The sequence below is a fragment of the Phoenix dactylifera genome, chromosome 9, assembly GCF_051530095.1.
Source record: "Phoenix dactylifera cultivar Ajwa chromosome 9, Ajwa_hap1_PhDact_Kaust_v1.1, whole genome shotgun sequence".
In the NCBI taxonomy this organism is placed as follows: domain Eukaryota; kingdom Viridiplantae; phylum Streptophyta; class Magnoliopsida; order Arecales; family Arecaceae; genus Phoenix; species Phoenix dactylifera.
In genome coordinates, this window is record NC_143198.1 from 24034347 (window position 1) to 24160476 (window position 126130).

Consider the following 126130-nt stretch of genomic DNA (forward strand, 5'->3'; position numbering starts at 1 on the left):
TTTCTGAACATAAAAATACTAATTTTTATAGGTATTGGATTCCCATAAAAAGAGATAAAATCAGTAAGGACTTGGATATAATTTTTCCTACTCCTGAGTATATGCCTCAATAATAATAAAAAAATTCGCTATGTATGATATTATTAACTACTAATTATATTACTTCTATTTGTATTTCTTTCAAATTATAACAATATTAAATTACATTAAATGCAACTGGTAATTAAGTTTACATGTTTATTTTTCTTCTCAAAAGTTTACATTTTCTTTTCTTTAATCGATGGATCTTTATTACATAAACGAATTAAGCCCTTTTTACCTTTTCAGAAAACAGTGGGAAATACCTTCCTCTTCTAGTGCATATTTCATCAATTTTTCTCCTGCCCTTGGGCGCCTAGGCGAACATTGTCTTTCCACTTTATAGTCTATGTCTTAATAGCCAATTGCGACCGCCTATCATGGCATCGTTATCGTTCGGCCTAGGGGGCAAACTTTTAGGAGTTAAAAACCTTCGAGTTAATTATGAAATGGCATCACTGATTTTCTAATGTAGTACCAACCCACTCATTTTTTCTCTTTTTTCTTGTGAAAAATGACTCATTTTAGTTGTAATTAAGAGTCCTATGAGCAATTAAAATGGAAGAGTTTTCTAAGGTGAGTCTTGTGCAGTGTTTGTTTTGCACCGAAGAGAGTTGTACGGTCCTAAATAGTTGCAATATCACCCATCTCATGGATAGATAGCTTTCATACATCTCTGCAACATTTTTATACTTTTAGGATGAAGAAGAGTAATCTATCTTTGAGATGGATGATGTAACAACTATCCAAAATTGTACAACCAAGGCAAAACACAGATATACATAGGTACATAATAGTATGAAAGATACCCTTCAATGAACCCATAGGCTTTACGAAAGGTGATGTAGGGTCGAACCCTCTGATCTCCATTGGACCACCTATCATTAAACTTGTGGCCCCTTATCATATGCTAATAGTTGTCGCCACCATTTCGAGTGCACAGACAACACCATCAATCCCTCTCTAATCTCGCAATTTGTGACCTATCCATATCAAACATCCAATAATGAGATGACAAAAAACAACATCAAAATTGCTCCAGTTACATTTCTCAAGCAGTGATTCCTCGTATAGTAGATTTGATCACCATATTGCCACTTGCTGCCTCGTCAAGAAAGGCAACTGGGTCAGCCCATCTAAATTCCAAGTGTGCTGGTCCAGTGAAGTCACTTGCTGGGCTATGTTCCATGGCTCAGACCATACGATGGCCAAATCCCAGTCCAAAACGGATACAGGACCAAAAAACAAGGCCTAAGGCTATGCCCATGGCTCTTGGAAGTCCATATCCAGTAGTTCCTTTTTCTTATCTACATCTCGTCCATGAGAGTATGTTTCGCCTATCTCATCCTAAAACTCACTAAACATATTTCACATATGACTTCTAAGCCCCATTTGGAAGCGATATAAGGTAAACAGGGAGATGGAAAAGTTATCCCTGATTATATAATTTACACCGGGTTTAGCAGGTATAAACTTTGTTTGCTTGCTTCTTTTTTTTGCGCTAAAGTGGATGTCTCATACAAATCAGGTACGAATATACCTAAAAAAGTCAAAAAAATAACAAGTCTCAGCACATGCATTGCTATTTGGAAATTGGAATAAAAAGGGATTGTATAATTTCACATATTCGAGCATTTAGATGCTGACCGGAGAAATATTTGCCTTTTCAATCCCTAAAATTTTAGAGTCATTATTTTGGTAAATGTGCATGGATAATATTATAAGGTGATAAATTATTTTAACATCATTAACCACAACTAAAAAATAATAATATATTATCTAATATAATTAATTTTGAATTAATATTATTTTATATTATGAATTTTGAATTATTATAAGTAAAGGAAGAAAGATGGGTATAACGGTGCTTTTTCTTGGTGAATATGGGGCTAAATCAATCCAATTACACCCGGTGTAAGTCTACATCCAGTCTTCTTGGGTATAGGTTATACCCGGTCTAGCTTGGTTGAGGACGTGTTAATAAAAAAAAACAAGGATAAATTAAATTTGGGACACAGCTTGCTGTGTCTGACATTTAGCCTCGATTTAAACTGGGATAAACCCTCTTTATGCTAGTTCCAAACATGATACCTTTTATACATGTAAATTAAAAGCTATTGGTTGCTCGAAAAAATAGAAAAATTATGGCTTTTATCTCTTAGTTTATATGGTGCACCTTACTATGAAATGTTTTTTCCCTTTGGATTTTTTATTTGATGAAAGGGGAGGGTGCTTAAAAAATTTATACTTCTAGAAGAACATTTAGAAAAAAAGGGCAAACTCATGCTTTTTTTTTAAATTGTTTAAAATTATATGCTTGTATCCCTGAGTTATGTAACAAATAGATCCAACAATTTTTAAAATTTATTGACCAACCCATTACCACTATGGTTGGTTTTCCATTGACTGCACCATCACAGCATAAGTCTAGATTTTATTTTTTGATATTTTTCTCTTCTAAAATCCAAAATTTAGCTAATCCACCAGCTTTGTTGGAATAACAACTCCATTCACACTTTAGGTGATGTTTAGTTGAAGCATAGGCAGATTTTATTTGCAAAGTGGGCATAGAATTGAAATAGCTTATGCCTACTCCTTATGCTTATCTAGTCATTTTAAATTATACCTTTTGAAATTAATATATAGCACCTATGATATAAAATATTGCTAGCATATTATATATAATATCACTAGTATGAAATATTATTATATTTTAGTACTCTAAAAAATATTATAATATTATAGTACTATATGTTATATTTGATATATAATATCTAAATATATTTCGATGTGCTAGGGCGATCGTGGAAGATTCAACAATTTGATGAGTAGGCATGGCGGTGGCTCACAACATAATCTAGGAGGATCTCCAGGTCGATGTGCACCACTTTGGCCACCATGAATAGGGTTGGCTAGGGCCCGAGAGTAAGATCTGCTACATCAGGAAGCTGAGATATATGCCAAGCTTTCGGAGGCCATAACTTAATCATACGATATCAGATTGTGATAATCCTTTTTTTTTTAATCGGACAATTTTTCGAGATTATAACATGATGCCAAGCCCTTTAGGAGGAGGACCCTTAGTGATCGAGCCCAAATTTCATCGTTTGGGGCCTGAAATGGGCCTGTCAAACTGAAAGTTTTCTTTTCAAATAAGACTTTGATTGGGCATAGCTCTCTATTCAAAAAGAATCAAGCAGAGCGATAGAGGACATAGTTAATGTAGAAGTTGATATCTACTTTCTCAAAAATTCTAACTTTTTCTAGAAGATTTTTACTAGTAATGTTTATTTTAGAAAAAAAGAGTCTTACTAGGATTAGAAAGAGGAATACGACCCAAATTTTGTAAGGGCAAATCTCACCGTTATAAATAGAGGCCATGTACCTTGATTTTTTAATTATCAATAAAAGAAAAAGAGCCTTAAGCCCTACTTTCAAAATTCTTCTATCTTCTTCTAGTTATTTTTCGAGAAATTTGAGTTGAGCGGGTTGAAGAAAATTTTTCTTTTTCTTGATCGGATCACAACAGCTACCTAAATTATGGTCAAGGCACATCTTTAGCCCAAGAAGCAAGTCCAACATGCTACTGAATAACGTACTGTAACAAGTATATAATTGATGCCCGAGACAAGCCTATCTATAATCATATAAGAAGATTGCTGATGTAGCGATTCCAAGATAGGAGAGAAGGCTTGGATAAAATTGCAATTCCTCTTTGCCTCAGGATATAGAAGAAAGCTAGAGAGTGCTAAGTTAGAGGCCATGATTACCATTGTATATGGGAGGAGGGCAAAAATTTGAAGTTGAGCATAGCAATGAGCGATATGTCATAGACTTGGGGGAGAGTGCTTGTGGATGTAGGACATGAGATCTATGAGGCATCTTATGTTATCATGCTGTGGCAGCAATTATGTTTATTAGAAAGGAGGCAGAGCACTTTGTTATTGCTTGGTACGATAAAGGTACATTTGCTAGAGCTTATAGTACACCATTTAACCAGTCCCTGGCAAGCAATCTTGGCTAAGGATAGAGTACCCCATTATTTCTCCTCCTACCCTAAGGGCTTCTTCAGAAAAATCTAAAAAGGTAAGAAGAAAAGAAGAGAATGAGCTAAAGAATTCTGCTAGAATCAGAAGAAAGGGTACGTCTCTAAGATGCGTCACTTGCCAATGATAGGCCATAACTCTACGGCTTGCAAAGGCCCCGAGAAGGAGAAGGCAGAGAAGAAGGATTAGAGCATTGGATCCAATCAAGCCAACAACCAAGGTAATAGCAAAAAAGAAAGAGGATAGGTATTATGTAATCATATTTCTTCACTCAATCATTATATCTTATATGTACTTATGTTTCAACACTATTTTTCAGGTTCAGAACACTAGGAAATCATAGAAGAAGAAATCTGCAAACTCCCTGCATGCAAACTTCTAGCTTGCATCCTTATAGTCATTAGCCTCACAACTTGCCTCTTTATAGCCATCAACCTCTCTACCTACCTCCTCACAGCCTGCCTTCTCACAGCCATCAACTTCCCCACCTGCCTCCTCATAGCCTGCCTTCTCACAACCATCAATCTCCATGCCTGCCTCCTCACATCCAACAACCAACAACCTCTAAACCTACCTCCTCACTGCTAGTAGCCTCCGAGATTGCTTGCTCACAGCCAGCAGCATCCTAGATTGCTTGCTTATAGCCAGCAGCATCCCAGCTTGCCTCCATATAGCAAGCACCCTATCATAGCTTGCAAAAGCACTTTCATAGCCATGATGTTCTCCATTTATTTTTAGCAAACTTTTGGTTATGTATATTTTAGCAAACAGTGGGATACTTTTGGTTTAGCACATGTGTGGTATGATACCTTTGGTGTATCACTTTTGGTGTAATGCTTTTGGTGTTGATTGTGACACTTTGCGTTTGTGAAACAATGTGAAACATTGTGATACACTGTAATATATTGCGATACATTATGGTACAATCTGTTTTGACTTTGTTTTTGGACATTATGTGCCAATATAATGATTCTTCTCTTTTCATTATGCGTTATTTGTGTTTTGATTATTTTGAGTTAAATTGTTTGTGAAATACTAAGTATTAGTGGATGATGTGCCAAGTGCTTAATCTTATGATTCTTCTCTTGTGATGCTTATCTTATGATTCTATCCTAAATTGTTAAATATCACTTGATGATGCAGTTTGCATCCAAAGGTAATCATGCAGATACGTATCTATTGTTTGCATCTACTAGGGTATCATTTTGTAAAATATAGATTTGATTCCTTTTTTTTGATTTGTTTGTTAAATAGCAAGTACCAGTGGGTGATCTATCAAATGTTTTAATAGTATTTTGATCCTTTTCTTATGATTTTTTTCAAATTATTACACACTGGTGGATGATGTAGCAAGTATCTAAGTTATAGATACTCGCAATCTACATCTGCTAGGGTACAAGTATTCACTATTTTCAAATTATAGAGGATGTGTCTGCAACATATTAAAATTAGAGGGGTTGTAACTAGAATATAAGTGAAGTAGAGAGGGTGTTAGCGGAATATCTAGAAAGGTGTAGGGGGTGTAATTGAAACAACTTAAAAGTTCAAGGTGTATTTTTACTGAATATTCATTTATATATTTTAGCTTCAAATGTGCTAGGCATGTGGAAAATGCTTGGATCGGAAACCTTTGGAATGCTTCTAGTACAAAAATTAGTCTTAATGGTTGGGTAAAGCCATTTATTTTAGGCAAAAATATCATTCTCATTACATCAATATCCTAGAGTTTACAACACAAGTTGGGATTTTCCTTAAAATAAAACATCCAACATAGGACAAATCCCAAAACCTCCCATACCAAGTCATAACAACCCAAGATGCTAGCTTATAGAACACGACCTATTTGATCCTTCTTTTGTAGCTAAAAAGTTGGGCCTCGAGCTTCTTGTTTCGCTGTAAGAGTTTGTTAATGATGTCCTTATCCCTTGCATTTGAAGGTAGATCATGCCAACGAGAATAACCACTGCCCTTATTTACTTGGAGCATCAAGTTGAGGCCGAATATTCAAGCCAAAAATGGAGAATAAATACGAAAACAGAAAAATGGCAGCATACCTCATATATCCCACATCCAAAGAAATTCTAGCTAGGGTTTTCAATAGTCTATGAGGTCCTCAAAGGCGACCTTATTCCATAATGACAAAAATCGACAGGCTGGGAGGACAAAGAAGTGGAAGAACTTGATTGAGATGCTTCCATTGTCTCTCTCTCTCTCTCTCCACACCTTCATTCTCTCCTTTTGATTTAGAGTTTCTTAGATAGAGGAACAAGAGTTATTGGAAAGGAATCACATGGGGTCATGTGATACCTAACATATTTCGGAGCATCTTGGCACAAGAACTATCCCACTAGCATATGACGCTAAGGGTAGTTTGGTCATTATATAATTTTATGCAGTTTGGTCATTATATAATTTTATGCTGTCATCTGATGGTCATATGATACCATTATGGACTCGTTTGGTTAACGGGAAGCATTTTTCCTGATAGAAATATAATTCCCGGGAAGCATATTTCTAGAAAGAGGGTGTCTGAAAAAGTACTTTTGGCATGTTTGGTTAACTTGGAAGATTTTGAAAACGTGAAAGGTTAGTTTGGTACTTTTCAAAGTAGAGGATGTAAGTAAAACTTACCTAAAGTGGAGAGAGAGTTTCTATAATTTTTTCAAAAAAAAAAAGTTACCAAAAAAAAAATCATATCTTCTAGCCCTCAACATGTTATATTTTATATTATTTTGAGTGTGTACTTGTTAAATATTGATGCCTTGGTGTCTTATTAAAGAATGCTTATGCATTATTTTCTTTCCCTTTTATGGAGCTTTTTCCATTTTGAAAATAATGGAGGGGCAAAACCAACCCACGCCCCCATATCAATCTATCAAGAGTAAGAGAATAAGATATAACGATAATTACAGCAGAGGAACATAAGAAAGATTAACATGTCATTCTTGCTGTTGCTTAACATATAACCATGACTGCAGCGACCTGATCAACTCGAGCAATGCGGTCCTCAAGCCTCAAAAGAGTCTAATGGCAGCCTTAAGATCTGAACTATAGGAGGTTTTCCTGCCTAAAAGGACTCTGGAATCTTGCTCTTTCTATTCTTGCCAGCAGATGGCCGGTACTAACCGATCCCAGGCCTTCTTGTATTTCTTCTTAGTTCACTGCTTCCTCCATGCGGTCCCAAATGAGAGAAGGGTAAAAAGGGCTACCCTTAACATCAAGTGCAGTTTTGAGAACAGTCCATACACTCCTCACAAATGAACACTGCAGGAATAAATGGTTCATAGTTTTTGTGCTCGTTCCACACAACAATATGCATCGTTTGTCCACCTGCCATCCTTTCCTTGCTAAACTCTCCTTGGACTGAATTCTATTTCAAAGAGCAAGCCAGATGTAAGTCTTTACTTTTTCAGGTGCAGCTAGTTTCCATAGCTCCTCATATGGACTTAATAGACCTCCTCTGTTTAGAAAATTGTGGTGAGAGGAAACTGAGAAGCTGCAGTCCCCTTAGAGCTTCCAAACAGTGTACCACCCCATTTGCAATTGCTTTTGAAGGGGTAAAAAAAAGCTCCTTAGAGGGTAGAAGTTCTTTCGAGTGATATTTTAAAACAGTTTTTTTTCCCTCTTCCGAAAAAAAAAAAATCTCCAATTTGAAGGTTTTAGGCAAAAACTCTATTTGAGATGGTGCATCAAGCCTTTTTCTTTTCTTTTTAGATTGGGGGGGGGGGGGGGGGGGGGGGGGGGGGGTGGGGGCGCCAATAATTATAGGACCCTGGCTCGAGTTCCAGCAACTTATTTTTTTTAAAAATTAATCACCAGATTCGAGTCCCAACATTAATTTTTAAAAAATATTATTTTAAAATATTTTTACTACCATAATCATTTAAGTTGATTTCTTTGTATTATCATAATATTGTAATAAGGATTTTGAGTTTTAACATCATGATGATGATAAGGATCTATTACGAAGAAAGGGGTATATAACAAAGTTAAATATTTATATCACTATTAGAACCAAAAATATCCAGTTTGCTATTATGATATCCTTTGTTACTTGATTACCACCTATAAAGAAATAATTATATTATTCACTATATTATTTAGACTAAAATAAAATAATTCAAAAGTTGATAATATGCTATAATAATAGCTTTTGATAGTATAGTTATAATTTAGTATGCTAATATAATATTATTATGCTACTCTAAAATTATTATATTAAAAGATTATAGAAATATTAATATATTTTTAAATAGATATAAAATTTATTACTTATTACATTATTATATTAAAAATTAAATAAATAATTTATAATTTAATTCATTTACAATAACAATTTTGATAGTATAAATAATTAGATTTAAAAGCACTATATAATATATTTTATTAATTTTTTTAATACCAATGTATTTCTTGAGTTTAGTTGCCAAACAGATGCTAAAATTTCATAGTACTTTAAAAATATAATTATAAAATAGCAAGCAGCTTTTTGTTAAAAGCTCTACAAGCGAGTACTCTACTATCCGAAGCTCTACATATAAAGTTTTATTACCTATAGTAATATTAAATAGGGCTTTTATTTCTCATCGATTATGAGTAAAAAAAAATTCCTTACCTTAAAATTCAAAGGTCTGATCATATTAATGTTCTAATTAAATACTCTCGTATTCCATTGAGATGCTAAAACAACATTATTTTTTATCGGTGTGGCATAAAGAACGAACAAGGAAGCACCAAGGGGGCACTTTCCTCTCATAATCTAATCCTATCTCTATTGTGACCTCAATGATTATGAATGCCCCGCCTTCCCCAACACCCTACCCCTTGGCCTCCATTTTTTTGGTAGAAAATTTGCCCCCCTCCCAATTTTTCCCTGAACCAATTTAAGTCAAAACTTATTATGACCCCAATCTTCTCTTTGTTATCAAACACGTGGATGACAAAAAGTTTCAATATCCAAAAAAAATCTAGTAGGATTTTTCTTTTTCTCTAGAAGGATTTGGCCCTTCTCTAAAACATTTACCGTTATGCCTTTTTTCTAAATTTTTACCAACCATTCTCATCTTACCCAAACAAATCAGGAGAAATCATATTTTCTCCCTCCAATCCTCAATTTAAATTCAAAAGTCATCACTCTAATACACCATCCACGCCGCCCCCTCCCCCTCCCTCGGCAACCCACTTTTCTTCCATTCTTTTGCGTCTTTCTTACCAAATGTCTATGAAAGAGAATAAAAAGGAATAAATAATGAAGAGAACATTTAACCCTTGTGTTAAATGGGGGTTAGAGATTCCACACGATTTTTTGGGCGTCACTGGAAAGATTGAAAGAAAAAAGTTTATAAAACTTTGGTATTTGTTATTGTCTTGTGACTACTCTTCTTAATTAAGAAAAATGATGAATCCAATTTTCATTAAATATAATAATACAACCTAATGTTAAATGGTATTTAATTTTGTTTTTCTTATACTTGGTGTTATTAGCATCCTACCAACCCCGCCCCTCCCAAACGAAAAAAATGTGGCTCTTTCCTTCGTGGACCAGGATAAAGTGTCGGCATTTTTTTTTTTTTCCTTGTATCAGTTAGAAAAATAAAGCTGGCTGTACGAACTCACGGGTCCCACCAGCATTGGATTTGAGATAAATAGATAGCATCCAGATCTTACCAACTCGTTCCTATGAAGCAGCACCAAAAATTATGGAACTGGATGCCCCATGCCCGAATGGCTTATTGGTGGATATATTTTTTTTCTACATGTATCAAGATAGCGCTGGAGTGATGTACCCACATGTGAGACGGTGAGCCCACGAGTCGAAAAAAACATGCGAAAACTTACGATTTGTATCGAATATTTTCAGATGGAAGGGGGTTCAGTACAAGCTGCTACGCAGGTGAGCTGGTCCCCCCATTTTTTTACCCAAAAAAAAAGCAGCACTAAAAATTGAACAGATTGGCGGTACCTTTTTTTTATAATCACACCGTAATTCTCGGGTTCGGACTTTAATTAAATACCGGACCCGCCCCGTCGGGTCTATCGTCCCCGACAGCTCCATCAGTGATCCCACCTCCGTTCTGATCCTTTTGTATACAGAAGACTCCACGCAGATTGGACGGTTGTCCTCAGCCTTATTCCTCCGATCCCGGGAATCCTATGCATTATAATTTCCTGCCGGCCCTAATCGGAACAGAAGGAAGGGAAGGTCCAGCAGTTGGACGGTCCTGATGGGGTCCCCACGGATCATGCCCTGCTCCCATCCCCCCCATCCCCTCCCTAGCCGAATTCATTGGATCGGAGGCCTCGGTTGGAGAAGGGCGTTTTCGTCCTTCTGATCAGCCGACATTGAATCCCACAGATCAGACGCTAAAACAAAGTTATTATTTTCTAAGAATTTTAAAAACGGGCGTGGCCGCGTGAATGATGGCATTTTCGTGATTATCGCGCACTTAGTATGACCTCTCTCGCCCCACGGTTCCGCTAAATGCACCCCCCCCGCCCCATCTGGAACCTGGAAAGGAAGAAAAGGGAAAAATTTGTTAATCTCGAAGACCAGGAGGTCAATTATATATAGGAGCCACCAGATAGCTCCCCAGATCCCGGTGGGAGAGCCGCAGCCGTCGCCGTTCCCCAGCCGAGAGATCGCCGGAGATGCCTCTGTAGTGGAGGAGAATGGGTTGCTGCTTCAGCAAAACGGAGGCTCCTTCCTGCGGCAAACCGCCGGAGCCTGAGGCGCCTCAGGAGGAGACGGTGAAGGAGGTGCTCTCGGAGACGCCGAAGCCGAGGGCGAGGACGAGGGAGGAAGGGATTGAGAAGGAGGAGTTAGGATTCGACAAGGTTTTGAAGGGGGGTCCATATGTTAGCTCCATCAACGGAGGCTACGATGAGAGATCCGAGGAGAACTCCGAGGTCTGCAGCATGAGCGAGGGCTTCTCTGCCTCCACGATGGCGACGGACAGTAGAGTTGGGGAGGAGGGCGACGCGGAGGAGGTGGAGGGTGAGCCCAGGAGAGCGAGCGAGGAGAGATCCCCGGCGAAGTTCCAGAGGAAGCTTTCTCGCAACAGAGAAAGCGGCGCCAGCTGCGGCAGCGGGAGGTTCTCTCCATCGCCGGTGAAAAGGAGGGCGGGTGCCGTCGGGCGGACGTATTCCGCCAGGGAGACGGGGCAGGGGAATGCGGCGAGGAGCCGTGTTCCGGCCGGGGATGCTTTCCGTAGAGACCCAGGGGAGAGGTCCGGCCGGAGGTCGGTGTCCCCGGCTGCGAAACGGGCCGCGGAGCTGCGCAGCGCCACCACCGGTGGCCAATGCAGGGTGGTGCCGGCATCGAGGGGGAACGGCCGGTCGTCGCCGCTCCGAATCCCGCCGCCGCCGGATGAGGATGAAAGGAGGGCGGAGGAAGCAAGCTGTGGTGACGGCGGCGAGGGGAAGGAGTCGTTGGAGAATCCCCTCGTTTCCTTGGAGTGCTTCATCTTTCTCTAGTCTCTTCCCCTCCTGGGAGCGGTTAAGGTATGCAATCTGTTTTTAGGGTTAACTTTTCCAGGGTCAGCATTTCCGAATCGTAAGCGGGATAAAAAGAGAAGGGAAGTCATGAGAAAGGCAGGCTAATTTGGTGACGGTTATGGGCCGGATCCAACATAGCGCCCGGTGGTGCGGCTACCATCTACTTCTTAGAGATATCTAAATCATGGTTTAAGGTAATCTTTCAGATGAAGCACATAGGTTACCGACTGAATGGCTGGCCAACCATTTTAGAATAATTTTTGAATTGAAGAGAGATGGTTATCTGGTTCCCTCCGAAATATATTATTTTTCGACTTGTTTTAAATTTATCTGTATCCTTATTTTATAAATCATTCCTTTCAATTAAAAAAAAAAGAAGCAAAGCTCTTCGCTGTTTTAAGTCGCGGGTGAGGGGAAGGATCACGATGTTCTTCCCCCGCTTGGGAACCGTTTGATCTTGATCGTACGGTCTAAATGTATTATAACTTCTCCTTATGATGAAAAGGGAACCTGATATATCTAACCATGGTACCTGCTGCGCGTCGTATTTTTGCCTTCGATATTTTTTTTTAATTCCTGAAAAGTGATATAAGTTTGAAGTATAATGAAAGAAATGGCCTTCAAGGCGTACGTTGGTTTTTTCCGGACGGTTGATGATAGTGTAGGCTGATTGATTGATTAGACGAAGGCCGTCAATTTATTCAGATGATGGGTCTCTGGCTCGGTCTTTTCCGCGGTGCTACTGCGACGAAGAAAGAAATGGAGCAAAGCAGTTGACTCTCTTGGTTCCAGACTATTAGAAGGGGAGCTGGGACTCATAATTTCCTTAAAAAAATTAGACTTTTATGCGACTCACGCAGCTATAAAGCATCTCCTACCTAGGACAAGACATGCTCTGAGTGGAGAGTGCATCCATCTCGAAGGCAACTCTACAGACAACATTTTAAGTAGAATAGACAGCCTTTACTTTTTGACATTAGGGCGGTTAACGAGCCGAGCCGAGCCCGAGCCTCCGTAGGCTCGGCTCGGCTCGTTTCACCAACTTTCCGGCTCGGGCTCGGGCTCGGTACCGAGCCCAGGATTGGGCTCGGGCTCGGGCTCGGGCTCGGGCGGTATAGCTCGGGCTCGGGCTCGTGAAGCTCGTTTGCCCGAGCCCGAGCCCGAGCCCGAGCGGCGAGCCCGAGCCCGCCCCATCCCCAGCCCCATCCGGCCATCCCCGTCCCTGTCTCCGTCGACCGTCGGAGAGAAGAACGAGCAGCCGCCAGCCGAGCTCAGTTCCGGCGGTTCGTCGGAGAAGAATGAAGGAAGGAAAGAGAAGAAGAAGAGAAGAAGGATAGAAAGAAATTAAAAAAAAGGAGAAGAATGACTCACCTTCTTCTTCTGAGACGAACGAAGGGCGGCGGAGGGAGCTCGGATCTGGAGAGCTCGCGGTCGTTAACAGCCCTAACGACCGGTGCCTTCTTCTGAGACGAACGAAGGGCGGCGGAGGGAGCTCGGATCTGGAGAGAGGGAGAGGGAGAGACGAACGAAGGCGACTCAGAAGAAAGAAATAAAAAAAGAGAAGACTCACCTCGTCGGCCGGTGCCTTCTTCTGAGACGAACGAAGGGCGGCGGAGGGAGCTCGGATCTGGAGAGCTCGCGGTCGTTAACAGCCCTAACGACCGGTGCCTTCTTCTTCTGAGACGAACGAAGGGCGGCGGAGGGAGCTCGGATCTGGAGAGCTCGCGAAAGCGACGATCGCCGGTGGAGGAGTCGGCAAAGAGGGGAAAAGAGAGAGGGGAGAAACGGAACCGAGCTCGGCATCGGCGGCGGAGGGAGGCAGCGAGTCATCGGCGGCGGAGGAGAAAGGCGAGAGGGGAGGGGAGGGACACCCGGAGGGGAGGAGGGGAGGGACACCCGGAAGCGGGGAGGGGAGGGCACCGGAAGCTTCTGGAGAAACCCAGAAGAAAGGAGAAGAAAAAAAGAAAAAAAAAAGAGGAGGTGGTCAGCCAGTCAGGTGGGAGGGAAGGATTAACGGATTGGGTTTGGATTAACGGGCTAAGTCCCAACCCAAACCAATCCAATTCGATTTTGGAGCTCTCTTTTGGGCTCGTTTGGGCTCGCGAGCTGCTCGGGCTCGAGCTCGGGCTCGGGCTCAGATTTAAACGGGCCTCATTTTGGGCTCGGGCTCGGGCTCGTTTGACTAACGAGCCGAGCTCGAGCCGGGCTTTTACCGAGCCGGGCCCGAGCCGAGCCCGAGCAGCTCGGCCCGTTTGACAGCCCTATTTGACATACGGCAGATGGTAAAAAATTCAGAGCCACACATGTTTACCGAAAGACTAATACAACTGCTAATTAGGTGGCTTTCTATATGGCGCAACACTAGTAGGATTTTTTTTTGTGAATGAGATAAATATTTTCTACTTATTTAGACAGCTTTTTGTCTCTAATTTGAATGGTTGTACTCATATACGTATGGTGTGAGAAGCCAATGTATAAAAAATAAAAAATTTAGAGTACCCGTGAGGTTACCCCTCACCGCGCGGGCATGGGCTCGTCGTGGTGCGGCCACCGTAATACCGTTACACAGCCACGCCTACTCCAAGATATTCCTCACAACACAAATAACTCATTGATGAAAAAAAATCATGTTAAGTTGATTTATAAAAAAATGTACTTTATATTTCACATGAGCAGAAATTAAAAATAATCACTTTAGAATTAGAACGGCAACATCATCAGTGAAGAGAAGGCCGGTTGCTCCTCCGTGGCGTCACCGTAGCTTCCTAGGAACCAAAGATATTATCTAGCATACCAGGGCCATAAACCAAATTGGAGAACGGGGAGACGAGTTTAGTACTGCTTTAGAAAAAATATTTATGATTTATACAGTAAAAAATATTTCTAAAATATATTTAATAATATTACCTAAGAAATGCTTTTATTATAAAAATAAAAAAATATTTTTAGAAGAAGATAGAAATATAGTTTCCGGCTTTACTTGTTCTCATGGAGGGAAGCAACGTTCAAACCCCTGAAACAAAGAAAAAGTAGAAGGGAAGCAAGTGTAGTGCAACACCCATTCGAAAATAAAAGTAAATCTAACAACTTTTATGGATGCCAGGAAACAAAATCTTCTAGTCCGACAGAATCACGGAACCGGATGTGTGTGGTCTGCGGACTGGAGATTAAAAAGGTAAACAGGTCACGACACGGTAAGAGTTTTGCAGAGGGTGCGAGGTTCTCGTTTTACCCTCTGGATCTTTGCATGCAGAGCTCAGCTGGGGGAACCACGAGTTCGAACCAAAAAGACTTCAATTTTTCCTCAACTCAATTCCCAAAGTGCAAGGCTGGAAATGAGATGGCATGAAGCAGTGTACGAAAATTACCAGAAGCAATCAATAATTTGCCAGGTACAACTGAGGGAGAAAGATCACGGCTTCTACTTTTCCATCAAACGCAGCACCAAAGAGAATGAGGCGTAACTTGGACAGGGACATGTAAAATTAGTTGCAGAGTAGTGTGCAGGAAAAAAAACTGCAAACTTGAACCTAATCCATCACTTTGGTTTGGTTCTCTTTTTTTTTTTTTTGATATAGTTAGTTTGGTTTTTGTTCTAAAAAATTTAAACCAAAAAACCGGTTTGGTTTCGATTTAAATTTTCAAGAAACTAACCCAAATTAAAATTCCGACACACAAATATTGTCCTTCCACTAGAACAACCACCCGTCGTCTTTTTTCTCACCATATCTTCTTCATCTCACCACCATAACCACCGAGACCTCTCATCTAAAGGGGTGTCCCAACTCGCAACTCTTCTTCTCTCATTGGACCTCATCTCGCTACACATATTTTTCTTCTTTCCACCGCAACCACCAGAGCCCCCTTATCCCACTAATTCAAAGACAACTAATTCAAAGACAACGAGCCAATGGTATCATTGTCTTGCAGCCGGAGAGATTGTATGGGTGGCGGAGACATCTTTCTAATGCCTTCTGGAGTATCTCATCTCTTTCAAGCTCTATTATTTCGTCATAAAACTTATGCTAGAAACCTCCTTATCACAATGTCATACTTTGTACTCTTCAATGTTTTAATCTTCTCTTCTTTCTATTTGATTGCTTCACTTGCTATCCTTTTTTTTGATTCTTGGAATGGTGTTAGGGCGAAGAGAAATTTCGGAATAGAATGTCCACAAGAAATTAGAGAGCATCCAAAACGTCTCTCTAATCTAGATTGATCGTAAATCTTGTTTTCTCTCATTTTTTTTTCTTCTAGGATCTGTAAATTTTTTTAAGGTCTGTTTAGCTATTTTTATAGAATCCTGTTGAAAATCCTGCAGAATATGTGAACTAGACTTTTTATTTAAGCATGGCCCTATATCAATCAAACTCTACCTAACTCAAATCCTATGGGGGAAAAAAAAAAAAAAGGACCTCCATAGATCTTAAAATAGAAGCTAGAGAATTTTCGGCCGAATCCTATAGAAATATTCTAATAAACTCTTATATTGATTTTTCCAATAAAATTGCTAAGAACACTATCACAAACTAGTAATGCTCAGATCTTCTCAATCTCATACAACAAATTTAAAATTGCAGCTCTTCAACTAAAACTAAACCAATTTTTTTTTGTTCTGTTTCATTTATTTTGTGCACTCCCCGGCTTACTTTTGTTTTTCTTTTATTAATTTAAATTCGTTTGATTTTAATTTAATCTTTAAACAAATTCAACTAGCAGAGATAATAACTAAAAAGTTAAATAAGTTACTTGAGATACGCGCGTGGATCCTTTTTTTTTTTTTTTTTTTTGGCTTAGGCGGGCGTCTCACAGTATGCGAGTACAGAGACATCCAATAAAGTTAGAAAATAATATATTACGGAGAGCCGTGGGCAGCTCTCCCCCCCTGCATCTATAAAGTGCCGCCTGAGTGACTGCCTATGTAAAAGGCCACCCAATCAGCGGCTCCATTAGCCTCCCTATAAACATACCTGGCCAGAAAGGCATCCCCATCTCTACCCATGGCCCAAATATCTCGGAGTAGGGGATGGTCCCACCCCAACACCCTCCGACCCTCCTAGATCCACCCTATAATAATGGCCGAGTCACTCTCCATAATAATGGAGCGAGCCTACAATACTCACCGCGCATATCGAAGGCCCTCCCATGCAGCCCTCAGCTCGGCACTGGGGACCGAGGTCTCTGCTAGCTGATAGCCACCAGCCACTACTACACGAGAGCTCGGGTCCCTAATGACGAACCCAGCGCCCCTTCTACTTTCACCATCCTGTATCGACCCGTCAAAGTTAATCTCGAGGAAGCTCGGGGGTGGGGACTCCCAGATAAAAACACCAAACGAGGCACTGCATGAACGGAATGGGAGTCCCAGATATTCCGAACTATCAGAGGTCCACCTGACGAGGTCCCGTAACTAAGCTCCTCTGCTTGTACACAAGCACACTCTACCACATAACTCGGCGACATATGGTGTCCGCCAAAGATCCTAGCATTCCTGGCCAGCCAGATCTAGTAAGCAATGCACATAGCTCTAATAGCCACATGGCAAAGCTGGGGGCTAGCAGACCAGCATCGGATGACCCGCAAGGACTAATCCCTCAGTCCCCATACATCATGTGGAATCTCTGCTAGAGACCAAGACCTCCTCGACCACACACACTGTAGCAACTCATGCTCAACTGTCTCGTCGACATCACACGTCGGACACCGGGGGGAATCCTCACCCTACGGTCACTGAGTACCGATCTCGTCGGTAGGCAATCCCAAACCTGGTATAAGGGCATAGAAATCTCTCTGCAAAAAAATCAAAACAAACCTTTAAAAAAGCAAGTGCAATAGCAACTTTCTAAAATATTCCAATATGGACGGGAAACTCTTAAGTAAAAAACTCCTGCCACTAGTTTATAGATTTAAGCTAGAGCATTGCCAAGCCTTGTGCACTAAAAATATAATCTTATTATTTATGTCCACAACTCAACTTAAATATAGAGTTTCAGATTATTCGGTGAATTTAATGAGCTATATCTCCTTCAAAGTTTTCTTATTTCTATCAGTTTACACTCTTAAGAAGTTGTGTTTGCCATCTTGTCATCCAACCATGGCAGCATATATTCCACCTGCATAAGTGGTAAATAACTAAATTCCTTTTGTAATTGTTTTCTTCGTCAACAAAATCTAGCTTCATTAGATTGCTAACGTCCCAGATATCTCCGCAGATATAAATCTTCCAAAAGGTTATGCAGAGGTGGCCCTCCCCTCTTCCATATGTATATTTTGGCCATCAAACAAAGTTTTGTTTACTTATCCTGAATCCATCAACCCATGAGAATAATCACTGAAAGTGAGAAACAAAAGGTAAAACAAATAAAATAATGCGCCTGTTTTTATCTCTATAAGCAATTATCTCCTATCTGGGAAAAGATATATCTAAGATTTAATAAGTAACTAATATTGTGAATTAATAACCAACTATTGAACTTCAATAATAGAAACTAGTCTCTTGCCCCGGTAATGCTGCTTGAACTAGTATTTTACAGGGTAGTGTTTTTTTCATTGGTGTTATCCTACAACATAGTTAAACATCATAGTGAACAAGATTTCGTATTTATAGCTATAATTTCACAACTTCTGACAAAATAATAGAATTATCTACAGGGTTGGAAGGTGTTGGGGGAAAAATATGTCGTCACGCTTTCACGAACATCCGAGCAGACCCTCCGACTTGGAGGCGCCCGAGTGGCCTCTCTAACCTGGAAACGTCCGACTAGACCCTCCGATCTGGAGGCGTCCGACCCTCTGATCTGGAGGCGACCGACCAGATCCTTCGACCAGGAGACCCGGAGACGCCCGAGTGGCACCTCCGACCTGGAGCCGGTCGAGCAGACGGTCGAGCAGACCTCCTCCGACCTGTAGGCGGTCGAGCAGACCTCCTCTGACCTGGAAGCATCCGAGCAGCTCTACCAACCCAAAGATGCCCGATTTTCGTGCTGTGGTCACATCCCCCCGCAGCGCGACCGAAAAACTATGCCTTGCCTTCGTCAACAATCAATGCGTATGACTCCTGCAGACATCCGGTTTACTCAACAATCAAAGCGCATGGCCCCTGCAGGCACCCAGCCTACTCAACAATTAAGGCGTATGGCTTCTGTTGTCTACGGACACCAAGCCCCTTACGGCAAATCTGCGTGGCTACGAATGATGGCATGACTCCACGATGACTTCAGAATTTCGGCCTAATCTCCTACAGTAACAGCATTGATTCACACGATTGAACATTAATTTCTACTACATGTCCAATCGTACGACAAACCGTTTGCCCCGTCACATCACAGGTAACCCAGCCTCCCTCTATAAAAGGGAGGGGGGGATATTGACTACTTCTCTCGATTGAGACACTTGCCCCCTCTGACTTAAGCTTCGGAGGGCCGGCGCCGGGAACCCCGACCACCGACTTCTTGCAGGTTTTTCGGAGGACGTTGCGCGCCAGCCGGACCGTCGTTCGTCGATTCTCGCCAGAGTTCCCCCCTCCTCAGTCGACGGTCGCCCCCGGGTCCAAATTCCAGCAACAGAAGGCAATTGGGTTCTAGCATAAATTGGTTTAAAGAGAAAGTCAGGTGACTAGAATATTTATAGAAATTATTGTTTTGACAATAAAAATTGAAATAAATTGGTTTATTATACAAGATTAATTTAATTTACTCTTCTAAAGCCTGGTTGCTATAAAGTGAATCATCATAAGGCCAACCGAGCCCGATAATGGACTTGGGTAGAGTCACGATCCTCTCCTCATCATTCATTGAATGGAGCTCAAGTGTGCCGTCATGCATATCGTTAGTTGTGATTCATGAACTAGACCTCTTCAGTTGAGACACGAACAAAGGGTCAGACCTTGCTTGGGTAAGGTTAATAGGTTCGCTCTGGTCTAATTAAGGACTAGGTTTAGGTTGAGGCTTTATAATTGTTACTCTTAGCTTGCATTTTTCCATGAGGATCTCTTATTTTCTTTTGCATAGCTTTGACCCATTTTTTTTTGGGGGGGTCGCGCTAGAGTTAAATGTTTGAAATAACATCTATTGGAGATAATAACGGCTTTGGAGGCGATCTCACATATAGAAAGAAATAGGAGGTGTTTTTTTTTCAAGAAAAAGAGCCCTTCTTCTCCTAGTATTGCGCTATGGCATAAAACAACCTCCATCACCTTAGAAGGAAGCTCTACATCTAATCCCATGGCTCAGACTGGCCGCCCACCCTTAGCATGTATAATGGCTACCATGGCCACCAGATATCATGATCAGACTGAGTGTGCGGTCCTTCCTCTTAAAACTGTAACCACTACTTGTCCTCCAGATTGATTTTCATCTCCTTGTTAAAAAGAACTTAGCATCCGCAGGGATACGACCTTAGTGAATTGGAGGTTTTCTGGATTCTAAGTGTTGCGGGATTTTTTGGGCTCACGCAACAGCATAGTCCCAACCAAGCCGAGCAAAGAAAGAGACTGCGTCCCTCACGAGGTATTGTCCGCTTTGGACGCTCCGGCCCGCGCGTCCAGCGCTACGGGAGGAGATATTTCCGACCCGCGCGTCCAGTGCTGGTGGAGGGATGCCCTTACGGTTTTACCCTTAAAAAGGCGCCTCATGAGGAAAGAGGTTTTCCCTCCTTATAAGGCACAGAGTTTTCCGCTTCCTAGTCGGTATGGGACTAAATTCGGCACCACACTTACAACATAGCCCCCCCAGCAGGAAGGTCCTGGGCCGGCCTGAGCCGACGCAGCTCTCCAGGCCCAGAGAGAGTTTCTATGTGCGGGTGGGCCCCTACCTGGCACGCCATCTGTTGCGGAGTTTTTTGGGCCCACGCAACAATATAGTCCCAACCGAGCCGAGCAGAGAAAGAGATTGCGTCCCTCATGAGGTATTATTCGCTTTGGGCGCTTCGGCCCGCACATCCAGCTCTACGGGGGAAGACATTTCCGGCCCACGCGTCCAACGCTGATGAGGGGATGCCCTCACGATTTTGCCCTTCAAAAGACGCCTCGTGAGGAAAGAGGTTTCCCCTCCTTATAAGGTACAGACCTTTCCGCTGCCTAGTCGGTATGGGACTAAATTTGGCACCACACCCACAACACTAAGTGTTACGGGCCTTCGGAGTAGTAATGCGAAATAGTTGTTAGGTTGCAAAAGAGTTAGCCTCTTACCTTAAAGATGAGACACACAAAGCCCCCTAGTTGGCAATAAAACGATGTAGAAGCATATGTGCACATAAATTTGTAATTGTACTCAAGTGTATCCAAATTTAAGCTTGTTTTGCATATAAGCCCCTCCATTTTTCTGTTACCACATGTACTGTATTACAATAAATGCTCAGTACCGCCTAATTTATAACCCCCCTCGTAGAGGGTTTTTCGCATATTACATAAAAGTCCTGTTTGGTATTAAGGAAGATATTCCAGAACGATCTTATATAGCTTAAAGTAATATGCAACGATTATAGTGTAGCACAAACAAACTGATTCCAGATCAAATCATAAAACTAGGAACTGATAACTAAACTTCTTAGGCATTCGTTTTTAAGAAATAGAAGTACTTTCTCATTAAACCTTAAACTATAAAGTTATCAACTTTGGAACCAAGATAGATAATAGAAGTCATTGTGCATGCTGCCAATGGAAGAAAATGAATTTTTATTTGCATGTCCTCTTAAGACTCTCGAAACAGCATCTCGCAACCTGTCTATCATATGAGTTTAACCCTAATTCAAACAGATACGGAAGCCCCTATTCTAACAAACACTTCATCAATTCCTTATCAGTAAATTGATCCTTTGGTTTTTATGGACTTAAACCTTTCTTGTTACTCATGTACCTCAATGAATACCACAAGTTTTTCATAACATTTAGATTTTTCATTGTGGATCTTGAATACCATAAGGCCTTTTTTTCTTTTTTAATTTCTGCAAAATCTACACTACCCCGGCCGTCCACCTTAAAGATAGAGCTGTCCATCCTTAAAATGAATGATGTAGTGGCTATTCAAGACAGTACAACCCTTTTCATTGCAAAAGGCATACAGCAAACTGTAACTCTAGATAATGAATTTTTACTGGAATGCCATGTAAAAATTCTTGTCCCATGCAAGAAATCTAGATCTGCCACTGGGTTACAAGGAAAGTTGTTTTGACTTCTGAAACGAATATAGCAGCCTATAGTAGATTTGCATGCAGATCCATGAGTTTTGATCCCTGCGACCTGTAAAACCTTGCTTTTGGGTTGAGTCATGCAGAAAAGAGGAACAGCCAGAGGAGAGTCTAGAACTCAATTGATTTCTCCTGAACATTGACACGTAAATCTCGGACGGATCGAAACAGAAGGCCTCACAGTCCTACTGTTTCCAAGCATCCAAGTTGTGCAATAGCAAATACACAGAATGATATGTCCTTCAGAAAGCCACCACACCATCCCTTGAACGAACAGGGGCAGCATACACTACATGAGAGAGGTGGAGAACTTCTTGTATTTTGACATTATCTGCATGCATGAGCAGATAGGAAACATGGGTTACGACCGCACCAGCTGAACTGCCTCAGGTGGAACCAAGCAGGCTGTCCAAATGGGAAATGGACATTGCAGGAAGATGAGAATTTGGACAATGCCATGCTCCGAGATTCCTAACTTAGATTTGATTTAGACCCAGCGATTAGATTATGTTGATGAGAAGGCCAAGAACTACGTTCCGGGGGTAAAGGTGCTGGGGCAGGGTGAGCAATGAAGGTGGGTATATCATGCCCGGGCATCAGCACTGAAACCCCTTTTGCATAGACTGATATCTGCAAGAGAAGCACAGCATTAGTCACAGCGAGCTGAACCATCTGCAACCGTGTCAAGAGGTTAAAACAATTGATGAGTCTGCATAATAATCATTCAACCAGCATACTAACAATCATTACAGCTAAATAGGCTACTTCTTTCACTGCATCTAGAAATTGTCCCATGGTTATAAACTCCTGAGGTTACCCAGAAATGCAAACATAGAACTAGAAATATAATACTTTTTTCAGAAAATCAGATGCCTTCAAATGTCTCCAATGAAAGCTTAGTGGAAAACTGATGATAAGATACTACCAATAAGCTTTTCATCGAGTCAACATTGATACTACCAATAAGCTTTTCATCGAGTCAACATGCATGTAACATAAACAGTTCTCCATTTTGGGGGAAGGTAGGTCCCTTCCTGGAGCAACAGGCTCTAGAGGCTGAGGCTGCACCGTTAAGCATAAGAAATATATGAACCAGGTTGAAGCAGAAATATGCATGAGTGCAGTGTGATCATTTAAGATTTGCAAAACTTAGAACTAAATGTAACTACCTCTCAACAATTGAAAGTGGACCAATATATTATGATCATGCTCTCTCTCCCTCCCTCCCTCACCCCACCTTTTTTCTTTCTTCCTTGATGTGTGTTCTGAATGGTATCAGGGGTCCATTCAAACAATTTTGAAGATCAAATTTTATAGTTCTAATCAAGATTATGTTTATTAAACCAATAATGACTATCTGAAAATTAATGATCAGTTGTTACAAATCTTGCCTATTATGAAACACCAATGCTCTACAGCAAAATTAACACTATCCTGATAGTCAGCCTCTAGACCATCAGTTCAGGGGGGGAAGTTTTGTTTTCTTGTAAAGATAACAAAATTTTCTTCAAATGCCCCAGTTTCTGGAATGGGAAAAATATTCAGACTAAAAAGTGCGACCAGACATGCTTTACGGAGCAAAAGATTTAAGCACCACTTCAGAGAAGTCAAAAGCCTTCAGTTAATTTGCTTAAAGAACAAGAAAATCCTATTCCGAGGAAAACTCAAGGAATAAGAAAATTCTATTCCAAGGGTCAGTTCCATTGATAAAGTACATTAAAAAAAAAAACACAGACATGGCGATGAGTGGACTTAGAAGCATGGCTAGCATAATGAATGCAGAGTTTTATGTTAAGAGATAGCAAATAACTGGCGAAAGCGGACTAGGGAGGCCATTGTTAGAATCACATCACCATCAATTTCTTGAGAGTTGATCTGTAGGAGTTTTTCTAGATAAACAAAGAAATCTCTTTTTGGCTTTACCTTCTTGTCTTCAAAATGAGAATTTAGTCATGGTAATGAGAGTTCACTAGTCCATCTGGATCTCAATTTTGAAACATCTACTTGCCATACATTATTTGCACATGAAAGGACTCTAATCAATATAGTATCTCTTCTTGTTCAAGATGTGGTATTCATGTTTCATCGCATCAGTCTTTTATGATTTTTGATAATCTTGTCTTATTCCCGCACCTTCTTCTTGGTCTTTCGTACACGACCAGGGTCGCTAAGGGGCATAGATGCAATTACTGTAACCAATTAGCAATGATAAGTAATTCAAGGTCAGTCATCTGAAACTCATGGAGTTATCCTTCCCTTAATCTTTTCGAGTCCCATTCTCAGAAGCAGCCAAACCTTCGTAATTTTATTCTTACCATTTTGTTTGGTCCTTCTTAAATGGATACATCTGTACACTGCATAATGTCAACAATTCCTCAAAAAATGCAACATAAAGATATTAAATCCCTCAATTTCATATGATCACAATTGATAAAACCTTAACCTTTAAGTCTCATCTCATCATGCAACTGGGGGGCTTGGAGCCAACAGTTTTCTTGTTGTGTATATTATCATGAAAAACAATTCTATCTTAAATTATGGGCCAAACCAAGTGAGTTCCCTTCTCTTTCTACTGAAAAATAACCATTTTTAAATAATCAATTAAGGAAGACACATCAAATAATGTTACATTGGTGCAATATGCATCTACTGACTAAGTGAATATGAATCAACCTAGGATGAGGTGTGCTTACAGCAATGAGTTGCCTGCAATGCATGGCATGCCCTATATTATTACTCATCCATTAATCACAAAGTGGAACTCTAGTAAGTCATATTTGTCTAAGTGTGAGGACCCGTACAAACGTGTGTTTAGTCCCACATCAACTATGCAGTAGATACACCTTAGGTACTTATGCATGGCCAAAAAATTCAAATAGCCTTTTTTGGTTGAGGTCCTAGATTGTTATAAATGGTATCAGAGCAGACTCGGTCCATGACCCATGGGGACTAAGGGGCACTGCAGCACGGGCCTATTTGAGTTCACCATGAGCTGATCATAGTATTGTGATTGAATTTATGGTACTTGTCGTTGAATTTGAATGAATTTGAGCCTTTATCCTAATAAGAATGTTAGGGCTTAATTGGTGGAGTATGCAAGGACCTGTGCGGGTGTATATTTAGTCCCATGTCAGTAATGCACCGGGTAGATCTGGAAAACTTATACAGGGCAAAGAAATCCAAATAATACCTTCCAGCTAGCCTTTTTTGGATGAGATACAGCTAGCCTGCGCATGATTCCTTCTTTCATATTCCATCTCAAGCAATATTTTTCTTTGCCTCCCTAAATTCTCTAATTCGCCTTAATGGTTTGACCTTCTATTCTTCACAGTGTTGCCACAAGAAGTCACCTACATCCTTAAGTCACTATTAATACACATTTAAAGGGTTCCGCACAATACCCACTTTAGGCGCTGCATCAATATCGATCTGGCCACCCAAGAACACTTTAATTCTTGATGTTGCTATGTAACTGCAGGAAACTAGCCAACATGCTTGAGTAACCACACATAAAAGTTCAGCACACATGGATTTTGTTGTGGAATTTGTTTTAGAATGGATCATTCTATGATACATCCTTAATATTCATTGACATAATATATACTCTCATGCTCATATAGATGAGACAGACAATTTTTTCTACCTTAGGCTCCTTTGGGGGTATGGTTCTTCCAAATATTTCATTATTGCATCTTGAGCGCAATTGACTCCAAAAAGGTCTGACAAAAGTTGTCTAGGGTTTGTATTTCTTCTGAGCATTAAACCAACCTTTTTCTTGCAATCCTTCTCATATACCATAATGACTATCTCATAGGTGTCAGTCTTAACCAAAATAGTGAATTAAACACTTTATTTTAATTATTCCTTGGTTACATAATTTGGAAAAACTTTTTCAATGTCAAATCATCCAACTCCTATTCTACATAATTCACGGATCACGTATTACTTCCACATTCATCCTTTTATCATCATATATGCAAACATCTGATATATCAAGAGCATCTTGATTTCACTATGAATCAAGATAATAGGCGCTGATTTGTCTACAAATGGTAGACTTGGCGAGCAATAAACACTGCCTCCATCTGAACTAGGAAACTCTCTTCTATGTATTTCCAAGTTAGCAAATAGCTCAGATGTGATCTTTTGAATTTCCTAGGTTCTAATCATTTGATAGGTAACAGTCAGAACCCATCTGATGTCTAGCAAACTCAAAATATTAAAACTATGTTTGTGGAAGGCATTTGATTAACTTCACTTTTCCTTGGGTTAAATGTTTGACAATGAACAATTGCAGCTTCTATTTCTTTTTTTCAATGTAACATACAAGACTGTGTTTTGTCCATAGATTGTAAAGATGAAAATGTGCAGTGAGCTCTTGTTGCATCTAACAACATTGTACATCATATGAGACCTTGAGAAAGGCATGTTCTGCATAGCATCTCCTAGCAGGTATTCTAGCTACAACTAGCTTTAGTCCAGCTCGTGTTAGTGCTTGTGATTGTACCACGAATTGAAACACCACTGTAATCTAGTTTGACCTACCTTGGTACCTTCAAGTAGAGAGAGGGCCAACGCCAACATTATGGACAGAAAACTCGCCGGATTAGGCGCAATCGAGACCCTACAACGCCCTCTCGCTTTGGACTCTGTCCCAGGTCCTAAGAAGACCGACAAATCCGTCGTTAACTCCTTGTCCCCTCTATTACGCTAGTGCTCGTAGTAAACAACTTTAATTGAACGCCGCATGGGAAGCTGCCCCTTCCAAATTGCGACAAAGCCTTCGTGCTTCTCCTTTTTTTTATTTATTTATTTAACTTCCTCTGGCGTGGTGCGTCTTATTATTAACACTTCCCATACCACTGCTGTTGATAATATTCAGGAAAATAACAAAAACAATAGTGCATTTTCCACTAGAAAATTATATTTTGCATCTTTTTAATCTTAATCTACTCTGGATTCTGGAATACTTAATTCAAGAAGCATAAGAAAAAGAAGAAGAAAGAGCTAAGAAATATAGCTCCGAAAGCATTATTTAAAGTCCAAATAATTAAGAAAGGCATGCATTGCTCGCATAATCCAAGGAAGCAAGCGACGGATGTTCCGCTAAAGCGAAAGGGATTTTTTCTTTATACTGATAAGATATAATAAAATAATAGTAAATAGATGTAGAAAGTGGAGGTGTGGTGTGGGTTAGCTTAAAGCTACCTTGGGCGAAGGGTAACCGAGCTTGCCGGCGAGGCCCCGGCGGCGTTGCGCCTCGAGATCCACGGAGGGAGAGCCCCTCCGCCTCCGGCCATCGTTGGAGGAGAGAAAAGGAGGCCTGGGGCGGAGGAAGCGCTCCAAGATGGCCATGACGACGAACATGGAGATGAGGATGGCGGTTGCCACGAAGCCGAAGGAGACAGCGTTCACCGAGCTATCGAAGTGCCTCCACCTCTCCTCTCCACGCTCCACGTTCAGCGGCGCCATTGCCGGCCCCCCGACGCCGCTCTCCCCCATTCCCACCTCCTTCGACTCGCAATCTCTCTCTCTCTCTCTCTCTCTGTGTGTGTGTGTGTGTGTATAACCTCCCGGGCCGGGCTCCCTCTACCACGTCTTCGCCATGGCCTCTCTCTCCGCGGCCGTGCGATGCAGGGCGCACCGCGAGGATGGCATTGATGGGTATGGCGGGAGATCGTCAGCCCCTGAGAGCAAATGAAGTGGTGATGATGATGATGGATCGCTCTCTCTCGTTTAGTAGAGAAGAAGATTTAGGAGAGAAAGGAGGCCAAGAGAAACGGGTGATTCGGGGGCGGAGAGGGAGAGGGAGAGGGAGAGGGACCCATGTGGAGTGATGGACTGATGGGAGCTCGTCTTGCTTTTGTTTCGAGAGGCGAGCTCAGGATGATTGATAGAGATGGAGGTGGGCCAAGGCCCGGATCCACCTCCACTCTCAAGCAACCAAGCCCACTTTTTCCATTTTCTACTTTGACACCTTCGGGAAACACCCCTTCTTTTTCCTTTTAATTACTAGATCTGCCACCGACATCGGTTCCCCTATAATGCTCAGCATTCAGCGCAGCTTGGCTTGTTCACATATCCAAAATAACTAGAGAGCCGCCCGACATCTGACTTTAATATAAAAATGATCCAAGTTAATGCAAAGGTGCTCGACAAAAACAATAGAGAGAGACAAAATTGAATGTGTAACCGGCGTGGAAAGGAGGAATTAGTTCACACCTTAAACAGACTGTAATATAAAGAAAAATTAATGGCATGTCATATTAAACCGACTGCAATATTATCTATTCACACCTTGGTACAGCTGTTTGGAACGTTCTTGCGCCCCTCACTTCCTCTAACAAATGCTTTATATGTTGTTCTTTGAATGTTTTCAGAGTTTTAATGCAACCACTACCGCAAAAGTATGGGAATCTCTTACTTTTTTTAAAAAAGAAAAAAATCCTACTTTCTTTGTGCTCCCTCCATCTGCAAAAGAATATGTTTTTCTTTTCTATCTTACAGAACCAAGTACCAACTTGGTATTTTCTTTTCTCCCTTGTCTAAATAATCTCTAATGCGCGGAAGCCAACCTCGCAACAAACCCAGCACCAGACCCATAATACACGTTCAGACATAAAGTAATGTCCCAGACTGGGCATGTGTGTCATTCTTGTAAAGGAGCTGGGTAAATGCGTTCCGTAGCAGCTGGCCCAGGAATCGCTTGGGGGCAAGCATTGTAATTTTGATAGGAACCGCGGGTGCCTTCGTAGTTCGTGTGACTCCTCCCGAGGCTATCCCGGATTTCCACGAAAACGAGAGAAGACGACATTATCGGACTGGGACTCGCTGGAAATAAAAAAAGGGCCCCATATGACATGCCAGGTGGAGTCCACCGATGCGTGAGTTTCGCTGACTTGGCATGCCACGCAGGATTACTGGCCAACACTACGGCGGGCGGCCAGATGTCCCGACGCGTGGACACGAGTCGAGCGTTGGGTGGTCGAGAGCGAGCGAGGCAAGGGTGGGGATGGGTGCTGGGTTGGGAGCACGACCGGTCCGACATATCAGGCCGCCGTGTCCGCGCACCAGGTTGCATGTTCGGCCGCGTGCCTGACGCGTGTCTCATCACCCTACTGGCTTCAGAAGCAGGGAAGGTAGCACGTGCTGGGGGCGAGGGTGAGAGAGATCGGGGGAACGGGATATGGGCATGTCAATACGTGCGGCCGCACGTATCGCCTTCATGGGTGCGTTTTATTTTACCCTGAGATATATAGTCACGCACCTTTACACGCATCTCCAGGCAATCTGGTCCCCACAGTTAGGTGGTGTACGAGAGACGAATTTGTTGGCAATTGCCGTAGCCTCCCATCAATCTTCAGATCTGAAACGTTTCGGGACCGGCCATAGCGATGTCGCAGACCGACGAACAAAAGCTGGCCACTTAGTCGGCGTCGTAGAGCTAATCAAATTTCCAACTCTCTTCCAGCCCGTGACAGCTCAGCCGACGACCGTGTGCAGTTTTCCTACGTGCACGTTGTGCGATTAATCTGCATAACTGAGATACGCAGACATAATTCCCGGATAAGATATACGGATTGTTACCAAAACGGCTAACGCATATGCCCAGTTTGCTCGGCTAAGAACACTGGCAAGAGTGAAGACCTTCAGCAAAATCGGGAATGTAAATTGAGTTCCACAAAGGAAGAAGCCTCTGGTTTACGACATTCGTCTTTCTTTCTGGCTCCTGCTCCAGTACTAGGAGAGGGACCCGAGGTTAGAAAGATAAAGATTGACGAGTTGATGGATCATAGAAGATAGGATCACATGGATGCACCACCCAATGCACTAGTTTTGATATGTTAGTATTTGACTTTAGCATGCATCAATCACTGCATGCCATGGAAGCAGGAGCAAACGCAGCAAAGCTTCTTAAAATGTACCAAGATGACAGTTCCAACTAAAGGGAAAAATGGCATGTTGGGGGTCCTGATCTGTTAAGTTGCAACTTAGCAGCTCTATGGTAAGGTCTTCAAACAGCTTCAGAACACAAGGGAATCATGTTCAAATTTTTTATATTAAGTGTTTTTTGTTTTTCGGGCAAAGTTCTCATAAAGAGACCCAAAGATCACTAGGTGTTTGCAAGAACTAGACATCCAAGAGGAGATACCAATGAAGCTGGATGGGGAGCTGCAGTGATTGAATTGTAAGCTCAGTGTAGTTGAACAAGGTTTTTATTCTTCTTTTCTTTAGGGTATCTGAATTTCCTAGGCAGCAGAGAAACAGATGGAATAATTTGCAAGAACTTTTGATGTTTGGAAGCGTAGTTGTTTCTTGACAGTCAATTCAAAGACCCAGAAAATTATACATCATCTTGTTTTTGGGTGAAGAAAGTTATACATCATCACCATCAAAAAATTTCAATTTTAAGGTCCTTTTTTATTTCTTTTTATCTTCCCAGAGCTTGTTCAAGTCGTGGGGCCAAAAACTATACAAGTCGTTTGGGCACACTATGAATTGGTAGATAAATAGAGCAGAACTATGGACCATTTGCCAAGTTTGGAGATCAACAACAGGAATACGAAGTAGTAGAAGTCCCAAGGCCACAAAACATAGTTCAAGGCCTTCCTTGGTCCTCTAAGTAGGTAGAAAAGGAGAGTTTTGTTGTCGAGGTCTTCAAGTTTAGAGTTCCTGCCAGAATTCTAAGTAGTTTTGTGCTAAAATAACAGAGATGAGCTGAGTAGGGACATTGAAATGAGGAAATAACTGCAGTAAGAAGCATTTTAGAAACCTTTTCTGGAAGATGAATGCAGGACTCAAGAAAGTCATGAAGAAAGGAAGCGAGAAGAGAGTAAGTTCTAGGACGATCCATTGAGCTGTGCCCTCAACTCTGATGATGACTGTTCTGATTTTAAGAATAGAAACTCTGCATTAAGCAAGAGAAAATTTCAACAAGTATCAAAGTTCTACATGTTATACTTTTAGATTCAGTTTGTTTGCTTTAAAGATTTTTGTTTTTTAATATCACCATGACGACCACTCCCACCATCACCACTATTGCTATTATTGTTATTATTATTACTACTATTATTGTTATTGTTGTTGTTTGTTATTATTATTATTATCATTATTATTCTTATTATTTTTGTTCTTATTACCATTATTAGTATTATCATTACCACTATTATTGCTGCTACTGTTAATAATATTACTATTATTACTTGCTATTACTACTACTACTACTACTACTATAATTAAGAAGTAAGAGATTGTGTCTTTGGTCCTATTGTGTTTTACAGACTTAATTTGGCTTCTTGTAATAGAACGCATGTCACAATTTGATGTCGCCAAGCTGTTATATCATCTGAAGCATTAAGTACCAGGTGGAATTGAAAAATAAACCAGCAGAATGCATCCAGATGGATGCAGCTCTTTCTTTTTTTCATTTTTCCTTTTTTTTTTTCTTTTTTGCCGCAGGAGTTGGGGGGCAGAACTGATTTTCTTGTTTCCTTAGCACCATGCAGGAATGACACTTAGCCAATGTCTAGAGACATGTCCATACCAAGGAATTGGCTTTTTTGGATTTCATTGCCCCATATTGGATAAAGGGATTGATGCATTGATTTTTATTCTCATGAAAATGATGCAAATTTGGTCCCTGAGGTATTTCAGTTTCAACTCAGCTTCCAGTGAAAAGCAAAACCACGTATTCCATATTCCAATTATATAGAAACAAGGATAAGTTTTTCTCAACTCTCTCAGGAAAGTTATGCAGCATGTTTTCAAAGAGAAAATCCACAGATAATGCACAAAAGGGGTTAGACACATTTGAAATTATAGTTCCCTTAACCAATAACAGATGGATACCAAGTACAGAAAAATTTTGCAGACATTTTAGTTGGACATCAAAATTCCAAGATTTCCACAAACTAGCAACTGATAAATTGCTGAATATGATGGGAACACAGGGAGCCAGAAAGAGCTATACTGTAGAACAAAAAACCTTTAGCATCTCTATGCTATGGAACTAAAGTTTAGAAAATTACCGAAGCAGACGCTTGAAAAAGAGTGTCATTACACTGACCTTGATTCAACACAGATGACTTTCATCAGTTCAGATTGCTAGGCCTTCAAGTGATGCTGTCTGTATATTGATGATGTGTGGATAAGCAGCCTTTTTGTCAAGCTGCTTCTGAAACCCATATCAGCATCCTAAGCAAACTTGAGAGCAATGAGTCTGCCAATTTAACAATTGCTGTTATTCAGCGCATTTGTATTTTCCAGCGATGCTAAACAGAAAACATCGAAACAAGATGTACTATTACCAATTGTAACATGAAGGGGAAATAAAATCATGGGAGCAGAATTTCTGAATCAAAAAATGGGATATCTTGAGAACAACATCAGGGAAAAAAGGGGAAGCAGAAATAAACCATGATCAAGTAACATGCAGGCAAAGTAGAATATCAAGAATAGCATTTCATAGAAGATAGTAGAGTAGTAAGTTCAAATAGAAAACATAAGTAGAATAAACTTAGACAAAGTGGTACGCATAGTAGAACTGCAGGTGTAAAATTCCCGATCGGAATAATATCATGGGAACCTTTAGTAATACTGGAAGACTTAATATTCAACAGCTAAAAAACAGATAGCCCTATGAACTAACATATGCGGTTTTTCTGCCATGCCTTCCTTCTTTAGAAAGTACCAAACAGGATCTCTTGCTGGCCTTGTTAGAAGCAGTCATCATTTAGGCTGCCATTACACATCTAATGGAGAACTATTTTATAATATTTTCTCTTGGGGCTACTAGAGTATTTGTGCGTCTGTGTGCAAAGTTCATGTATCTGCTTTCAGTAATCAAAACGACTCTTGGCATTTCTTAGGTCCTTCAGGGCCCTTTTTTTACAACAATACCATTTTTTAGATTCACTGCCCAGATTACATCCGGCATAATTATTTCCTCTTTCTCTCTCTTTCCATTACTTATTTGATTTTACATCTGGACATCACATCAATGCATGATGATAGTCTTCCTTAAGCCTTCTAAGAGGAAGTGTGCAAATTTGCAGGTATGAGGCTTGATTGTGTTATTTATTGTAATTCTGATCTTTTGCACCAAGTAAACAGAAAGCACATAAGCATAATCTATGACACGTAGGCGTATCTAGCTTTCCTTTTGCCACTTGATTGCATCTCCTTTTTTTGTTTTAGGTAAAGACCACTAAAAAAGATTAGCAGGTATTAAAACTAATGTGTATCAGAAAAAATAAAAAAGTTATTTTTAATTCTATATGCATAAACTATCTATGACCCAAATAAGTATCCTGCAAAATTAGCCACACCAAGTACTTGGGGTAGACATAACTATATTATATTTCCATTCATTGTAAGCACATTAAAGCTAAACTAAGGGCAATCACATGGGATCGGTGTTAATAAAAACAGTAGTCAGTGGATCCTTACCATGGCCTCCAAAGGAAAATAAAGTTTTTCAATACACCCAAAGAGGGTCCAAGAAGAGAATGATAATTATTCATAATTGATGAGAACTCTTAAAATACTATATGCAAAAATGAGCTTAGCAACATTGTATGTGGAGAGTTTAGAATGGTGCTCTAAGACCAGCACTTAGAATTCTTGAGTGCTCCACAATGCAAATAGTTTTGCAGACAAGATTGCCATGCCATTTTTTGCCGCCACCATACAGTTTCAGAAAGGTATAAATATGTACTGATCGCATCTTAATTTTTTTTCTTTTTTTCTATATGCATACCTCAACAGACGCAGGAAAAAGAAAGAAAGAAATACTATGTCCAAACCTTTGTCATGGCCCTCACTAGTAAGAATGGATACATCCATCTCTTTTGCAGTTTTTGCATGCTGGGAAACATCCAGAAGCTCTCCACAACAAGCTGGCTTTACATCTTTGAGCGCCATCATTGCCATTGTCCTCTCATACTCTTTCAAAACTCGGCTGCAAAGAACCCATTTCACTTTGAGAAATAGTAAACAAATGCACTTCAAGCAACATTGTGCAAACACAACAGATTCTATTATCTCTCAATCCCCACATATTATGTAGTATACAAAGTTTCCATCAACCCATGCCTGTAACCAAACCATAATCAATGAGCCCTGTCACCAGCATTTAGGTTCATATGATTATGTAGTCATAAATATCATGGAGCAAATCTACCACAATAGAGTGAAAAGAAGGGAGCAAAAAAGGTGAAAGGTTTCCTAAATAAGCCTACTGGAGACACTAACAACAGAGTGTATAAATAGGTTGTCATAGTGATATTAGAGAGAATTACATTCACACAAGCCCTTGGTGCAAGCTTCCGAGCACATTCCAGAGCCTCTCATCTTTTTCTGCAGCGAATAATTTCTATCAACCTCTGCTGCTGTAACTGGAACTTGAGTTGGCGATTCATATCCTGTAGCTGCAAAAACAAGCATATCATCAGCGCTTTTTGCAACTTCCCTCGCACAGCCTTACTATGCTGTTAGCATGAATGTGCAATGCTTTGCATAACGCTATTCAAATGCACACTACATGCAAGTACATATCATAAATGTCATCGTGAGACTAACATGACTGATATATGAAGATCAAATTGTAGTAGCGAAATAGGATACTTCAAATCAAGCTATGAAAATGGTCACAAGACAAGAGATAATGTATGAATTTGTCAGTTCTTATTCTTTCAGAAACATGGCATGCTGAACTAAAATCTTCTTATAAAATTTCAGAAAAAGTGTAACGAGGTCACAAAAATTTAAAGCAATATATGTGTCCGTTAATACATAAATGTTAAAACTTCCAACCTACTGTTGAGTCCACTTGGCTTCACTGGAAATCTAATTTTACTTTCTCAATCATATATACATTTTTAGGACAATAGTTATCATCGGACTATCGATCTTCCATTGTCAATTTTATTTCCTTGTTAATTCATGAAGGATCCTCCATTCAAATAGATCCATCTCTTGTGGAATGATTTGCAACACAATCTGGAGAGTATAATATTTTGTCCACAACCATCACGTTCTTGGATCTTTAAGAGTTTAACAAGGCCCTTGGCGAGGTGAAGATCAAATACCTTGTTTTAAAGACTTAAGTAGCAAAGAGGTAACAAGTATAGATATAGCGTGACTTTAACCCATAACCATAGTTCTTTCCTTGGTATATTAGGTCTACTTTTCTGTTCCCTTCTTTACATCTTCTTTTTATTTCGTTTGAATATCGAAAGAACCACATAACCTTTATCATCACTGAAAATGATAAAGAATACCCGTGGCTTCCAATCATTGATTGTCCGGATAGCGTCCTCATTATTACCAGACAACACGGTTTCCTTCAAAGCCTTGCGGTCCTCTACTGTTTTGAGATCCATATCTGCTGTTTGGCAATAAGGAAAAGCAGGGAACAGAGGATATATCAAGACTACTGATACAATGAAATGCATCACTAAAAAGAATTTAAGCATGCGAGTTCAATTCCAGATTCGAGCTGGAACTTCTTCGCGGCCAAAGCAAAACCTTCGGTCAGAAGAAAGTTCATCACCAGCTTATTCATGGTTCTTTGTCAAAATATGTGTATCTTTGAGCTTCTTTTCCCATTCCTCTCTCGATCACTTTCTTCCGCATCGGCTCCTTGGAAATAGAAAAAGATCTTCTTCCGCATCCCAAGGCTTTCCCGTATCTATGTGAATCAAAAGAAACAAAATCTAGGTTAAAGATAAACATCGAGAACACGATATAACCACCAAAAGAATGCCTGAAAACATCAAGAACGATACAAAAGGTTTTCCCACACGGACAAAGACCAAAAGAATCGATTCCAGTCTTCTGCAGAAGAAATACACCAAGAACAACACAGAATAGCCAAGAGAAACATAGCAATCGAAATATTAGAAACCAATACTTGAAAACAGAACGCGAAGCCAAAGATTGCTGCAGTATCGCGAGATACCCGAGATACTTCTTCTTCTCTCTAAATGGCGGGAACGACGAAGGGATGTAAAGGGCGGGGGGCGGGCGGATTGCCATTGCTGCGATTGGATCGAAGTGCCCAAGGACGACGGATCTATAACCAAATTATGCATGATCTGACCCTCATCTACCGAGATAGCCGCAATTTTGGATAGAACGAGCATATCGCTGGACCCGACGGGATTTTTTCTTCAGTTCGCTCCGCCAAATAAGTTTCCATGCTACCTGGATCGAGTATGCGCTGTCGCTCCATCCATGGCATCGTTTGAAACTTTTAATGGCAGGTGCGTGGAGACCTTTTACTCCACCATTGGTCCAGGACAAGTGCCCTCTTTTCACCATTCCTATTCATTATTTGTACGGATGCCTTATAAAGGATGCATAAAACTATGGTGCAATCTAACCTATTGATGATTTACCAGCCCTCATCCACCGATATCTCACATTTCCTATTTGCAGATGGATGTGTCCTAATTGTCCGGGCCACCGTATGGACTGTGATGGTCCTCTCCAGCATTATTAAGGGGTACAACGAGTCCTCAGGATTGAGGGTAAACTTGAGCAAGTAGGGGATCAGATTCAGCTCTAAAGTTAACCTTGTAAGCAGGCACTAGATCAAAGATCTCCTGCAGATCATGTGATCTAGTGATATCTGGAAGTACTTGAGGGTGCTAATTACCAGAATGAGTCCATCTTTTGCTGACTGCAATGGACTAATACAAAAGTTTCTAGACAAATTGGAGGGCTGAAAATAGAAGACATAATCTATGATGGATAGGGTCACTCCAATCAAGTCGGTGTTAGCAGTGCTACCTTCCTGATGACCAACTCCATTATCCTCAAGGATGTCATGCAAAGACTTCGGAATATTATGAGGAATTCTCGGTGGGCCAAATCCGATCATTTCAAAAGAATCCATCTACTCTCATGGGACTGAGCGTGCTAGCCTATTCGATATGGAGGGCTTGAAATCCCCTCCTTGGTTTGCAAAAGAAGAGGCCATGATGACCAAGCGGGCGACTCGACTCATGTTGGACATTACAGCCTCTGCTGCTCGATAATGAGGGCAAAATATGGGTAGTCGTTCAAATCCTCGCCACTAGATTCGGCATCGAATTTTTTTTTCTATTTGGAAGAGGATTTACTCTTATGCTCTGATGGTCTTCTCCAACATTAGATGGTCTATTGGCAATGAAGCATCCATTGATGTTCTTCATAATTCTTGGATCTCTTCTACTCTCCTTACCCACTATATTAGCTTCTTGCGCGGATAATTTGTCAAAGATCTTCTAGTGCTTGGGAGGAGGAGGTGGAACTCTCCACTCATCCATCAACTTTTTAGTGCAGATTTGGGTGATAGAATTTTGTTTATGGTAGTTTCAGGCCTTAATAGGGCGGATAGATTGGAGTGAGGTCCATCCTCCGGCTTGCCTTTAAGGTGGGTGATCTTTATAGTCTATTTTTGCCCATGCCTAATTCTACTTATACTATAGCCTGAGGTTGGATACTCCACATTCATCTAGGGGTTGCTCTCTTCATATGAAAGGTGGCTTGAACCATCTCCCATTTCCGGCCATATCATATCGGCATGCAGTGTAGCTTCCACCTCACTTGGCCTTTTGTCTCGAGGTGCAGGAGTCCAAGCTAGCTTCAAATATGTGCTAGGTGGCCCTACTTACAAACTCCTTGCTATCCCCTCTCTCTCTTTAGGTCAATTCTTCTAGACTGAAGGAGAAAGCTTATAGCAAATGGCACAGGAATGAGATGATCTTTACATGCTACATTGCTTATTACATCTAGCTGGCATGGAATGGCCGTTTCTTTTGGAGAAAACCACGAAGCCATAGGTTGATTTGGTTGAGAGCTTCTATTCAAGCCTCTAAGTTCATCCAGGCCATTGCCATCAAGGGTTCTTCTACAACAAAGGATATCTACAGCTCTCCATCTACAGACTCTACATCGCCTTAGATGATCTCTTTCTCATGGAAGTTATCACCTCCTTGTTTCTTTAAGATCAACTTTGATAGCTGTATACATGATAAAGAGGCTCATTTGGAGCAGCCATTGTTATTAGAGATATGGAGGTACCCGATTATTTGATATGATTGTCTTGATTGCCAAGCTGCATGGAGCATGGAAAGGAGTGGCCTCTAATATAAAGACCTTAAGGCATCTCCTATTGTGATTTAGCGGGACTCAAGCACAATTACTGTTAATGGCTATCACACATGACCCTTGAGATTAATGGTGCTCACCCACTTATCCAGGATTACATGTTGATGTTGGATTCCCTAGATTGGTCTGTGTCTTATATGGCCAATTACATAGGGGTTACCTTGTGGGATCACTAGTCATTTCTTTCTTCTTTTTTTGTGAAAATTTTGTATGTTAATTCTCATAGATGTACTTGTAGTACATCCATCTTACAAACAAAAAGGGAGAATTATGACAATCATCATAAAACAAAAATATTTAAAAGAGAAGGATGGCATTTATTTAAAGTAATCTTCAAATTTATTAGATGTGGTGATAGAAATATTTATGTGGGGATACTAGAAGTTCTACAAATATTTTTTGCATTGTAATTAAAGATTTTATTAAGCATATTAAAAAGATGGTTTTTTAAAATTTAAGGAGGGCATTATAAAAGAGAAAAGGCAAAGCTTGGATATTTTAACTACAAATTAATATTTGTTTGTTATATATTTGAAAAGGGCTATATGCTATAGTTAATGGCCTACTTGTTAGTCTTGTTGGCAGACATTTATTGAAGCTAAAAAAGTTAATTGCAATCAAAGCTTAATCCATTAAACATGCAATTACATCGCGAACTTAGTTTCAATATCATCAATAAGCTTTCTCCAAGAACAAATCTATTTGTACTTCTATTTTCTCCCAATTATTTGTCACAAATGGCAACCAATAAATGCAATGCATATCACAACATACCACTACTACTACAAAGTTTAAAATGTCAATTGTTACTATGCATAATATTAAAATTTTTAAATCCAGTCACGCAACACCAATCTTGTGAAACCTTTCATCTAGAGAGTTTCATCTCATATATCTAATTGCACTTATAAATACACTCTACTTAGAGCTATTGTTGCTTTGAGATAGAGAGAGAGAAAGAGACAATCACATCGATCCAAAATGTTGCTTGTGTTAGTAAGATAATCATGCAAGGAGATCAAAACCATCCTCCATTACCCTACATACATGTTACTCTTCATATTATGCACCCACACAATCAACATTTAAAGCACATGCACCAATGTATAGATTACCTTTTGCCATCCTTAAGCACATCAAAAAATATCATATCATGAAGAGGGACATAAGTTGTAAGGATCATGTAACATCATTTTCATATCTTTTAGTTTTTATTTTTCTGTCCTATCAATGCCATCTTTTTTTTTATATTAAAATCTAAGTATATGAATGGGGCATGCTGCATGCCTAAGTATGCAACGGTCGGTACGTCCTTATTATTCACGAAACAAGACCTTCCTAGGTTTTAATAAAGCGCGGCTCCTCTTCTCACCTCCATAGGCTCCTATTCATTATATGTCATCATGGTAATTAAGTCGGTGATCCTGCTTTCCATCGGAATCAGAGGCGCGCGCGAATGAGTAAAAACCGAAAAAGGCGTGGGGAAATTCCGGGATGAACACGGCTCCTTCTCGTCCTCGTTCTCCGCCCCAGTTTAGGAAACGACGACTTGACTCACGCGTCCACAACAGCGGATGGAAAGTTAAAAAATGATAAACCCACCCCATCCTCCTCCTCCGAATCAAGCCCCCCTTTCCTGATCTTTTCCCCCACCCAACCTCCCTCCTATTTATACTCCGCCGCAGCCACCTCACCGCACATCACCCCCGCAATTCTTCTTTCCACGTTCCTGCCCCCGTCTTTTTCGCCCCTATTTCGCGACCCCCCTCTCTCCCCTTCCTGGATTCTTGAATCTTGAGGGCCGACGAGAACCCCCTCGGATCAGTGCGGCCGCGCGGCGGAGGAATTTGGTCTCGGAGAGAGGGGTGGGGCGGAGGGTGGAGGAGTCTAGGGTTTCGACTTCCCATGATCTTGTGCGACGCTGATGGGGGACGCGGTAGAGAACCCAACGAACGCCTCCTTCTTCGATTCCGATGCGGTGAACGGCAGCTCCACCGATAATCTCTCCATCACCATCGACGAGCTGTTTGTGATCCTCGATGAGGACCCTGGCCCATCGCAGGGCTTCGCCGAGGACCCTGGCCTATCGCAGGGCTTCGACGAGAACCTTGGCACCTCGAAGGTTCCTTCCTCGGTGAGTCCGATCTCTCCTTCTTTGATCATCGACTTGCTTGTTTCTGTTTTTGAGTCCATGGGTATTCTATTTTGGGTTTTCAGTTTGAATTTTGATCGAACCGGGGGAAACTGTTTTCTTGGGATCATCGGCTATGTTATCTTTTGCTGGAGAATCAATCTATTCTGGTTCCATGTTGGGAATAGTTTTATAATTTTGTATTCTCGAGTCTTGACTGGGAATCGAGTGCATGATTCATTTTTTTTTCTCAGTCAAAAAACACGATGCGGGCCTTCCTTTCGTAAGTGCACACTGTATTCATCATATTGCCATATCTATACTTAGGGAATTGTAAAGCGGGTGTTTGCCTCACGATTTTGTTCTCAATATCGAGAGGTTTTTCTTCCCTCGTTGAAAAAATATGTCTTCCTTGATTGATGAACAAGAAAAAGATGGTTTTGAGCTTTGACTATACTAATTTTCCTTGGTCGGTAATGCTACTTTAGAAAACATCTTTTCCAATTTTATCCCTAAATTGAATTTGATGGTTGGATAATGAAGACAAAGCAACTGCTTATGGGCCGTCTGAGAGTTATAGTCCAGTTTTACATTGTTTATATGGATGTTGCACATATCCTTCTTGGCATGCCATGGAGGTATGATCGTTGTGGAACACCTCCAGCACATGGAGAATGGATAGCTGAAATTTTATGCAAGTGTTTTTTACACTTCCATCCTTTAGAGTCAGGGGATTACCTGTCTAAGCAAAGGTTGGCAAAAACTACCTGGGTCACTGACCGTTCTTCTTTCTGATTTCATAGTGGGTAGATTTCTTCTAGTTCAATGTCAAGGACATCTGCATGAGACTACCCAAGTATAGTATGTTTACTCACAGACCAGTGTGGTGCAACAAAAGCTAAAAATACTGACTGGTGTGAAGTCAGGTAGTGGCACTACGGGCAATATGGTTCTGAAAAATTGGTGCTTAAGGCATATTGTAGGTTTTCTTACTAGAATAGCATGTGCAACATTGGCTCACCAAGAAAAAAAAATACATGCTTTAAATTAAGGAAGAAAAAGCACATCTACAGATTATTAAATGAGCTTCTAACACATTTAGAATTATCTAAATTAGAGTTTGAATATGGAAATAATGACCGAAATAGTAATTTATCTTCAATTAAAACCTCTTTGGTTGTGATGTTCTGCTCACATTGGCTGCTGGAAGATTGCCTTGAAGAAGTGCAATTTGGAGCCCATGTAATTTAGAGCCCACAATTGCATTTCTTAAAAAAAAGAAAAGTGAAGAGTGACTATGTCTGTGATTAAAGGTTTTTTATTTCAAATTTGGTTTTATGCCTTTTTTTTTCTTTTTCCATTTACAAGTTTTGAATTTCAAATTGAGATCTTTTTAGGAAGTTTTTGATTGTTAAAAGAATGAGGTTCAAAAATGGAAAAAGTTTAGATGACATTCAGAGAAAATGTGAATTTGGAAAATTCTAGTCAAAACTTTTCTCAATTTCATGATTTTAGGGTAATTCTGAAACTTCAATGCAGAACTAAACACGTGGTGTAAATATCATAAATTGCAATTTCAAATACATGTAAGCTCTTGCTATATCATGATTCTGTGGTACATGCAAAAAGGATGGTGATAGTCTTGATTCTGGTTATGTGTGTTTGCATGCAAAACGGGTTCTGGAAATTATTTTTATGAATTTTTGTTTCTTGCAGCTTTTTGGCATTTCACTTCTTTTTTGGTCTAAGTATGTAAAATCAAAAGTTGTAAATTGTAGATCTAAAACTTGAATATCCTTTGCAGTTCTTGCATAAGGTCTTTAAATACATATGCTCTTCTCCTTGCCTTGCATCGCCAATAGGGTATGTCGGTATAAGTGGGCCAGTTAGGGGTTTCTACCCTAAACTTGGTTGCATATAGTGTGGGCAAACAAGAGCTGATCTGACCAGACCAGATGCCACAAGAAATGCTTCAAAGATCCATGTTCAACTTAAAAAAGTTGGATTTTTCTGGATAGTTGGTTACCTGGTCTATCTAACTTGTATGTTATACAGGTATCATTGAGTTAAGGCCATCAATTTGGAATTGAACTTGGCCTAATGCCCCCTCTTGCAACCACCACCACCACTGCTTATCCATGGCAAAATTGTAAACTTTCCTCTCTTCTCAGTTAAGCCATTATCTCGATCTAAAACATCTGGATGACAATTTACAATGTGCCAGACAATGTAGAATCATTTCTCATATGTTGTTTTTGTGCTAGCCAAACACATCAGGACTGCTATATAGCGAATCATCTGGATGTGCAACAGTAACAACTGCAACCCCCACTCCCATTGGAAAAATATGCAACCAAGAACACCCTGGATTAAAATGCTATCCTGGCATGTTTGGAAGTTTAACATTTTCATTCAGCCGATAAAGATTCGAGACTAGAAGCAAAGAAAGTCATCCACTTTATTTAGTATTCTAATTTAAACAGACTTTTGTCTTTGGGAATTATGAAGTTCTAGTAACTGTTTTTTTCCCAAGTGGAGTAGAGATATACAAGCCTTTTTTCCCTAAAAAAATGACAATTTTGAACAATGCTATCTTTTTAGGTGTATTTTTATTCCTCATTTTGTTTTTGTTTGCTTCATTTTCTGGCATAAATTTCCTCCTTTCTGTATGCTGAATGGTTGTAAATATAAATCCTCAGGATACTCTAAAAGATTTGGGTCAGGGGAAACTGTCTCCTGGCCTGCTCAATCCTGAGAAGGCCTTTTGGACTCAAGCAGGTAATATGTTGAATCTGATTGCTTTTTCCAACTGTGTTGGAATCTGACATCTGTAAGTTAACTTACTAATCCTGCTAAAAGATATGTCATGTGTGACACTTCTCTTTCCCTCTCTCTTTATATTTGACTCAGGTTTTTCAGAACCTACAGCAGTTCTGGAAGACTTCAGCGGAGAACTGAGATCAGCTCAATGGGATACATCAGATAGTATGGATGCATCTGATTGTAAGCAAGAAACTGGCTCTGAGTTACTTTCTAAGCCTGAAGGAAGCTTTAACAACTTAAGTTCTAGCTGTCATCCACTGTCTGTGAATAATGAGATGAGTCATGAAATACAGCTTCCTGACTCCACCTTGGCGAACTACCATTGTTTTCCTTCAAATCATTCATCTAACTGGTTAAGTCTTTCAACTTCAGACTATAACCCTAGTTCGATGGATTTAGTTGAGAACTCCTTTAACAGTTTGATGACAGGCAACTTTGACCACCAACAGTTGCAGAATAATTTACCAAATTGCAACGCCCCTCTTGATAATGCTGAAGGAGAGGGCCTACTTTACTTACCATATGCAGGCTTTGGCAATGGTTTCTACTCAGACAATGACCAAGAGAAGGACTTTAAGCAAATGAGAGGTAAAAATTGTTTCAAACAGGGGCCAAAGAGTCTGAATCAGATGCAGATAGTATGTCATATCTTTGTATGCTGCAAAATGGAGAAACAAGTGAAACACCTTTTTTTCTCAATGAAATTGTTTTTATGTTTGAAATATTTGGTTGTATCACTAAGTGTTTGTTTTCCTGTTTCAGATTCATCAAATACAATTTTGATGGAAAAACCTGGATTAAGTGACGGAATGCATAGTAATGTAAATACAGTTGCTGTGCCAGATTCTTCAGTGCAGGAAGGAAATCTCTGTCCATCACACTCTATCTATTCATCTATGAGTTCTGATGCAGCTTTACCTGATACATTACTTGCTGAGTTGTACGCTAGTCAAACTACTGGTATCGCAGACGGTGGTAGAGGGAGTTGTTCAACATTATATAGAGAGTATGCTACTGGTGATGCTAACTATGACTTAAGTCAGTTCTTTCCAGGTCAATTTTCCCAGCCATTTTTGTCACATGAAAAGGAAACAACGGGACATATGAAGGCTAAAAGAGAAGATCAACTGTTTTTATCTCAGAATTCATGTGGAACTAGCGAACTGATGTTAGAGCCCTCTATCGTAGGATTGGACGCAAATTTGTCAGAAACATTATTTGCTGAGCAGAATCTTTATGAGGATGTGAATTTCAGGAGTGAATCTAGCTCAGATTCTTCTCCCCTACCCTCTAGCAGAAACTCAACTTCTGATAATGTTGATAGATATGCAGTTGATCCATCAAAACTATTGGTGCCTGATTCTAAGGTAAATTTGCACAATAAAAAGCAAACAACTTTCCCAAAGAATGAAACAGAAGATCAGATGCCAGAATCTCATCACAAACAGAGTGGTATTCCCAACGCAAGTTATAATGCTGTCCAAAAGAATCTCTCAAGAAGCAGCATAAGTGTGGATGATGATGCTGATATATGTGTCCTTGATGATATCAGTGATCCTGCCCATCCCCCTCCCCCACCAGTGCACATAAATCCTCATTCACTGTCACAACAATCTGGATTTGCTGGCCCTTATCACCCTGGTTTAGGAGGGATGAGACTTAAGACAGACGATGAGAGATTAACTTACCGAATTGCATTACAGGTTTGCAAATAAGCTTTACTGATAGTCACATCTTTAAAACTAACTTGTTACATTCTTGAAGATATCTTTTTGACTACATTTTTAAAAGATGTTCGGATATCTTTTTTTTTCTCATTTAAATATGTAGTTACAAACTATTAACTTCACTATGGATTCTGTTCACAAATTTAATCAATATTATCTGCAAATGTTAGTTGATTTAGTCTGAGATCAAGAATATAATGCTAATTATAGTATTAAAAATATGATGCAATTGGAGTTCTTAAAACATACTATATATGCAATAATTAATATCAAATTAGAAAAGTTTCAATGTGTAAGTTTGTGCGGATTGTGCATGTTGACTCTCCGACATTCTCTGATATGAATTTGTGAAGTAAAAAACACAACAATAGCGATATCTAAAATCAACCATTAATCAGAAAAAGAAGAGGCTGAAACATGAATTTGTAGGTAATCAAATGACTTGGATTTATTTTAGTTGTTTTGGTCTAAACCTGTGCAGGTTTGTTTGGTAACTGATTTCATATAATGAAACTGAAAAAAAATGAAGTAGCTATTTACTTGCTTCAGCCATCCTTTTCTCAGCTTTACATGCCGAACAACCCAAACAATTTTCGAACTGAAAAATCATTTTTGATGGAATTATAAAACTGCTAAATCTTAAATGTCCTCTTCACAGTGCTATCTATTGATGAAGTCTTGCATCAACGCTTTGGATTAGCATACATGAATCCCTTCCCACCAATTACTAACTTAATGCATGCTTTTCCAAATCGATATGTTAGTTTAAGGTTCTCCCTTTATCTATCCTGTATCTCAACATAGAATCAAGCACCTCTCGATTTTTGGGCCTTCTCAAATTATTTTCTATACATGTGAATACCATCTTCATTGATCTCTGTCATTTTGTCCTTGGTGCAATTTGATGCATCTTTTCAGTATGCTCATTCCTTTACAACATATCCATTTATGCATTCTTATCCCTACAATATATTTTTTGCATGTGGGCATTATTTGCTCTCAGTTTTTTTTTTTTCAGTTTTCTTTCTCTCAAATTGCCAATGCATATGTTGATCAGAGGCACCCAAAAAGAACTCTTCACTTTATCCACCAAACTCTGATTCTGTCAGATATATGTCTTTACTTTATCCATCCAACTCTAATTCTATCAGACATGTTTTTATTAATTTCTTTATTTTTAGGATAATATTATCCAGAATAATTAAATTAATTATGCAATGGTGTTTCTTTGCTGCCAATTTTGACTGGGGCCTATTTTTCATTCAGTCCCATTATAATTTCATTCTATAGACATCCCTTCATCAATTGATTTTTTGACCCTTAATCTTTTTGTGTTTCCTTTGTGCTTCCAATCTGTCACTTAACTTTACTGTGCATAGAGATGTGGAAAATTGATTGAAATTTTTTTGGTGTGTTTCAAGGAAGACCAGAAAAATATTTAGCTGATAGGAGTATGTTGGTGTAGTTTGACCCTGTTACCTGTCATAGTCATTTTAATGTTAAATTTTATTAGTTCTAAAAAACAATTTATGTGCCTAAAGTGCTTGATTATGTTAGCTGTATCTTCAAGAGAGCATTTCTTCTTTATCTTTATTCCAGAACATGACACAATTCTCAGTGGCATCTCTTTCATAGTTAGCTTGTTCTACAGCTCTCATATAATTTACTTTGAAATGTATCATCATCATATGTTATTAAACTGAGGCATTTTTTCATTACCATCATACCCCATTTTCCTCATTCAGGCCATTTAATCATACTTTTTTTCAAACTATTCTACCCTTTCTCCTTGTTTGTTGTGTTTAAGAATGCTGATTTTTATTTTGTTCTGATACTCAGTTTTTAGAGTCTCTACTATTATTTCTGTAGATTTGTACAGTCATGATGAAACTGAAGCTTAGTTGTTTGACAGGATCTTGCTCAGCCAAAATCTGAAACTACCCCACCAGAAGGACTTTTAGCTGTTTCTCTATTGAGACACCAGGTCTGGGTTGGGTTACATTATTAATTTTATGATTTATGAGGTAACTTCTGGGTATTGTCCTCTTCATGTGTTTAACTAAAGCGACACTGTTGGACAGAAAATAGCTTTGTCATGGATGGTACAAAAGGAGACTGCTAGTCCGCATTGCTCTGGAGGGATTCTTGCAGATGACCAGGTTTTGCTTAATAGCTTATTTGTATACATCATATTGCGGAACCTCATATAGATTTAGTTGGCTTCATGTCTATCTTACAGGGATTGGGTAAAACAATATCTACTATAGCACTTATCCTGACGGAAAGATCTCCATCGCCAAGATCTTGTCCTGGAACAGATAAACAAAATGAATTTGAAACTTTGAATCTGGACGATGACACTGATGACGATGATGTCTCCGAGCTTAATCTTATCAAGCAGCCTCGCAATTCAAGTTCTGTGGTGAACAGTAAGCCTGTGAAAAGAGAGAACTCTGTGATGGCAGTGAAGAGCAGGCCAGCAGCTGGAACTTTGGTTGTTTGCCCTACAAGTGTTCTTCGACAATGGGCTGAAGAACTGCAAAACAAAGTCACCAGCAAAGCCAATTTATCAGTTCTGGTATATCATGGGGGTAATCGAACAAAAGATCCCAATGAGCTCGCCAACTATGATGTTGTTCTCACAACATATGCTATTGTAAGCATGGAGGTCCCGAAGCAGCCACTTGTTGATAAAGATGATGAGGACAAAGGGAAGCCTGATGCATCAACTGTTCCTACAGGGCCTATAACCAATAAAAAGAGGAAAAGTAGTAGTTCCAGTGCAAAAAATCTGAAGGATGGTAACACAACGGATGGTCCATTGCTTGAGTCTGCTGCTAGACCTCTTGCAAGAGTTGGGTGGTTCAGAGTTATACTTGATGAAGCTCAAAGCATCAAGAACCACAGAACTCAAGTTTCCAGGGCATGTTGTGGTTTGCGAGCCAAAAGAAGATGGTGCTTGTCTGGGACTCCCATCCAGAATGCAGTTGATGATCTTTATAGCTATTTCAGATTTCTCAGATATGATCCATATGCTGTTTATAAGTCATTTTGCTCTAAAATAAAGATGCCAATTAGTAGGAATCCACCTAATGGGTACAAAAAGCTTCAAGCTGTTCTGAAGACAATAATGCTGCGCCGCACTAAAGGTGAACTCAGGAGATCATGTTTTCCTAGTATATATGGGCTGATATTTTTCATGGATGATACGTTCCTTTTAATCTTCAAATGAAATATTACATTTTTGTGCAACTCCAACTCTATGATTAATTAGAGCTTTCATCCCTGAATCTGAGTAGCTCTAAACTTATAGTTCTTGTGATCTTGTCCATTAGCACTTACGTGTTCATTTTCAGTCATTTTTGATGAACTCTTTTTGTATCCCTTAAATATTCTTGAGAAACCATGGGATGCACCCCCTTTCTAGACTCTTTATGCTAGGGTTGAACTGGACGTGCACTTCTGCAGGATGTCATGCATGGGAAAATCCATATAAATATGTTTATATCAATGATACAACTAATTATGAATTGCATCATGGTGCTTTACTGTTTGATCTGAATGCTGAAACTATCTATATAATTGACTACTAAATTTCTACTCAAGTCAAAACATATGAGATGAATATGTTGATAGCTTTCTTCTGTTTTTCTGCTGGATGCTCAGTGTAATGGTGTAAAGCATTCAAGTTAATAGCTTTTGATGTGGATGATGATAAAATATTGATGGGGAAACCAACAGTGCTATTGACCAAGAGTTAGGCTTAGGATGTGTCTGGTTGCATGTGAAAGACATGGTTTCTTTTGTCAAAATTGCAAACTTATGCAAGTATTTTGATTAGGCGATCATGTCTAATACTGTGAAAAGACACTCTTCTCTTTAAAGTATCCTTTTATTATTTTATTATGTCACTGTTCAATTTCATATCAGCTTACAAACTCCTTAGAAGCAAATGGTTTGAACTTCCAGAATATCTTAGAGAAAGTGTGATATCCTTTTGAATCTCTGGAAGCAACTCTAAAGTTTCTCCACATTTTCACAAATAATGAAGTGCCAACATGGCCTGTTTAATTAATTTCTGCTGCATGGTTGCTATCCCGTTGTTGTTTTTTATCCATTTATGTTTATTTAAAATCCCTTCCCCACTACTTCTGTTGAAGCCTTTTCATATTCTGCCTGCTTTGCCAGCTTTATTCTTCATTTAACAACTTCATTTTGCTAGCAAGTACTTATTTCCCGACAGTTAATTAAATCTAGTCGTGTTTCACACACTCAAGAATGGTTAACACACACAAACATGTACTACTCTTTGAGATTCTAATAGATGAAGAGTTTTCTACTTTGTTTTTTTGTGCAAATTCTTTGTTCTGGTAAATGCGCAATGGGCCCCTATTTGGCCTCTGGACATCATCTCACCATTTTAAAAAGTCATCCCTGGGAACATAATATATAAGCATTAATATTAAGCTTTCTCCACTGGATATGCGTCTTGTTCTTTCATAGACTTACCATATATCTACTTCCTTATCTCTTCTTTGCCCAAATTATGTTTTAATATTCATTATTTCTTCAACGCCTAACATTTTGATTTCTACAACATAGTCGTTCTTATGAATTCTTGTTGCCCTTTTGGTTTTGTGGTATTTGTCAGTCACAAAGTGCATTGTATCATCCACCAAGCACTAGTCGTATATGAGGCATTCCTTTATGTGTGTGTATTACCCAAAAAACTATCTTTCGGATCCCAACATGATATTCAACCTCGTATATCTTATCGGCCAAACCTGCATTGTCTGCAAATAGCGTATGCAAAAGATCAGCTCTAAATCCTCGACCTTTTTTTAAGCCTGTTATAAGGGACACTATTGATTTAGGTGTCTAATTGGTGCATTAATGCGGCCTCGCATTGATTTCATATTGTTCATTGGAGCTACTTTATCTGTCATTGTTTACCAAAGCTGCATTTCGAATATGTTTCATGAAAGTTGAGGAGCATGTCTCCAAATACTTTCACGAGATCCTTGAAACAGTATTACTCTACATTTGTAGTTTTTTTGTCTTCTCCAAAGGAGAAACGAGAAACTCTGGTTTGAATTTTTGATATCATTGCAACTTAATGATTCCATAGATAGTCCCACATAAAGATTAGGTTTATCTGCCCCATTGATATTATCCTTCTTGCTTTTTCTAGTTGTTTACTTCCATAAGAAGGTTGCTTACCATTCTTTGTGTAAGTGATTGCATCTTTTCCCCCCCTTTTTTGAGTATTTGGTGTCAAAAGAGGATTTTGATTTGCTTTGATGTTTGATATTCTGTAATTTGTTTTAACTTTGATAAATTGTTTTATAGGTGCTCTAATTGATGGAAAACCAATTATTACCTTGCCTCCAAAGACGGTCACTTTAAAAAAGGTGGATTTCTCAAAGGAGGAACGGGCCTTTTATTTTGCTCTAGAAGCTGAATCTCGAGAACAATTCAAGGTGGGATCTTGTTTGCCAACACTTTTCTAAACGTATAATTGAACCGATTTTTAATCTATGCCTGGTCATTGATGGTCGCATATAATTGATCTAGGATTTGGATGGTCTTGACTACTGCTAATGTTGGTTGTTAACCATTTGTAATAACAAACAGAAAGCAAGGTTGTTGAACCTCGAGGTTTTTTATGTTTCAAATGCTTTTGTGCAATTTGTCATGAAGAGTTCTTATACTCCACCTTGGGCTTTAGTTATTCTCTGTGTTGTGGTCAGATAAAATGTTCTCTGTGCCTGAATTCATTATTATGCAAAATTTTATAGTTTTTAGTTCTCATGCGCCGCCAGTTTTTTAGTTTCTATATAAATTTGTAAGACTGAATTTGAATTTTTTCTAAACTTGAATATTTTTTCTTGCTTAGGTTTATGCAGCAGCTGGGACTGTCAAACAAAATTATGTCAACATTTTATTTATGCTCTTGCGGCTTCGGCAGGCTTGTGATCATCCACTTCTGGTAAAAGGATATGATTCTAACTCTATCTGGAGGTCTTCTATGGAGATGGCAAAAAAACTTCCCAGAGAGAAGGTAGAAAGTCTTTTGAGATGTTTAGCAGCTTGTTTGACAATCTGTACGATCTGCAATGTAAGTGTTAGTTAATTTCTCAAGATGCTTTTCTTTTTCCAAATGCTCTTTTCATTATATTTTCTTGTTTGGAGATATTGGTCCATGTAAGACATGCATTATTTTGTATTAATTCCTAATTGAAAACAAATTGCATGCTTTTTTTCCATGTATCTTTGACTTGATAATAGTATCAAGGAAACTGCTCCATTGTCAATTGGATTTTTTATCAAGCATAAGGATAGTACTGAACTTCAGTTATAGCTGTTCTATTTGCATTTTAAAACTAATTGATGAATGGCAATTTTGTGCTTGAGATATGAGTGCAACTATGGTTGGGTAATTTCAAATGTGATCCGACTCAATTCGGTGAGGGTAGAATCTATGGACTTGGATTGATTTTAGGCTAGCAGATCAAGGTTTTAATGAACTTGGTTTGACTTTCAGTAGCACAGACCAACACAATAACAAGTTGGAAGGTTCAGGTTGAGAGCTTCAATGACCTGATCCAATTTGATCAAAGCTCATGGTCTCACTCTTTTTTAGCTCGAGATATGACCTTGGTTGGGTTACAACATCTGGAATCTGGCACATAACAAACTTTGATTACATTGGAGATTTTTGCAAATACTGTTCATATCAAGTTGATTTGATTAAGAGTTTGGACAACCTCATCCAACCAGGAAAAAAATATTTCATGGTGACCTACCCAGTTAATATAACGTGATATTCAAATATATAAATAATCTTGTTACATCTAATATCATCAGTGATTCGCTGTTACTACTATCATATTTCTAGGTGATTGCTTTAATTCATTTTTCTCTCAAAGCCCTCAATTCATCACCTAAATCACATAGCCTGCAGACTGACTAGATGTGATTTAACTTAACCTATACTATTTTTGGGTTCAAGAATAGAGCGCTATTAAGGTGTGAATTATGGGAATAGGTTAGGTAGGATAGGATATAATACTATTTGGTAGTTAAACTAATTTATATGGACCGAGGTGCAATACTCCTTGCTCATGATGAGCATACATGATTCATGGGGGTTCTCTTTGTATTCATGTGTGTATATGTGTGAATGCATGTATGTATATCCATGGTCGTATATTAATGTATGCACAAATGCTTGCACACACCTCTGAGAGACAGAGAGAATGTACAAGTCAAGAACGCTCATACTTGGCTCCACAATGTGAGTGAACCTGAGGAAGATATGAAATTATAAAATAGTTCTATTTATTTTTAATTTTAAGTTTGTATGTAGAGAATGAGACTGACATGCCTGTTCTCAGGAGGAAGTTAAAGGAAATGGAGAGAGAAGGCCTGATATGAATGAACATTGGAGGGTAGTTATTAAATATTTTTGCACCAACTGTTTGAATAACCCAAGAGATACTTAGAAAAGTTCCTCCAGTTGTGGTCAGTGTCAGAATCCTGACTAAACTCGATTTTTGACTGAACCAAGTGGATTGGTAATTTGGACAGGGTAACTCACGTCATTACAAAAATGATATACGATATTTAAAAATAATATAAAAATTATAAAATTAGGAAAAAGGGAAAATAATGATAATACAAAAAAGGAGAATATTTCAAATTACTGATCTAAGTTTGTACTATGTAGTATCAGTATTTTTAAATAAACTATAAATCTATAAACACAATGAATGACTAAATTAAAATTTATATTGTAGTTTGTGTCAATTTTCTCAATCATGAACTTGGTTTAGGTGCTTAACCGTCTGTCCCTCAAAATCATGCCAAACAATCAGCTGAGGCAAGGTTCTATAAACACACATATTTCTGTTATTACTTGGAAAAGAAGCTTATAATAAAACAAATATTAGAAAACAGGGTGAATTGGGGAAAAAAGAAAAAGGAAAGCTCTTCTGAGTGGGAGGTAGCGAAGATGGACGGTTGCCAAGTTAACCAGATATTTTTCGATAAATATTGAGTTGTTTCTGACTTAGGTAGAAGAGATGGACAGTAAAATTAGTTGGATATTTTCGTGCAAATTTTTTGTGTTTTTAGTGGGATCGTGAATAACCAATTCAAGTACCTTTTATTTGGAAAATTGATCCATCATTTGTTCTGTGACTGGAATTTGTAATGATGTGGTCTAGATCCGGTGATTCCAGATCCAGACGCGCGAAGTTTTACACTGGTCAAGGTAGCATTATCAAGTTAAAGTAAACAAGGCGCTGTGCCTCTTACGTGTTACAGTTAGAACGACCTTGCCCTTTTCCATTCTCATATCCTGCTACCACAAGATCTTTGCTCCTAGACATGTTTTCTCATCATTATGAGCTTTTAATTCTTTATAAGGATATAGTACATGGCTAATATGATGTGATTTGACGTTGAAAAATTTGTTGACTAAGGATATTTTGGAAATTCTGCCCAAGGAAGTACGAATCATCTGATTATGGTATTCTATGAATGGCAGACTTCAAAGCAAGCAAGTTATATATATTTATGGAAGTTTTTACTTGAAGATGTGGGTGGAAAAAATGACTCTTTAGAATCTTCCTGCATCTGTTCTTTTGAATGTGGATTTTTTTATGTCTAAGACTAACAATATAGTTAAATCTGGGCCTTCTCCATGTCCTGTTCTCTTCTCTCTCTCTCTCCCCTCCTCCCCCCCCCTCTGCTGATTAGTTTTTTTTGTCATCCAAGCCTGTTTTTTCTGCTTATTATAAAAAAAATGCTGACCCATTGTTCCTGTGCTATTTTTTCCCTCATCAAATTCGTTAAATTTTAACTTAGCCACCATCTTTTAAAAAAACCCATTCTTGTTTATGCTTTGCTTAGATAGAAGATTGATGGTCCTAGTAGTGGAATGCAAATATATTCGTTCTCCATTGTTTGATGTTTCCGATGTCTGCAGGATCCACCTGAAGAGGCTGTTGTTACCATCTGTGGGCATGTTTTCTGCAAGCAGTGCATCTGTGAGCATCTTACTGGGGATGATAACATCTGTCCCTCTGCCCACTGTAAAGGCCGGCTTAATGCTGATTCAGTATTTTCAAAAGGGACTTTAAGAAGCTCTTTATCTGGCCAACCTGCTGATTCATGTTGCTCCGGTGATTCTGGTCCTGAATTGGCAGATGCAACTAAGCTGTGTGGGAATAGTTCACCTTTGAATTCTTCTAAAATAAAAGCTGCTCTTGAGATTTTGCAATCACTGCCCAGATCCGAGTACTTCTCAAATAGTAATTTCAAAATTTCTAGTCATGTAGCCACTGGTTCTGTACAAAACACAGATCGTACTATTAAAATGAGTCCTCCAATTGGTACAAATGATAGAAAACATTCTGACTCAATTGAAGGTTCCCATGGTCAAGTAACAGAAAAAGCCATTGTCTTCTCCCAGTGGACTAGGATGCTGGATTTGTTGGAAACTCCACTAAAAGATTCTTGTATACAGTACAGGAGACTTGATGGGACAATGTCTGTTGCTGCTAGGGAGAAAGCTGTGAGAGATTTTAACACTATTCCAGAGGTTTGCATGTCAAATCTTTCGACTTCTTCATTATCTGAATCTAGATTTTGATTTGTGTTTCATGCTTGTCCATCTAATTTATTACTTTATGGTAGGTAACTGTGATGATTATGTCTTTGAAAGCTGCAAGTCTTGGACTGAATATGGTGGCAGCCTGCCATGTTCTACTACTAGATCTGTGGTGGAATCCTACAACTGAAGACCAGGCAATTGACAGAGCACATCGAATTGGCCAAACACGTCCTGTCACTGTATCTCGCTTAACGGTGAAAGACACAGTTGAGGATCGCATCTTAGCTCTCCAGGTATCTTATTGCATTTTTCTAGTCTTTCTTTACCTCTTCTTTTCAGTTCTATTGTGTGGAATATGTGAGAAGGCTAGGTAGATTCATAGAGATGCTCAGACACTATCATGGAATTCTATAGTCAAGGCAGTGTATGAGTGTGTCTAACATTGATTATCATTATCATAAACCGACCCATGTTGTCACACAAATGATTCTACAGTTGTATGGAAGTATACCATTTGTTTTTTAATTGTTAGTTGATATGGCTACCATTTTGAACGTATAGTATTTGATGGTAGCATATTTGAAAGTTAATGATTCTGATATTGTACAGCATTTCTATATTTTGTTAGAGCACAAAGGTATAGCCTGTGTTTTTGATTTGTATATACACGCAACACCACTAGCATCCAAATTTGCAGAGTGGAGTAATGCTGAAAAATTGGCTTAGCCAATTTTGTTAGAAAATATGCAAATATAAAGCAACTCAAGGTAAAGATGTGCAACAATAGTACTTTGTTGCCGGAGAATAGATCCTAGATGTGTAACAACTATTAGATCACCTCTCAGTCATCTTGTTTTTTAGCGCAAACTTGCCCAGTTGTATAGGTTTGGGCTACTTGTACAAGACTTGAATTTTTGTAAGTTCCTAATCAACCTTATTGTTAACTGTCAATTGTTGTGTCATGCATTGGGGTTGTATTTAGGATCAAGTATACCAAAGTTTGAGAAAGCTTTATGATTGGCTTTCCACTTGACATTGACACTTTATCTTGGCACTTTTTCCTGGTCAAGGAATCTTAGGCTGAGAGAGAAGCATACCTATCCTATTAGGCCATTTGGGTAGTTAGAAAGACATGCCTTCTTGGTTATTTAATCACTGAACTTTTAGAATTTAGACTATTGTAGAGTGTGGGCAAAGAGACAAGCTGGTGCTTTTTTGATACAATTTTTTTAAGGCACAAACTACAACCCAGGAAGCTATTTCAAACAAAACCCCTTGCTATTTCTTTAGTACCATATTTGCCAACCTAATTGTTACTCTAGGAGGTTATATGTACCTAGCAAGAAACTGACAAGAGATATTTTCTCACTGCTGCTGGACTTATTTTTATCTTGGCTGCCTCCAATTAGGATCCTTTGGTGCTAGCTGTGCCCCATGTGTTTTTGCATGCAGTTTTCCTTTCTCAGTTACATGATTAAATGAGGATTCTAGTTCCTGTCATTGGCATGTTGAGTATCTTTTAAAATGATTGCATCTTGATGGTCATCTGATGATCTTTAATCACAAGCCATTGATCCGATAAGTAGTTTAGAGTTGCTAGCGCTCATCAGTGCATCGTGCTCTTTAGACACATTGCTTGGATCTGTGGTACACTTCCATGTTTTTAGTTCGTTGCCATAGAAAATGCTATTTGGTGAACAGTCAATAATCATATGGTCAGCCTTTCTACCTTTGGTAGTGTTGTCCTTCATTTCAGTCTCTATTAGGGTACTCTGTGCTTTTCAGGTGTGGACCCTTTTTTTGGGAAATAATTCCCCAAAAATCCTGTGCTTGAGGTGTGCGAATTTCTCATTGTAGGCTCTGCAATCTGAACTTCTCTGCTGCTCTTTCAATTGATTAAATCTTATACCAACGAGTCCTTGAATTTTTATGACAACTTGCTTTTGGAAAATTCTTGGGATCTGATTACAGTTTCCTTTTTGCATTGATTGGTGCTTAATCAGCTTGTGAATTTATAGACCTTCTACATCTAGAGAGAAGGTTCTTATTGTAGCTTTGATACTGGGTTAATATCTATGGTTGGAGTTTATAAATAAGCAAGATTCTTATTTTACTCGTAGTTCAATTCTAATTGCACTTGCTTAGGAATTTGGACTCACAAGGGCAAGGATTGGAAGTTGCATATTATTACAAAGCAAAAATGTTTTCATCACCTCAATCAAAGGTCTGTCATAGCGGTGCATACCAACTTGTATCAGATGGTAATGTACTATATTGGTACCAAATCGAGACTTAGGATGCCGAACTGATTCCCCTGCAGGGCATACCAATGCTGTACCGGCATTTGTATTGGTATGGGATCTGGTATTGGGATGGTGAACTTTGACCTTAATACAATTGCAAAGCTAGGTGTCTGTAACATACGAGGAGACAAAACCTGACACGTTTATCTTGAACCCATGCCCCATGTCAACACATCTCAGCATAATTTCCTCATAGAAGTGTGAAGAAACCTTGTCTGTTATGTTTAATAGGGAAAGCTGCGGCAGGTAAAATTTAACTTTTTGCTTTAAAATCGCAAATTGTTTCTGTCAGATAAAATTTAACTTCCCCAGATTTCTTGATTTTGCATTATTGGCTTTGTCCTTATTGCATCAGTAAGCGCATCATCTTCATGTGTCTCTCCCATGCAAGTTTTGGCTCATGTTTCCTTCGCATTGCTGGTCTGTCTGAAATGGCAGTATGCCACTCATCCGAGACCTTTAATAGCTGCTTTATTCCATTCTATTTTTATGGTGGTAGTGATGTATAAAACTTTTTCTCTAGGAAAAAAAGAGGGAAATGGTGGCTTCTGCATTTGGAGATGATGAATCAAGTTCCCGCCAGACTCGTCTGACGGTAGAGGATTTAGAGTACCTGTTCATGGTGTAGCCCTTCATTCTTTTCCGCACAGTTTTGCTCGTTGCTGATGTATTAGGCCTTTAACAGTCAACCCTGTCCTCTGGCCCTTGGAGTCTCTGTGATTGGCACCGTGGTGGCAGTTTAGGAGGTGGCTATCTAATTATGGAGGTGGTTTGGCCTAAATTTATATGTTATATTTCAGTTCAGAAGATTTTTCTAGAAGACCGTTTTATTCAGTTTCCCATTGGAGTTGAGGCACTGTTGACTGGCTAATAGTAGGAATTTATCCAAGAGGAAGGGCACTAACCAGCATCATCTGTGAATAGCCGTTGTACACCTCACAGTTTTCCTTTTCTTGGTGGCTGAGCACACTATCTTGTCAAGATTTGAGTTTCAATAGGTTTACAGGAAAGGATAGAAGAAAGGATGCCAACATTCAATTAAACTGGTCTTTGATATTATTTGTAAATCTTTGAATGCAGTAACCATCTGAGCATTGTATTGTTGATGTCGTTTATCATATCAGTATCTAGAGATTTTATAGTAAAGATTTTATGGTTTATTTCGTTTTGTGTTTGTGCATGCAAGCATGTGCTTGTGTGCGCACGTGTGCAAGTATTTTTCATGAAGTGTGTGAAGAGAAATATGTCTGAATGATCCATCTATTGAACTCCGCAACCACAGGAACCTGATTCTCTTATAATGGCCAATTTGGATTTGGATGAGTTTTTACCCTTGTACCAATTTTGATCATATTGCTACCTTGCATATGTGCACCGATGGTTTGCTTTCATGCCATGCTACCATGAGGCCACATTGGCACGAACTGTGATATGCCTCATCTACCTGACCTTATGGATGTATTTTTGCTGTCAATTAAGCTGATTTGTACGGATAGCATCTGTTGGGGAGAATAAAGTTTCCCCCCAAATGACATAAATACCCCTAAGAAGCCGTACAACCTCCGACCCCGGACAGCCGAAGTCAGCGTCCGACCTCGGAACGCTCGGCCACAAGACGACCGACCCCGAAACCTCCGACCTAAGAGAAACCCCGATGTCCGAGGACCGTACTCTAACACCCCTCCGGCATTTATTGCGCATGGCCGCTGTAATCTTCCGGCTTACTCCATAATAAATGCGCATGGCTCCTGACATCTACGGATCCCCGGCTCTCCACGGCAAATCGACCCAGCAGGGTCTAGTCGACTATGATAAGTCTCTGATCTCGGCCATACCGCCGACATCAGTGCAATGATTCGCCTGACCGAGCGCCGACCTGAACAACATGCCAAGCCGTACTACGGCCTCGCCCTGTTATATCACAGGTATACCGACCCCCGCATATAAAAGGGAGCCTTGGCCTCCCAAGAGGGGATCGGAACATTCATACACCCAAAAATCACTGTTTATCTCCTTCTCCCCACTATTTGCCCCCTCCCTGACTTGAGCGTCGGAGGGCCGACGCCGGAGAACCCGGCCACCGGTTCGTGTGCAGGCATCCGGACGGAGGACGCCGCCAGCCAACGGATTGCCGCCCCGCTGCGAGGACCTGCTGTTCCTTCTCTCCGACCGCCCCGGACGGAGGACGCCGCCCGCCGACAGACCGCCGCCCCGCCGTGAGAACAAACAGTCGTTTCCTCTCCTCGACCGAAGATTGCCCCCGGGTCCAATTTCCAGCAACAGTTGGCGCTAGAGGAAGGGCCCGAGTAGCAGTCATGAAGTTGAGAAGTAAGGGAACCTCTAACGTCTCCCGGCGTCCCCCGCAAAGTCCTGGACACTCCGTCCAGAATTCTCCAACTCCGGCTGACCCAGCTCCTCAGGTCCAGCCGGAACAGTTCAATGCCCTGGCACAGCAAGTCCAGGCCCTGGCCGCCGCCGTTCAGGGCCTGCGGCGCGTGGAGGCTTTACCGGCACTTCCCCCGCAGGCCCAAGCCTCGCCGGAGTGTCTCCCCAAGGCCCGGTTCTCCCCAGCCAAAATTTGCATGGCTCCTCCAGAGCCAACGATGGAGAACGAGCTTCTCCCCGGAGAGAGTTACCGGGAGAAGGTTTTGACCGGAGACCCCAACTTTCTGAGGCGGAGTCAGCCCCGGATCACCGTAAGCTTGCGCAAACCACAGCGACAATCCCACAGGTGGGGGAGCTCGACCGAAAAGTCGAGCATCTGGAGCGCCAGATTGCGGCACTCCACAGCAAGAAGGCAAGACAGGAAGGGGACTTCGAGTTCACTACCAAGTCCCCCTTCTCCCGCCAGATCGAGGACGAGCCAGTTCCCGCGAGGTTCAAAATGCCTCAGGTGGAGCCCTACAGCGGAATCACCGACCCCCTCGACCACTTGGAGAGTTATCGGGCCCTCATGGCCCTACAAGGGTCCTCGGAGGCCATACTCTGCAAGGCCTTCCCAGCAACCCTCCGAGGGACCGCTCGGTTTTGGTTCTCTGGTCTGAAGCCGAACACGGTGTCCTCTTTTGAGCAACTCGGCAGGCAGTTCGCCACCAACTTTGCTGCCAGCCGGCGCCAGCGACGAACATCAGACTCCCTCCTGGACATCAAGCAGAAGGAGGGGGAGTCCCTCAAAGAGTACCTGGACCGCTTTACCGCCGCCACATAGGAGGTTCGCGAGCTAGACCAATCGATAGCCATGTCGGCTCTGAAGACTGGGGTCCGCTCCTATCGATTCCTCTTCTCCATCGAGAAGAGCTTCCCGGCCGACTTCACCGAAATGCTTGCCCGAGCCCGGAAGTACGCCAAGGCCGAGGAGGCAGTCGCCTCCAGACGGGGGGCAATCGAGCCCACCTCGAAGAAGCGGAAGAAGCGCCGCGAGGAGCGCGGTCGACAAAGAAGCCGGTCTCCCCGCCGAGAGAAGAATCTCCCCAGACTGAGGAGCCCGCCCCGTCAACAGGGGCGACCTCAGCAGAGGACACCTCCTCGCCCGAGGTCTCCACCACGGCCCCGGACGTACCAGGCGAGGTACGAGAACTATACACCCGTCAATGCTCCTCGGGCCGAGATCCTGATGGAAATCGAGGGTCGGGACTTCTTCCGACCCCCGCCTCCTATGCGAGACACGGGATTTCCCCGAAATCCCAGGAAGTACTGCCGCTTCCACCGAGATCGCGGGCACGACACGGAGGACTGCTTCCAACTCCGGGACGAGATAGAAGCGCTCATCAGACGGGGAGTACTCAACCGGTTCGTGAGGAACCGACATGAGGAAAGGAGGCCGGCGGAGAATGACGCACCAACCGAAAATCCTGGCGGCAACAGGCCTATCGCCGGCACCATCAACATGATTGGGCGGACCTCGGCAGGAACAGCCGCCCAGGGAGCACCCCCGAAGCGCCCACGCACTGATGAAGTCATCTCGTTCTCGGACGAGGACTTAGAAGGGGTTGAGACCCCTCACGATGACGTTGTGGTCATCTCAATGATTGTAAATAGGTTTGATGTAAAGCGTGTCCTAGTTGACAATGGAAGCTCAGCCAACATTTTGTACTACCATGCCTACCAAAAAATGGGGTTGACAGAAGGACGCCTCCGGAAAATCAATGCCCCGCTGGTCGGGTTTACCGGAGATGCGGTCCCGGTTGAAGGTGAGGCTAGCTTCCTTGTCACAGTTGGCCTCGCCCCCCGGGAGAGCACTGTGAGGACGGACTTTCTGGTGGTCCGTCTGCCCTCGGTCTACAACGCCATCCTTGGGCGCCCAGGGTTAAACGCCCTTCGAGCCGTGGTTTCAACTCGCCATTTGCTCATGCGGTTCCCCACCGGCCAAGGAGTGGGCGGGGTCCGCGGAGACCAACTGGTCGCCAAGCAATGCTACATGGCGGCCCACACAGTAAAGCAACCAGCCGAGGCACCAGACCGCCCGATGGGCCCTTCACTGCCCATAGAAACCCTCGATGCGAGGGACACCCTCTGGAAGAAGCAAGTAGAGCCCGGTGAGCTCCTTATTCAAATCCCACTACAAGAAAATTTTTCCGAGCTAACCGTGCAGGTTGGCTCCGGCCTCGGCGCCCATGAGAGGAATCGCCTCGTCAGCTTCCTGCGGGACAACGCTGACGTCTTCGCCTGGTCGCCCGCGGACGTGCCAGGAGTTGACCCCGAGGTCATGGTCCACCGACTCCAGGTGAGGCCAACCAGCAGGCCTGTAAAGCAGAAGAAAAGAGGCTCCGCCCCTGAGCGACAACGAGCTGCGGCCGAGGAGGTAGACAAACTCCTCAGAGCCGGCTTTATCCGGGAGGTCTCCTACCCGGATTGGCTCGCCAATGTAGTCCTCATAAAGAAGGCCAACGGAAAATGGCGTATGTGCGTGGACTACACCGACCTGAACAAGGCCTGCCCAAAAGACAGCTTCCCTCTCCCGAGCATCGACCAGCTCGTCGACTCCACTTCAGGACACCAACTGCTAACTTTTATGGACGCCTTTTCAGGATATAACCAAATCCGAATGGCGCCAGAAGACGAGGAGAAGACGGCCTTCATCACCGACAAGGGCACCTACTGCTACAAGGTGATGCCCTTTGGCCTGAAAAACGCTGGGGCCACCTATCAGAGACTGGTCAGCCAAATCTTTAAAGACCAGATCGGCCGGAACATGGAAGTCTATGTGGACGACATGCTGGTAAAGAGCCAAGCGGCGGAACACCACATAGCTGATCTCAGCGAGGCATTCGCCAAGCTCAGAAAATACCAAATGAAACTCAATCCGGCGAAGTGCGCGTTTGGAGTCACCTCGGGCAAGTTCCTGGGTTTCATAGTGACCCAATGCGGAATTGAAGCCAACCCGGAGAAAATCCGGGCACTGCAAGAGATGTCGCCTCCAAAGACAGTTAAGGAGGTGCAGCGGCTCGCGGGGCGGGTAGCCGCCCTGGGAAGGTTTGTTTCTCGATCAGCCGAGCGTTGCCTCCCCTTCTTCAAGAGCCTCAAACGGCCGAAAGACTTCCGGTGGACAGAAGAATGCCAGCAAGCCTTCGAAGAGCTTCGGAGCCTCCTGGCCTCTCCCCCGCTGCTCACCAAGCCCCAGAAGGGCGAAATTCTTTACTTATATCTGGCCGTCTCCCCAGCTGCAGTAAGCTCGGTCCTCGTCCGGGAAGAAGACAAGCTCCAAAAGCCGGTCTATTACACCAGCCGGGTTCTCAGGGATGCTGAGACCCGATATTCTAAACTTGAGAAGACCATCTTCGCTCTAATCAACTCGGCTCGGAGGCTCAGGCCTTACTTCCAAGCCCACACGATAGCTATATTAACCGACCAGCCTATGAAGCAGATATTGCAGAGGTCGGATCGTGCGGGGAGGATCGCCAAATGGGCGGTCGAGCTCGGGGAATTCGACCTAGAATATCGGCCCAGGCCGGCTATCAAAGCTCATATACTCGCCGACTTCATCGTGGAGTGCACCCTTCCGGACGACCCCGAGCCGCCATCTGAGTCCGTGGAGGAGACCCCGAAACAGCCATGGGTCCTGCACTCAGATGGGTCTTCGACCCCGGGGGGCAGCGGGGCCGGACTTATCCTCACCAGTCCAGATGGAGTGGTGGCCGAGCAAGCTCTGCGCCTCGAGTTCCTGGCCTCAAACAATGAGGCCGAGTATGAGGCTCTCATCGCCGGGCTCAAGCTGGCGAAAGAACTAAAAGTGAGAGACCTGACGGCCTTTAGCGACTCCCAGCTGGTGGTGAACCAGGTCCAAGGAGATTTTGAAGCTAAAGAGCCATCCATGCAAAAGTATCTCCAAAAGGTGCGGGAACTCACATCTGCCCTGAATTCTTTCAATATTCAGTATATTCCCAGAGCGGAAAACCTCAGGGCAGACCAGCTATCCAAACTGGCCACCTCCCGCATGAGCGAGCTTCCCAAGGGAACAGCGCTCGAGTATCTTCGGGTCCCCAGCACGGAGGAACCCGAGCCCACTATGTGCATCGACTCCGAGCCAAGCTGGATCGACGGGCTCGTCTGCTATCTTCAGGACGGAACTCTACCTCATGACGAGACGGAGACTCGCCGAATCAAGCGTCAGGCTCCCCGGTATGTCTTGTACGAGAATAAACTCTATCGACAATCATTTACTTCTCCCCTTCTCAGATGCCTCCGCCCCTCCGAGGCGGATTACGCCCTCCGAGAGGTCCATGAAGGGATCTGCAGAAATCACCTGGGGGGTCGAGCCTTGGCCCACAAGATCCTGCGGCAGGGATACTACTGGCCCACACTCCAGAAGGACGCAACGGATTTCGTCCGCAAGTGCGATCGGTGCCAACGAAACGCCAATATCCAGCGCCGACCTTCAGCTCTGCTGACCTCCATCATCGCCCCCTGGCCGTTTGCCCAATGGGGGATCGACATCCTGGGGCCCTTTTCCCTGGCCACCGGACAGAGAAAGTTCCTGGTCGTCTCCATCGACTACTTCACCAAATGGGTCGAGGCCGAACCTGTCGCCCGGATCACCGAGCAAAAGATGCGGGACTTCGTGTGGAAGTCTATAATCTGCCGATTCGGACTACCCCGTATCCTTATATCTGACAATGGTCGACAATTTGACAATGTTCATTTCAGGGAGTTTTGCTCTGAGCTCGGCATTGATCATCGCTTCACCTCGGTTGCCCATCCCCAGACAAACGGGGAAACTGAGGTAACTAACCGAACTATTTTGCAAGGACTCAAAGCTAGGCTTGATCGGTCCAAAGGACAGTGGGTCGAGGATTTGTACAATGTCCTTTGGGCGTACCGGACCACGTTCCGATTGCCCACGGGAGAGACCCCCTTCAACCTAGCATACGGCACTGAGGCCGTCATCCCATTGGAGATCGGCTTGCCTTCTCTGAGGGTGGAGCATTACGACCCCGATACCAATTCCTCCCAGCTCAGGAGCAATTTGGACCTCGTCGAAGAGACAAGAGAGGTCGCCCGGGTGCGCATGGCAAGATATCAACAGCGAACGGCCCAATACTACAACTCCAGAGTTAAGCCCAAGCTCTTCAAAGTAGGGGACCTCGTCCTCAGGAAAACCGAGGCTTCTCAACCAACCGAGCAAGGAAAGCTCGCCCCAAACTGGGAAGGACCGTATCAAATCGCCCGGGTACAACGGCCAGGGGCGTACAAATTGAAGTCCCTGGAAGGAACTCTGATCCCACGAAGCTGGAACTCCGAGAATTTACGAATGTACTACCAGTGAAACCCCAAGGGGTTCAAGATAATCAGGATAATGGACTCAGCTCCTTTTTCTGCAAATATTTCTCTCATTTTGATGACTGTAATCCTCTTCTAATATTGGGTCGTCTGTGATCCTCAGATCCCCCGGCCAAAATCGGGATGCCTCGAGGCTCGACCGTAGAGTCCCAAACTCCCTCGACCTCGGGAAGAATCGCAAGACGGTGAAACGTCGACTGGAGCGAGATTCCTCGACTAAGGTCGAGATGCCCCGAGTGTCGACAGTGCGTGCCCAGACCCCTCGACACTTCGGGAAGACGGGGTAGTACCTTCGCAGTCCCCCGTGGCGCTCGACACCAACAACGGGGTAGTACCTTCGCGGCCCCCCGTAGCGATCCCTCGACTAAGGTCGGGATGCCCCGAGGGTCGACCGTAGAGAACCAGACTCCCTCGACCTCGGGAAGGCGCCGTGAGGGGTGGAAAGGGTGGCTCCACCCGGGGCGCCACAAAGTAGACCCCCGGGAGCGGTCGACGATCCCCGATCCCCGAAGCGAGCGATCCCTCGACTAAGGTCGGGATGCCCCGAGGGTCGACCGTAGAGAACCAGACTCCCTCGACCTCGGGAAGGCGCCGTGAGGGGTGGAAAGGGTGGCTCCACCCGGGGCGCCACAAAGTGGACCCCCGGGAGCGGTCGACGATCCCCGATCCCCGAAGCGAGCGATCCCTCGACTAAGGTCGGGATGCCCCGAGGGTCGACCGTAGAGAACCAGACTCCCTCGACCTCGGAAAGCGTCGCCGGTCGGTAGAGCGTGCCCAGACCAGCCGACCTGACGAACGATCCCTCGACTAAGGTCGGGATGCCCCGAGGGTCGACCGTAGAGAACCAGACTCCCTCGACCTCGGGAAGGCGCCGTGAGGGGTGGAAAGGGTGGCTCCACCCGGGGCGCCACAAAGTGGACCCCCGGGAGCGGTCGACGATCCCCGATCCCCGAAGCGAGCGATCCCTCGACTAAGGTCGGGATGCCCCGAGGGTCGACTGTAGAGAACCAGACTCCCTCGACCTCGGGAAGCGTCGCCGGTCGGTAGAGCGTGCCCAGACCAGCCGACCTGACGAACGATCTCTCGACTAAGATCGGGATGCCCCGAGGGTCGACCGTAGAGAACCAGACTCCCTCGACCTCGGGAAGGCGCCGTGAGGGGTGGAAAGGGTGGCTCCACCCGGGGCGCCACAAAGTGGACCCTCGGGAGCGGTCGACGATCCCCGACCCCCAAAGCGAGCGATCCCTCGACTAAGGTCGGGATGCCCCGAGAGTCGACCGTAGAGAACCAGACTCCCTCGACCTCGGGAGGTATCACAGGTCAGCAAGGCGTCCACAAACCCGCCGACCTGATGTGAGATCCCTCGACCAAGGCTGAGGCGCTCCGAGGTCCGACCATAGGGTCTTAAGCCCCCTCGATCTCAAAAAGGGCTACAAATTAACAGAGCCTCCCCAGATCCTCTCAACTCCGGCAAGAGTCGCCGGGTCCATGGGAAGCCCGGGCCCCTTTTACCAGTCAAAAATGACTCCGGAGGTCGACGAGGAAGGGAAGCGACCTACTCCACCATGCGAAGCATGACCCCGAGAATGCAAGAGGTACACCCAACTAGACGCCTTCCCTGTCAAATTTTATCTACATATTGCCAAGCGGGATCTCGTCCAATGTTGGAGTCTTATTTTGCCCCAAAGCCGGGTTTCTTCGCTGGGTCGGCTTAATACCGACCTCCCAACCTCATTATGCCTGCTCTGTTCGTCAAGTCTCCGTAATCCGTACTAAGGCTTTATAAAGTAGGGCCCAACTCGGCTCTTCTAAGTAAACTCCGACGTCCAGCTGGGAAAGTGGTCCCGGCCACGAATGTACCAGCCAAGCACAGGTACCAAGGCGATCTTTGGGAATCCCAGCCTTGTTCACCGAAATCTCGGCAGGGTCCGAGGACGATAACTATGAAAACCTTCGGCAATAACTTGTTTATTAGCCCGTGCTCCCTATGAAAGGTTCGAAGTTGAGTTCGGAAACCCGACTAAACTCCCCGAATAGCGGCACGAATAGACCTATTCCGGTCCCACTTGAAGGGCTAAGGCCCGACCTCGGTGCCTTAAGATTTTCCTAAAGGCCAAACGTGGCAACTCCCACGACTCTAAGATCCGAGTTATAGGACTTAGAGAAATTTTCTAGAAACCTAAGCTCGGAGCTCCGTTTGGTCGAGACGACTGGAATCCGAGAAGGCTAAGATATAGCCAGGGAAAAGGGCAGCTTTGTTAAGCAGCCCAAAGATTAAAATACGAAGTTAGAGGTCGTCAAGGCGGTTAGCCAAGGCTCTAGCCTCATCCACGACAACAGAGGGAAAGATGAACACAGAATGACAAACATTTCTTCATTAACAAAGGGCCGGAAGGCCAATTACAAAATTGGAAGTCGGCCACTCAAGGGCCGACCCCGGATACAATGAAAAAGAAAAGAAAAATATGCTTAAGTCCTAAGCGGCGGGGGCCACATCCGGGGGGTCATCCGGCACATTGATGACCTCATGATCTTCCTCCGGAACAGGCTCGGGGCCGGGAGCAGGAGCTTCGGGCGCCGCCTCCAGGACAGCATCGACCTCGGCCGCCGGAGCCGCCTCCATGACACCGTCCGCCTCGGCTACCCCCGTCGAAGGCTCGGCGGGGTCCTGCTCGTATATTCCCGCCTCGGACGTCAGGATGGCAGGAAGGGCTTGCACGTCGGACCCCCAGCCCCGGTCCTCCCTCGGACGGACCGTCGAGAAGTCGTACTGAGGGCAGTACCGGCGCACCTGGTCCCGGAAGTTCTCGAAGCCTCGAAGGAAACCGTCGACCGTCTCCTCCTCCAACATGTCGCGGAACTCTTGCGACTCTTTGAAGAGTTCCACAGCATGCTCGGCTCGTTCGAGGGCCCTCCTCTCCCGGGCCTCAAGTTGCCCGAGTCGGAGGCGCAAGACCCCCTCCTCATACTCGAGGGCCGCGACCCTGGCCTGGACCTCCCCTAAGCGCGCCTCCGTGCCGCGCATGGTTGCCCTGGTCAGGGCATGAGCCGCCTTCTCCTCCTCGAGCGCCCCCACCATGGCAAGGCGCTCAGCCTCGGTGGCTGTCCACCGAGCCTCGGCCGCGGCCAACGCCGCCTCCAGCTCGGCGACTCTTTTCTTGGCCGGCTCCAGTTGCTGGCCGAGCTGTTGAACTTCTTCCCGATACCCATGGGCGATGAACGCCATGGTGTCGAGCTCGAGAATATGCTGAAAAGGAAGAAACGAGGGTATTGTGAGTTGAAAAGCACATATGTACGCTAAAAACTCGGGGAAATTAAGAAGAAAGCTTACCCGGGCAGTGTTGCAGTAAGCACTGCCGACGACCTCCTCCAGCGAAATACCCCGGAACACGGCCCGGTCCGCTGGAAGCACCGCACGCCGCAACATGGAGCGTGCGACCTCGGCATCTTGAAAGGCCGAGCGCCCCTCGGGAATAGGAGAGTCCGGCTCGGCCGACTTTTCTCGGAAAGCCCGAGAAGAGCTCGGCACGATCGAACCCGAGGTCCCGGAGCCGCTCGCCTCGGTGCCTCGGGTAAGCCTGGGTCCTGGCTGCTGCGGCCAGACCACGGACGGCTCCCCCCGCTGGGAAAGGGGGGTAGGGCAAGGAGGGGCCGACGGGCCCGTATCACCAACAACCCGCTCCCGCCTCGGGTCGGCTGCAGGGGCCCCCGCCTCGGGGCCACTCGTCCCGGCCGACGAAGAAGCGCCGTCCGTCCTCGCCCTCTTCCGGGGCTGGGGCACTGCACCCCCGACCTCGGCCTCTCGCCTCCTCAGGCGAGAGAAAAGTGATGTATTGCTGGTCGGCATGCGTGGAATATCTGAAATCAAAAATTTTGTTAAGAGTCAGACCAGTGACCGTAAAGACGGAGAACAAGAAATAAATAAATAGAATAATGCAACCGCCCTTACCCTCGGGGCGCGCCGAGCTCAGACCCACGCTCGCCAGGGCGTCCTCCCGCAGGAGCTCGGTCAGGTCGTTGCCCCTCCCGAGGGCTCGCAAAGAGTCCAGGGTCCTCAGCTCCCTCCCCGTGGGCTCGGAGAGTTTGTTGAGGGCCTTCAGCCGAGGGTGTCCCCACCTTGGCTCGAACCCCCAAGGCGCCGCAGACGCCAGAAAGAAAAACTTCCTCTTCCACTCGTGAATCGAGGAAGGGGCGCCCCGGAAGAGTGACATACCGCCCCGAAAGGCGAAATATAACCACCCTACGTCCGCCGGATTTTTCTTTAACAGAAAACACCGGCGAAAAAGGCCTACCGAAATCGGGATTCCGTGCCCGAGGCACAGGGATAAAAATCCAATTATGGTCCTCCATGAGTTCGGAGCCAACTGCGCCGGGACGAGTTGGTACTCGGCCAGCAAGTTGCTCACGAACTCATGGGCGGGAAAACGCAGGCCCGCCCAAAGTGTCTCGCGGTAAACCGCGATCCGACCTGGGGGCGGCTGCGTCACCCTGTCTTCCGGCCCTGCGGTTTCAAGGCGAAACCCGGGCTGGAAGAAGAAACGGGAGCGGATTAACTCCAGCTCCTCTTCCGACAGACTCGACCCAACCTCTTCGGGACCGGAACCCATTCTCACGGAAGAGTGGAGCAAAAGTTAAGAGTAGAAAATGGAGGTTGACGAGGAGGAGAAAAGAGGAAACCCTAGTGAAAACGGGAAGAAAACCTACTGGACATTGCCGAAAATCGCTCCGGGCACCACCAGCAAGGCTCAGCTGAGGGAGAAAGCAAGGGGGAAAGACGACGAAAATAAGAGGCAGCCAAACAAGACCTTTAGGGCAGACTCGTGGGGTTTATATAGACCCCCCTGACGGCCCAGATCGACGGGGTCGGTTCCCATCCCCCCGGGTTGCGCCACGTGTCGACCTCGGAAGCCGAGGCACCGTATTCACTCCGGTTTAATAAATCGGATACGAAATCGAAGCGTTGTCCCATCGGATCTCGGGGCCTCATCATGGGCCCACAGAATCAAATCGTCCTGAGGAACGAGCGGACGTAACCCCCGCTCCCCTCGTTTAATAAGATCTGGGACACGTGGAGCCCCGATGAGGCCTCCACTTCTTCGGAATTATGATCCAGTAACATGAAATCGAAAGCGTCCGACCTCGGGTCGCGCCGCGTGTCCGTTTCAAACCCCGTAACGACACACTCATTAATGAGCCAGAAACATCGATTACGGAATCGAGACACCGCCTCGACGAGCTCGAGGTCCCCCATTATTAATCCGTCGTAAAATGATCCTGGCAATTCAAGAAGCATGATGATACGAGCTCCATCGTTAGCTCACCGAATAAAGCAGCCTCGAGACGCCAAAGGGCGCATATCTCACCATAAAAGCTCCGGAAAGCACAAGGGGGCGGGCGAGACCTTCCCCCCAACCTTAGTGACAGACTTTACTTCCCACGTCCGAGCTCCACAAGCCGCTCGAACTCGAAAGTCGGGGGGTAGTGTTGGGGGGAATAAAGTTTCCCCCCAAATGACATAAATACCCCTAAGAAGCCGTACAACCTCCGACCCCGGACAGCCGAAGTCAACGTCCGACCTCGGAACGCTCGGCCACAAGACGACCGACCCCGAAACCTCCGACCTAAGAGAAACCCCGATGTCCGAGGACCGTACTCTAACACCCCTCCGGCATTTATTGCGCATGGCCGCTGTAATCTTCCGGCTTACTCCATAATAAATGCGCATGGCTCCTGACATCTACGGATCCCCGGCTCTCCACGGCAAATCGACCCAGCAGGGTCTAGTCGACTATGATAAGTCTCTGATCTCGGCCATACCGCCGACATCAGTGCAATGATTCGCCTGACCGAGCGCCGACCTGAACAACATGCCAAGCCGTACTACGGCCTCGCCCTGTTACATCACAGGTAAACCGACCCCCGCATATAAAAGGGAGCCTTGGCCTCCCAAGAGGGGATCGGAACATTCATACACCCAAAAATCACTGTTTATCTCCTTCTCCCCACTATTTGCCCCCTCCCTGACTTGAGCGTCGGAGGGCCGGCGCCGGAGAACCCGGCCACCGGTTCGTGTGCAGGCATCCGGACGGAGGACGCCGCCAGCCAACGGATCGCCGCCCCGCTGCGAGGACCTGCTGTTCCTTCTCTCCGACCGCCCCGGACGGAGGACGCCGCCCGCCGACAGACCGCCGCCCCGCCGTGAGAACAAACAGTCGTTTCCTCTCCTCGACTGAAGATTGCCCCCGGGTCCAATTTCCAGCAACAGCATCCTTCTGTTAATTGAGCTCACCTGGGCGCATATGTATCTGCGCTTCTATGATTAACAATTAGCGCATGGGGGAAGCGGCAAATCTTAGATTTGTGGCAATTGTCTAAAGCTGTTTGTAAGTAAATTTTGTATTCTCTCTAAGTTGCACTGAACACCTTCAAAATCCTATAATTCTTGATGCTTGGTGTTAGAATCGGAAAGTGACTGCGTCCTGATCAGAGGTATTGTCTGCTTTGGAAAAGTGCGTACGTTTCGCGCGATGCGTGTTGTGTGCAGCTCTTAATGGACAATATTTTTCTCACGGCTTTGTCCTTCTTAGAAAAGTCCTCTAGAAGGAAAGGAATGGCTCCTCCTTATAAGGTATAATAGCGAGAAGGATTCATGCGGGCAAGTGCGTATGTATCGCGCGATGCGTGTCGTGTGCAGTTCTTAATGGGCAATATTCTCCTTACGGCTTCGTCTTTTTAAAAGGACACTCTGGAAGAAAAAGGGGTAGCCTCTTTTATAAGGCACAATTCTTTCCGTTACTCTTCCAATATGGGACTAAAGTCTCGGGTCCCCCATCTGCCCTCCAATACTACCATCCAGCGGAAAGGATTCGTGCGGGGAAGTTTTGGCAGGGCTCTTCCTCTAGCGCTATCTGTTAGAGCGGAAAAGTGACTACGTCTTGACTAGAGGTATTATCACTTCTTATAAGACACAATTTTTTCTGCTACTCTTTCAACATGGAACTAAAATTTCAGATTCCCCATACGCCCTCCAACACTTGGCATTCTGTCGTTTTTTTTTGAATCTTTAGTGTGAGGCAACCGTCAAAATGATCTTTAGGTATGCGAGAGTTAGGGTAGTAGAGCAAGCCTTAATTGGCTTCTCTGCAGCTTTTGGCTCTCGTTTTTAGGAACTAAAATATGATATGGCCCAATATCTTTTGGCAGATTGGCAATCAAGAAATGGGAAAATCTTCGAGCAACTTCAAGTACCCATTCTGCTGTTGGGTTGGTTAATGAGTTTTCGGCATATGCTGAATCTTCGTCCCTATCAGGACCCTTGCCCCTTGGGTGTCTTTTTTTGCCTTTTCCGTCGAGTTCTTTTGGAACTCACTCTTATTTTCTGGCCTCCTTAACCCGGCTGGGTCAAAATCGATTTTGTTGGTTCACTCAAAACTAATGGCATTGGTGTGGTGCAATAGAGAGTATTTTTGATACCCTATTGTTGCTGTGGTTCTGATCTTAATAGGAAAAATCTGTGCCAACGGCTGAGTTAATGGTGGTACGGGTTGGTGTTAAAAGGGCTGCGGGCTGCGGCCTATGGCCTGGCGATAGGCATATGCTTTGAAGCTGGTCCTCACGCAATCATGAATCGGATTTCCAGTTCTGATGACATTCAACGGCGTCACCCTTGCATCACTGAGGTTCAAAATCTCGCACTTGTCCCTCTCAGGCAAGTTACAAGTGAAGGAATGCTTCTGCTGATTGAGTTGCAAATGTTGATTCCAGAATCACATGTTGTCAGCTCCGGATGCACAGCTTCCTCTTAATGCAATTTGTTTGGACGAATGCCAGGGAGTTAGGTTTAGTGGGAAGCGGTGGTTTTTTTATTATAGGGCACTGCCCGTTTTATCCATCCAAAAAAAAAAAATTATTTGGCGAAATATTTTTAATTTTTATTGTTTTTTAAAAAAATCTAGTCCAATTTTTGAAAAAAAAATGAAAACCATTGCAAATGACTCACTTTCTTGAAACAAGTGTTGTTTAAACCACTATGCTTCCATCAATCTACTATCACCATTCTAGCCATGCTATCTATGGCTACCACTACTGCCATCACTATCATTGTCGTTGCGATAACCATTGCCACCATTATTATTTTTATCGTCGTTGCTTCAACTATCGTTGTCATAGCTGCCACCAACACTGTTACTACTGCTATCATCATCACCGCTTTCACTACTATCATCACCGTTTATAAAATTTATATTTTAAATTTTATTTGAAAAATAGAACAAATAAGAATATTAAGATTTTAGAAATATATAAAACTGGCAGCCATTGCCGAATGCATGGCAATTGAAATTGATACGCATACATAGGCCATGCACCTATTTGCTATTCTTTTTCTGCTTGCTGTCAATTTTCATGGGTTGATTTTGGGATAGCTTGAGCTAGCAATAGGTACCATTGTCTGATCCAATAACCCTAAGCGTGCTAAAATGCCTCTTTTTTTTTCAGATATTAGAAAATTGGTCTAATAAATCCCGCTTCCATTCAGCCATTTCAGCAAGCCATCTGGTCATAGGAATCAGCAACCAACAAGCTCAGCCAAAACATGGTTTGAGCTATAAGTTGCATGGCAATGTGAAAACTTAAAGGAACCAAAAGAAAATTTTCCCCGGTCCGAGTGGTGACAGCACGGACCACCCCCTGATCCCGGACATTATAATGATGATGAGGGATGGGGTGGCCTTCGAGGCCAAACATGTATTCAGAGAGGCCAACGGGACGGCTGACTGAGTGGCTGCGCAGAATATACCCTGCGGTCAGAAGAGGGGGAGCTGTCATTGGCACTCCGCGAGCTTGTGCTTTTGAATTTTTTGGATATATTCATACACGTATTGTATGGAGAACTTGTCAAAGTTTTTTTTTTTAAAAAAAAATCTCCCTATGCGAGGGGCTGATGGAACGCATCTTTCCGTCGCCACCCTTGAGGGGTTCACCAGCTTCAGAAGAGGGCAATCCAAGCACATGCACATTGTCTCCATTCACTCTTTCACTCTCTAAAGGTGGGATAAAAATTTCCAACCGCCAGGCATGCACGCAAATATGAAAAAAAGTAATGGCCTCTTTAATTGAAAAGATACAGGAGAGAGATTGCCGTCACCCTCCATCTCTGTTATGTTAAATGGTGGTCTTCATGGGCATTATGTAGCACTCGTCGGTACTTCGGAAGAGATAGAGAAAAAAACCGATCAACAGTAAAATAAAAAATATATTTTTAGTTTAATTTATTTTTTTTAAAAAAATAAAAAATAATTTCTATAGAAACAAGATTTTCGTATTTAATGAAAAAAATATATATGGAAGATATGAGAAAATTAAATTCTTATCAATTGAAAATTGGGATATTTTTTTTAAAGTGTCTTAAGCTTTTAGATAGAATATGATAAGATCTTTTCTTTTATTAAGGAGGACATGACAAATATTTTATATAATTTTTTTGAAAAAGTAAATGCTCACTTAAACATAAATCATTCTGAAATGTGTAATTTTTTAATATCCAGTTAAATATATAAAAGCCACCTTCTACGTATTATATATCTATATATTAGTTTTTTTCAGAAAAAAATATGGCATGAGAAAAATATTTTTCATAAACCAAACATATCTACAATGTTGTGTGGAGATCCTGCCTGGAGACAAATTGTAGTCATTCATGGTCTTTTTTTTTTTTTTTTTTTTTTGCTGGTCATTCAAGGTCTTCTTTCGCAAATGGACATCTCGAGATGGATAGGTTGTTAGTTTGAGCGTGAAAAATGAGACCTCTCCAACTTTCGAGTTTCATTCGGCGACTAAACTTTGTCAATTATATTATATAATACGCTCGAACAAACCGTAAACTCCGCGCATGATACATTCGCCTTGAATCTCCGCATGGTTCTTATTTGTTTATGTGGAATTTCACCATTTTGGTTAAGTGTCTAAGCAATTTTGGTTAGGTCTGGCGGCCACATGCCTGGCAACATGAATGGTTAATTATACTTAACAGGTAAAATTTTTAGTTGGATTTTAACCTTATCCTCCATTTTCATTTTTCTGTTTATTTACCTCAAGAGAAATTTGTAAAATGAACATGGAAAGTGATGTAACGTTGAATACTGCCATTCAAACAGCGGAAGCAATCTCTATGGGCTCATTTGGTTCGCAGAAAAAGAAGGAGAAAAGTGTGGTCAACGGAAAAGTAATGAGATGCCTCTTGTTTGATTGGAGTTTTTAAATGAGAGAGATGAGAAAGTTGTATTTCCATAGGAATATGATTCCCACATTTCATGAAAAAGTCTTTCCCATGAGAAATATGTAAAAGCTACTTCCCATGAGCCAGAAATCACTCTATTTTTATTTTTTTTCAAAAAAGGCTCTTTAACATTAAAGAGGCATTAAAGATCTATTTTTTATTAAGGGTATAATAGGAATTACATATAATTTTTTCAGGAAAGTGGATGGTCAACCAAACATAAGCACTCTGTAAATCTGTCATTTTTCCATGGTCAATCAAACATGCCAAAAGTACTTTTTCAGGCATCCTCTTTCTAGGAATCTGCTTTTCAAAAATCATATTCCTAAGAGAAAAAATGCTTCTTCCGAACCAAACGATCCCTATAGATTTATCTGATTCACGTGGAATAGTGGTTTGCTACCTAGCATCTTAGCAGGACAATCTCTATGGCATTGTTCTTTTCCATTATTAAAGTTTTAGTGTACCTATATTGCTACATATTTGAAACCATAGCCCACCCTAGTGGGAGAAGGGTGCCACACCTAGTGTCACAGCTCAGAACCTTACAAAAAAAAAAAGACTATTTGAAAAGTATTTTTTAAGTTTCTTGGTCCTGTATAAGATCATATATTTCTCTCGTTTAAGCCATGAGCCCATGACGTCTTCATCAGACTAAGAGTTCAAACTTACTTAAATATAATCACAAGAACATGATCAGTTTATGGTCAATCCCAGTGGATCCGTACTGCAGTGTCCCTTAGTTCACATAAGTTATGGACCGGGCTCGCTTTGATATCATTTGTAATAATCCAGGATCTCACCTAAAATGGCTAGTCAAAAAGTATATTTTGAGTTTCTTGGTACAAGTACCCAAGATTTTTCCAACGAATAACTGATATAAGTACCCAAGATTTTTCCAACGAATAACTGATATTGGATTAAATATACGCATGCACGGGTTCTCATACTTAGTGTACCCCAATCTGATCTTTTATGAACCACTTAGGATAAAAATAGATAATTAAACCCTTCATGAACCAACTACTTAGTGTATGACATATATATCATGCCTTGAATCCAAAGCGTAACAGATGCCGCATAGCTGCATGATGATGGCCTTATCCCCTCATTGGGTGGTGGATCAGGAAGAGGGACGCGGTTCGTCTATTTTGATTATTTTTTTTTTGAAATTTTTGGGTTGAAGGTGGGCATTGCCGTCGGGCCCAATGAGGCCTATTCTCATAGTATAAAATCTGATTTGGCGCTCTTTCCGGTCTGCCAGGTGTACGCGAAGCAGTACTCATTTCATCCTTGGGCCCGAGCACCAAATCTCGATAGGGTCAACCGACAGCCTTTGGACACAATCCTCGAGCACACGCATCCCTGCGGTCCCCAGAGTACCTCAACCCAGCCAGGCCTGCCAGAACGCGAAACGCAACGCAAAGGCCATCTGGCCCACCAACATTATTGCCGTTGCAGGGAAGGCGTGCACGGCGTGGAGGGATCCACTCCGTCCTTCCGTCGAAAACCTAAGAGACCCCGAATCGTCGTACGTGTTATGGGTCCCGGCCGGCTTAATGTGGGCTGGTCGCTGGTGGCCCGCCAATAACGGCCGGCGGTGGATCCTGGCCCTCGGATTGGCTGTGGGCTGGCCCTAAAACTGTGGGCACTAACATGGCGAGGTCGTGGGTACGTCAGGGCGGGTGGGCCTCCTTATCCATTGCGGAACAGAGCTCACCCGGTTACTGATTTAACGTGTACAAGTGAAATAGAAACAGATGAAAACAGTTCAACTTTTCCTGCTGTACATCTTTCAAGGTGTCTCGTGAAATATCAAAAGGACTCGGTGTTCTTATATCTGGAGTTCAGGTTTAATGCTTGATTAGAAGTGCTTTTAAGCTTAATAATGGACAGTCGAGTTTATAAGTGGCATCATTGCATCAATAGGATGGTTTTACGCTTCAGTGTTTGCGTTAGTTGCTTGATGTTCAGGATAAAATATGTCTGACCACTACCAGATTCGACTGATATGCTAGCTCCACATACATGGGGATAGGATGAAGAGAGAGAAGGCAAAGAGGAGGAGAAATGGGTGGTACGACTAGGTTCTGACCACTTGTCCCGCATACATGATCGCATTTATATCAAAACTTATCTTTTCAAATGCACTCGTAAGTCTTTAAAAAAAATCTTGACATTGCACAGTCATGAGGTTCCTCTGATAAAAAAAAAACCAAACCATGTTCTTCTGATGGTACGTGAAAAAGGGTTCCAGACTAGGAGATTGCAGGCCTCTTCTGTGGCAATCCGCTTCTTCCATTCCACACTTCCAACTTCGTTTTAACTAGTGCCCTTTGGATGAGTGTAAATCTGCATCTTCGAATGAGCGTCATAGCTAGTTGTATGTAACTTCTGTTCTTTTCATTAACTCATTTAGAATTGATTCTTCTTCACTAATTTATGTAGAACCGCGAGCAACTAAAATCACAAGTGTCTTCATGGAAGCCAAGCACATCAATTTCATCATTTAAAAAGTTAAGAAAAACAGCAGAATGCAACCGCTTTTGTAGCATTCCATAAATCACGAGCACAAGCAACCCATGCTTCTCTAGCGTAAGTCAAGTATGTGTTCTGAGTGATGCACCCGAAAAGGAAAACAGAACGTACGTGTTATGAGTGCATGGCGATCGACTTGCTACGTACTCTTAGGCTCAGCCGGGTAAGGTTAGCCCTGAGCATTTGAAATTCTGAATAAGCTAGGCCAGTGGCATGACACGATATGCGCTAAGAATTCTAGCAACTAAGCGTGCTAATTATGCTCCTAATGATACATCCTCCGAGATACATAGAAGAGAGAGGACCACCTTACTCACCCATAGGCAGTGCTCCTGAAGCTTTTGACCGTGCACCGGTCCAGGATCTTCAGAAGCACCTGGTTGGTGGTGCACCTGGGGGTCTTGAACTGGCTCATGGTCGCGCCATTGCCAATGTAGTACTCCAGTATCTTCCTAAACGTGCCGCTCTCCAAGATCCGGAGCTCCAATGGGCCGATGGAGCCAGTCTTCCTTGAGACCACATAGCCATGGTCCGCGAAGGCCGCATCCATCTCCCGGCAGCACGCTTCGAGGACGCCGTCCGCGGCCTCGCCCTTGATCTCCCAGTAGATCACGTAGTGGCCTGGATGCGCCGCAAGGTCCGCATGGCTGGTGAAGTCGACCACCTCGGCTCTGGTCTGGCTCAGGAGCCCGGACCCTTTCTCCACCGCTATCTGGAGGTCCCTCTCTGTGCTCTTGTCGATGTTCACGGTCAGTATTAGCTTCCGCCTGCAAATAAAGGTTAACTTGGGGGCTCCTTTGTAAAATCCCGCCACCTCCACCACGTCTCCGAGCCTGTACCTGTAGAGGCCTGAAAGGGGGGTCTCTTTGATGTCAGCGCGCGCCTTGTTTAAGGATAGCATGAATCTTACTACTGGGGAAAAGGATATGATATCCTCTCATTAGCTTCTGAACTGAAGGTAGGTAGGAAATTAAACCTCAGTACAAAGACGGACGGAAGAGAGTAAAATCTAGATAGATGGTGGGTCACCAATTAGGGGTAAAGAGCAAGGATATATACTAAATTGTGTGGATTAGAAGCTACCAAGTGTCTAGGAACTAACGACCCGGGAAGGTGGTCCAGTGGTATGAAACAGCACAAATAATGCAAGAAAACAACTGCTTCATCAAAACTATCATTCTCCCATCTCAATAATACGCCATTTTTCTATTTTGAAGGGTGGGTGACAAGCATAGCTAGCAGCATAGGAAGAGGAGAACCAGAAACCATAAAAGTTGATGGTCGTGGGAAACACGTTGTTTAAGATACTACATTTAGGAGCCTAAGAGTATGAAATCAAGGTCAATTATCTTAATAAACAAAATTTAAATATCTTCTATAATTTATATGACAAAATGTTAAATTACTAAACAAAATTTGGATTCGACAGCTCGACGTTTTTATATTGATCCTCTACTGATGTCAAATTATGACAGAAGAATGCGCAGTAGTCAATACTAGCTAACTGCATGCATTAAATTTATGAGACACTTTCATGGAGAAATAATCTAGTCGAGAACAGGAGTCACGAGAGGGGAGCAGCGCGAGTCTACAACAGAAACAAAAGGGATAACACATGGCATCCGAGGATCACCAAACTAGATGGAACAAGAAATGCCTCGCAAAGATATTGTTGCCGAGGTACGAGCTTGTTCTAGCCCAAAAAATAACATATCCCTTCTCCCCTCTGAAATCTGGGAGGAAAATTTGATCTCGTGCATGTGCCTGTAGTAGAATAGTGCACTGCACATGTAGTAAAATTCTGTAGACAAATCGCAAAAGAGGAAGAAGTCTTATAGTTTGGGGCCGGTGCGTGGGTTAATTTTTGTCTTTCGTACATTCGATCGTATCTAGTTTTATTGAAAGACGTAACTCCTTGTAATAACATTAGAAAAGATTGTGGACAACCATAGTGTGATATGCCTGCTCAACTAATTAAGAAATGAGAAGTCTTGTCAGACGAAAAACTAAGCGATGAGTGGTGGGATTGGAGGTGATAGAAATTTTCCTGCACATGTTACATCGTGAGACCGGGAATTCTTCCTTGGCCATGACACCCCACCTCCTCCCATTTGAAGCCAAACACAACATTTTCGTCTTCGCAAAATCTCGCACACTAAATGCAGGTTAGTGATGTCACGCTTCTTTTCAAACTTTACAAAGTGACTCTACATGCCTAAAAGTTGCACATTTTGAATTAAGGATGTCCTCGTCCTTTTTACTCCTATTTTTTCAGTGCTGTGAGATAGAGGGAGAGAGAGGGAGAGAGAGAGGTACCTGTGAAAGTGGTGAGGGCAATCTCATACTGCTGCCCAACCTTGACTTGGGACAGCGGCAATGGCTCACCCTCCACAAAGTCATCAGTTACCACCAAATTGCTGTTGTCCTGCTTGTTCCGCGTGTAGAGAGGGATGAACTCGAAATAAGAGAAGGTGGGGATTACCGTGAAAGTCACTCTCTCAGGGGGATCATACGGTTCCAAGTTTACCCCAATCCAGCTCTCGGTGGATCCATAATCCGCACAAACCAATGGCAAGTACCCGGCATAGTGCCTCAACTTCTTCAGGTAAGGTTGCATCGACCCGGTCATGATGGAGTAGATGTACTTGGCATTGGGCCACAGCTTGGGTATCAGGCTGCCCCAGTCCGAGCCCTCCAGCTCTCTGCACTTCTTCTCGACCTTGGAAGCCAGAGAAGGGTTGGGGGAGAGGCAGTCCATCACGGCCCTCCTCATCTCCGGCGAGGTGATCCTGGGGCTGAGGGTCCCTCCCCTGAGGTCGCCGCAGAGCTCCTCCCACAGCTCCTCAAAAGACGCGAAGGCCTGGACGATGCTGTAGGCGAAGGTGGACGTGGCGAACTCGACCTGGTCGCAGAAGGCGAGGCCGAGGAGGAGGTGGCAGTAGGTGGACTGCTTGTAGTCTGCCCCCGCGATCACCTCGTAGGGACTGCAGGTGAAGCACTTGGTGCTCTTTTGCTTGGTCTTGAACTCCTCGCTTGCGAAGTAGTGGGTGGTGGCTGTGCCCGCCGCGAGGCCTCCCTTGGTCTTGAACTGCTTGCTGCTGTAGATGAACTCCAAAATCCTTCCTCCAGCCCTTATTGGAAACACCCTATACGTGGAGTTCATACGGGGGGAATAGTAAACAGGGTTTTGTCAGTGTGCTATTCTAAGATATCACAAGTTCAGAAGAAAAAAAAATGCAATCAATATATTCTGTTCTTTTGAAAGAAAGGCAATGGTCTCGTGCTGAAGTTGCATACTTTGATCTGTAGGCAGCTCCCAACCTAAAGATTTGAAGAGTCGACTGAGAGCTGAAGCGCGTGAAGGGCACATACTTGGGCCTCCCATCCGTGGTTCCTGAACTGTTTGTCATGTTTATGTTATGTTGCTTATATTAAATTATTACCACGTGAAACCAGACAGGTTTGATAGACAAACAAGAGAAACAACAGAGAAAATAATATAGCTAATATAAGAGAAAGTGAAACCCAGGTCACCGACAACAAATCCAAACTTATATGGGCGAGCAGTTGATTGATTAAAGAGGAGCAGATAGCAAAAAAAAAAAAAAGAAAGAAAAGAAAGAAAGAAGAGGAGCAGATAGCTGATATCATTATACCATTATACAAGAAGTCCTCAAGTCCTGTTTCATTCATGTTAAAAAAAAAAGAAAAACAGAAAAAATTAAAAAGAGAGTTGGCTTGAAGCAGAGGGAATAAAATACTATTACAAATATAAAAGAGAAGATGGGACATCAGAGAGAAGGAAAGAGAGAGTTGTTGGGTCGTCACCTGAGGGAGAGCGTGGTGACGGGCTCCTGGGTGAGGATTGGAGAGGTATCCCCGTCGGCGATCCTCTGGATGTAGGGCTCATGGTCGGCGTGGCAGGCGAGAGGAACGGAGGAGATGAAGAGGGACTCCAGCGCGCCTGGTTCCAGGTCTTGAACCCGGAGGTCGCCGCCGAGCCACTTCTGGAGGTACTCGGTGCCGTGGTTGAGCTCGATGATGCGGCGGAGCGTCTGCGTCTGGACCAACCCGGCATTCTCGGCCACCCCTTCGAACCACGATATGATCTCCTGGTCCTCCACCGTGGCCGCGGCCGCAGCCTCCTCGATGATCATGCTGGGCGGATGGTTCGGTACTTAGGTGATATTATTGCTGCTGTTATCGCACCACCACCACCACCACCACCACCACCACCACCAAGGGAGAGTATCACGCCCCGCACCTCTGCTTTATCAATGTATATTTATTGTGTCCACGTTTCAGGAAAAACCATAAAAACCCCGGGCCGTCTCGCACGGACGCAAAGCCACGGATTATCTCTTAGAATTCGACGGCGGAAGCCGAAAGCCCCCGTAATGGACCCTCTCTCTGTCTTCCTTCTTTACACTTTATGCATTATGGAGGATGAAATCAATCAAGAATCTCTCTCCTTCTCCAACAAGCAGCAGGAGTGGGCAAGGGGCTCTTATGAGTGCATGGACTCTCTCTCTCCCCCTCTCTCTCCCTCTCTGTCTCTCTCGGGATGGTACGGTCGAAGGAAGACCACACGGTACGGTGGAAGGAAGACCACACGATGGGAGAGAAGGGGAGGGGTCCAATTGTCGAAATCGACAGCCTTTTTCTTCACGACAGCTGGCTTCAATTTCCATGGCCACTCTCCATCTCGCGTTCTGCCCATTAAATTTAGTTTATCTGTCTCTTTCGAAATGAAATACTTTGCTGCAAGATGCGTTCTACGATGTGATGGATGGCTTGGACTTCATCAACTGACAAAAGAATCATTTATTGCATGACTGCGATATATAGCTCCTATTGGCCTTTATTATTCTCCTCTCCCTGGACATTTACCATATAACCAGAGAGAGAGCGAGAGAGAGGGAGAAAGGGAGAGAGCGAGCACTTCCGGCGGCTCATTGGAATTCATTCATGCAAAGGTTTCTTATGAAAATAGGGGGGGAAAAAGAGGAAAGCTTCTAATTACTTATTTTGCATGCCCGGCTGCAAGCCATTTTCATTTCTATTGATGGCAGAGATTTATTTAACTAACATGCGAACAGAATGCATGGGAAAAAAATCTATAAAATCCTTCCCCCATATATCATTAAGTTTGTGATTTTAGAAAGTGATCAGCTAATCTATCACTACTATATAAAAAAATATGAGTTTCAATATTTGAAGATGTTTCTTCCTAATTCTATCTATCATTTCTTATGCCGTAGGTACCTTTTTATCTTTTCTAGGTTACTTACATAATCCTGGCTATATACAAATAAGAAAATAAAATAAAATTTTTGTTTTAAACAAATAAAATGTTTTACTTAATTACATTTGTCGTAATAAATAAGTAAAATAAAATCTCAACTTCCAATGGAAGGAGAAAAAACTTTAAAAAAAGAATGTGAACACGCAAGAAAAGGTTATATCCAAAACAAATTATGACAAAAATAATACTGATTATAAATAAATAGTAACAAATACTGATTTTTATTCATTTGTTACTATCTCTAAATAAATTAGAAATATTTGTTTATTTATTATTCTTATCTCTAAATAAATAAAAAATACTATAGTAAATATTTCTTAGAGTAAACAAATTAGAACAAAATTAGAAATATCAGCTATAGATAGATAAGAGAATATTTAATTATGATATTTCTAAGAGTAGATAAATATAAAAATTATAAAATTCTACAAACAAATAAGTAAAAATATATATTTCTATATTATTGTTAATAATTCATATATACTATGATTTAAAATTTTATATATTTTTTAAATATGCATTGCAAGTTCTCCATGCTAATCTCCTTCAGTGACAATCTAATTCTCTTTGTTCTATTCTAAAAAAAATAATTTACTTTACTAAATAACAAAGCTATTTATTCAAATGTCAATGATACCATTAATGCCACTAATAACATTTAAGCTGTGCCTCCTTTGGAGCCTCCCCATAATTAATTGATAAAGACTAGTCCATGTGAGGCAGAAACATGATAGATTTTGGAACCTTTCAATAGATTTAATTATTAGATATATCAGATTGAGCGAACTAGTCCAATAATCACTCGCTACATTACCCTACTGTATTTAAACATTTCAATATCAGAAAAGGATGCCTATATCAATCGTGCATATGCTTCGAGATTTGGATTGGTCCACTAGATATGGTTCATGTAATAATTTTTTTTTTCTTTTTGGTAAAAAGTAATTTTTTTTAATAGTATGTATATTGAGGTATGTGGTCCACGGGAAGATAACATATACAAGCTGCGCACATCCATCCACATGTAGGCTTTCATGGCCATAGAATCAGAATCTTTGCATGGTGCATTATGTACTGCAGAATATTATACAGCACTCGATATTTATTATCAAAAAATGGACAGCCATCAACAAACTATTTAGGACATATAAGACTATCCTATCCTATGCATCTCACGTGGAAGCCACCAAGTACTGTACAACACTTTATATTGCAAATTATAATATTTTATATATATATATATATATTAAAAAAATTGATGCCCTTGCAAATTATACTGCAGACTTCTTTTGCCTTTTTCAAGCAACTACTAAACATTAAGCGTTAGATTGCTCCATAACACCATACGTGGACTCAATTTGTTAGTTAATTTTGGAACTTCGTCTGTCAACTTCGATGTGGCCATCTCGGACATAATCTCTCTAGCAATAACTCAATAGGCAAGTAGGAATTATTTGCTTTTATTGTTACAGAGTACGTATCAAACTTTACAGCAATCTTCTCAGATTAGAGAGTACGAGTCATAACAACTGGATGTAAATGAGTTTTCTTAAATGCTATATCTGACCACAGTCACGGTGCCAGAGTTTCTTGAGCTTTTATTGGCACAGAAATTTGTTGGCTCAAGCTCATAGAATGCCCACTATAATTGTGAAAAATAGATAAATACATTTGACAAGTATCTTAAGAATTTGTTATTTGAGAAAAAATAAATTCAAGGATTTTATTATGTATCTTTTTTTGAAAAAATTACTTGGATTTCAAGAGTCAAATCTGTATGATGTCACTCATATTCATTGGCTAAGAAGTGATGAACCTAATTGTGGGCAAGAGTTTGTTTACAATGGTCAAATAGAACAGAGCCCATGTTTTGGCTCATGTGAACTTGGTTTAAGTTTAGTATAACTTTTGTTTAAGATGATGCCGCAAAATTATGCTATTTTGTTGACTATTGAATTTGGGTTCAATTGTCACCGCCACCTATATCTCAAGGGTTTTCTCCTGAGAGAGATCTAGAAATCGAACATTATAGTTCTTAAAAAAAATTATATTTCTTATCCAAAAGCTAAGCAAGAACAATTTTGGCATTCATTCTATACATCTTTGAATGTGGACAATATGTTCTATGGTTTGGAAATAGGACGTCCTCTCAATAAGCACAAGGAAAGTAATTAGCATATAGTATTGTGTGCATCATCTATAAGTCTGATGGTACTTCTATCTTAGGTTTTGCATTTTGTCGGGTCTGTTTCTTTCTCTCTCCTATTCTCTATGCCATCTGAATTCTACCATTTTGTCTCTCAAAGGAGAATTTTCTCAACCCAATAAGATCCATCTTGTTTTTGCAATGGTTTCCACATAAGCTTTCGACCATATGAAGTCTTTTGGGTGCTATAGTCACTACAGAAAAATAGGTTTTTTTCGGCATTTTTTCTCGCCTTTACCGACGCTTATAAGCATCGGTGAAAATCCAGCCGATGCTTTAGAAAGCGTCGTAAAAGCGTCGGCAATACCAGAGTGGAAAAAGTTTTTGCCGACGCTAGAAGAAAGCGTCGGAAAAAGTTAAGCTTTACCGACGCTTTATTAAGCGTCGGCGTATGCTGTTTTGCCGACGCGTTATTGCGTCGGCATAAACTAGAACGTGGGTGCGGCGGATAGTGGCGGAATTTTTTCCGACGCGTTAGAGCGTCGCTTGAACATTTTTATCGATGCTTTCCTTGCATTGGGGAAAGCGTGCCAGCCCGTGCTAGAGGAGTTTTTTAATGATACTTTAAAGCGTCGGGAGTGGATTTTTTAAAGAAAAAAAATTAGAAAAACAAATACGAAGAAACATATTATAGCAATATGAACCTGCATTACATTTACATCAAAACAAACATTCAAATCATTGAAAAAATTCATATTGTCATATATGATGAAATTTACATAATAAGTTTAGAATTACAATGTATTTTGAAAAATATAAGAAAGATACATATAAAACTCCTTAGATAACGGTTTCAAAAATATCAGTGACCGGATTCAGCACCATCATCATCTCTACGAGCTGTTGAAGTATCAGAAATCTAAAAAAAACTTTAGAAGTTATGAAAATCATTAACTCATGAAAATAAGTGATAATTATGTAAAGTCATCAAATATATATAGTTATTTACCTGAGGAGGGAGAAATCGCCGCAACATAGATGAAATATGCTCAAGCTGAGACTGCAAAGTTTGTTGGTTCTGCTTCATCTCTGTCTGATAGTGTCACGACCCCCGCCCCGTTCCCGGCGGGCCGCCGCGACGGTCCTAGGGTGCGGGTAGGCATAAGGCCACCAGCCACCGCGTAGAACCCTACTACCTATCAATCATCAATGAATCTTGAAAAATTTGGCATGATGCATGCACAAAATGATCACTTTTCCTATAGTGACCTGTCAGGATTATCTCAATACATACAACACACTACCTGTCAGAGCAGCAATCACATAATCCGTCACATAATGAACCTGGACAATATATATCAATACATTATCTCAGGCATATAACTCATATGTATAAAAATCTGGTTCCCATTCCATCTATGGTCAAACCCATATCCACAACAGGATCTACGACTGTAACTATACACTATATACAACAGAAGGTTTATAATACACCAAAAGGGTATAAACCTCTATCTACATTATACTATACTATACTATGGAGCGGCACAGTAAGCAGACAATCTTTAACCCTGCTCCTCTCTATACAATACCTGCCCTGCAATCAAAAACACCAAACTGGGGAGTGAGTATATGAATACTCAGTGAGTGGAGTAGAGAGTACTATGCACATGAGACAGAATATAATCATGGCTCGAGATGAAATCTCAAGATCAATAACAACATGAACATGAACTCAACATAGAGAATATGGAATAAATCATCAATATTACCACAATCAATATCAACTCATCTGAAGCATATATGGAATAATCAAGCAAACATATATGCTACTCATGAATATGCTCAACAGATCATAATGCTGGAACATACAAATCAGGTGTCAATATGCTGAAATCATCACTAGACAGCTGTCGGGAGGTGGGTTTTACGCCCCAGGCGAACCAGCAACAACTCCTTACTGTCACATGCATATGTAGGATAAGACACCACACTAATCATGTAAATGCCGGCCAGTATCCAGAACAGAAATCCATCTCACATCTACATACTAAACGGCACCTCGCGGGAATTCTACATCCGCGGAAAGCCATACTGCACCTCGCGGGGTCTTACTATGCCCGGCGGCAAGCAGAATATAAGTCGTAGGACCGGCCGATCCTACGCCTAGGGCCGTGTCCCCCCTAGGAAGGGACTGGGCTCCGCCCACCCAGAAGGCTACTATGTGCACAAAGGCCGATGTTCAACCCCATCGACTATAGGTGTCCTGCAGATACTGCCAAGCCATGCATAAATGCCATAATGCACCCTCCCAATACTCTACTAAAAAGGAGTATGATCAAGACTACCACTCACTCGATCATGACCCAATCATAAACTAACATCAGGGTTAGGAGTGAGGGTCAAGGAAGTGCAATACAACTCAATATACCACTAAGAAGGCTCTACAAATCTTTGAAATGGAGGAAATGAAATCAATTTACAAAAGAAGTTATTTCACAATTTGGAACCAATTTAATTACTCATAAAAGAGTATAATCAAGCTACGACTCACAAGTCTTTAAAATAGAGAAAATGAAATCAATTTACAAAAGAAATCATTTCACAATTTGGAATCAATTTGATTACTCATCAACCCCTCGTAATTCCTCTCAATGTTCCCTCAAATGCATGTACAGAATAATCAAGCATGGAGAATCAAGATTATAGAGGAATCTACTACAATATCAATCAATATGCTCAAGTGGAATCAATTCACACTTGGCGACATTCATGAAAATGAATTAAGAATGCTCATAGTGCAAAGTACATGACTCCCACTCACCTGCCAATCCGGCACGGCCTCGATACGCCTCTAGAATTCTACAGCAGGCAGTGGGGAACTTCTTCCTCTCGTTCTCTAGCTTCTTGCCCAACTGTGACATGCATTTACCATACATTTAGTCTTGTATCAAGGTCATAATCTACGTGCCAATTATAATATAGGGAACTTTAATTGATTCAACTCTCCCGTTCCCTAAATCTTTTCTTTTCTTTCTCTTTTTTTTTTCTATTAATTAACTCATCATTTATGTGTATTAGGGACTCCCTTGCACGAGTACAAGGTCTCCCTTAGCCTAATCTAGGCTTAATACCCTATTATGGCATGAAATCCCTTATTTTCCACCCGGATGAACAGTAACCCGAACTGACAGTGGGTTACTTCATCCCGGTTTTGATCCACTTTCAGGACTCCAAATTTGATGAAATTTTTACCTAACATTCTACACTCATAGAGAATTCCAAAGAGATAACATGCATCATCATCGGAGGCCGTTTGACCCCCTAAATAATTCGCCGAAGTTGGAACTTCGACACAGTTTTTCCGTAGTACCGGAAAAATTTGTTAAAATCCGATTCTTCCTCTTTTAACCACCTCTACAACCCTTATCCGACCCCTCTAGACTATATCCACCCTTTGTATAGCCTAATGTCATCAAAAGACTAGATAGGGACGGATATTTACCTTTTTCTTTTTGGAAATCGAGGTCCTTGCGTAGAGGGAAAGGAGATCTACGTTTTTCCCTTCAGCTGGAAGTGCAACCGGGATCCCCCTCCTCCTCGAATCCCCTTCCTCTTCTTCTTTCTTCTTCTTCTTCTTCTCCTTTTCTTTCCTTCTTTTCCTCCACGCCTGAGAACCCCCTCTCTGTGACTCTCTCTCGGTTTCATTCCCGTGAGCCACCAACCACCCCATTTAAATCACATCAAAGCACTATTCACCTTTGTTTAATATTATTAAATTCCCATTTTGCCCCTAACACTTCAACATATCTACAACTATGCCATTATCTTTTGATTCCTTCCAATTTTACCCCTTATATCAATTTTAAAGGACTATTCTATCCCTTTTTATATAAAAAAAAATTTTGGGGTTATTACATCCTCCCCTCCTTATATAAAATTCGTCCTCGAATTTAAAAGAGTAAATTACCTGATTACTCAAAGAGGTGAGGGTATTTGCTCTTCATACTTTGCTCCGACTTCCAAGTGCATTCTTCAACATTGTGCCGGTGCCATTGGACCTTTACCATACATATTTCCTTATTTCTCAGCTTCCTGATCTGAGTATCAAGAATAGCGACAGGAAGTTCTTCATAAGAAAGATCTTCTTCTACTATAACTTCCTGCACTGATAGCACATGAGATGGATCCGGCACATACTTCCGGAGCATAGATATGTGGAATACTGGATGCACATGGCTGAGGTTTGGAGGCAGTGCTAATCTGTAAGATACATTGCCAACTTTATCTAATATTTCAAAGGGGCCAATGTATCTGGGACTAAGCTTGCCCCTCTTTCCAAACCTCATTACCCCTTTCATAGGAGAGATCTTTAGGAACACGTGATCCCCCATGCCAAACTGCACATCTCTCCTTCTGACATCTGAGTAGCTCTTCTGCCTACTGAACACTGTCCTCAACCTTTCCTGTATCATTGGCACTTTTTCTGATGTCTCTCTGATCAAATCTGGTCCTTCTAGGTGCTTCTCTCCAATCTCAGACCAGCACAAGGGAGATCTACATTTTCTCCCATAAAGTGCCTCATAAGGTGCCATACCAATAGTGGAGTGATAACTGTTATTATATGCAAACTCCACTAAAGGTAAGTATCTGTCCCAGCTACCTCTGAAATCCAGTACACACATTCTGAGCATATCCTCGAGGGTCTGAATGGTCCTCTTCGATTGCCCATCTGTTTGAGGGTGAAATGCTGTACTGAAATCAAGCTAAGTTCCTAATGCCTCATGGAGTTTCTGCCAAAATCTAGAGGTAAACTGTGAACCTCTATCTGATATAATAGAAACTGGCACTCCATGCAGAGATACTATTTTATTCACATATATTTCGGCATACTGAGCTACTGAATATGTGGTTTTCACCGGTAGAAAATGGGCTGATTTTGTCAATCTATCCACAATCACCCAGATGGAATCATATCCTTTTTGTGTTCTGGGCAGCCCGACCACAAAATCCATAGTTATCCTTTCCCATTTCCACTCGGGCAAAGGTAACTCTTGCAAAAGCCCTGTTGGCTTCTGATGTTCAAATTTCACTTGTTGACAAGTCAAACAAGAAGCCACATATTTGGCCACATCCCTTTTTAAGCCGTTCCACCAATATATGCCTTTGATATCATGATACATTTTGGTGGAACCAGGATGAATGCAATAGGGAGTATTGTGTGCTTCATGCATAATCCTCTGTCTCAGATCTTCCACATTTGGCACACATAGCCTACTGCCACACCTCAACATTCCATCTACAATCTGAAACCTTTCTGACTGTCCTGATTGCACTTCTCCTTTCAGTTTCACAAGGATTGGATCTAAATCCTGTGAAACTTTGATTTCATCTATCAACCTCGGTTTCACCTGAAACTGTGCAATCAAAGGACGAACCTCTAATAACTCAAAAGATAGTCCCTGAGCAAATAAATCTGCCAGATCTCTGACTATCTCTCTCCTCTGGATGGAGATGTGAGATAAACTGCCCATTGACTTCCGGCTTAATGCATCTGCTACTACATTAGCCTTGCCCGGATGATACAGGATTTGGCAGTCATAATCCTTCAACAGCTCTATCCATCTCCTCTGTCTGAGATTCAAATCTCTTTGCTGCTGAATGTACTGGAGGCTTTTATGATCAGTATATATTTCACATTTCTCACCATATAAATAATGCCTCCATATCTTTAGTGCAAATATGACAGCAGCCATTTCCAAGTCATGAGTGGGATAGTTTACTTCATGCTTTCTTAGCTGTCTGGATGCATATGCAATCACCTTGCCATTCTGCATCAACACACATCCCAATCCCACTTTAGAAGCATCACAGTAGACTACAAATCCGCCTGTATCTGTGGGTAGAGTCAAAACTGGAGCTGATGTGAGGCAATCTTTCAGCTTCTGGAAGCTCTGTTCACAAGAATCTGTCCAAGTGAACTTAACCTGCTTCCGAGTCAGCTTTGTTAATGGGGTAGCTATTTTTGAAAAGTCCTTTACAAACTTCCTATAGTACCCAGCCAGACCCAGAAAGCTCCTGATTTCTGTTACATTTGTTGGTCTCGGCCAATCCATAACTGCCTTAATCTTCTTGGGATCCACCCTGATTCCTTCCTTACATATTATGTGTCCCAAGAATCCAACTTCTTGTAGCCAGAACTCACATTTGGTAAGTTTGGCATACAATTCATGTTCTCTCAAGGTTTGTAGTGCTATCCTCAAATGCTCTTCATGATCAGCCTGACTCTTAAAATATATGAGGATATCATCTATAAAGACTATCACAAATCTGTCAAGATAGGGTTTAAAGACCCTATTCATCAAATCCATGAATGCTGCTGGGGCATTTGTCAGCCCAAATGGAAGCACTAGAAACTCATAGTGCCCATATCTCGTTCTGAATGCAGTCTTCAATATATCTTCCTTTCTGATTTTTAACTGATGATACCCAGACTGCAGATCAATCTTCGAGAAGTACTCAACCCCTTGTAATTGATCAAACAGGTCATCTATCCTGGGGAGTGGGTATCTATTTTTGATGGTCACTTTATTCAGCTGTCTATAATCTATACATAATCTCAGCGATCCATCCTTCTTCTTCACAAACAGAACTGGGGCACCCCATGGTGATGTACTGGGCCTAACAAACCCCTTGTCTAGCAGATCCTGCAACTGGACCTTCAACTCCCTCAGCTCTGTAGGTGCCATATGATAGGGAGCAATCAATATAGGGTTTGTACCAGGAAGAAGTTCAATACTGAACTCAATTTCTCTATCAAGTGGCAATCCTGGTAATTCTCCTGGAAATACATCAGGATACTCCCTAACAACTGGAATCTGCTGCAGATCCACAGACTCTACCTGGGTGTCCATCACATAAGCTAGATAGCTTTGACACCCCTTTCTCAGCAGCCTCTTTGCTTTTACTGCAGACACCAAATTCATTGGGATCTCACTCCTGTCCCCTTGATATGTAAATTTCCCCTTATCTAAAGGTCTGAAAATAACACTCTTTTCTTGGCAGTTAATGGTGGCACGATTGTCTGATAACCAATCCATGCCCAGTATGACATCAAAGTCTAACACTGCCAACTCAATCAAATCGACTGGGAGTGTCTTACCTTCTACCTCTACCACACAGGTAGGATACACATATCTCACTTCTATACTATCCCCTACAGGTGTGCTAATAACTAAGGGAATATGCATCAATATCTTATCCTTAGCTAACTTTTTAGCAAAATAAAGGGACACAAATGAATGGGTAGATCCAGAATCAAATAACACTATAGCTTTAATCTTATCAATGAGGAGCATACCTGTCACAGCTGCATTTGATGCCTGTGCCTCCTGTGGATTTACCGTGAACACCCTTCCTTGCCCTCTGCCTGCTGGAGCTAACAGCTGAGATGGTCCAACACTCTGCTGTGACGTTGGTGTCTGACCTCTGCCTCTGCCTACAGGCCCCCTACTACTAGGCCTGTCCATCTGCACAGAAGGGTAGGATGTTAAAGGCACAAACTGCTGGGTGGCACCCTGCGGGCATTCTCTGACAAAATGACCCGGCTGTCCACATCTGTAGCACACTCCCTGACCCATTCTGCATCTGCCAGGGTGCTGCTTTCCACATATGCCACACACTGGCCATGATTGGAACTTGGATTCAGTTCTGGCCATAGTGACCGGAGGACGAGGTGCTAATGGTAGAGAAGCATCCTGTGACTGACCTCTTCTCCTCCACTTCCTCTTACGTGGGGCAGGTGGAGCTGAGCGTACAGACTGCTCCGTCGGGCCCTCCGGGAGACTTGCTCCCTCAGATCTACCTCGGCTGCTTTGCCCTTTCCCCTTACTCATTTTCCTCTGTTCTCTTTCAGCCCTTTCCTCTTTGTTTCTGATCTCCCACTGTTTTGCTTTATCAATCAGCCTAGACAAGGTGGGGACCTCTACTGCCAGTACTGCATTATAAAGCGGGGAAATCAGACCCCGCCTGAATCTTTCTATCCTGGCAGCTTCAGTGGGGATGATGTAAGAAGCATACTTCCCCAATCTAGTGAACTCACGAGCGTACTCAGATACGCTCATTCCGGGCATCTGCTTCAGCCTCTCAAACTGAAGAGCCCGATTCTGCCTCTCAGCCGGAGACAAAAACTCATCCATCACTGCTTGCCTGAACTCTTCCCAGGTTGGAGGATTCCTACTGTACAATCTGTCCTCCACGTGCCTCTGGTACCAGCCCCAGGCATCTTCTTTCATTGTGAGCTCTACAAGTTCTATTGCCCTTGCATCAGAACAGGGCAGTCTCCGTATCATCTTTTCAGTCTCCTCCAGGAATCTCTGAGGATCTTCACCTTCTTCCCCCTTAAACTCTGGGATTCTGAGCCTCAGAAATTCCTGTACAGTAATCCCCTCATCATCTAGAGCCCGCCTGGCCAAACTTCTTGGCACAACTACAGGAGGTGGGATGGATACTACTGACGGGGCAGGAGATTTCCCCCGAGCAATCTGCTCTCTCAGAGCCTGATTCTCTGCCAGTAACTGTTCCATTAATGCATCTCTACTTCCTACCTCTCCTTAATCATCAACCCTCCGTCTATCAGCAGGAGGAGATTTTTCTCTTTGGGGCTCGACATGTGCGGAACCCGCATCCAATGCTATATCTGGCTCCATTCTCCTTGGAAGTATTCTTTATATGTCTCTAAAAGGGTCAAAAAGAGAGGACAGTCGTTACACAGAGCCATAATATATTTTACTGAATTGTAAATGACTCATAAATTAATATACAGAAAAATCCTATGCTCCATAGTATAATCCTATACTTAATCCTGACTCACCCTATTGCTCTAACAGGACTCTTGTTTAACCTTTGCTCTGATACCAAGCTTTGTCACGACCCCCGCCCCGTTCCCGGCGGGCCGCCGCGACGGTCCTAGGGTGCGGGTAGGCATAAGGCCACCAGCCACCGCGTAGAACCCTACTACCTATCAATCATCAATGAATCTTGAAAAATTTGGCATGATGCATGCACAAAATGATCACTTTTCCTATAGTGACCTGTCAGGATTATCTCAATACATACAACACACTACCTGTCAGAGCAGCAATCACATAATCCGTCACATAATGAACCTGGACAATATATATCAATACATTATCTCAGGCATATAACTCATATGTATAAAAATCTGGTTCCCATTCCATCTATGGTCAAACCCATATCCACAACAGGATCTACGACTGTAACTATACACTATATACAACAGAAGGTTTATAATATACCAAAAGGGTATAAACCTCTATCTACATTATACTATACTATACTATGGAGCGGCACAGTAAGCAGACAATCTCTAACCCTGCTCCTCTCTATACAATACCTGCCCTGCAATCAAAAACACCAAACTTGGGAGTGAGTATATGAATACTCAGTGAGTGGAGTAGAGAGTACTATGCACATGAGACAGAATATAATCATGGCTCGAGATGAAATCTCAAGATCAATAACAACATGAACATGAACTCAACATAGAGAATATGGAATAAATCATCAATATTACCACAATCAATATCAACTCATCTGAAGCATATATGGAATAATCAAGCAAACATATATGCTACTCATGAATATGCTCAACAGATCATAATGCTGGAACATACAAATCAGGTGTCAATATGCTGAAATCATCACTAGACAGCTGTCGGGAGGTGGGTTTTACGCCCCAGGCGAACCAGCAACAACTCCTTACTGTCACATGCATATGTAGGATAAGACACCACACTAATCATGTAAATGCCGGCCAGTATCCAGAACAGAAATCCATCTCACATCTACATACTAAACGGCACCTCGCGGGAATTCTACATCCGCGGAAAGCCATACTGCACCTCGCGGGGTCTTACTATGCCCGGCGGCAAGCAGAATATAAGTCGTAGGACCGGCCGATCCTATGCCTAGGGCCGTGTCCCCCCTAGGAAGGGACTGGGCTCCGCCCACCCAGAAGGCTACTATGTGCACAAAGGCCGATGTTCAACCCCATCGACTATAGGTGTCCTGCAGATACTGCCAAGCCATGCATAAATGCCATAATGCACCCTCCCAATACTCTACTAAAAAGGAGTATGATCAAGACTACCACTCACTCGATCATGACCAATCATAAACTAACATCAGGGTTAGGAGTGAGGGTCAAGGAAGTGCAATACAACTCAATATACCACTAAGAAGGCTCTACAAATCTTTGAAATGGAGGAAATGAAATCAATTTACAAAAGAAGTTATTTCACAATTTGGAACCAATTTAATTACTCATAAAAGAGTATAATCAAGCTACGACTCACAAGTCTTTAAAATAGAGGAAATGAAATCAATTTACAAAAGAAATCATTTCACAATTCGGAATCAATTTGATTACTCATCAACCCCTCGTAATTCCTCTCAATGTTCCCTCAAATGCATGTACAGAATAATCAAGCATGGAGAATCAAGATTATAGAGGAATCTACTACAATATCAATCAATATGCTCAAGTGGAATCAATTCACACTTGGCGACATTCATGAAAATGAATTAAGAATGCTCATAGTGCAAAGTACATGACTCCCACTCACCTGCCAATCCGGCACGGCCTCGATACGCCTCTAGAATTCTACAGTAGGCAGTGGAAAACTTCTTCCTCTCATTCCCTAGCTTCTTGCCCAACTGTGACATGCATTTACCATACATTTAGTCTTGTATCAAGGTCATAATCTACGTGCCAATTATAATATAGGGAACTTTAATTGATTCAACTCCCCCGTTCCCTAAATCTTTTCTTTTCTTTCTCTTTTTTTTTTATTAATTAACTCATCATTTATGTGTATTAGGGACTCCCTTGCACGAGTACAAGGTCTCCCTTAGCCTAATCTAGGCTTAATACCCTATTATGGCATGAAATCCCTTATTTTCCACCCGGATGAACAGTAACCCGAACTGACAGTGGGTTACTTCATCCCAGTTTTGATCCACTTTCAGGACTCCAAATTTGATGAAATTTTTACCTAACATTCTACACTCATAGAGAATTCCAAAGAGATAACATGCATCATCATCGGAGGCCGTTTGACCCCCTAAATAATTCGCCGAAGTTGGGACTTTGACACAGTTTTTCCGTAGTGCCGGAAAAATTTGTTAAAATCCGATTCTTCCTCTTTTAACCACCTCTACAACCCTTATCCGACCCCTCTAGACTATATCCACCCTTTGTATAGCCTAATGTCATCAAAAGACTAGATAGGGACGGATATTTACCTTTTTCTTTTTGGAAATCGAGGTCCTTGCGTAGAGGAAAAGGAGATCTACGTTTTTCCCTTCAGCTGGAAGTGCAACCGGGATCCCCCTCCTCCTCGAATCCCCTTCCTCTTCTTCTTTCTTCTTCTTCTTCTTCTCCTTTTCTTTCCTTCTTTTCCTCCACGCCTGAGAACCCCCTCTCTGTGACTCTCTCTCGGTTTCATTCCCGTGAGCCACCAACCACCCCATTTAAATCACATCAAAGCACTATTCACCTTTGTTTAATATTATTAAATTCCCATTTTGCCCCTAACACTTCAACATATCTACAACTATGCCATTATCTTTTGATTCCTTCCAATTTTACCCCTTATATCAATTTTAAAGGACTATTCTATCCCTTTTTATATAAAAAAAAATTTTGGGGTTATTACAGATAGCGATCCTTCATATCTTCAATTGTTGCCCGAAGTCTACTAACTTCTGCATTGCTACTACTTTTTCCAGCATTTCTTGTATACATGCCCACTACAGACAACTGAGTGGGGGTAACTCCAACGCCATAACCCCTCACTCGACCATAATGCTCTAGGCCCAATAATTCGGCGAGCACCTGAGCTTCGACATGACTGATCGCGTCGGATGATGATGACTCCCCGACACGCTCTGAAATAAGAGTTGTTGCCCTATCCTATATCTCTCAAAAGAAAAGGTCATATTAATGTACGACAATAATAGAACTAATAATAATATCGTTGAAAGATTCAAAGATGAATACATACAACTATATTTTTGTCTCCTTCCAAACAAAACTGCCATCTCAGTGGGTGTGAGTCATCTTATAAAACTCCACCTTACCAGGTTCCCTCCCATTATCATCTATCTACAACAAAAAGTATATTGATAAGCTAGTTATCAGGATACATGCTATATGATAGAACATTATAAAATAGTTTCAAAGAATTTCAAAATAACTTACGAATTCAGCTCTACGCCTAGCATAACTCATTGAGCCTGAAGTATGAGGAACAGTCTGAAAGGCTCGTGCAGCTCTTCCAATATTGAAATATGTCTTTCCAAAAAAAGAATAAACAATATAATATATTTAATATATAAATTTGTAATCTATATTATTAGTAAATACAATCTAAGGAATTGAAAAAATATACACAACCTGAGCTTTTTCTGAAAACCAGTAGTGGACAAGCTCCCTCCATTGATGAGGGATTACATCAGGAGGACAAACATGAGCCACCTCCTCTTCAGTAATGCCCACGTGCATTGATCAAGACCCCTCCCTCCATTGATCAAGACCATCTTCACCCACCATCGTCAGAAAACCCACGGCCGTATTGCAGTACATGTCGCATTGTTTGATTAGAAATTATAATCTCCAGAATTAGTGCAGTTTATTTCATTCTATCACTAGTTTATATCTTCAGTGTCAAGCCACATTTTGACAACAATATTTCAATCAAACTAGGATGGTTGCGTTATTTTTACTTTCTTTCATTGGTCAATCGTGGTAAGTTGAAAGCTCTCATGTAGAAATTTCTTACTTCAAACAAATCAGCACCAAGTTTGAAAACTTCTCGTGACCCTTCCTGTCTGGCTATGACATTAGGTGTCGACCCTTCTATTCAATTTGTGAAGAAGCTCCGGTCGAGGGGTTGGATCCCTAAGTCCCCGGTTTGGACAGTTTTCTGTAACAGTGTTAACAATCTAATGCTCTTGCTGCTCCAAGTCAGAAAGCAAGGACACTAATCTTCATGTTAACAGTTCATGAGGATCATGCAATTAATAAATGCTAAAATAAGGAAGAACATTTCGAAGGACTCGGAAAATGTGGATAAACTATGAGAATCACTAATACAAACTCATGGATCTATAGGGTATAATTAAATTAGGGTATAATTCCTCTAATTAGTTGCTAGTTATAATTAAAATTTTCAATTTAATTAAACTTTTAGATTAATATATATCGATTTATACTGCTCTTACCTTAATTCGTAATTAGTATTAAATACTTTATATCAAAATAAAGGCTCCCTTCCCATCCTTTCTTGTATTTTAAGCAACTGTATTTTTACTAGTCAAACTTCATAATTGTTCAATCCCTCTGTTTTCTCCTGATTTCCTGAATAAAACTGGAGAATTGTTTTATGAAAATAAAGGTGGCAGAATTGGGCTAAAAGCAGCCCGAACAAATCATTTCCCATCGCTGCTAATTATAACTAGCAACTAATATACAAACCCACTAATTAGAGGAATGCTTCATGCAGAAGTATCGTGGACTAACTAGCAACTAGAAAGACTAAATCTAGAAGTACCATTGCTCTGCTACCATGTTATTATAACAACAGATGGATGAAGTACAAAGAGAAAAAAAAAAAGAGAGGAGAGAATACAAAAGGAAATGAGATAAGAGTTTCGCGATTTTTGACATGAGAGTCAGAAATACAGAGGCATGTAGACCAAAACTAAATACAAAAGTCATAAAATGCTGATTATTGCTCGTTTTCTTTATTTTTCATTTTACTAACACTATATTTCACCAAGTTAATCAAAACACTTAGAGATTATAACGCTATCACGAGATCAAAACTACGAAATTAGAATGGAATAAGAAAAATATCTTCTATACCTTCGGCCAGAGATTCGTCGGGAGAAGCGTTGGAGGAGAGGGTGCGGAGGATGCCGAATGCTGGACCACCGCCACCGGAGAGGAGGGAGGAGGAGGGGACAAGGGTCGGCACTCAGGAAATCCTAGAAACCCTAGGTTTTGGAGAGCGTGTAGGCGGAGGAAAAGCATTCCAAAGTTAGAAAGCGAAAATCGTGAATTAGAAAAAGAAAAAGGTGAAAGAAAAAAAAAGGCTATGGAAACGGCAAAGAAAATACTGAGTCTGTAACCCAGGGCCTCTCTCTTTTCTCTTCTCTTAGATAGCATGGTCCAGTTCGCCGGAGAGAACCCTAATCCAATACCTTCTATGGATCTACAAAAACAAAAATCCAACAAAAGGTTTCTTCCCAAATGATCAAATACAAGAGGGATTCAATCAACAATCTGATCAAACCGAAAGAAAACAATGGATTCGAAAAAGGGGAAGAACAATCATACCTTCAAGGCTCTCCCGGTCGGCGCTGCAGAAGAGAGAGTAAGAGAGGAGGTTGCGCCGCATAGGAGGGAGGAGAAGAGGACATCGCTTGGCACCAGAGAGGAGGGAGAAGGACGGGACAACGGTCGGCGCCGGAGAGGAGGGAGGAGGAGGCAAAGGAGGGTCGCGCGGCTCTTAGGGCTTGATATGTCGATCGAGGATGGAGGAGGGGGGCGGACGCAGGTTTTGATGGGTATTTGGTTTTCAACGATGCGAATAAGCATCGTCTTAGGCCAACTCTACGACGACGCTAAGGAGCGTCGTATATTGCCAACGCTTTTAAAATGTGTCAGCTATTTTTGGCTCTCTGCGGGAAATTGCCAATGCTTGTAGTAAGCGTCGGCAAAAAAGCGTCGTTAAAACTCCTTTTTTCCTGTAGTGAGTTAAGTATTAGCATCATGTACTTATTTAATAGGTTAGATATATGCACACCTTATAATCATGGTTTTCTCTTCCACAAGCCAACATGCTTCAAAACCATTTATTGAAGAAGTTATGAAATATTATAATCAAAACTTTTCATTTCGTTAACTAAGGAAAAATATTAATGATTAGGAAAAGAATAAAGTAACATTGAATACTACTTAGAAAGTTCTTGATCTGCCATGTTCGTTTTGATGTTTACAACCTTGAGCTGAATAGATGTGGATTAGAACTTTGTCAGGTATTAACTATTAGTTTGCCCACCTAGGAATTTAGATGCCTCTAATTTATCTCTAATGTACTTTCTTTGTTCCCAACGCAAGTGCATTAGATTAAATAAGTAAGCTGGCTCTCACAGGCAACATGAAATTTTAAGCCTCCACTAATATCGCTTGTTTGGAAATTCATTGGGGTTTGGCCAATGAGCACTTAGCCGGAATTGGGTTTATTCTATGGGATGGCATAGGAGTTGGTTTAATTCTATAGGATGGCACAAAAGCTAGGTTTATTCTATGGGGTGGCGGCACAAGAGCTGGGTTTATTGTATAGCACCGCACAAGAATATCAATCGACATCGGTGTGAGATGATTGCAGTTATTTTAAGTGTGTGGCAGAAGGACCTCACCCAAAATGGCTAAACGGAAGTTATTTTTTTAGTTCTTTTATCCTACATAAGAAACCAAGATTTTTCTATCAAATAATCGATGTAGAACTAAACACACGCTCGCAGAGACCTTTACGGATATAGTCTTGAAATCTCTGCCATTGATTTACTATGCTTTCAATCTAGTGGATCATTCTCGCTCAAAATATATAGTAGGCTACCATGTCATATGTGGGGATATCAATGTATGCTTTGTTGGGGCCATTGGTCAAATAGCTGATATTTTCACTAAAGAGCTTTCTAGTGGAAGAATTTGGCTTTAACAACCAAATTCGATGTCACCAAAGCACTGTTTAGGTTGAGATTATGTGTTAAATATCTTTCCAAATCAAGAGATATTGTGATACCGAATATAAAGATGGCAAGATTAGTGGGGATCCTCGTCACGCATGCTTTGTTTTACCTTGGTTGGGTGAAATACTATGAACAGCTTCACAGATCTTTCATGCAATACATGAGTGTACGGTATTTACATGAGCTTGGGTGGATGGCTCAAGAAGATAGGCAGCCTCCAACCATCAAAGTCATCACTGCATCAAAATCTGCTGCATAAAAACTAAGGCTGCAAGTTAAGCCACGCTAAACAAGAAAATCTTTATTTTTGCTGCTGCGGAACAAGGTAGGATATATGGTAGGAATTTTTTTTTTTTTGGTACAACGGCGGCTCACACCCGACAGGTATGAATGCGGCCAATAAGATTAGAAAACAAAAGGCTACAAAAAAGCTCCAGCACAGATTCGTGATCCACCCAGATGAAATCTTATGAGTGATGAGCGGCAAAGGAGGCAACCAGTCCGCAACACTATTTGCCTCTCAATAAGTATGTGTAACCACGTAGGAGCCACACTCCCCCAGTAGGTGGTAGATGTCATGGAGCATCGGTCTCTCCCCAGACGTGCATCCTCGCCTCCGGATTCACTCGATGACTGTAGTCGAGTCCTCCTCCAAAAGTATACACTCCATGCCCAGTACCCATCGCACGTAGGTAACACCCTTTCATGCTGCGCGGAGCTCGGTGCACACCACGGACGTATTGAAGACCCGTCGCCCTCCTCGCTCACACTGTCGTCGAAGTTCACCTTGATAAAGCCAAGAGGTGGGGGCACCCAAGAAATAATGTTGGACCTGGTGCTGTAGTAGCGGAATGAGTGCCCCAGATTTCTCCAACTAACCCACAGGCGATCCGAAATATCAAGAAACTCCGCAGCATGCAGTAGAGCTCGGTCCGCCACTACCCTTGGGTGAGAGCCACCGTCTTCGAAGATCCATACATTCCTATCCAGCTAACAGTGGTAAGATGCATGGCAGGTTTCCAAAATCTATTTTAAGATATTCCACTTGGCAATACACTACGTGATCTTCAAATTGAAACTAAGCTCAGAGCCCTCTATGGGAGGCACTTGGCTGCTGAGCAGAAGCCAAGTTTTTATTGCTCAACTGGACCTTGCTTGTGTCCTAAATTTGGATAGCTAAACCTGCAAAATATATTAAGCCATGTTAGCCAAAATCCAGACATCCATGAGACCACCTAGTGGACGCGATGCCAGCAAATTGGGTGGTCCTCGTTCAATCAATCCATATTGACCGTATATACTAGATCATTTTGTTTTTAGTATTGCGAGGCACTCACAATTTATCCTTGGATTCTTCTGAACTTTATTTTCTTGATTGCTGCTGGAGAATTTTTTGTGGCAGTTTGTTTGGTCCATAATGAACTTTTTTTTGTTTCTTGATGCGCTTATTTTTATTTTGTGAATCTACCTTGACGTCTAAACCACGACAAAAAAAGGTGACAATGAGACAGCAAAAGGTAGGAAATGGATGTGATATAAATGATTAGCTTTACAACGAAGGGTAGTGATCGAGTTTCTTGCACGCTTGAAGTTTCCAAACCCTCCGCATTCCATCCTCCCACTAATTTAAACTCGGTCATCCTTCGTAATACTCTTTTTTGGTTTCAGAATACGTCAAAGAAAATTTGAGATTTTTTTCATTGTGTGCTTTCTTGCAGCATTCTACTAGTTGCTGCCGTGCAGTATTGTGTATGGCCAGTTAATACCGACACCATACCAAGGTCCATAATCTAGTATGTTGTATGGCATTTTTGGTATAATGAACCAGTACAATCCACCTAGCATTGCAGCAAGATTCGATCAGGATAAAAGGGACGGGGAATGCAATCACAACCACTTGATTAGCTTTCATCAATCACATATGAAACAATTGTGGCAGCTTAAATATTACACAATTATAGGGCTGTGGAAGAGCTCTCTCATGATAAAAAGAGTAACATGTTGGGTTTCTTTGTGGTTAATCACTTAGGCCCTGTTTAGCAAAGCTTTTGATGGGCCAGAAAGTACTTTTTGATCCTCTAAAAATATTTTTGGATGGAATAAGGATGTTTGGTTAAAAAATCAAGGAGCTCCAAAATATAACTTCTTTGGAAAAACAATTTTAGTATGCGTCGGAAAGCTATCTTAGATTTATAAAAAAAAAAAATAGATCAAAATACCCATGATAAAATCGTATAATTGCAGATAGAGTCCTCTTATATTATATTATATCATAATATATTGATATGTTATATTATATGATATCAAATTATGTTATATTATTATACTATAGTATACAATATTATATTAACTATATTAAAATAATATTATATTACATTACAGTAATATTATATTATATTATATATTTATGTATTAATATATATTATATTTTATTATGTTCTGTTATATAATACTATACAATATTCTTTAGGGCCATTTTGTCATATCAAAAATATTTTTTTTAGTTTGTTTGCCAAACATATAATAAAATTTCATAACAATTTAAAAATATAGTCATCAAACAATAAATAGCTTTTTATAAAAGCTCTACTTCAAAAAGTTCTACTTCTGAAAGCTCTACTGTCAACAGCTATGCCAAATAAAATCTTAAATTTTATCGAAAGAATTGGGTCTAACCAGATCCATCTCAGTTGCACAATATTATATACTAGTGGTTGTATTTAATCAAAAGTTTCTGGCCTCCCTTGCAACGGTTGGATGATTTTTTTTTTGGAGGCGGATAAATCTTGAGCGGTAGCCAAAAACACGTCAGTCGCGTGGATATGTGGACTAGGATCATCATCTGGAATCCGCCCCCTCCTTCCCTAAGCTTCCACGTCGCCGACGATAGCAGTCAAAGCTATGAAATAATGTAGCATAATATGAAACCCCTCTAGGTTCCAATTCTGTGTGCCTCGTGAACCCCGAAATCCCCACGAGAAGAATCGGAAGAAAGAAAGAAAAGGAAGCGGCCGCTTCGCTTCTTTTCTTTTTTCGTTCTCTCCCTTTCTTGCTCCGTGGTGGCAGGCTCGACAAATGGCCACCGTCAACAGCGTCGCCTCCCCTTCGAGGTTTCTACCCCTCCAATCCCGGCTCCGGCCTTCTTCCTTCCCCTCCAGCTCGAAACCCTGCCTCTCCTCCTCCAGATTCCACGTGCCCCTCTCCCCTCCTCCTTGGAGGCCCGACGGAACGCGGAGGGACCGGGCCGTCGCCGCCTTGGTGACGGCGGCGGAGGACCTGAACGTGATTCCTGTGAAGAGCCCCGACTCGACGGACCAGCAGGACGGGGTCGTCGCCGTGGCCGCGGGGAGAGAGCAGGAGGAGGGGGACGGCGGTGGGAGCAGCAGTCACAATGAGGTCGGAGGATTCGCCTTCGAGAACGGAAGGGTTGGTGGAGTGACCGCCGGCGGAGGCGGCGGGAGCTTATACTCTTCTCCGTCGTCTTCTTCTCTGGAAGAAGGTGAGGGTGTGGATCGGCTGGTGGATCGAGCGATCAACGCCGCGATCGTGCTTGCGGCGGGGACCTACGCCATCACCAAGCTGCTTACCATCGACAGTGACTATTGGCAAGTAGGTGATCTCTTCTTCGCTCTTTTGCCCAGTTGGGCCTATTTCTCTAGAATGAAATAAATTAATGAATAGAAATTGTGTTTTGAATTGAGTCGGCTTGATTTGCTTGTGCCGGATTACTTGAATGTGACTCGGCTTTCTTGCTTTCCTGCGGTTCCAAATTTGGTTCACTGGTTCTCAGAGTGGCTGGTTTTGCTTTGCCTGGCTAGGTTTTTTGTCAGATACCTTTGATGTGGACTTTGTGCTTTGATACAAGTGTCCAGCAATTATATACGCTTATCTTTCATTAATCGCTTAGTTACACAATAGAGGTTTTACTTTCTTTCTTTTCTTGAAATTTTTAGCTTAGAACATTTCTTTGATGTATTTCTGCCTTTGAATGAGCATACGACCTAATTCAATTTTGCATCCACCTTGTGGTATTGCATAGGGAAAGCTTATGAAGTTAAGGATCTCGGAAGCAGCCAAACTGAAAATAGGTAGATGAATATCACAATCAAGATTGATAGCTGAGAGATCCTCTAGATTGGCTGATTCCTTTTTCAATAAGTTTTTTTTTAAGTGAAAGGGAGGCTTAGCCACCTGAAAATTTTTTATTCGAATGAATATATTTACAAGGTCAGAGCTGAAGAAGTAAGCGAAACAAACAAGATAATAGAAGATCTGAAGAGGTTCCGGATCCTGCATAGTTCAAGAGAACAAACGAAAACATCAGGACAAGTTAAACATCTGCAAACTCCTTTATAAATAAGTTTAAATAAAAAGAGTCCTAGTAGGGGTTTAGAGGTGCTGTGGGAGCATATGCTTTTGGAACAGGTGCTCATACGGGCCTGTAAAGCAAAGCACAGGGCTTCCAAAGCGTGCCTGCACAACCCACATGTTTGCTTGCACAACAGGGATGCATGTAGCAGGCTTAAGGTGAGCCGGATGCACAGTGAGCAATATGTGCCAGCTGATAGTTGCTTCACCACCTAGCCTAAGTTGATTTTACAAAGATGGCAGTTGCTTATGTCCTGCTGTTTTACAAATACATGCCTAAGTGAATATTGAGATTTTTTTATATGCAAACTATAAGGTTGACAAGGTTATGTTTCTAGCATGTTGGACACTAAAAACAGTGTGAGTAGATATATTTTTAATGGCAAGGTTCAGAATATTTGTACTGATGAGTTATTTAACTAGTCTAGACAGGATGATGTGAGTTCTGATTTAGATGATTCATCTATGTGCAGCAATTTCAAGTTGAGGCCCTTATAAGAGGAGCATCCTATACATGTGTGGAAGAGTATAGGGAAATTGAAAAAAGAGATTCTATTTTTGAAGTTAAAGAATACCTTGTCATATTTAAGGGTCCAAAAGTATTGGCATTCTACACTTGCCGAAAACTGCCCAAAACTGGTGTGCATTTCCGGAAGAATCATATTCCTTAGTGTTTTTCACGTTATCTCCCAAAATTGGACTATACTGCGTAACAAATTAGACAATCGTAACATATTCCGTTGTTTTGTGATTAAGATGCATATCGAACCAAATTTTGGAGCAAATACTCTACTTAGTTTAGCTGTTCCATGTGCAGAATAAATATATCAAATCTTGTTTTCTCCAAATAAGGAGCTTTCAATTGTGACATTACTTATTTGTTCTTTTACTTTTTGAGATATGTAGTGATGGTTGCTCTGTAATTTTGTATGTAGAAACATCTTTGGCATGTTATGCTGTAGACATGTATGAGCCCCATATGTTTATGCCAGCCTCAAACTGCTTATTTGTGCCCAGTTATTCTGTACTATACAACCACCTCATCTCCTTTCCATATCATTGATATTCTTCATTTTTCACGCTGTAATTATCCCCATTATAGGCCATTCCACTTTATTTATTGAGAAAACATTAAATTCCTTTTTTTTCGCTTATATTAGTGCAAAGAAATCACAGCTTCCATAAGTTCTCGTTCTCTAACTATGTTTTCTCCAATCAAAAACAAGGTGTTTTATCAGCAGCAACAGGTCATTTAATTAAATACTATATTAACGATATAAGGCAAGAAATTCTTGATCAGGGAAAAGGCAAAAGTGATTATGTTTATATATCATATAGATGTGTCCTGACATTCTCCAGTTCTTAATTTGCATGATTGTTTGTTAAAATAATTCGCTGCTTTGTTGCACTGACATTTGTAATTTGACATGAGTAGTTGTAATTTTGCATTTTTTTTATCTTAAGCTACCTTTTTGACAATTTTTTAATAAACATCCCGTGAATGCTAGTTATGATTTTAATTGATGTATTATTTAGTTTAAGGCTTAGCGATTACTTTAAATTTTAAACATAATATACTGATATTCTTATGGACATGTGATTTTTGTTGTTAGGGTTCTATCATTTTAGGAGCACTAGTATTGCAATTTTCTTGGATTGTTAAAATTATGGCCTTGCTCATGTTTTGCTGCATTACAGGGGTGGACCCTTTATGAGATCCTAAGATATGCACCCCAGCATAACTGGACTGCTTATGAGGAAGCTTTAAAAACAAACCCCGTTCTGGCCAAAATGGTGATAAGTGGAGTAGTTTATTCTGTAGGAGATTGGATTGCACAGGTGGATGCTGTCTGAGGTTATCAAATGATCATAAAATTTGTTTCAGTTTCATTGGCATCTAAATTGTATTTTTGTTTGTATCTCAATGCAGTGCTACGAAGGGAAACCACTTTTTGATTTTGACCGTGCTCGCATGTTCAGATCTGGTCTTGTTGGTTTTACTCTACACGGGTCCCTTTCTCATTACTATTACCAATTCTGTGAGGTTGCTAGCTTCAAGTATTGGTTCATATATCTGATAACAATTTCTTCTTGTTGTCATAACTAATTTGTTGTATGAGAGACTCAGACAAAACTACTCTTTCCAGGCTCTTTTTCCTTTCCAGGACTGGTGGGTGGTTCCTGCTAAAGTGTTGTTTGACCAGACTGCTTGGGCTGCAATATGGAACAGCATTTACTATGCAGTCCTGGGATTGTTGCGTTTTGAATCACCAGCTAACATATTCAGTGAACTGAAGGCTACATTTTGGCCAATGTTAACTGTAAGCAATGTTCTTCCTTGATTATTTATGCCACTCAATCTTGTTATCTCCCAATTTTTTATGAATTGAGGCTGCTTTTTCCCTCTCCAATGGTCGAATACTGAACCTAGCAGATATGTACAAGGTTCGCCATACTGGTCAGTACCATACTATACTGGACGTACCGTATCATACTGGTACCGAACCGATATGCACTTTTGTACTGTAATGACACTCGGTATATCTCGTCATCTGGTACCGTACGGCATATCAACATTGTAATGGGATGGTATAGGTACGGGATTCAGTACCAAGATGGTGAACCTTGGATATGTATATCAAGTGTGAGCACCATTTCGGTTGACTATTAGGTTGGCTGATTAATTGGCAGTGTAACCCTTGGTGCAAGCATTAGTACTATAGAAGGCAAGCTTAAAATAATTATATTTTAACCTGCCAATCTTGCCATTAGGAAGTAAATTGATCTTGTGGAAATTGAGGAACTGACTATTGCCTCAAACTCTCAACCATACTTGATCAAGTCATCGTAGATTTGCTCAACGGGCGGGTCAGACTTGACATAGGGTACCACTTGATTAAGTCGGGCCCAAGTCTGGCCTAGCCTAGCCTTTAGGCCTGCTTTCCAGACTCGAGCCTGCTGCTTATCGGGCTTATGACTTTCGAGGCGAGCCTCGAGCTCCCTCCCCCTTCTTCGCGATGCCCTCCGTCTTCTCCTCCCATCTCATCGAACCCCCATATTATTTCCATGAAAGATTCTATAAGAAGCTAGAATCAAGAGTCCAGGCTGTCTACTTGGATGAGGGCCCTGAGAATCTTGGAGATGGTGAGTGGGAGGACGGGGGCCGCCCAACATCGATGTGGATGGCGTGGGCGGTGTGCATGGCAAGGGCGGTGCCCATGGCAAGGGCAGTGAGGAGGGTGTTGGCGCACTAAGCAGGGCCCACATTGACGGCGACGACCTTAACGGCATTGCCAGACTCCTGGATGCAGAGGGCATCCACCAACGTGATCTCGTAGAACGGGTTCATCAACATCTTCACGTTACTCATCCCCACCCTGCTTTGATCGCCATCGTTGGGCCATCATTATGACCATTAGATGATTGATGAATGGTGACTACTAGGGGAAATAGGGGGGATGGGTTACCTTGTTGGGCTTGATGCAAATTTTGACGGTGGAGTTGACAACCCACTTGATGGTGACCAAGTTTCTAAGTTGGTGAGAAGGGGGAGGGTTTGGAGAGAGCAGGTGGGGAGGGGAGGAGGGGCAGAGGTGGGGTTTGAGGGGATGGTGGGAGAGGGATTGGGAGGGATTGGGGAGGGGATGGGAGGATGAGTGGGTGGGGCGGAGGGGGGAGATGGGCCATGGGCGAAGAAAAGGAGGAAGAAGAAAAGGAGGAAGACGATGAGGAAGGAGGTTTTTTATATTATATTTATATAATATGATATATATTTTATATTTATATTATATAATATAAATACTTTGCTTGAGCCGAGCTCGTGTTGGGTTGATATAAACCTAAGCCCAGCCCATTTAATGAACGGTCTCAAATTTCAAACCTGGCCTATGCGCCAAGCTTAAAAACTAGGCCTTAGCTTGTCCGAGACGTTATGGGCTCGGGTGGGCTGCCCAGCATTTGAACACATCTGGTGAGTGGACATACGAGTCATTTGGTGGATCATTCTATAACTTTTTAAATTAGTCACTATTTAGGGGCTTGTCCATTGTGGGCAGTCTAGAGAGGGCAATATGTTATATATGGTACGATGTGCATCATGAATTAATCAAAGTCATCATGATAAATTTGTTTTGTCATCAAAGTTGCAGTTTTTATCTAGCTTGATTATGTCATTTGCATGATGCATCAGCGTTTTTGGGTTGACACCTTGCGGGTATTTTGGCTTGGCAGGCAGGCTGGAAGCTTTGGCCTTTTGCTCACCTGATTACTTATGGTGTTATACCAGTAGAACAGAGACTTCTCTGGGTGGATTGTGTGGAGCTGGTTTGGGTAACCATATTATCAACGTAAGCATCAAACCAGCCTGCTCAACATAATGATTATAATCCTCTATGTTGTTATTTTTGGGATTAATCACTTAAACTGTTAATAAGGTATTTTTATATTTCAAGACTAAGCATGAGATATTATTGGTCACAGAAATTTATGCCCTTTTCTTTCTTTTTAGGTATTCAAATGAGAAATCTGAAGCAAGAAATACAGAGGCGATGTCTGAGTCAAACGCCAAGTCTCCATCTGCTATTCCTGAGGTGATGTGATTGCCAACCCCTCTAATAATATTTTCTAAGTCTTGACAGGGAATGATAACTATGAATGTTGATGTTTCTCTTGAAATGTTTCCTGCTATTCTTTGTTACAGGAATTGATAAAGTAGATGGCAAAACTGACCATGTCTTGGGCCGGAATATTGTGGGAATTAGCATCACAGATTTTTGGTGACTGGGAAGCGCAGCTAAAGTAGCCCCAGGTTCATCAAGTGGGTGCTGTATAGATTACTTATATAAGAAATAGCGGGCAATGGTTCTTTAATGAGAACTACTTTTCCCACTTGCAATTTGAGCTGTTACGAGTGTAAATATTACATGGCTTGTTGTAACAGTCATACAAGGTTGATTCAAATAAGTATATTTTTTTTCCCAAGGTATATGCTTCATAATTAACAATCCTTCAGATGGTTATACTGCGAGCTGTTTTCTTTTTTCCTTTTCTTTTTCCTCTGCGTGCGCAATGAACAGAAGATAAACATTAAAACAGCTCGTCATGGCTTATGGGGTCTGAAATTTTGGTCTTGTGGGGAAGAATTAGATGAGTCTCTTTGGGCTATCATGGAGTTGTAATTTGAGAAGGATATCTAGAATGGTACACCAATTATTGGCTTGAGGCATGGAGCCATTGCTTCAGTAGCTTACATTATGATGCTCGGCCTAAGGTTGGTGGGTTCACACCAGGTGTGTACCCTGGCTCTCGCTGGTCTGTAATTCTGCCATCATTAATTACCAATTCTCGATTCTTGGTGGATATAATGATGAATGTGGAGGAGTTGAGGTAGCACGTTTTGTTAAAAGAATTGGGAAGCTGCTATAGTGGAATGATCTGGTTCTTTTTTTACAAGAGAAGTTTGGCACGTTTTTTACTGTGTGTTAACAATGGGGTATTTGATATGAGGGGAAAAGGAAAGGTTGATTTCGTAGCATAAAAGTACCAAAATCTCTGCAGCGTTGGAATGGCATTTGATATGAGGGGATCGCTATTCACCGGTCATTGCGTCACGGTTGATTTCGTAGCATAAAAGTGCCAAAGCCCCTTTTGACATGGGGTATTTATCAGGGTTGGACCACAGCAACAGAACGGGAGGCCATTCAATGAACCGAATACTTTTCGGTGGCATAAAATTATCGTCATTCAATTCGGCCAGCTCAGATCTCAGCTACTGTGTTGTCTCCCTCGATGGAGCTAAGGAAGGCCGAGTCAGACCTTAACCAACTTTCTACCCGTGGAAGGGAATTTAATGAATCGCAACCGGTACCATCTCCATGGGAAAAAGTTTGAAAGCATCTTTGGCGTTGGGGTTCAGTTCTTTCCCCTTCTAACCCATGCCGACAAAACGTGTCCTCCATTTTGATTGTTTGTTATCAATATCCGAACATGATTTTCCGTGAATCTGGATGTTCTTAGAATATAAATTATCTTATCCAATATCCAACATGAATTTTAGCTGCTGCCAGTCGTAGGGCAATGGCGCCTTACGTACTTTCTATCAAACTTCTATAAATGCAATGCTAGCTCCTCTTTGCTTTGCAGTGATGCATTATAGCAGCGAGTGACATACACCATCGTTCGAGACCAAGCTCTCTTATCCATATGCATCTTTGGCGACACCTTGCACCTGATCCATTAGATAGAAGGAAAACTAGTTCGGACAAGATGGAACTGGAAGTGTGGTAATTGCATGGATAGCAGCAACTTGTATTTATGGAAGATACATGCTACATTACTGTTTTATTTAAGATAGTGGTTACACTGTCACGATCCACTTGCAACATCCTTTCATTCATCATTAAATTGTACTACATGGACTGTGAAGCACAAACTGAGAATACAGAGACACTGAAGCTAAATAATATTATTGAAAACAGAAGTACGACAGCATAGCATTCCTTTGACAAGGGCCTTGCAGGTCGTTGCAGAGGGCACTGGATGCATCATAAAGCTGATTCAAGGATTTGATCCACGAAAGGGATTGGGAATTTCGAAACCGGGGTTCGGAACAAAAGTATCGTCAAATCCTGGGAGATACTTGCCGTTTCTTGCAGCTGGGCCGCTGTGGTCTAGATCGCCAAAACCAGGCAGCCGAGGTCTACTGCCGATCGTGAAGCGCCCGATCCCAGGAACCAGTACAGTGCCCTCCTGACCGACGGCTTGGGTCTCCTTTATGTCGGGGAGAGCTGGAGCTTGACGTATAGCAACGATGACCTGGGTGAAGGATAGCAGAACCAAGAAGACGAGGAGAAGGGAGTGGCGGGACATGGCGCGGATAGCCATTGGAAGAGGAGAGCAGGAAGGAGTGGAGAGTGCTATTGGTTTTCTGGTGGAATTGCTGGAATTTAGGTTCCTTATATAAGGGAAACTTTCCTAGCGTTGGATGGGAAAGAGGCGGTGCATTAAAAGACTTCTTGTACTGGTGACTTGGTATCTCTCATGTTCTAGGTGTTTGTCGGTGTGGGTACCCTCTCGGGAGTGAATACTTACTGGAGAACAAGGTATATTGCTCTCGCATACCGTAAATTTAAAAAGTAAGCGGCTTCGGTACCGTGAACCGGATGTGCTTTCACATGCTATGAATTAGGAATTAAATAGTCTTCAATTCTTTCAACCGAAATTTATCGGTCCTAGTTTGCCAACAACTTAAAGACGCTCATAATTATATCCGACTTCAGCTCCATGAATTGCTCGCAAAGTACTCTTCTATAATCTTCCAAATCTATGTTTTTTGGTTGCGGGTGGAAAAAGAAACGTTATCTGAATGTGGATAATGGCAATTATACTTTTGTGACTTTCTCAGTACAGAGTAAGTAATCATTGGCATCTCAATGATTGATATTTTTCTTTTTTTCTTTTTTCTTGTTTTTGCTTGGTCTATGATGTTAAATGGCTCTTTTTTTTTTCTTTTTCCCCTTTTTTTGTTCCATAGGTATTACTCCTAACTGCTTCAACATGGGGTCATAGCAAAGCATACTCAAGCTGAAAGAGACATATGAGGTTGGCCATAATGTGCAAGAAACTCAAGTCATATCTATTACAGTTGAGCTGCAATGACCTCATAGTGTAAAGCTGCAAGAGTTTTAATGCGGGGGCATAATCAAACATAAACAAGGAATAAAAGTTTACTCCAGTCATTTCTGTTACAGGTAATCTGGAATGGGTCTCATATAAGGTTGAAAGGTTATGACCAATCCGCTTGGTTGGACCTAAACCCGATTCAGTGCTAAAATAGTATGGCCAGGCAAATTCCATTTAAATGCTGAAAGTTTTTCTTCAACAAAATTATGTTATACGCTGCATGCATCACGTGGCTATATATGCAGCAAATCACAACTACTCATTCATGTAGGCCCCATTCATCAACTGCTCGTGTCGGTGCACCGCTATAGAAATTAGCAACTGTGATTATCGCTGCACAGCCAGGTGGTGCATGTAGTGTAGGGTACAATTTCTCTTTTCCTCGACTCTCTCTGAAGAAGAAGAAAAAAAAAAGAGCTGAAAATTTTTGACCTGGGGAAATCACTCATACATTTATAGTGAAACTGAGAGCAGAAACTCAAAGTCGGGGGAAGTACCAACTCTCTCTTTTTTTTGGCTGAAAAGGTGCCGTCTCTTTTATTTATCTCTTACACATCTAGTTTAAGAACTACTACAGCACATTCCAAATTAATGACCAGTCTATGGTCTACACCAATTTACTGCAAGTACAATCTAAGACAATGCTGACACTGGAAGGATCTCCAGTAGAATCACTGAAGCGAACTCCTTATTCAAACCAAGCATCCTACCACTAGACATTCCTTCTACAGCTTATCAGAAAATACTACAGCACCAAATACCACCAATAACGGACGGATAATGCCACAGAAGGTGAGATGGGATAGGACTAGTTCAAGGAACTGATCGATGAAAGGGATTAGGAACCTCAAAACCAGGGTTTGGAACAAAAGTGTCATCAGCTCCTGGGATGTACCGACCATTGGCAGCTGCTGGTCCGCTGTGGTCTAAACCGACAATCTCAGGTTGCTCTTGGCTGCCAATCATGTAGCGTCCGACACCAGGAATTAAAACAGTACCTTCATGATCGAGGCACTCGGTTTGTTTTTTGTCAGTGGTAGCAGGAACTTGACGTCCAGCAACGGTCACCTGGGTGAAGGATAGCATGAGCAAGAAGAGAAGGGGGAGAGAGAGGCATGAGGAGCACGCCATGGGAAGAATAGGGAAGGAGTGGAGAATGGGCTGTTCTGTTGATGAATGGAATGGAAGAATACGGGTTGCTTATATAGGAGCGTTGTTTCAAGGGTTAGGTGAAAAATTGCGGTGAGTTATGAGATTTTTGAGTCAAGGGTCGACTTCTCTTTCTGTTCTATTAAATTTGCGTTTGGCCACTCCAGTGTAATCTTTGAGGAGTCAATTTCTTTGCTTGAAGAACAGCCATGTACTTCCAAATTTACTAGCCTCCATTTCTCGAAGTTCAATTTATTATCCCATGTTTACCAACAACTAAGAAAACTAAATAAATTCACTATCGGTGAGTCTAGTGTGTTTTCTTACATGATGCATCCTTGCTAGTTATGTTTAAAAAGGAGGAGGAGGAGGAGGAGAAGAAGAAGCTCACGCCTTTTTTTGATGAAGGCGTCACTGCGCTGGCATAAGAAGTTCGTGATATCTAATGTAATACATGAATGTTCAAGAGTAAGTAACAATCCATGAGGCATATGCTATACATCAGGAGTATTAATATCAGGTAATGAGTGAGTTTTAGTAGGACTTCTACATCATAATTCAGAATACCAATGTCATGATATTGAATCAAGTTCCCATCAAGGATAGAATTTTCAGGAAGTATGTCAAGTGTGTTAGATCTTTCCCTTATTTTAATTTTTAATTAGATTCATGACATGGTTTAATTGCAAAATATCTTTCTGAAAGATGGTAAAACGACGTGAAGAACTCTCATAACAATTGGGCTGGAGACACATTGCCACGGTGAGCACAAAGCCATGAGCAAGTGACCTTCCATCGTAACAGATGGGTTCAAAGTGCCAACTACTTTTGCACCGGAAAATAAATATTGTCATGCAAAATTATTGCAATCTCTCTCTCTCTCTCTCTCTCTCTCTCTCTCTCTCTCTCTCTCTCTCTCTCTCTCTCTCTCTCACTCACTCATTGCAACTTTATGCTTAAGTTCTTAATCGAACGGATCTATCATGTGAAGGGAGCAGGGCCGGCCCAAGCCTTAGGCGACCGAGGTGGTAGGCGACCGAGGTGGTCGCCTAAGGCCTCAGCCCAAAGAAAGGCCTCTGGGAGGCAAAGAGAAAATAATCATGGAAGAAAGGAAGAAGACAAAAAAGCCCCGCGAATGAAAGAAAGAGATTGAGAGAGAGAGAGAGAGGGAGGGAGAGGGAGAGAAAGGGGGGAGGGAGGTTCCTGCCCTGTTTTCTGCGTCTAACCGTGACCAAAAGGAAGCAAAGGCCCCATATAAAATGGGAACAGGAGCTGGCTACAAGTCTTCCCCCTTGATGGAAGGGAGGTGGAGAGTTTCCTGGCCTGCAGAGGGGCAATTTGGGAAGTTGGGAACAGTAGTTTTGTTTTGGATGGAGAGAGGGAGAGAGGAGGAATTTGGTTGGCTTGATAGACGTTTGAAGCCACTCTTATCTTTCATCCCTCCTCTTTTTTGGTTTTGGTCTTGGTTTTCCTTCCCTCACATTACTCCTGATCCAGCTGGGCCATCAGGAAGAAAGATAGGGGGATAGGAGATGGACTTCTTGGAGGGTGGAGATTCTTTTAACTTGCTCCTCTCTGTTTCTTCTCCCCTTCTGGGTGGTAGAGAGAGAAAAGGAGGGAGAGGGGGCGTTGAATGGCTGCTGTGCTCTGACGTTGCAGTTGCCGCTTGGGTACTCACCTGAAGGGGAGATGGAAGGATGGAACTTTTATTAGTTAGATGGAGTGAATTTCCCATAATGCCCCTACTTTCTCTTACATAGGCTCAGAGAGGACCTTTCTGGACAAATTCAAGCATTATCTCAGTTAATTAATTAGTCTTATGGGCCCTTCTTTTAGAGTAATTACTTTTTCATGCTACAATTCAAAAATTATATTAAACTGAGAAGACTTCTTATCTATCTTTATTAAAATCATGCATCTTTGTTGAAATAGTGTACTTCGCAGCTATCTATTTTCATATCATTTTTTTAAGTATTTTATACTTATTAAAAATTTTTGTTATTATTTAAAAAAAAGAGGCCTCATTCACTGAATTCGTCTTAGGCTTCCAAATGTATTGGGCCGCCCTTGGAAGGGAGTAACTGGATGTCATAGTGCAATCTTAGCAAGAACTACAACATTCTGGATTAGCAATACAGGCTAATCGTAAACTTTTATTGAGCTTTATGATTATATCAACATATCTAATTTTCATAAGATCCATATATCATTGAATTTAGAAGATTCTGTTGTGAGTACTTGTGCGAGTGTGTGTTTAATCGCATATCGGTTATTCGTCGGAGAGATTTTGGGTGCTTATATAAGACTAAGAAACCTAAAAATACTTTTCAACTAGTTTTTTTGGATGAGGTCCTGTGTTGTAACAAAATGATATCAGAGCGGACCGACCCATAATTCATGTGGACTAAGGGCCACTGCAACATGGATTTATGGAGGGTGACTACATGTTGATTGCGGTTCTTCGAGTCGTCGGTCGGACTGAGGCAGGGTTGCCCCTTGCCGTTGCTTCTGCATCTGCGCCGACTACCTGTCCAAAGCGCTCCGGTGTGCTTTAGCGACGCAGGAGGTGGAGGCCTACTGGCTGGTGTTAGACACATTTTCAATCTCGCACCTGCTCTTTGCTGATGATTATTTGCTACTGGCTAAGGCGACGAAATGGTCGGCTCAGGTGATCCGGAGGATTTTGGGAGAGTATTGTGTGGTATCTAGACAGCAAGTCAATTTGGTCAAGTCAGCTATCTATTTTAGCCCGAAGATCCATCCAGGCATAAAGGCGTCTATCTCTAGCATCCTAGAGATTGGAGAGCAGGACGATACCTTGAGATACCTTAAAGTTCCGATCACAAGTCGACGCCTGCGCAGGGCGGACTGCACCATAGAGTTGCCCATTAGATATAGGCTGGAGAGCTGGCAGGTAGGCACTCTGTCCATGATGGGTAGAGTCACCCTGGTATGGTCAATCCTGAGCTCGGTCGCTATTTATCTGTTATCCCATACTTTGGTGCCCCTCGTAGCATTACGATGCATGGAGCAGCAGTTTAGAAGCTTCCTCTAGGGCGACATGGGGGCAGTAGAGGTGTTCATTTGCTGGCATGGGACACCATCTACTAGCTGAATAGTAGTGGGGGATTGGGGGTCCACTTCTTGATCGAGCGACGGGAGGTCCTCGCGACTAGGCTAGCAGTCAGGTTTCTTCTGGAGCCAGATAGTCTCTGGGGCGCTTCAATGAGGGCCAAGTATGGAGATCTGGCCGACCCTGCCATCTTTCACATGGGCTGTCACAGTTCTTTCATCTGGAAGAGATCTGTGCCTACGCCCCGGTGGCCATCCCAGAGATTAGATGGAAGGTTAGAGATGAATGGGCTATCGATGTCTTGGAGGATACATGGCCCTCAAAGGTGCCTTTTGTGCGACTGTCCCACCCTAATTGATGCTGGTCAGTTGGAGGGGTATAGAGTTTGCGATCCGCTTACTCCAGGTGAGTGAGCGTGGAACAAGAACCTTGTCCGACGAGCATTTGGGGAGTGGTTGGCCGAGCTAATCTTGTCTCTATCGATTCCTATTGGGGAGGTGGTGGATAGGAGGGTCTGGAGCATGACTGGGAGGTCAGAGGTGAAGGCTCGGAATTTTCTCCGGGTGCTCAGGAGGACCACGGCTTGACAGATTGATGGGGGCTAGATTTGGAGGCTTCATATTCACCCATGAGTCGCCTTATTCGTCTGAAAAGTGGCATGGAATGCCTGCCGAGCAGAAGTGTGCTGGCTCGGCCAGGGGTGAGTGTTTTACTAGAGTGCGTGATTTGCCCGAAGGTGGAGGAGTCTATTTTCCACGTCCTCTTCGAGTGTCCGCGGGCCGTTCAGATCTGGAGGTGCACCCCGAGCCCCTCGACCCTCGGCAGGGGTGGATGTCGATCGAGGAGTTCGTGCACTTTCTGGAATTATCGTCTCGAAGGCCCGAATTTGAGGAGCGTGGGATCAGGGCTGCTTACCTGGCCTACCACTGCTGGCTAAATAGGAATACCCGAGTCTTTGAGGACATAAGAGCACATCCAAGATTGGTGGCGGACAGGGCTTTCCATCATGCGGCGGAGGTCATTTGCATAGCCGCACCGTCGTCTCTCAGGATGGCAAGAAAAATCTGGAGCTTCCCTTTTGCTCTTGTAGCATGCAGTAGTACCATGCTGGTCTCTTGGGAGCCCCCACCCTATGGTTTTCACAAGATGAAATTCAACAGCAGTGTTGACGAGGGAGAGAGCACTGATTGTGTGGAATTTGTCATCACAGACCACGACGGCGAGAGGCCGATAGATCTTTGACATGTCGGCAGTCAGTGCCGAGCTCAAAGCTGCATGGGAAGATATCACCTATGCGAGACGTGTGCTGGGCGTAGATCGATCGCATCCTCCCCGAAGGTGACTCAACCACGGTGATCGAGTGGATTTGGGGTCGAGGACGCAGCGTTGGCTTTAGACCGCTGCTCCACGACATCCGTAGGCTCTTAGACGAGTGTGGTCTCTACCGGGCCACACATGTCTACAGGGAGGGAAACAACACTGCTAACTAGGTAGCATTCTTCGCGGTTGACCACTCGGGAGGCTTTATTTAGAAATACTAGGTATTGGTGCCTTATCTTTTATATTATCTTATCTTTTCTGATTTTATTGGCTACACCTACACTAGCCGCGTGAGCCGTCGTTGTACTAAAAAAAATGGATTTGGACTGTTAGCTTGATGAGAACATGAAGGCTTAAATGGAAGGAGTATGTGAGAATCTATACATACATATATTTAGACTAAGAAACCTCAAAATGCCTTCCGGCTAGGTTTTTTGTGTGAGGTCCAGTGCTGTGATGCCTATGAACCAAGCTGCCAGGTTATTCTTCAAAAAACTTTTGTTTTGTGGAGAGTAGTCTGAAAGAAAATAGACCAGAACTCCAGCTCATCGTTTGCTGGGCTCCACGTGTATATCTCTTAACATGCTTCTCATGGAGCCGGATCTTATGTGCAATAACTGTTCTTTCAATGAGATCATGTCTCGATTTCGGTGCTGGCGAAGCCGGCTCATGCACAACAAGAAAGCAGTGAGATCACAAAAGCTTCACATTTTCCTTTACGCAAGCCACTGAGTCAACAAGTGAATGGATAGGCATAACTGTAACCAAGGTGGCAGTTCTCTAATGCATAAGCTGGATGGTATCCGACCGCATCAATGTTTCACCACACTCTCACAGACTCGGGCAACCCAACGCAGCCTGTAGAAGGACACTAGTCGAAAAAGCTGGGGAGAAAAGGAGTAGACAAATAATCAAGTGCATCCCTGCCCAGCAAGCAACTCTTTTCTCCTTCTTCTTCTTCTTCTTCTTCTTCTTCTTCTTTTATTTATTTTTTTATTTTTTAAGCGGCTACTCATTTCATATAACTCTAACGTGAGTACAGCCTGCCAGATCGCGGAAAAGTAAAAAATACAAAGGAGGAGGGACGTCTGATGCGGACGTCCAAAGAAAATTCTCGAAATATCGGGCAACAAAGGAGGCGACCCAGTCTGCTGCCCTATTCGCTTTCCTGAACACGTGTCCTATCTGAATATCGCCCATCAACTGAGCCATCCTACGAGTCTTTCGGATGAGAAGGTGACCATCCCTAAACCGATCCGTCCTCTGGAGCCAGTCGATAACCATAGATGAGTCTCCCTCGAGGCAGACCCGCTCTACACCAAGTACCTGCTACGCATAGGATATACCCTCTCAAGCTACCCGCAACTCTGCCCCGACCACTGTGAGTCCTGGATTGCGCTGCCCTCCTGCTGCAATCATCCTACCAAGGTGGTCCCTGATCACAAATCCAACCCCTCCAGTCACATCATCAACTTACCGACTACCGTTGAAATTTACTTTAAGATAGCCAAGGGGTGGGGGTACCCAAAAAACAAGGGCAAATCGGGGCGCTAAAGCAGCGTGAAGAGTACCTCAGATATCCCTAGCTATCCCAGAAGAAAATCCAATGGTAGCCGCAAGAACCTCCCTTATGTATAGCGTCGCTCTGTCCACCACCATCCTCAGAAATGACCTCCTCTCCTCAAACAGGTCAGTGTTCCTGTTCAACTAGATGTAGACATGTAGTAGGACATGTATGCCACAAAAATTCCTGCCTCAACAGACCTAGAACTCCACGTGGAAACTGTCAGCAGATGAATCATATCCTGCACAGAAACCACCGAGTCAGATACAACTTCGAATTGAAGAATTTAATGAGTTCGGATACACATCAAGTTGTATTCTTTGAGTTCGAATCTTCTACGGTGCAACGTTTACATCATAAATAATATATCATTATGGATAGCCACCACATCATTCATTATGTAGATGAATAATTTTTATTTATTTTTGAAATATGATAAGGCATTGCTAGTAGGATATATGGCACGTTGAGGATCTCCTTATCATGTTCTTTTGCTCAACAGTCGAAGGCTTGAAAAGCAAGCTGTTCACCCTCCTATGACTCCGTCTAGGGTTAATTACTTTGACAATTGACCAGTAATCCATTGACTTGGTTTCCACATTATTGGCATTACGTATCCTTGGTAATAGTGCAATTCAGAAATCTCGCTGGAAGGAATCACTCAGTCAAACATCTGTCCTATCAAATTAGTACCTGAAGGGCTGCCCTACCAAGGAGCTAGCGGGAAATTTGACGTCAAAGAAGTAATTTCCTTTAGTGAAATTTCTGAGGTATATATTTATTCCCACTATGTAGGAAGAGAGGGGGAAAAATACTATGTAGAAAGACATGGGGGAAAAATAAACAAGAGACCAAAGATGACTGAGCTACTCATTCCCATGTCATGGCGTGTAGGGATATCCTAAAACATTCGGCAAAGATATACCTTTAGATTTCTTGAGAGTCTGGGAACATGAATGCCCAACGAGAACAGGGCAGAGTCGATAAAGTTCAAACTATGGATTTCCAACGGTCACCTCTCGCTTTATGATGCATGAATCATGATGCACGAGGTGCAAGGGCTGATAAAAAAAAAACGCCAGTGCAAATTAACGTTTGATTCATCTACTCGAGTAAATTATTATTATTATTATTTTGGTAACCTGAGTAAATTATTCAACATTGTTTTGCACCTTTCGCTGCTGGGAAAGGCAGAAAGATTTTTTCTTTTCGCTCTTTTTTTTCCCGTTTTCTCCCAATAGATAAAGATAACATTTCAAACATTTTTGAAGAAAACAATTAGATTTTCATTGTGTAAGAAAAAAAGAAAGAAATGTCCTAATAAAGTGTGTAAGGATTTAAATTTTAATTTTCTGTAAATAATTTATCACCGATGCCGCAGATTAATGGAGGAGTTAACACTTGCATCCGGTTCCTTTTTACACTTAACAAAGAAAAATATATGTATAAAAAGAAAGTGAGAGAAAAAAAAAGAGACAATCCAATGGAATGCGTCTAATGATCCAAGGACATGCTCGAGAGGCGACTGGGCGTGGGGCGGAAATTCCACCGCCTCTCGCCGCCACTCGGCGGAGCACGTGGACAACTCGCGCGACGGACGGGAGGCGCCAGCGCTCTCCTCAGCAGCTCTCGGCACCCCGATTGCCGGCTCAGGATCCGGAGCCTTGCCGCCGCCGCCGCCGCCGCCTCGTGCAGTTCCGCCTCGAAGCACCACCACCCCGGCTGCACCCGGAACCTCGGAGAGGAGGAGGGCACGAGACGGTTCGGCCTCCTCGGGATGGGCTCCCTTGCCGGAGCCTCCGCCTCCAGCCTCTGGTGGGAAGACGGTCTAGGTCTCGGGGGCTCGCTAGTGCTGCGGTGACCCATTGACTGTATTCGGGTTTGCACTGGTGCTCTGGTCTTGCTTCTCTTTCTCAGCTATTTGGAACTTGCTCGCTTCTTCTTCTTCTGGTCTATATTTATGTCTTAAAGTTGTTTCCATCCATCGGCTTCTACAACTCCGTGGTAGAACGGAAGAATCCGGCGTGCAGCTTCCTGCAAGGTTATTCTGACCAGGCCGCCGGTCTGACCCTTCCAAACTGATGGTCTTCTTTCGAGCAACGACTTGGACTTTGATGCAGGCCGCTTGGTCTATCGGATTTATTTTCCAGGCCTCGTGGCCGCGGACTACGAGTGGCTGGGTCCAACTGAAGGATCACCCACGCAGTCCGATCCCCGCCGCTTGTTTTAAGTACTGAAGTCTGGTGGTGAGCATCTAATCCCAGCATCACTTGATTCGATCCAAAATCTTTTTTTATTTATATATACAGAGAGATAGGCTATTGTATGGTGGCTACGCCAGCCTTAAATCACTGTATCCTTGATATGTGGGTGGATTGATGGAGATGGACTAACCCAACCAAGATAGTCGAATAGTTTTAGTTGAACCAAATCTAAACAAATGAGGCTGGACCTGGCAGAGCAAACCCTTGACCTAGACGAACCTATATAAAAGCTCTAAACCTGGCCCCGACGTTTTCAGGGCATTGCTGCAATCAACTTATCGGACCTGAGTTGCTCTTATTTTAATTCCAAACCTTGTTAAAAAAGGATCATCTTATTATGGACTTGGCACTGCTCCAATTTAGATAGGAAGGGCCTTATAGGAGGGCTTGGAGGACGCTTAACTTGGTCATCATTTTACCTGTTCTTGCTAATATTATATTATTCAAACTGTATTTGTAAAGGGTAGGCTTTGCTGTGCAACGGAAACAGAGAGTTTCCTCTCTCTTTGAGATTCGTGCATGATATATGATGGCTTTCCTCCATGCCAATCCACCAAGAGTTTTTACTTTTTATTGCATCCGCTGACATGCATGATTAAGGACATCCCACAAGAGAAAGCTTTCTGGGTGCCCCCACTCCCTAGCTGCGTGAACTTTGATAGCAGTGTGGCTGAGGATGGCAGATACGGAGGTGTCAGCTTCGTCATCAGGGATCACGATGCCAGACTAGTGGCGGCAGGAAGCCGTCGGATCTTTAACTCATCTGTGGTGTGTGCCGAGCTTAGAGCTGCTTGAGAGGGTATCTTCTATGCCAAGCGGGTACTGGGTACAGATCATCTTCTCCTCGAGGAGGATTCGATCATGGTGATCAAGTGGATTTTATAGGTCGTGACGTGCTGGCGAGGAACGGCTGTTGCTCCACGATATTCGCCGATCTCTGGGGGAGTGTAGCTCCCACCAGATCACGCACATCTATAGGAAGGTAAATGCTGCCGCAGACTGAGTAGCATCCTTTGCGGCTCACCACTCTAGAGGCATCGTTTGGATGGATCATAGCTTAGTGCTAGAGCCTTTATACAGTCTTTTGTTTTCTGATTTTGTTGGTTGTATCCATACTCGTCGTATGTGAGTTGCCGTTGTACTAAAAAAACAAAGAAGAAAAAAAGACATCCCACAGGAGGAAGCTTACTCTTGCTGCAATGTAGGGGACGCATCGAAGCCCTTCCCAACATTTTGCATCCCATTCTCGTTACGTAGTTGAAAATAGTCACGGAAGGCCCTGAAACAGCAGGGGAAAGTAGTTCCAGGATTTTACCTCAAAAAAATAAAAGTTCCAGGATGTTTCACAACCTTGATGTCATTTTCAGACTGGCGTGTAGATTTTGAGGGCTTGACAATGGTTTGCCTTCTTTCATCAGAAAAAAAAAAGACAGTGGTTTGCTTTCCCGAGAATTCAACTGCAGCTACATCGTCGATCAAAGGGTGTTGAAGGACAATCAATAATGTAGGTGGTTCAGGAGACCGCTCATACCTGTCAATGCGAAGCTCACAAACTCTGGGGCCAGTTTACTTGACTGATTCATCCAGTGGATACAATCAGACAAACAGCAACAAAAAGTTTTTCCAGACTACACAGGTTTAATGTTTCCCATGAACTAAGGTGGACAAAACGTTCAAACAAAACCTCTGCATTGTTCCAAATTTACAACTCACTCCATAAGAGGTTTTAAGGTTGCATGGAAATGGATCAAACAGAACTACGAGATTGCTAACAAGCATCAGAGAGTCACCTTCTCATCCAAAAATCTTGGAAGCTGAACCAGCGAATTGACTCGTGTCACTCCTTCCAGGCCTGACCAACTCTGGTCCTCCATGCTATCTGCTTTGTTTTCATCAGCCACAACAGATATTCTAGTGTTCCCTGCTGACCTCACTGTGAAATTTCTATCGAAGGTGGGTTCTTCGTTGAGTGCTTCGTTCAATTCAATTACAGAACCCTCGCAGCTGTAGTTGGCCATACTGGTGGTGCTATTCTCCACAGATTCAAATTCAGGATACATTTTTCCATCAAAATATAAGCAAACCACTGCACAATCATCCATTTTTGAAGTAGGGTATTTAAGCTTCCATTCACGAGCAGCAGCTTCAACCAGGAACTTTGCAGCAGATGATCGAGTCGGAGATGAAGACACGATATCCACGACTTCTTTATTGCTGAGAACATCCCAGATCTGCAAATGTCCACTCTTAGAACTGGTTCGGTGGATAATTATATCTGGGATTTAACTATGAGCATTATTGTATCATATCTTTCTTCAGGTAAAAATTATTCAACTTTTATTCAAGAAAAATATTTAGTGATCAAAGTAATTGAACAACAGCTAAAAAAAATTACATCAACTACATAACCTTATAAAATTACATCACAAGGGAGGCTTATCTCTTTCACAGAGTCGGTTATAATTTGTGAACAAATCCTAACAGATGTGGCAAAGAGCAGTTAAAGGGAAAAACTGAAGATAGTTATAGAGACATCTGAACTCATCTGGTTTGTGAATCTTTTTACATCCAAGCCTACAATAGACAGCCCTTCTTATTAACTGAGATAAACTCAACCAAGTTGAATAGAATGCTTACTTATCGGATAGAATAATAGATGGATATATTAGTAATACTACTAAAAAGACTCTAAATCATGTTATGTCGTACCAGCCTGAACGGAACAGTACGGAACGTATCGTACCGTATCAATTTGGTACTAGTACCTGGTATGGATGGCATACCGAGTGTGTCGGTACGCCAAAAAAACTCCGTACTATACGATACCGATACTGTGCTAGTATGGCACTGGTACAGAGTCCGATACCGAGATGGCAAACCTTGCTCTAAATTATAGTATTGTTCCAGCCATCAGTAAATAGCAATCGGAAAAGTGATCTGCATTTTGCTTCTTTTATACAGCATAAACTCATTTAACTTTAATCCACATTCTTTGATTAAAGCAACTATGGCATAAGCCAAATGCCTTTCTTAGGATTTATAATGCTAAGGCAATTATAACACCTGGAATTTGCATAGTTGAGTATAGTCATGAACATCACTAAAAAAAATGCTCTACTTAATTAGGATTGGCTACATTGTTATGGCAAAAGCATAGTCACAGACAGTAGCTAGGAGAGGGGAATTGGACCTGCAGAGGAAACCCCTTAATTGAGCATCACACACATGGAAACCAAGTGAAGATGAGTGTTCTTAGCTCGTTATCTTGCAAATAATAGAAATGGGAGACTAAATCTCTAGATTATACTCTCTCTTTTATGGTTCTTCCTATTTAGTACTTAAATGTTCCTGAGCAAATGTATAATTGACTCAATATCATCTCATTTTGCTATTTGAGGATGGAAATATTATATGAGTTGACAAGACTCCCTACCTCCTACCCTCCATTATCTCTATTTTGTTATTCAAAATGCCCATCTCTGTTCAAGTCTGAGAAGATTTCAAGCATCTTTGTTTCTTGCATATCGTGGGATGGTGGGTTACTATTTTTGCATTTTCTCCACATAATTATTCTCAAAAATGTGAATTTTGTGGCTGGTGAGAGTAAAACAAGCACCTAATAATCTCCTGATAATCCGTAGATAAACAGATATATGCAGTAGTTTCAAATAGTTACCTTGCATCTTTACAACTCTTGACCGTAATAAGCAACAAATTCAGTTTTAAAAAAAAGGTTCCTTGACAGAATAGAATACATTTCAATGACAGTTAATATGGCCAATATTTTGTATTAGAGATGAAACTCACTAGTATTAGCCTGTCATGTTTATGAATTATCATGCCTATTTTTGATCCTAGTAATTGTCAAAGTTGTGTGTAACCTGCAGCCTAGTCAACCCTGTTCTAATGCATCTGTCATCTAGCAATGTTAATTCTCACAATGCATCATATGATCTGAAAGTTAGCTATGATAGATTCCTAACTACATTTCTTATATCCTAGCCACAAGAAAAGCTAATTGGTCAGTAGAACCAACATATTCCAAGAGAAAATCTGGAAATCAATGATCATTTCAGAACAAGGATCCTTTCAGTGTTAAATAACATGAGGTAGTTTTGAAGGACATCCAATTAATTGAATTTGGTGGATAATATTAACAAGTACCTGAGGAGATCTGTGTATGTCATTGAACAAAGCACAGACTTGATCACTCACATGACTTTGATGATTAATCATAATAAAGAACAGAAAAAATGGTTCAATGATGTGG

General features: G+C 42.3%; 8 protein-coding genes across 22 annotated transcripts in view; 3 read left to right on the forward strand and 5 right to left on the reverse strand.

Annotated features, from left to right (window-relative positions):
• Window positions 1-10597: 10597 nt before the first annotated feature.
• Window positions 10598-13958, forward strand: LOC103714615 (uncharacterized). Its single transcript, XM_089925443.1, has 2 exons — window positions 10598-12602; window positions 13898-13958. Exon 1 carries the CDS (start codon window positions 10794-10796, stop codon window positions 11595-11597), a length of 804 nt encoding a protein of 267 aa, XP_089781569.1. The 5' UTR covers window positions 10598-10793; the 3' UTR covers window positions 11598-12602; window positions 13898-13958.
• Window positions 13959-21680: 7722 nt separating this feature from the next.
• Window positions 21681-36118, reverse strand: LOC103714613 (uncharacterized). Of its 6 annotated transcripts, none has more exons than XR_016396486.1 (7): window positions 35764-36118; window positions 35356-35493; window positions 35084-35187; window positions 34103-34231; window positions 33608-33762; window positions 31870-32022; window positions 22325-22433 (listed from the first exon to the last, which is right to left on the reverse strand). XR_016396486.1 is itself a non-coding variant. In XM_089925444.1 (2 exons), exons 1-2 carry the CDS (start codon window positions 27303-27305, stop codon window positions 22275-22277), a joined length of 453 nt encoding a protein of 150 aa, XP_089781570.1. In that variant the 5' UTR covers window positions 27306-28015; the 3' UTR covers window positions 21681-22274. The 6 variants fall into 6 exon arrangements, 1 of the variants encoding a protein (XP_089781570.1); XR_016396487.1 differs by lacking the exon at window positions 22325-22433 and adding an exon at window positions 31231-31772; XR_016396484.1 differs by lacking the exon at window positions 22325-22433 and having other exon boundaries at window positions 31231-32022; window positions 35084-35190.
• Window positions 36119-39449: 3331 nt separating this feature from the next.
• LOC103714612 (helicase-like transcription factor CHR28) lies at window positions 39450-57721 on the forward strand. Of its 6 annotated transcripts, XM_088704496.2 has the most exons (13): window positions 39450-40092; window positions 42789-42867; window positions 43000-43500; window positions 43675-44615; window positions 46552-46623; window positions 46721-46798; window positions 46879-47788; window positions 49989-50119; window positions 50536-50757; window positions 53632-54246; window positions 54342-54551; window positions 56404-56482; window positions 56579-56780. In XM_088704496.2, the coding sequence occupies exons 1-13, from the start codon at window positions 39883-39885 to the stop codon at window positions 56635-56637; spliced, it is 4107 nt and encodes a 1368-aa protein (XP_088560622.2). In that variant the 5' UTR covers window positions 39450-39882; the 3' UTR covers window positions 56638-56780. The 6 variants fall into 6 exon arrangements, with proteins under 6 accessions (XP_088560622.2, XP_008800142.4, XP_088560624.2 ...); XM_008801920.6 differs by lacking the exons at window positions 56404-56482; window positions 56579-56780 and adding an exon at window positions 57085-57721; XM_088704500.2 differs by lacking the exons at window positions 56404-56482; window positions 56579-56780 and adding an exon at window positions 57085-57721 and having other exon boundaries at window positions 39626-40092; window positions 43000-43589.
• Window positions 57722-66663: 8942 nt separating this feature from the next.
• LOC149752901 (uncharacterized) lies at window positions 66664-67886 on the reverse strand. The gene is made up of 2 exons (XM_089925445.1): window positions 67669-67886; window positions 66664-67584 (listed from the first exon to the last, which is right to left on the reverse strand). The coding sequence occupies exons 1-2, from the start codon at window positions 67762-67764 to the stop codon at window positions 66814-66816; spliced, it is 867 nt and encodes a 288-aa protein (XP_089781571.1). The 5' UTR covers window positions 67765-67886; the 3' UTR covers window positions 66664-66813.
• A 9336-nt stretch (window positions 67887-77222) lies between these two features.
• LOC103714611 (indole-3-acetic acid-amido synthetase GH3.10) lies at window positions 77223-81765 on the reverse strand. 4 transcript variants are annotated; one of them, XM_008801919.6, is made up of 4 exons: window positions 80980-81765; window positions 80449-80550; window positions 79468-80297; window positions 77223-78000 (listed from the first exon to the last, which is right to left on the reverse strand). In XM_008801919.6, the coding sequence occupies exons 1-4, from the start codon at window positions 81306-81308 to the stop codon at window positions 77465-77467; spliced, it is 1797 nt and encodes a 598-aa protein (XP_008800141.3). In that variant the 5' UTR covers window positions 81309-81765; the 3' UTR covers window positions 77223-77464. The 4 variants fall into 4 exon arrangements, with proteins under 4 accessions (XP_008800141.3, XP_088560627.2, XP_088560629.2 ...); XM_088704501.2 differs by having other exon boundaries at window positions 80449-80545; window positions 80980-81632; XM_088704503.2 differs by having other exon boundaries at window positions 80449-80831; window positions 80980-81629.
• Window positions 81766-103252: 21487 nt separating this feature from the next.
• Window positions 103253-109790, forward strand: LOC103714610 (uncharacterized). 2 transcript variants are annotated; one of them, XM_008801917.6, is made up of 7 exons: window positions 103253-104051; window positions 106509-106649; window positions 106741-106854; window positions 106958-107131; window positions 109041-109156; window positions 109318-109399; window positions 109510-109790. In XM_008801917.6, exons 1-7 carry the CDS (start codon window positions 103518-103520, stop codon window positions 109522-109524), a joined length of 1176 nt encoding a protein of 391 aa, XP_008800139.5. In that variant the 5' UTR covers window positions 103253-103517; the 3' UTR covers window positions 109525-109790. The 2 variants fall into 2 exon arrangements, 1 of the variants encoding a protein (XP_008800139.5); XR_015968869.2 differs by having other exon boundaries at window positions 103254-104051; window positions 106741-106868.
• A 3178-nt stretch (window positions 109791-112968) lies between these two features.
• LOC148702532 (cell wall protein precursor) lies at window positions 112969-113671 on the reverse strand. Its single transcript, XM_088704504.2, has one exon. It carries the CDS (start codon window positions 113619-113621, stop codon window positions 113304-113306), a length of 318 nt encoding a protein of 105 aa, XP_088560630.2. The 5' UTR covers window positions 113622-113671; the 3' UTR covers window positions 112969-113303.
• A 9735-nt stretch (window positions 113672-123406) lies between these two features.
• The window catches only part of LOC103714609 (putative protein phosphatase 2C 64), a 6609-nt gene continuing 3885 nt past the window's right edge, over window positions 123407-126130 (reverse strand). Inside the window, exon 5 of the mRNA XM_008801916.6 lies at window positions 123407-124091. Coding sequence (XP_008800138.4) covers window positions 123639-124091 — 453 coding nt within the window. The 3' untranslated portion in view covers window positions 123407-123638. The remainder of the gene's footprint in view (window positions 124092-126130) is intronic.

What these genes read in the sequence shown, in the direction of transcription:
- LOC103714611 (XM_008801919.6), bottom strand. Translation starts at nt 81,308, where the DNA reads ATGATCATCGAGGAGGCTGCGGCCGCGGCCACGGTGGAGGACCAGGAG. An exon ending in GGAGCTGCCTACAGATCAAA is followed by an intron (nt 80,298 to 80,448) that starts GTATGCAACTTC and finishes CTCCACGTATAG; the next exon opens with GGTGTTTCCAATAAGGGCTG. An exon ending in TGCCCTCACCACTTTCACAG is followed by an intron (nt 78,001 to 79,467) that starts GTACCTCTCTCT and finishes CCCCCCTTTCAG; the next exon opens with GCCTCTACAGGTACAGGCTC.
- LOC103714615 (XM_089925443.1), top strand. Translation starts at nt 10,794, where the DNA reads ATGGGTTGCTGCTTCAGCAAAACGGAGGCTCCTTCCTGCGGCAAACCG.
- LOC103714610 (XM_008801917.6), top strand. Translation starts at nt 103,518, where the DNA reads ATGGCCACCGTCAACAGCGTCGCCTCCCCTTCGAGGTTTCTACCCCTC. An exon ending in TCGACAGTGACTATTGGCAA is followed by an intron (nt 104,052 to 106,508) that starts GTAGGTGATCTC and finishes GCTGCATTACAG; the next exon opens with GGGTGGACCCTTTATGAGAT. An exon ending in ACTATTACCAATTCTGTGAG is followed by an intron (nt 106,855 to 106,957) that starts GTTGCTAGCTTC and finishes TACTCTTTCCAG; the next exon opens with GCTCTTTTTCCTTTCCAGGA.
- LOC149752901 (XM_089925445.1), bottom strand. Translation starts at nt 67,764, where the DNA reads ATGTTGCGGCGTGCGGTGCTTCCAGCGGACCGGGCCGTGTTCCGGGGT. An exon ending in CTTACTGCAACACTGCCCGG is followed by an intron (nt 67,585 to 67,668) that starts GTAAGCTTTCTT and finishes CTTCCTTTTCAG; the next exon opens with CATATTCTCGAGCTCGACAC.
- LOC148702532 (XM_088704504.2), bottom strand. Translation starts at nt 113,621, where the DNA reads ATGGCGTGCTCCTCATGCCTCTCTCTCCCCCTTCTCTTCTTGCTCATG.
- LOC103714613 (XM_089925444.1), bottom strand. Translation starts at nt 27,305, where the DNA reads ATGGGGGAGAGCGGCGTCGGGGGGCCGGCAATGGCGCCGCTGAACGTG. An exon ending in TCGGTTACCCTTCGCCCAAG is followed by an intron (nt 22,434 to 27,011) that starts GTAGCTTTAAGC and finishes CTTCTCTTGCAG; the next exon opens with ATATCAGTCTATGCAAAAGG.
- LOC103714612 (XM_088704496.2), top strand. Translation starts at nt 39,883, where the DNA reads ATGGGGGACGCGGTAGAGAACCCAACGAACGCCTCCTTCTTCGATTCC. An exon ending in GGCCTTTTGGACTCAAGCAG is followed by an intron (nt 42,868 to 42,999) that starts GTAATATGTTGA and finishes TATTTGACTCAG; the next exon opens with GTTTTTCAGAACCTACAGCA. An exon ending in AATGCTGCGCCGCACTAAAG is followed by an intron (nt 47,789 to 49,988) that starts GTGAACTCAGGA and finishes ATTGTTTTATAG; the next exon opens with GTGCTCTAATTGATGGAAAA.